The sequence below is a fragment of the Phascolarctos cinereus genome, unplaced genomic scaffold, assembly GCF_003287225.1.
Source record: "Phascolarctos cinereus isolate Bilbo 61053 unplaced genomic scaffold, phaCin_HiC Scaffold_5;HRSCAF=322, whole genome shotgun sequence".
Lineage (NCBI taxonomy): Eukaryota > Metazoa > Chordata > Mammalia > Diprotodontia > Phascolarctidae > Phascolarctos > Phascolarctos cinereus.
This window is the reverse complement of record NW_027555958.1, coordinates 40,751,536-40,873,431: the sequence shown is the minus strand read 5'-3', so window position 1 is coordinate 40,873,431 and position 121,896 is coordinate 40,751,536. Positions and strand designations below refer to the sequence as shown.

The 121,896-nt window shown below is 43.5% G+C and overlaps 5 protein-coding genes and 1 long non-coding RNA gene across 11 annotated transcripts; 3 read left to right on the top strand and 3 right to left on the bottom strand.

Moving 5' to 3' along the window:
• Positions 1-284: 284 nt before the first annotated feature.
• On the bottom strand, positions 285-32,589 carry SLFN11 (schlafen family member 11). 2 transcript variants are annotated; one of them, XM_021006073.2, is made up of 6 exons: positions 32,505-32,589; positions 31,619-31,780; positions 17,597-18,699; positions 13,539-13,667; positions 9,933-10,659; positions 285-8,847 (listed from the first exon to the last, which is right to left on the bottom strand). In XM_021006073.2, exons 3-6 carry the CDS (start codon positions 18,660-18,662, stop codon positions 8,061-8,063), a joined length of 2,709 nt encoding a protein of 902 aa, XP_020861732.1. In that variant the 5' UTR covers positions 18,663-18,699; positions 31,619-31,780; positions 32,505-32,589; the 3' UTR covers positions 285-8,060. The 2 variants fall into 2 exon arrangements, with proteins under 2 accessions (XP_020861732.1, XP_020861722.1); XM_021006063.2 differs by lacking the exon at positions 32,505-32,589 and having other exon boundaries at positions 31,619-31,967.
• A 1,021-nt stretch (positions 32,590-33,610) lies between these two features.
• On the bottom strand, positions 33,611-64,308 carry UNC45B (unc-45 myosin chaperone B). Of its 2 annotated transcripts, XM_078154834.1 has the most exons (21): positions 64,200-64,308; positions 63,184-63,348; positions 62,565-62,601; positions 60,963-61,138; positions 59,294-59,383; positions 56,908-57,075; positions 55,630-55,798; positions 54,609-54,779; positions 53,057-53,228; positions 50,508-50,808; positions 50,072-50,166; positions 49,561-49,702; positions 47,733-47,873; positions 45,486-45,613; positions 44,840-44,906; positions 43,342-43,455; positions 41,234-41,349; positions 40,753-40,870; positions 36,510-36,665; positions 35,230-35,455; positions 33,611-33,770 (listed from the first exon to the last, which is right to left on the bottom strand). In XM_078154834.1, the coding sequence occupies exons 1-21, from the start codon at positions 64,215-64,217 to the stop codon at positions 33,703-33,705; spliced, it is 2,838 nt and encodes a 945-aa protein (XP_078010960.1). In that variant the 5' UTR covers positions 64,218-64,308; the 3' UTR covers positions 33,611-33,702. The 2 variants fall into 2 exon arrangements, with proteins under 2 accessions (XP_078010960.1, XP_020861706.1); XM_021006047.2 differs by lacking the exon at positions 33,611-33,770 and having other exon boundaries at positions 34,768-35,455.
• Positions 41,344-53,483, top strand: LOC110221444 (uncharacterized). Its single transcript, XR_013486836.1, has 2 exons — positions 41,344-42,223; positions 50,554-53,483. It is a non-coding gene; the product is annotated as an uncharacterized LOC110221444 (long non-coding RNA).
• Positions 64,309-70,748: 6,440 nt separating the features above from the next.
• Positions 70,749-81,349, top strand: NLE1 (notchless homolog 1). Of its 2 annotated transcripts, XM_021006095.2 has the most exons (13): positions 70,749-70,837; positions 71,204-71,347; positions 74,292-74,509; positions 74,871-74,950; positions 75,333-75,409; positions 75,968-76,065; positions 76,408-76,600; positions 77,176-77,311; positions 77,453-77,499; positions 78,655-78,857; positions 79,873-80,032; positions 80,164-80,234; positions 80,962-81,349. In XM_021006095.2, the coding sequence occupies exons 1-13, from the start codon at positions 70,820-70,822 to the stop codon at positions 80,972-80,974; spliced, it is 1,458 nt and encodes a 485-aa protein (XP_020861754.1). In that variant the 5' UTR covers positions 70,749-70,819; the 3' UTR covers positions 80,975-81,349. The 2 variants fall into 2 exon arrangements, with proteins under 2 accessions (XP_020861754.1, XP_020861762.1); XM_021006103.2 differs by lacking the exons at positions 80,164-80,234; positions 80,962-81,349 and having other exon boundaries at positions 78,655-78,853; positions 79,873-80,031.
• A 5,177-nt stretch (positions 81,350-86,526) lies between these two features.
• Positions 86,527-91,995, bottom strand: FNDC8 (fibronectin type III domain containing 8). Its single transcript, XM_021006116.2, is given in 5 exon segments — positions 86,527-86,778; positions 88,266-88,511; positions 90,362-90,493; positions 90,495-90,726; positions 91,793-91,995. Coding segments are annotated over 5 exon segments (966 nt in total). The 3' UTR covers positions 86,527-86,625.
• Positions 91,996-95,237: 3,242 nt separating this feature from the next.
• Positions 95,238-109,624, top strand: RAD51D (RAD51 paralog D). 3 transcript variants are annotated; one of them, XM_078154833.1, is made up of 12 exons: positions 95,238-95,326; positions 95,670-95,801; positions 98,166-98,227; positions 98,710-98,828; positions 100,623-100,704; positions 101,223-101,357; positions 101,564-101,641; positions 102,526-102,621; positions 103,948-104,038; positions 104,179-104,249; positions 105,591-105,755; positions 107,603-109,624. In XM_078154833.1, the coding sequence occupies exons 2-12, from the start codon at positions 95,720-95,722 to the stop codon at positions 107,684-107,686; spliced, it is 1,065 nt and encodes a 354-aa protein (XP_078010959.1). In that variant the 5' UTR covers positions 95,238-95,326; positions 95,670-95,719; the 3' UTR covers positions 107,687-109,624. The 3 variants fall into 3 exon arrangements, with proteins under 3 accessions (XP_078010959.1, XP_020861788.1, XP_020861786.1); XM_021006127.2 differs by lacking the exon at positions 101,564-101,641 and having other exon boundaries at positions 95,239-95,326; XM_021006129.2 differs by lacking the exons at positions 101,564-101,641; positions 105,591-105,755.
• The last annotated feature ends 12,272 nt before the right edge of the window (positions 109,625-121,896 follow it).

The window sequence follows — 121,896 nt, the reverse complement described above, 5'->3', positions numbered from 1 at the left end:
AAACAGAAGTAACTCGCCTTGCTTCTAGGGGCCTCACCCCTAGGCTGGGGTCATAGGGATTGGTGACTTTTACTAATTTTTGCAGTTGTCTCTGAATTCATTGCTTTGAGGTTGCCTATCTCCACAACAAGGGACCTAGCATCCCTAGTGCTCCAATTCTACCCCTACCTCAGATCCTAAAAACAATTCAGTTTTTGCTGTAGTCTAAGGGGTCCTAAGAGGTTGGAGTGGGGATAGGTGGGAAGAAGTAAAAGTCACCTAAAGTATAAACATACATACAGGTATAGTATGGAAAAGTGATTTTATTACTACACAGAAAGGAAATTATTTTAAAAAGAATTGTTATAGGATGATTATAATCAATTGAGGAGATAATAGTCAGGCATCTTGGTATGGGTACAACAGGGCTGCTCATGGCTATTTTCCATCTCAACTCCAGGGAGTACAGCCCTATCAATGCCAAGTGAGCTCCTGGTTTCAGTGGTTCTTCTCTCTTCAGGACGCTTCTGCCCTCTCAGCTGGTTCTCCTCTGCCATTATTTCTGCAGCCACTAATTCTAGTAGCCAATACCCCACTGCTCAGATAGCCTGATGTGGGGGGAAGATGGCAGCTTCCTTTTGAGACATAACAGTGACCATGCCAAAAGAAAAGAGACACAAAGGAGGAAGACCCATTCCTGAAACAGGATTGCTTAGATCATGTGCTTCTGGGGCTGGACCTGGGTGGGAGGAAGGGCATCCATCCCCCACTTACCCTGTTGAGCTCAGAGAGTTGACTGCTTACCTTGAGGCAAACAGAAAAGAGAGGCCTAATGGACAAAGATTGTCTCTTCAGTAGATCTATGGAGTTCTGACTCAGTAATTAATTAAAAGCCTCCTCATGGCAGACTGGAAGCAGTCAGAGGATATTTGTATCTGCTATAAAATGGAAGTGGGGGGTAGAATCCCTTCATCATACATCCCCAAGGGGGGGACACCACAGCTAAATTCTTCAAAATAAATTTTTCTTATAGTCAAATAATGTCCCATTTCATTCATATATCGCAATTTGTTCAGACATTCACCAACCAGCGGACACCTACTTTTTTTCTCAGTATTTTGCTACTACTGTTGGGGATCTGTAAGGATGTAGAGGGCCACAGGCTGTTCATGAGGTCTCACTGATGGGCAGAGGCCCCTCTCGGGTGCTGATCTATGAGCAAAGGTCTCCTGGTTCAGTGCTCCATTATATGGATCTTTAACAGTCTTTAACTCCCTTGGTTACTGTATGGTCATTAGCAGTTTATCTGTGATTGGAGTCAGATAAGTGCACAGGATGTGCATGCGCTGTCCTTAGCACAGCATGAGCTCTACGTCGTCGTGACTTGAGAAGAAGTTCCTGTTACTTTACTATGTAAGTGAATGCTTTGTTAAAATTAAATGGAGTTGCTTCCATCTCGTCTCCTGCCTCATCAATGCGTGTTCGGAGTGAAAGATCAAGCTGGTCTTGATTCTTCAGGTGATTGCGAAATCCTAGGTCCTAGGTAGGCTCTGTAGCTGAGTGAACTAGTTGTGCACAGCATACTACCAAAAAAGAAGGTGCTCCTGAAAATATTTTGTTATATATTTGTAAGGTACTACATTCTGTACGTATCATATGTGAACATTTCAGCTCTTCAAAGGGGTAGAAAAGATACATCTATGTATTGCAATGGTGCTTCTTTACTAAAAGAACTTAACACTGCTTCAGTGGCCTTAGAATAGTGGCTTCATCCAGCAGAGGAGATGAGAGGTTCAGAAAGGGATTGGGTGACGTGTGATATAGACTATTTCCTAAAGGAGACCACTGGCATTCTGGCCTGTAGTTCATTATCATGAGTTGTCCCAAGCATTTCCCCACTCATGGAACTCCACAAGGACACCATGGGGTGCATTGGTGGGAGAATGTAAGCCAGGGTTCTGAGTAGATTATTATATTTTGATTATTCTTGCTCTTGCTATATATTGAGTAAGCAATATGGCTATTCTTGCTTTTGACTTCTAATTTAATAAATGCTTCATGTTTAAGAGTCAATGTCTCACTATTCAACAGCAACAGAAGAACTATCAGGAAAACTGGAAAATAATCTGGCAGAAATTAGATTTAGATCAACACCCTATACCATATACCAATAAAAGCACAAAATGTATACATGATTTAGATATAAAAGGTCACCTCATAAAAAAATTATAGGAGCAAGGAAGACATTTCCTTTCAGATTTTTTGATAAGAGAAGAGTCTATAACCAAAGGATAGAGAAGATCACATTTTGATTACATAAAATTAAAAAGTTTTTGCTTAAACAAAATCAACATCCCTAAAATAAGAAAAGAAATTGGTAACTAAGGGGAAAAAAAGAAACTTTACAACAATTTTCTCTGATAAAGGTCTCATTTCTAAGACATACAAGTAATTGATTTAAATGTATAAGAGTAGGAACCATTCCCTGTTTAAAATTGTTAAAGTATATTAGTATGCAGTTTTCAAAGGAAGAAAGCCAAGCTATCAGGAGCCAGGTGATAGAAATGCTCCAAATCACTAATAATTAAAGAAATCTAAATTAAAACAACTCTGAAATTCCACCTCATACCTGTATGATTGGTAAATATGACAAAAAAAAAAAGAAAAATGATAATTGTAGGAGGGGCTGAGGGAAAAGGATCATGTTGGAGCTATGAATTAGTAAAACCATTCTGGAAAATAATTTGAAACTATGACTTCAAAGTCATACCCACATGCAAATTGTACATGCCCTTTGACCCAGTTATACTATTACTGGGCCCATGCCAAAATATTAAAGAAAGACTAATATGTTTAAAAAAATATGTATAGCTGTTCTTTTTATAATGGCAAAGAAATGAAAAGTAAGAGAGTGCCAATTAATTGGGAAACAGCTAAACAAATGATGGCATATGAATATAATGGAATACTATTGCACTATATGAAATATTGGAAGGGATGGTTTCAGAAAAACCCGAGAAAACTTGTATGACTGATGCAGAAGGAAATGAGTAGAACCAGGAGAACATCTAAACAATAGTAATGATGTAAAGACAAAAAACTTTGAGAGACTTGAGAACTCTGATCAACACAGCGACCAATCATGATTACAGAGGACTGATGATGAAGCATACTGCACATCTCCTAACCGAGAAATGGTGATTAAAGATACCAAATGAGACATACATTTTTTGACTTTGCCAATGCAGGAATTTGTTTTGTTTGACTATGCTTCTTTGTTGTAAGAGGTTGGTTTTGCCTTTTCTTATTTTTGGTGGTGGGGTGGGAGGGAAAGAGAATAAACGCTTATTAATGTTTAAAAAATAAATTCGCTTGGCCCAGATTCCACTGCTTATCACATACCCCTAAGGAAGCCACTTGACCAAAATGTTTATAATAGCTTTTTGTTTTGGTGGTAGCAAAATCGATATCCGTGGATTGGGAGATAGCTAAACAAATTGTGGTATTGTACAGTTGGGAATGTAATGGACTGTTACTGTGAACTGATACACATGAAATAACAAATATGATAATTAGAGAGAAGTATGGAAAGAATTTGATGCCAAATGAAGTAAGCAGAGCCAGGGAAACATTATGCACAACAACTACCACGATGAAAAAATGATGAACAACAAAGATATCCAAAGTGAACATTGTAAAATCATGACCAAGCTGAGCCTCAAAGAAGAGATAAGAAGACACCTTCCTATAAGGGACCAGATCTGTTCTGCCCTAATTATGCCAATTGCAGGGTGGCATATCCTCTGAGAGAAGAGTAAGATGTCAAAGAAAGAGGGGCCCATGCCAGCTTGACTATTAAGAGGTTTCATTAGGGTTAATTAGAGGGAGTTTACTTATAAGAGGCCAGTTGATCTGGGCAGTAGCAGAACAAAGTAACGTCATGGATCCCTGCACCAACCCCAGGCCAAGTCAGATACATAGGAACAGAATGAAAAAGACATAATGCCAGGGATGGCCCAGCATCATGAGCAAGTTTTCCCATGGTATAGTTGGAGCTTCTTTTGCTGTTTCCATTCTCTGTGGAGACTTGAGGTCATGTTTCCAGGCTCTGGACACCATCGTACACTCCCCCAGAAGTCATGGTTGGCGAGTGTATGGAGTATTGGAATTGGAACATCATATACATTGGACTCTTTTGATGTGTTGCTTGGTTTTCCTGAACTTATATTTCTTCTCTTTAAATGTCTTTTCTTTTAAAAAAATTCTTCATTGCAGCATGTGCAGCCTGTCTGCCCTCCTCCCAGTTGGTCTCCTGGGGAACCTCAACCATGCAGTTTCAAGAATTCAAGAGGTTAGGGCTCAAGTCAGAAACCATCAATTTGTTCTATAAATAGAACTTAGGGTTTTTTTTTTGTTTTTGTTTTTAGTATTTTTGTTTTTTTCCCAAAGCAGATAATTTTGGATTCAGAACTGTAGAAGACTATTCTTGGAGAGCTCTAAGAGCCAATGACTAAAACTGTAGTTTGATTTTTTCATTTAGTCTAAGAAGAAGGCAAGGAGAAAAAGCCCAACCATGGGATATGGTGGAATCACTCTTGGAAGCATGATCAATATTCATTATAGTCCTTTAGTTCATAAGCTTTCATTCAGTGGTTCCCATTCTTCTTGGAGATGGGGATTTTGTAATAATTAAAAATAAGGATAATCTGAATTTGATCTCTGATCTAAGCAAGGGTGGTGATTGGATCTAGTGCAAGCAGATATAAGGGAAAAGCTGTAGTAGGGAAGATACAGATGGGGTAGAGTTTTCTATACTCATCACGAACAGATTCCAGGGGTTGGCAGGAGGAAGGAGACACTAAGAGAGAGTGGCCAACAGGGAACATTTTCCTCTATTTCTGTAGTGGTTTGCAGTTATATTTCTGTAAGTCTCAAATCTCGGTAGTTTATCATCCCATTAGTTTCCTTTGTTGTAGCTATTTCAAATGGACTATCTCTTTCCATCATTTCCTCTTGGTTTTTATTAATGCTGTATAAAAATGCTAATAACTTTTAAGGATCCCATCTGCATCTTGGCACTCTACTGGAGCCACCAATTGGCCTTGATTCATTTTTGTGGGTTCTGTTTTTCAAAATTATATCTTATTTTATTTTTCAATTAGCAAAAATCCATCTTCTCTCCCTAGCACATAGTAGGCATGGACATTTTAAAAAGGTTTATTGAAGGGCAGCTAGGTGGTACAGTGGATTCTGGGCTATTACCCCTTATCTTGATTGCCGTCTTTTTTCAAACAGCAGGAATCGCCTCTTTTCCCTTTCGGTGATCCGTTTCCCGTCTTGTTTCAGATGGGTGGAACACTCCTTGTTATGGCTGTTGGCCAGACAGCCCACCGTGGTCAAAGGCTCCTCACCGGGGGACACCACTCTTTCAGGCTCCTGAGTGCCCCATGTTGGGCGCCAATTGTCTCGGACACCTGTGTCCCTGACAGTGTTTACTTTCCCGGGAGTATGACAGAGATAAAGAGATACACGGGCCAGGTGGGTAACAGGTTCAGAACCAATGCCATTTATTGATCTGAGGGCTGGGGTTTTTATACCCCATTTGTGGGAACAGAACCTGGAGTGGAAAAAGCCAAGTATCAACAATAATTTTTCTCATGGTAACAGCAACTGGGGGGGGTCTCCCCCAGAGTTGTCTCCTCTCTTCCTGGTAATCTTTCAAGGTCTGTTGAAAATCCTTCATATCTCAAGGGAAAGACTGCCTGGGAGAGGTTGGAGAGCCTATGTTCTGACCTATGTGGCACTTAGATAATGGACAAGAACAGGAACAACCCAGCCTGACCTAAATCCTCAAACCTATCAGTGCAAGCCCTCAACAATCATTTTTAATTACTTATGAGTGAAAAGGAGGGGCACAAGGCAATTCCCTTTACTTTGTAAGCTGACAAAGGCTCTTAACATTCAGCACTCTGAGCAAGGTTGTCTGCTCTGAGAGAAGAATTTTTTATGTTATTGAGTTCCTAAACAATTCATTTAGATTACTGAGAAATTGCAACTTTATATAAATGATTTCCAATAATTGGCTTTTTCACCAAGACAAGTTTAAATCTGGGAAAGAAAGGATGTTAAGTAAAATTTCTTATATATGTGAGTCCTAGTAAATCTTTATTGCTTATTACACTTCCATGAAAATAAAATTAATAGCCAATTGTTGATAAGGGGTAATAGCCCAGATTCCCCTCTTTTTTGTAAAAAAATAATAATTTTAATATTTTGTTTAATTTTAATATTTAATATTTAGCTTTCTTATATTCATGTTATAATTGATATTTTTTCTTCTTTCATTTTTGCCACTTTTCAAACAAGTGGAACACTCAAACATGTAATCAATCATATTTTACAAGCCTTCACAATTATTGAGTGTACTTACACAAATTAAAACAAATAATATTCCTACGTATGTTACTAAACACTTTCTTCTATTTATTCTTTTTATTACATTTCTCTAATCACAAACATTTCATACAATTAAAAACAAAAATATTAAATTTTTTTTTACAAAAAAGGGGGAATCTGGGCTATTACCCCTTATCGACAATTGGCTATTAATTTTTGATAATTGGTTATATTTTTACAATTGGCTATTAATTTTCTAAATATTAACAAAGATGAGTACACTCCAGCCTAAAAACATCCAGAGGCCCAGATCCATTACCAGATCCATTACTAACGAGGGGATGAGGGTGTGCTTATATTTTTTCAGAAAACTTTGATAAACCTGCCTGAATACCGGAGAAAAAATGTCAGAGTGTGTATAACAACTCACAGCTCGAATGCAGAGTATGAGAATTCAGGGAAAGCGCGGAAGGAGCCAATCTACAGCGATTAGTTGCCCTCCCACACAGAGGTCAAGTGAAAGCTCCCTTTCATGGAGCCATGGAAGACTCCTGAACTTGTATTTTTAGCAATAGCAGCTTTACTTTCTGCTCAAGTGTGTAATGTACAGAATGCTCAGCACTGGACTTATTTTTCCTTTTCCACCCTGGTTGCAACCTATCACAAATATGGACAAATTGGGACTATATATATACTAATAACACCTGTATCTCCAGGACAAAGTCAATGTTATGATTACCCTCAGATCTCTAGCATTCAAGACACCTATATGTTTTTCAAAAATTTAGCAACAATATTGAATCATGTCTGTTCCTTGTTACATCATTTGTTAATACCAGTTTGTCTATTGGATATGTAAATTTTATTCAATCTAATATTATTTTTGAATTGAAATACTTGTGTCAATTGTACTCTCAAACAATGTATTGATCATAATGACTATATTGTACTTTTGGTAAAACAATAATCATTTGTTATTTTCCCTACTAACATTTCACATGAATAGTTCCAGAACTCTGGAAAACGTGCTCCTAAAATTATTATTTCCTCCTTAAGTCAATCAAAACAATTTATTGGTCTCCTTATTATTGGCTTAATCATTGTTGCTTCTTTCATTTTATCTACTACTGTTTTATCTATTGTGCTACAATCTGAAATTTAAACTGCATAATTTGTATATTATTTAGCAATGTTTAGTACTTAAAGCACAAGAAGCCATTGATATATTGTATAAAGTCAATTTATTAGAGCAATCAGCATTGTGTTTAGGAGATAAGTTAGAACCCTTGAAGACAAGGTTCCTATTGCAATGTGATTATAGATTATTTACATTACCATGCCCTCTCTCTCTCTTTTTCACCTCACTGGAAACTAAACACAGTAGTGGACGCAGGCGTCTGCTACAGTGGATAGAGCACCAGCCCTGAAGTCAGGAGGACCTGAGTTCAAATCCGACCTCAAACCAAATACCTGATACTAGCTGTGTGACCCTGGGCAAGTCACTTAACCCCAATTGCCTAAAAATAAAAAGAAAAATTTTTAAAAGGCTTATTGGCTCCTTGACCTTCCACCCCAGCGGAGAGGTAATTTCCTTGCAAGCTTCTTTTTTTCTTTTCTTTCCTTTTCTTTCACTCAATATGTTCCTGTTTATGATAGAATGCTGACTTCTCGCTTAGCCACTACACCTACAATATACACCGCTCTGTATAGATATAGAGGTGTGTGAGTGCTCTAGATGCCAAACAGACCAAAAGACTGCACGAAATATCAGGAAAGATGGCTACTGGACTGAGCCCAAACACGATGTTCCTTTCTAGCCCTGAAAAGCGCCTAATGCTGTCAAGGATGATAAAATTGCCTTCCTCATTAGAGTCAGACCTGATCCGGAGCCCCCTGATTTTCTTAGTTGCTTGCTTCAATGGTTCTTCATAATATTCTACGTCGTTGCGTGTGCTGACCAGAATAGCGATGTTTTTGGAAGAATAACCCATTTGGAACAATTTTTTGCACTCTTCTGCCACATGGGTCACAATCTGGTCCCTCGTCAAGTTCTCCCTAATGCTACAGAAACCCTGAACCCCTGACGACCAACAAGCTTCATCCAGCATCTTCAAAGATGTTGGGTGGATATCAAAGGGAGGATTTCTTTTGATCATTTCCATATTTCGTTTAATAAATGTTGCTATAGGGTCTGAATTGCGGACTACTCTTGTGAGTCGTTCTTGAGGGTACTGCTTAGAGAAAGGGGGAAGGCCTCTATCATCTATATGATTGGTCTGAAAATAATCCAAGAAGATCCAGAGCGTCCCTGGGGAAACCCCCCTTTTCTGAGTGATTGCTTTGGCCTTCTTGTACCAGGGACCATCTTCCTGGCGAAAATTCTGAGCTTCATCAATGATAATATGCTTAACTTCCTCAAAGGGGTATAACTGGAAGCTTTTTCGAGTCACGGCCTCACAAATATCTTTCTTGCTGTGGAAAAAAAGAGACAGGAGATAGGGAGCAAAATCAGATCTTATCCTGAAACTATCTTTCTTCACCCTCCATCCGTTGCTTGCTTTGTCCCACACACCTGGCATACATTCTATGATGTCTACCTATTGAAATCCCTCCTTTAAGATACAATTCGGGGGGCAACTAGGTGGTGCAGTGGATAGAGTACTGGCCCTGAAGTCAGGAGGACCTGAGTTCAAATCCGGCCTCAGACCAAACACTTGACACTTACTAGCTGTGTGACCCTGGGCAAGTCACTTAACCCCAATTGCCTAAAAATTTAAAAAAAGAAAAAAGAAAAAAAGATACAATTCAGTTGGGGCAGCTGGGTGGTGCAGTAGATAGAGCATCAGCCCTGGAGTCAGGAGGACCTGAGTTCAAATTTGACCTCAGAAACTTATTAGTATGTCACTTAACCTGACTTGCTCAACCCCATCCCACCAAAAAGATGCAATTCAGTCGCTACTCCCTTCTTTCTATCCCACTCATAAGTGCTCCCCTCCCCTTTCTCCACACTCAAATTTGCCAACAACCCCTCTGTGACTAGAGCCACTGAGTCCCTGTGGCCATAATGTCTTTAAGAGAACATATACCTCCCAAGCTGGCCATCTCTCTTCCAACAACTCTCTATCTGTGCCAGTGGAGGAAGGGAACTGATGTGGGTATCAGAAATGCACAAGTAGGTGCCCAACACTTTGAATTTCCTAACAGTGTCAGGTGGGCTACTTTTAACTCATCTATCTCCTTTCTCTTTCCTGTACTTCTCCATGAGTTTCAACATACCCAGAAAACAGACAACAGGAGGGATAAAGAAAGAGAAACCGGGAGAATGGACAATTTTAAATTAGAGAATCAGGCTCTGAACTACCACTGTCACTGCTTGATACAGATATATTTTTTTAAACCATAGGACATAGCCTCAGACCAAATACTTGACACTTACTAGCTATGTGACCCTGGGCAAGTCACTTAACCCCAATTGCTTAAAATTTTTTTTTAAATGTTTAAAAAAAATAAAACCATAGGACATCAGCTCAGGACAGAAAGTCCTGACATGAGCTCACCTCATGAAATTCCTCAGGGGTTGATTTTCACAGATGTAGAGGATCTCCTTTTTCTCACAGTTGAACACATTCCTGATTTTCTCTATGATCTTCATGGCTATAATTGTCTTCCCTGTTCCAGGGAAGCCATGGACAAACAATTTCGGAGTGTTGTGAAGGTTCTTTGAAACCACATTATACTGTTCAATTGTGAGTAGGTTTAGAACCTCATAGCCAAGCTGGTCACTTAAAAAGGACCGGAAGCTGAGCAGGACTATCACCAGGGACTGCAGCAGGTTTGTCATTTCTTTGTTCGTCACTTTGTAAGATGAAGGGTAAAGAATGGGCAGACCTGAGCTCCTGGAGACCTCTGCAACACTTCCAGAGTTCAAGATCACAACCTTGGGAATAATACACACTCTCGCAGTGTAACCACCGGTGTTCACCAACTTTTGCTTTAACATAAGGGCAGTATGGAGGGAATAGTCCTCTCCATCAGGAGATGGCTCCCTGAGGACTGTATACAGAACAGGGAAGCTATTACAGGCTATTAGAAGAGCATCACAAAGGACTCGCTGATTCTCCCGTAAGCCAATATCAACTGCCCAGCTTCTAGAAAATATCAGTATTCCTTGGGAACACTCTTCTTCGAACATTTGGTTACTCATTAACTCTCCCAGTCCTTCATGTTCTGAAAACAACTCCTGGCAGAGGGAATCTGGATTGTATTTTATCCCCTCTGATGGTACTAGACATGGAAACAATGAGAATGAGTTAGAGAACCTTAGTCAAGCATCTCAAGAGAAATATTGACATTTGAAGCTTTCTCCAGTACCTCCTTCCTCAGTGTGTACAGTGTCACAAACTGTATGAGTAGTATCACCTTTCCTTTCCATTGCTCTTTAGCTAACCATATATCTAGACACCTAGAAGGGACCATTGAGGCCATTTCATCCAATGCCCTCATTTTACAGATGAAGAAGTGAAGCCCAGAGAGATGATGGAATTTGCACAAGACCACCCAAGCAATAAGAAGAACAACTATCTGAACCTACAATTCCTAACACAGTATTCTCATGACTGCACCACTCTTGGCACTGCACGACCTCTAGCAATTGGAGAATGAGGTGGGGAGAGCACTCAGTGACCCCCTACTACCTGGAGTGGCCCATTCCACTTTCAGGCAATGGCTTGGGCTGCCATTTTAAATGATATCTGGGGAAAAGGTCCAAGTGTGTAAAGTTCTTTAAAAGTGAAAAGCTACAAGCTATACTGAGGTAGGACGGTGCAGTGGGAAGAGCCCTGGGGCTGGAATGGGATGAGTTGGGTCTGCATCCTAACTTAGCCAATGGTTGTGGGAAAACCATTTAGCCATTCTGGGTCTCAGTTTCTTCATCCTTAAAATAGTGGTGTGGTGGGAAGAAGAATAGAAGGAAATAAGTATTTATTAAGTGCCCACTACGTGGTAGGCATTGTGATAAGCACTTCACAAATAATATCTTACTTGATCTTCCCAACAACCCTGGAAGGTAGGTGCTATTATTAGCCCCATTTTATAGGATAAAATAACTGAGGGAGACAGAGGTTAAATTACTTGCCTAGGGCCACACAATTTGGGAGTATTTGAGGCCAGATTTTGACTCAAGTCTTCCCAGCTCCAGGTCTAGCAATCTATCCACTGCACCACCTAGTTGCCCATAGAGGCTTCTGTCTGCCTCAGTTTCTACATCTGTAAAATGGGGATAATATAACACTGCTTATCTTACAAGGTTGTTGTGAAGATGAAACAATATTTGTAAAATGCTTTGCAAATCTTAAAGTAATATATAAAGCCTAGTTATCATCATTATTATTGTTATTGCTATCAAGGACAATAATATTTCAGCAGACATTTTTGTGAAATCACACTCAAATAGGGATTCAAAATATACTTTCAACATATCCACGATTTCACAGGCATAAGTATATTCTCTTCATGCAAACAGAAAATAATTCCTCCATACATTAGTAGCCTCAACTTCTTGCACTATTCAAAAAAAAATTAGAACCTGGTTAATAAGTTTTTCCAAACTTAGCTAGGCTGGGCATTGGCTTATAGATGCCTAGTTGGCCATGAGACCCACACTCGAAGCTTTTCATTTGTGTTGGAACTACCAGAATGAGTGCTGGTTCATCCTTTCTTTGCCAGCCCAGGATTACCTTCATGCCAGGATTATCCATCAGAGTAGACTGTCTTGAGTAGAGGATAAAGGAATTATGATGGATGCCACTATTTCAACAAGAATATTTTTAAAATATCATAGAATATAATAGGAACATAGCAACAAATAAATTCTATTTAAATATACCTTTTTAAGGAACATATTCAACATATCCAACTTTTCTTCCCCGCACTATCTGTCAAAGTTGGTAACATGCTAGCATTTGAGAAGAATGCCAACTGAAACAGTGTCCAGGTTCTGATAAATTCATGAGATTTTCATAAGTTTATAGATTCTAAATCTATGAAAAATGTCCTCAAGGAGGACAATGCCTATAACCCTGGTGGGGAAAAAAACTGTAGGAGACAGAATAATGTTTTGGAAAGGACAATTGGTTTCCCTGCTAGCACAAATGCTCAGTAGTATATTGTGGCAATAGTAGGAAAGAACAATCCGCATACTTATGAATTAGGGTACTATTTACATTTCTAGTGAGAAGGCTATTCATTTGCTTGCTTTGAGCAAAATGTCTGTCTAGACCAGGGGTTATAACCCATTTTTGTGTGTCCTGGACCTCTTTGGCAGGCTGTTGACATCTAAGGAACCTTTTAAATTGCATCTAGACAGGAAGGAGGGACAGTGGATAGAGTTCTGGGCCTTGAGCCAGAAAGACCTGAGTTCAAATACGACCTCAGACACTCACTATCTGTGTGACCCCAGGCAAGTCACTTAAACTCTTCTGCCTTAGTTTCCTCATATGTAAAATGGGAACAGCACCTACCTGGCAGGGTTGTTATGAGGATCAAATGAGATAATAATTGTAAATCATTTGGCATATAGTAAGCGCTATATAAGCATTAGCTGTTAGGTATTATTATTAAATGCATAAAATAAAGCACATAGGATTGCAAAGGAAACCAATTATATTACATTGAAATAAAGATGTAAACTTTTGCCATTCAAATTCATAAAATCCCTGAAATCTATCCACTGACCCCTTAGGAGCCTGTGGGTCCCAAGGGAAGAATCTCTGGTCTAGAAAAAAAAAAGTACTCACTAGTAAACAAAAATATATTTGAATTTCCACAAATTAAGTTTGTCCTTAAGTTGCAATTTAACATCTTGCAATAGAGACTAGTCAGTAAGACTCTTAGGGGATGATAGCAACACTCAAGATAGCAAATTTCTTTTAAATAATTATGTCTCACAAGAGCAGTGTCAAGAGAAGCCTGATTCATTAATCTGGTGCTATTCAACCTTGTTTTGTGTGAGTAGCCATGTTTTATATAGCTATCACATATATCACATATGGTCAGAGTCGATGGGCCCAAGAAAAGTTCATTTCAGGACCATTTTTCTGAATGCCCTGAGCATCTTGATCCACTCCAGAAGGAGAATTTGAGGTCTTTAAGCTTGGGCCAGTTACCTGGGAACAAACGTTTCTGAAGTACTTCTTTATGTTCCAAGTCCTTCTTGCAATATACTGGTCTGCTGAGGGGAGGGCAATCGTCCAGGCTCAACTGAGAGTCAAAGTTTTCAGCCAGGTGTGAAAGATCTTAGCCAAGACAAAAAAAAAAAATAAGCGTTAGCCCTCTCTTGTCCCTTGCTCAATGAATAACAGAATATCAGGGTTGGAAGCCACCTTAGACCTAACACATCAGGAACAGGCATCCACCCCACAACATACCTTCCATGTGGTCAGTCAGCTTTTGCTGGAAGACCCCAAGTGAACAAGAATGTACTGCTGGGACAAGCCACCCAACTTCAGGATAGCTCTAGTTCTGAGGTTTTTCCTTAGGTCAAGCAGAAATTGGCCCAGTAGCTTCCACACATTTATCTGGCTCCTGCCCCCTTGAGCTGAGCAGAAGGAAGTCTGCTCATAAGCTCCCAGGGATTCAATTATCTATGCTGATTCACAAATCTACTTATCCAGCCCCAACCTCTCTGCTGCTGTCCAGTTTCACATCTGCTACTGCCTATTGGGTATTCAAACTGGATATCCTGAAGACATCTTAGACCCAACATATCCAAAACTGAACTTATTATTTTCCCCCCAAAACCATCTCCTCTTCCTAACTTTCACATTACTGTTGAGGGTGGGGCCGTCGCCAGTCATCTTGACTTTTGTCTTGCCACTGGGCTCCAGTGACTCTGGAGGAGAAAGTGAGGCTGATGACTTTGTGGAGCTCTGCCTCATTTAAATCCAATTCATGTGCAAGACAAGATATCACCTTATGTTGTCATTGGTCCTCTTTGAGAATGAAGGACAAATAATGTTGAGAGTACCACCACCCTCCTGGTCACTCAGGCTTACAATCTAAGTGTCACCCTTCATTCCTCATGATCTGTCTCTCTTTTTTTTTGTTTTGTTTTTTGGTTAGGCAATGGGGTTACGTGACTTGCCCAGGGTCACACAGCTAGTAAGTGTTATGTGCCTGAGACCAAATTTGAAATCAGGGCCTTCTGAATCTAGGGCTAGTACTCTATCCACTGTACCACCTAGCTGCCCCTCCTCATGATATCTTAACCCCATATTCAATCTGTTGCCAAGGCCTGTTGATTCAATCTTTGTAATATCTCTATTATATGCCCTCTTCTCTCCTCTGAGACTGCCACTACCCTGGTGCAGGCCCTCTTCACCTCATACCTGGACTATTGCAATAGACTGCTGGTGAATCAGCCTGCCTCAAGTCTCTCCCTACTCCACTCCATTCTTCACTCAGTTGCCAAAATTAACTTCCTGAAGTACATGTCTGACCAGGTCACCCTCCCTGTTCCCCCTATGCAGTAAACTAGTGGCTCCTTATCATCTCCAGGATTAAATATAAAAAGTCTGCTTAATGTTCAAAGCCCTCTACAACCTGGCACCCTCTCACCTTTCCAGTCTTCTTATACTTTATACTCTGCCATGTATTTTTTGATCCAGTGACGCTGGCTTCCTTGCTGTTTCTTGAACAAGAAAATTCTTCTCTACTCTGAGTATTTTCATTAGCTGTCCCCCATGCGTGTGTCTCTCCCCCTCCTTGTGGCTACCTCCTCGCTTCTTCAAATCCCACCTAAAACCCTGCCTCCTGCAGTAAGCCTTTCCTATGCCCCTTAATTCCAGTGCTTTTTTTCTGTTAATTATTCCAACTTAATTTTTGTTATAAGATTAAGCCTGAAGGTCTTGAGACCACCATGACAGCTTCCCCTTAAGGAAGGCTGTAAGCTTATAGAACATACTCAGAAAAATACCAACCATAACATTTTTGAACATTAGTACATCTGTGACCCCCAAATAATATTTGTCTACCACCAGCTTGTTTTTCTCTCTGATGACAAACTCCTAAAACAATATTTTGCCCTGACCCCTGATAGGCAACTTGGCGAGCTCCCAAGAGACCATCCAGAATCATAGTATAGGAACTCTCCCCTCAGAAGGGCACTTTGGAGCACATCCTCCCCTCCAGCAGGAGAAGCCCGCCCTGCTGAAGCACCCCCTTCCTGCTAAATGGACCCATGCCTCTGTGCTCCCCAACATAGCACTGCCCTTCCATGAATTATACTCTATGTTAGTGTGCATACCTGAGTTGTATGTGACTCCCCTTTTCCTCTTTCCCCTTCTCTCTCTTCCTCATTGCTTCCAACAAAGCTTTGCATTGAATTCACTCCCATTGTTTTACATGTAATTCTCAGCACCCAAACTCATTAAGGGGTTGTTTCCCCAACATCTCTGGCTGGCTCACAAGCCTTTCCTTAGATACAAACTGGATAGATGGACAAGGATTTAACTTATTGATGGCTGCACCTATACCGGGCAAGGAGGGCACTGTGAGCCGGGTTGTAGAAAGCAAGGATCAATAGTGGAACCCTACATCATCCCAGAAGGGGCTCCCTTATACTAAAGGATGGTCTCAAAACAATCCTGTATATTCTGGGTTTGTACGTAATTGTTTGCATGCTGTCTCACCCATTAGACTATTAATTCCTTGAGAGGGGGAGCTGCCTTTTGCCTTTTTTCATATCTTCAGAATTTAGCACAGTTCCTGGAACATGGTAGGCATTTAATAAATGTTTATTGACCAACTGACTGGCAAATTACATGGAAAGACATTGGTTTGAACCAATATGGTTTTTATTTCCTTTGTATACCAGCCAGAAACATTGTTTCCAAACAAATGAATCTATAGTAGGCTAGTAGGTGGTGCAGTGGATAGAGTTCTGGACTTGGAGACAAGATCTGAGTTCAAGTTCTGTCTCACATACCAGCTTGTGACCTTGGACAAGTTACTTAACATCTCTCAGACTCAGTTTTGTCATCTGTAAAATAGGGATAATAGTAGCACCTACTTCCAAGGGTGGTTGTGAGGATCAAATAAGAAAACATATGTAAAGGGCAAACCTTAAAAAGTTTTTGTAACTGCCAGCTATTATTATTATTATTACCTACCTGCTAACTGGATCAACCTTTATTTCTCTCCTTGCTCTTTCTTCAGCTCTGCCAAAAGACATTCCACTAATGAACACCTTACTATAATTGGGCTCCTCTCATAGGATTTCTGGATGTCTTAACTGAGAAATGGAATTGTATCTGAACCATTTATATTTTGGTCCTAAAGTTTCAGTCACTATCTTGAGATCTTTAAGCCCATCTCATGTTGATTATTTACTTAATAAAGGAAGCTATTTTGTTCTTTCAGTTTATAATACTTAAATTCATCGCTAAATTTATTAAAATCCAAATGTCAGAGGGGTTAGCTAGGTGGCACAGTTTATGGAGCACTGGGTGTGGAGTCAGGAGGACCTGAGTTCAAATCTGGCCTCAGACACTTATTAGCTGTATGATCCTGAGCAAGTCATTTAATCCCATTTGCCTCAATTAAAAAAAATCCAAACATCAGAAACCAGAAAGCATGGATGACCAGTACTCTGACCACAGTCGTCCTGTTTACAATGACCCTGCTCTGAGTGTGAACTAAGACATAAAATCTGATTTCTGAAACTTGACTCCTCATGGAGAATCCCAACTTCGGGAGAAATTTATAAAAATAACCTCCACCCAAGTTCAAGGTTGCTCTCAGTTCTAAAAAAAAATAGAGTACAAGCTGGAACCCCCATACTACAAGCCCTCAGGATAGACATTTGTAAATGCTCTCTGAGGCAGCTGGGTGGCATATTTAGAGGTCAGATTTGGAGTAAGACCCGACTTCAAATCCTGTCTCATACATTTACTTAGCACTCATTTAATCATTCCCTGCCTCAATTTCCTATAAGTTGGGGATAATAGCAGCATCTACCTCATTTGGTTATTGTAGGACTCAAATAAGATGATATTTGTAAAGTGCTTTGTAAACCTTAAAGTTATATGTAAAGATTAGTTATTATCAATTTTACTATTACTGTTCATAGCCCAAGTACAAAAGATTGAAAGAGCCAGTGGAGGACCATAGGGATAATATGAAAAGGCAGTGAATAGAAGGAAGCAATTCTTTTCTTTTTTCTTACCTGAGTCAGCACCCAACATCATGTCCATCCATTCCTCAGTCGATAATCTGTTTATATGTCCATCCTTCACAATCCATGAAATGGGCTCTTCTGAGAATACCACGCAACAAAAAGGTTCCACTCTGACCACAGAGACATAACCATAGAATTCTCCCTTGTCATATACTTCCATAAATTTGATTGTGTAGCTTATCGAACACCTGTGGCTGCAGAAGTGGACAAGGGGCAAGCTGTCTACCTTTTGCTTTATTACTTTCTTCAACAAGCCTGGGTTCACTTTTTCCTTCGAGCCTCCCTTAACTTTCCGACTGCTATCTTCCACACCAATAAAGAGGTATCCTCCTTCTGTGTTGGCAAATGCTGAAACGTACTTCGGTATTATGCCTTTTACATAGTCAACAATTTTGTCTGTTGAGAAATTTTTAAATTCTACTAAAATCGATTCAGAAAATGGTAGCACTTCGTCTCTCTCAAGGCGGTCTCTTTGGAATACTTGGACAACAAGGTCACTCTCCTCGATGTTGCATTTGCTAGTCTTTAATACTTTTTTAAGCGGTGGACTTTCTACTCTGGTCGCACCTCTTTCTTTTTTTTTATTTTTCAGAAAGTTGACGACCGCACTTGGGCTCATCCTTAAAGTACTAGTGCCGCTCCTTTCCCACAGAAACATACTCTGACTACAAATACGGGGTATGGTAGAGCTATTCTCAGGGGAAACTCCATTGCTCCAAGATTTAACGAAAATGAAATAATATCCGTTTTGTGACAGTGTTGCAAAATAGGTATGAAAATGGAAAGGATCGATAAAGTTCCTTAAGGAGTTTTCTAAATCCTGTCCCATCTCCATGTTCTCCCAAGTATCCCATTTGTTGGCCATTTCCATGTAGATCACTCCTCCTCCGGAGTTCAACAAAGAACATGCAGCAATGGCGATTTTTTCTCTTTCTTGCTCCTGAGACTTTGTCAACGGTTTCCTGTTTTTTTCACCAAGGGTCACTTTTCCTACATTAATAACCAAGTCCGAATATGATGGTTCCACACGTAAATGATGAGCAAGTGGATCCATGTTCTTTCTCTAGGAGAAACAATTAAATTGCAGTCACCTGTTGAAAAGAAAGTATACAGATTACACAGTGAATACAGTGATTATCTGACCTAGGGTCTCTTTCCCTGAGGAGACAGGGCACATATCTGTTCTCTGCTCTTTCTTACAATGTAAGTGTCTTGCCAAAGAGTCCTATTCCCTGCTTCTCTGTTTCACTCCTTTCCAGACCAAAAGCAGTCAGACAATCGATAAGCATTTATTAAGCGCTTAAAATAAGCCAGGAACAGCACTTAACAATGAGGCAACAAAGAAAAGCAAAAACAATGCCTGGCCTCAGGGAGCTCACAGTCTGATCAGGGAGACAACATGCATACAACTATGTACAAAAGAAGATGTATACAGGGTAAATTGGAGATCATCTCAGAGTGAAGACACTAAGATTGAGAAGGACTGGGAAAGGCTTCTTTTTTAATATAATATTTATTTTCCCCCCATTACATGTTAAAACAATTTTTTGACATTTCCTTTTTTTTAAAGTTTTGAGTTCCAAATTCTATCCCTCCCTCCCTCTCTTCCTTCCCTCTCCCCAGATGGTAAGCAATCTGATATAGGTTATACATGTGCAATCATGTAAAACATTTCCATATTGGTCATTTTGTATAAGAAAAGGAAAAAAGGAAAGAAAGAAAGAAAGAAAGAAAGAAAGAAAGAAAGAAAGAAAGAAAGAAAGAAAGAAAGAAAGAAAGAAAGAAAGAAAGAAAGAAAGAAAGAAAGAAAGAAAGAAAAAAAGAAAGAAAGAAAGAAAGAAAAGGAAAAAAGGAAGGAAAGAAGGGAAAAGTAGCATGTTTTAGTTTATATTCAGACAATATCAGCTCTTTCTTTGGAAGTGAGTAAGATAGACGAAGTTTCCTCAGTACTAAAACTCATAAATTCCCTTTGTACCCCCAAAGCAATAAAACTTGATGAATCTGCAAACATTTGCTGTGCATTAAGCAAGAGCTAACCTGTGTTCCAATTCCTCTAGCAAGGTAAAAATTGCGAAAGACTGCTAGCTTAACCGCCAGGGGCTTCCTGCTTATCTGTCTCTAGGCAGAACTTCTAAACCGTTATTGAAAGTCTTCCTGAGCCTTTGTCTCTAGGCAAATATTTCCAAATAAGGATATTATTGTACTAAGAGTCTTAGAAAGCCACGTTTAGATTGCGCACCCTGAAACCCAGCCAATGGGAAGAAGGGTTCAGGAATGGGGAGGGGGTATTGCGTTAGGACTATAAGACTTTGTTCCCCACTAACAGACTTTGCACTCCCTGGCTGTTTCTACTTGTGCAACGAGGGCTGTGCCCTTTCTCATGAGAAAGAATAAAACCTTTTCTGATCTCTGACTCAGCCTCTGAACTTTTAATTCTGGTGTGGCCGTTGTCGCACACAGAACTGGATAGCATGCTGCATCATGAGTCCTTTAGGATTATCTTGGATCATTGTATTGCTGAGAATAATTAAGTCATTCACAGTTTATCATCATATAATATTGTTACTGTGTACAATGTTCTCCTGGTTCTGCTCATTTCACTTTGTATCAGTTCATGTAAATCTTTCCAGGTTTTTCTGAAATCATCCTGCTTTTCATTTTTATAGCACAATAACATTTCATCATAATCATACACCACAACTTGTTCAGCCATGCCCCGATTGATGGGAATTCCCTCAATTTCCAATTTCTAACCACCACAAAAAGAGCTGCAATAAATATTTTTGTACATGCAAGTCCTTCTCTCTCCCCCCACCCTTTTTTGATGTCTTTGGGATATAGGCCTAATAGTGGTATTTGCTGGATCAAAGGGTATGCACAGTTTTATAAACCTTTGGGTGTAGTTCTCAATTTCTCTGCAGAATGGTTGGATCAGTTCGCAACCCCACCAACATTGCATTAGCGTCCCAGTTTTTCCATATTCCCTCCAACATTTATCATTTTCCTTTTTTGTCATATTAGTCAATTTGATAGGTGTGAGGTGGTACCTTGGAGTTGTTTTAATTTGCATTTCTCTAATCAATAGTGATTTAGAGTATTTTTTAATGTGACTATTAATAGCTTTGATTTGTTTGTCTGAAATCTACCTGTTCATATCCTTTGACAATTTATCCATTGGGAAATGACTTGTATTTTTATAAATTTGACTCAGTTCTCTATATATTTGAGAAATGAGGCCTTTATCAGAGATACTTGCTGCAAAAATTTTTTGAGAAAGACTTCTTGAAGAAGTGGGACTTCAGTTGAGATTTAAAGGAAGCCAGAGAAACCAGGAGGAAGAGATGAAGTGGGAAAGCATTCCAGGAATGGGGGACATCCAGTGAAGATATCTGGAGTCAGGAGATGAAGTGTCTTGTTTGAAGAATGGCAAGGTCAGTTAACTGGATTGTAGAGTTTGTGATGAGGAGGAAGGTATAAGAAGAATAGAAAGGTAGGAGAGGACTACTAGGTTGTGAAAGGCTTTAAACACCAAACTGAGGACTTTAGATTTGATCCTGGAGGTGATAGGGAGCCAAAGGAATTTGTTGAATGGAAGACTGGGGTAAGGGAGATGACATGGTCAGATCTTCACTTTAGGCAGATCACTGACAGCTGAATGGAGGATGGATTGCAGCAGAAAGGAGACTAATTGGCAGGCTATTGTCATAGTCCACTGGGCATGAGATGATGAGGGATTGTCCCAGGATGGTGGTAGCATCAAGGAAGAAAAGGAAGTAGAGAAGAGAGATGTTACCAAGATAGGACTGACGGGACTTGGTAACAGGTCAAATATGGGTGGTGAAAGTGGAAGAGGGTAAGAGTTGAGGATGACACCTAGGTTGCAAGCTTGGGTGACCTGGAGTATAGTGAAGGGGTGAAGATATTGGGGAAAAGATAATTAATTGAATTTTGTACATGTTGAGTTTTAAATGTCTATAAGACATCCAGCTGAAGATGTCTGAAAGACAGTTGGAGATGCAAGCTTAGAGGTCAACAGGAGGTCAGCAGAGACAAGTAGATCTGAGAATCATAAACATAGAGGTGACAAATTGAATCCATAGAAGCTGATGAGATTATCAAGTAAAAGAGCATAGAAAAAGATCATAAAAAAGGGAAAAGGACCCACATGTACAAAAATATTTGTAGCAGCTCTTTTTGTGGTGGCAAAGAATTGGAAATGGAGGGGATGCCCATCAGTTGGGGAATGGCTGAACAAGTTGTGGTATATGAATATAATGGAATACTATTGTGCTATAAGAAATAATGAGCAGGTGAATTTCAGAAAAACCTGGAAAGACATAAATGAACTGATGCTGAGTGAAATGAGCAGAACCAGGAGAACATTATACAGCAACAGCAACATTGTATAATGATTAACTATGATAAGCTTAGCTCTTCTCAGCCATACAATGACGTAAGACAATTCCAAAAGACCTGGGATGGAAAATGCTAACCACATCCAGAGAAAGAACTATGGAGCCTGAATGCAGATTGAAGCATACTATTTTCACTTTTTTTTTCTTTGTCATGGTTTTTCCCTTTTATTCTGAATTTTCTTTCATAACATGACTAATGTGGAAATATGTTTACTATGATTGTATACGTATAACCTGTATCAGATTGCTTGCTGTCTTGGGGGAGGGAAGAGACAAAGGGAGAAAAATTTGGAACTCAAAATCTTACAAAATAAATGTTGAAAACTATGTTTATATGCAATTGGGAAAAAATAAAATATTATTAAGTGCAAAAAAAAAGGAAAAAAAGAGCATAGAGGAAAAGAAAAGTGAGCCCAAGACAGAGATCTTGGGGACACCATCAAAGATTTAGCAAAGGAGACTGAAAAGGATCAGTAAGATAGGTAGGAGAACTAAGAGAGAGTAGTGTCCCAAAAACCTAGAGAGAAGAGAGTATCATGGAGGAGAGGGTGATCAACAGTGTCAAAGGCCACAAAGATGTGAAGAAGGATGAAGATAGGAAAAAATGTCTTTAGATTTGGCAGTTAAGAGATTACTAGTAAATTTAAAGAGGGCAATTTTGGTTGAATTTTGAGATCCAAAGCCAAATTGTAGAGTTAAGAAGAAAGGATGTAGAGCCATTGATTATAGAAGGCCTTCTCAAAGTGGTTTAGCCATAAAAGGGAGAAGAGATATAACTAATGATGAACAGATCAGGTGAGGATGTGGTAGCAAAGGCATGTTTGCAGGCAGTAGGAAAGAAGTGAGTAGACAAAAAGAGATTGAAGATGAGTGAGAGAGTGGGGATGATAGAAAGAGTAATCTTCTGGAGAAGAAAGATGGAATAGGATCGCTTGTACATGGAAAGAGCTTTGCCTTCGCAAGGAGAAAGTGTATCTTGCCCTATGAGCCAGGGGTGAAGGAGAAGATAGTTGCAGAAGGCATCTGGAGATATGAGATTAGGAGGAAGGGAGAAAAGGGAACATTCAAAGAATGTCTTCAATTTTTTCAGTGGAATATGAGACAAGGTTCTCATCTGAGAAGGTGGGCAGAGGAAGAGCTGTGGGAGGTTTGATGCGTGTTGAAAAGGTTTGGAAGAGCCAGTACAAAGAATGACTTGATAAGGGAAATATGAAAAGATTGCCTAGCAGTAATGAGAACCCAAATATGGTTATGTAACATAAATTTCTAGTAGACCCGGTCAGAACACTTCTGTGATTTTTTTTCCACCTTCATTAAGCAGTGGATGGTCGAAATGATCCAAGGCCTAAGACTTGTCAGGGCATAATCAACAATATGAGAAGAGAGCAAAGAACTCGAGAGAAGAGGACTGTATTGAGTTGAACTGGTTCACCAAGAAGTCAAAATGGGGAAGCGAGGCGAGCATAGCTAGGGTGATGGCCAAGAAAAGAACTGAGAGTCAAAGGTCTGGAGGTCACTGAGTGGATGAAGAGCAGGGTCTGGTGTGCAAGGCTGAGTGAGAAGAGGAACGGACAAGAGATTGTGATCAGATAAGGGCATGTCAGAGTTCATGAACATGAAAATAATTTGTGGGTGATGGCAAGATCACAAGGGAGACAATTTTTGTGTGTGACTGAGGTGGGATGGAGGAGTTGTGAGATATGATTCATTAGGCCCCTTCTATTCCAGTCAGTATTAATCAGTTTGCTATTTTACATAAATCACATAGGGATAATTAGCTAAGATAAGATCTTATAGTAGGTCTTCATAATAGGCCTCAGACTCTTTTTTGTAAGTTTTAAATTTATTTTAAACTTAAATACAAGATAAGAAAAGAAAAAAAATTGTCATGTACATAGCAGAACATAAGAGAGAATTCAATATAAAACAATAAATTTCCATTTCAGGAAAACCTATGTAATAAATATGGCAAATTGTTTTCAAAGCCGCCCAACTTTTCTTTGCTTCTTTGTCGGTTTTCTTTTGTTCTCTGCTGTGTACCTTTTACTTTATTTTTTTCCCTCTGTTTCCCCCTCCCCAAAGAAGGCTACAATTAAGCATACACACACATATACATATAAATACACACACACATATATACACATGTATACACATATACATAGATATCTATAAACATACACATATTTACACTCATACACACACATGTAAGACTGTACTATGCTTATTTCCTCCTATTATCTGTTTCTGAAAGTAGATAGCATCTTCCTTCATATGTCCCAGTCTTTCTAAATCATGTTTTCCTAAATCAACCAGTTCATCATTTCCTCCATCACAGCAATATTCCAACCCAGTCACATCCTATCTGAGAGATTATCTATGAAAGTTTATTTCTCAATTTTCTGCGTTCCTTCTATTCTTGGATGCATAGGTTTTATTTACATGAAAATTTTATTTTAATTTAAGATAATAAAAATTATCCATTTTACACTACAACAATACTCTCACCTAATAACGTAATTTGAGGTCCGATACTATTGAATCTGCATCCATTATGCCTTTTTTCCCTTGGTTTCTTCAAAGTTCCTGACCTTTTGTTCTTCCAAATGAACTTTGTTATTATTTTTTTCTAACTCAGTAAGATAATTTTTAGTAATTTAATTGGGATGACATTACAGAAATAAATTAATTAGGTGAAATTGTCATTTTTTAATTTAGACCTCAAATTTTGATAAAATGTTCACTACTTGTTTACCAGTTATGAGGCTCACTTGAACAACTACAAGAATGCTGACAAAGATATCTCCATCCTGTTTTACTCAGATTCCATGTCCAAACCCAGCCTGGGCAGGATGCCTTGATTCTTTGGAAAATTCCTCAAATTATTTTTGTACTTCTGCACCACTGTGTCTTGCCCAACATGAGCAGGTGACCATCTTATGACCACATAGTCAGTGGAAATGCCCTATGCTTCACCCAACTCTCCCCTGCTGATATACCATTTTTTGACTGATATATAATTTTTGGCCCTCCAGAGCCAGGTCTCTCAGCCAATGAGATTCTGCATTTTATGATGTCTCTTTTGCATATTTGGGCATCAAACCCTATAAAAACAAGGTCCTGGGGACCATGGGCATCTTAGGTCATGAGGAAGACCTGAGGTCCACTTCACTAGAGGGGGCCATGGACCCTTCAATGAAGTGTCATTGTCTCAGAGCTCTGCCTCAGCTTCTTTTCTCATAGGTTGGACAATTTTAAACTCCACAGAGTAGATCATGTGAAACAAGTAAGCTGAGATTAAAGTGCTTGAGGGAGTTATCAATATGTATGTTGAAGTCCCCTAGGGCAGGAATTGGAGATGAGAGAAACACTATGAGCCAGGCATGGAATTCATCGAGTAAAGGAGAGTGTCTTGGAGGTCAGTAGACAACAGCCAGCTGAATTTGGATTGTGGTGTAGATATGGAATGAGTGAGCCTCAAAGGAAGAGAGGATAACGAGTGATGATGATAGGGGGAGAACTTGAAAATGGCAATGATGAGGAAGTATTACAAATCCTCTGCCTCAACCAGTGAGTCCAGGGGAAGGAATAAAAATGCAACCAATGCTGAAGGCTGGCCAAGTATCAGTGTGAGTCAAGAGTGGAAAAGAAAAAGATTTAAGATGAAAGCAAGTTTGCTACCTGTGGAACAGGAAGTCCAGAGGCATGGAGGAAGGGAAGCGTAGCCTTAGTGAGGGACATGGTGTCTGTGTATGCGTGTGTTGCTGTAGGGGTGGTAGTGAGGGGAATGGGAATAAGGAATTAGAATGGAGAACGGGGTTTCAATAGTGGCTGCTGGAATTCAGAATAATTGAGATGGAGGGGGGTGGGGTTTGTTCATCTTTGAGGAGTGAGTTAAGGTAGGTAAACAACATCCCTAGGGGTTAGAGTCCTCTCAGGTTTCTTACGGAGTTCAGGTGAAGAGACAAGTAGGAGAAACTGAAGAAATGGTGTTACTTCCCTATCTCTGCATTTAGGAAGCCAGACAGAAGACCTGGCTGGCATGATGGAATGAAATTCCAGCAGACTGGAGCTCAGGAGAATCGCAAATAGTAAAAGACAACCACTAGTAAACAAAATTGAGAAAATAACTTCAGATTTCTGCTGTCAATCCAGAAACTTATTTAGAACCGTCTTAGATAAATGAGATGTGGTTTGCCATTGTGGAAATTATGTTGCCTTTCCCCAAATGGTTATGTTATTTCCTTGTATAATGATTATATACTATACTTTGCTATAGAGTTTCTCAATCTCAAATGAAGACTCCAGTTATTTAGTTCCTGGGGCAAATTTACAGTAGTCATCTGTCTGAACTCTAACTCAAAGCTTTACAATAGACATTGTTTTATCTAATATTGCCTCAGGCAACAGAACTATCTTCTCTCCTTTTAGTTTCTTTAAAAGTCTTGAGCACATGCCACATAGCCTTGGTCAATTACTTACATGTAGCTTGTCAACCAGGTCTAGAAAATTTTGTATACTCATAATTTGTCCCAATCCTGATCAAACACCCCAAAACGATAATTTGAAATACATAAGCCAACGCCCTATGAATTATGGGAAAGAGATGAACAGCGTAAGTTCCAAAAACAGGAATTAGGCCAGTTTAGCTGGAACATAAAATACCTAAAGCACAAGTCATTGGAATTTAGGTTGGAAAGGTAGGCTGAAGTCACATCATTCTGGGCTTCATATATTGAAGAGTTTGTATTTTATCCCAATGGTATCAGGGGAGTGACATGGTCAATATCGTTCTTTGGAAAGATCCAAAGAGAATGGATTAAAAAGGGGAGGGGCAGCTAGGTGGCACAGTGGATAGAGCACTGGCCTTGGAATCAGGAGGACCTGAATTCAAATTTGGCCTCAGACACATAACACTCACTAGCTGTGTAATCCTGGGCAAGTCACTTAACCCCAATTGCCTCACCAAAATAAAAAGAGAGAGAGAAAGGGGAAAGATTGGAAGCCAGGAGTTCAGTTAGGAGTCTGTTGCAATAGTTCAGCTGCTTGGCCTATCCCCCTTATAAAGGCTGAAGTAAATAATTGAGAAAGAACTGATGTTGTCTGAATACAGACTGAAACATACTATTTTTCATTCCTTCTTTATCTCTTTCTTATTCAAGTCTTCGGGCACAAAATGACTAATACGGAAATGTTTTACGTGATTGCACATTCTGTAGTTGGCTTCTTGCTTTTTTTTTTACTGAAATTTGAATTTACTGAATTTGAATCCTTCAGAAGGCACTCCTCATAAGTTTGGTTGTTGTTTTTTTTTTAACCCTGCTCCATTTTTTTTTTGTTGTTTTCACTAGATCTGTCATGCTTGATCAACTTCCTTATTCTCACTTACACAATCTTTCTAATTAAAAAAAATAAAAAAGATATCTAGTTTCCTCAACTAGGCACCTGTTGATTGGGAAATAGCTAAAAAAAAATTAAATCATCTATAAGTCTAGTTCTTATTCTGACAATTAACTGTGACAAATCCAAAGACTTCTGAGACTGACATTCTTGTTTTCTTTCTATTATAAAAAGCTTCACTCTTCCTGAGAACAAGCAATCCATTCAGGACCCTTTTGCTTCTAAGTGTATTCTGTGTTTCTCTGTATTTATCTCATCAGTAGAACTGAATTGGCACAAGACCAGTAACAACAAAAGAGTAATGTTTCCTATTTCCCTCGCCCCGCCTCCAAACTCTCTGTCTGGAAGTTCCGCCCTTTAGCTTCAGATTTTAGACAGTAATAAAAACCAACCCATCTTTTTTTTTTTTAGCAACTGTGAAGTCTCTGAGAAATGTCAAATGGCTAAGCATTACTAGCATTGCTAGTAACCTGAATGTTATACCAACTTAGTCTTTACCCTAGTTATTTTTTCATATTTAATGCCTGCCTTTAAACATTGAAGGTAAGGAGCCCACTGAGATAGAGTGCGAAAACAAGCTACTGAGTCAGACAATGTAAACAGTGTGAGATCTCTCAGATGGACTGAGTGTAACAGTTTTGTAGACTGTTACAAACTCAAGGTTGGTTACGTTAGCCTGAACACGCCCAAGTTTCAAGTTCCTAGAAAACACATGATCTGTACTGTTACATTAGTATTAGGTAATGGCTAAGGCTAAATAAGGATAAAATAGCTAGGATTGGTAGTATTATAATGAGATTCCTTGTTTCTGGGGTAGATTTTCGCGTTTTAGATTGTAAGGCTGAAATGCCTGTCCAATGGGAATTTACAGCCAGTGGGGGTGGGTATCTCTGGGTTAGGACTATATAACCTTTGTTCTGACCTTTGTGCCTTGCCTCGCTTCGCTCGGACTGCCGGACGAAGCAGACACCCGCTTCTCGCCAGAAGGCAATAAATCTTTCACTTTATACCTAGAAAATCTCCCAGTGTTATTTTTGGGTAACTGTAGCACACACTATTGTCTGCATACTTGCTACAATTTCACCATGAGTTGTGCCTTCTATCCCCAAAATAGTAACCTCTCTTCAAAATACCTGTAATTTGAATGCAAAAAGAAAATTCAGATCATCTACCTAACTTTCCACACAGACTGATACAAAAATAAAAGCTCCTTAGGGCTAGGGACTATTTTCATTTTTGTCTTTGGACCTCTTGTACCTAGCAAAGTGTCTAGCATATAGAAAATTGCTAATAAATGACTGTTGTATTGAATTGAAATAGGCATAGTTTAGAAGTCTTTTTCAAAGGATTTGAATTATCCATGACCGTTGTGGACGCATGCCCTCTTCCTCCTAACCTTTCTGTCTATTACAAACTCTTATTTCTAGGACAAAGTGATGTATGCATTTTTTTTTAAAGCACAAAACTCTTCCTTCCAGAAAGCAAGTCATCTATAGGGAAATAAAAAACAAAAACAAAAACAAAACCGAGAGCTGCTACAGCTATTTTTAGTTTGGCTTCATTTTGTGTCTGAATAATAAAGCAGACTGTTAAATTTGTGTCAGTATAATGCAAATGATGAGCGTCTCCTAGAGTGACTTTGAACTGATAAGTTCCGAAAATTCACACACAACCTTCTAGGACTATAAAGTCCTAGCCTTGTCATTGGCTGTTCAGTCTTAGGCAAGTCATGTGACATTTCTCTGAGCCTCAGTTATCTTTTTGTAAAATAAAGAAGTTGGAGTAGATGATCTCAGATTGAATGGAATGCTGAAATAGCGAAGCCCCCCGCAGTGTAGGATAAAAGCTGACCCTGCCCTCTATTTCTCAGAAGCTGCCTCGCTGAGAAAGCAGAGTGTCACGAGTAGATCAGGTGACAGAGCCACTTCCCGTTCACTCGGATTTTATCCCTCCTCAGCCCCGCCCCCAGTTGTTGAAGCAAACCATTCCATGTTTCCCGCCCTTTTTGTCCTTGGTGCTGGGGAGAAGTTTCTGTGCTTAAACTGTGACCTCTGAAGCCCAGCCAATGGGAAGAAGAGCCAGTGGGTGGACAGGGTTCCCTAGGGTCTAGATAAACTTGCTCTGAGCTATACGCCCACACACTCCCTTGCTGGCACCATCTTAAGCAGCACGGGGTGTGTCCTTTCTCATGAGAAAGCAATAAAACTTTTTGCCTTTCTTAAGAAAAGTCTCTAACTGATTATTACAAAGGGGTTCATAAACACCCCACACAATAGGTCCCTTCAGTTCTATCTGAAATAAAATAAAAATCTACAGTATTATCTACCTGTATATCCCAAATTTCAAAATATTAAAAATTCAATTTGTGGAATATTCTGGGTTGAAAATATATAAGTTCTGTCATCAAAGTTTTGAAGATAATTATATCAGAATAGTTGAGCTTCCAGTGATCGTTTTAAAACACAACCTAGCATTAAATCTTTTGGCAGGGAAATCTCTCTGGTAAAGGGCATTACAGGCACACCCGTAACTGGGGAAAGCTACCTGCTGAGTTAGAAAGAACACTGGACAGGAAGGTTCAGGTCCCAGGTTTCATCACTTACTGGTGATTTTTGGCAAGTTACCCCTCCTAGCCTGTTTCTTTGTCTGCAAAATGGGGACAATAATATCAAACTTGCCTTCCTCATGGGAACATTTTGGGGAGCCAATAAAATTAAGTCATGTGAAAATGCCTTGAAAACTCTAAAACTCAATATAAATGTAAGGAATTATTGTTCGTATAGACATTTCTGCTTTTTTTTTTTAGCAGCCTGTAAACATTCTATTTAGGCAGCAAGGTAGCCCAGTGGATACAGCTCAGGCCTGGAGTCTGGAAGACCTGAGTTCAAATCCAGACATTTACTAGCTGTATGGCCCTCATCAAGTCACTTAACCTTGTTGGCCTCAGTTTCCTCATCTGTAAAATGAGCTAGAGAAGGAAATGGCAAAACACTCCAGTATCTTTGCCAAGAAAACCCCAAAATGGGGTCATGGAGAGTTGGACATGACTGAAACAACTAGACAACCATAAACATTATATTCAAAGCCCTGATTAGTCTGTAGTGCCCCATGGAATGTAGTCATCTTACCTTTCAAGCAGCATTTTGGATTTGGCCAATGTTTTTCTGCTAATGAAGCATTGAACTACTTTTTTGTTTTATTACCAGGACTGAAATACTGTCAGTTGGGATAAAGTGTAACTCAAATCTTAGACACTTACTAGCTATCTGACCCTGGGAAAGTTGTTTAACTTGACTCGGTCTCTTCCTCTATAAAATGGAGAGAATGAGAGCAGCTACCTCTCAGGGTTGTTGTGAAAATCAACTGAGATAATGTATGTAAAGTACATTGCAAACCTAAAAGAGCTATATAAATGTCAGCACTCACAGACACACTTTTAAAATTAATCAGCATTCTTAACTTTTCTTCATTGCTTTTTAAAAAGTCTGGACAAACTGCAAAATAGTAAATCAAGTCCTGACTTGTAGTCTTTGCCTATTTCCAAAGTGAAAATAAATGCTCACACTGAAAATTTAGCTTTCTATAGCTGGTAAAAGTTGTCTCTAGATCAAGACACGTTTTCCAGAAGCAACAGCAATATTAATTTGATTATGGTGGAAAGTAATAGGAGGGGAAGGGAATATTTGTACTGAAAAGGTCTGGATTCCAATGGATCTGTGAGCCCATTAGCAAATCTCTTCCTCTCTCTAGGCTCCAGTTTCCTTTTCTGTAAAATAAGGGAGACAGATTCCTCCCAGAGAACAGGACTTCTTAACCTGGAGTCTGTGAACTTTTTATTATAGATAAATAGATACTGTTTATATACTATGTATAGATGCTGTGTGTGTGTGTGTGTGTGTGTGTGTGTGTGTGTGTATATAATATGTATATATATATAAATACTATATTTAAACCTACTTTGTAATTATCCTTTGTAACCCTATGTATTTTATGTTATGCATTTAAGAAGATTATTCTGAAAAGGGATCCATAGATTTCCCAAGACTGCCACCCAAGGGGTCCATGACTACTACATAAAGAAGTTTAAGAACCCCTGCATTCAAGGACCTCTAAATCTCCTTCCAGCTCTAGGTCTCTCAGGAGCAGTCCTCAGATTAGCTTCTGAAACCTCAAGGGTCCTAGACTAAAATTTACCTACCTAGGAGACTGTAGGAACGGCCTTCACCTTCCCGTGCTCTTCACCACGTCAGCCTCAGAATAGAACGCACGATTCTGTCGCTGGAGCAAATGGTTTTTTCTATCTGAATTGCCCGCCGCAATACCTGGGTTCACTGCCAAGCTCACGGAGCCTGTGTCTCTGCTAATAGAGAAGACAGCCCATGATGTCAGACTTGGCTTCTTAAAGGAGACCTGAACCTAGAGAGAGCCTGATGGAGACTGGCTGAAATATGAAGGATGAAAAGTTCTGAACAATTAGAAAGGCAGGCTTTCCAGAGGAGCTGGGGCCATTCTCAAGCCTCTACTGCTGCCTGGATAGAACACATCTCAAGATCACCTAACTTCTCTCCAAATCCACTCTGCCCGGTACTGAGATCTCTAACTCCTCCCCTACAGTGGAGTGCCTCTATAGATTTCTCACCCCAAGGTTTGCCAAGGGCGGCAAAAGAGAAACTGGCAAAACTCCTTTCAGTCGTGCCTGACTCTCCATGACCCATTTGGGGTTTTCTTGGCAAAAATACTGGAGTCGTTTGCCATTTCCATAGAGATCACTAAACTCTGGTGGAGATCAGAATTCACAAGGTAGAAAATGAAAGATTTATGCTAACAGCGGGCAGATAAAGAAACCAGACAAGAATGGAAAGAGTTAATTTGCTCTGTTTCCTGTTCAACTGTTGATTTCAGACACAGGACATCGTCTCTCTCCAATACCTGAACCTTCTCCAATAGCTGATAAATGACACCAGAGGATCTTCTTGAGAAGATAGTAACATGCTTCCTTCATTTACTTTCTAATACTTTTTCTCTGAAATCTCTGCTGTTCATAAACCTCGAGGGAAATTCTCTACAATTGGGCTCATTCTTACCTTAGAATGGATTTAAAGTCTCCTGGTTTAAAATGTTGAAAAGAAGAGAACTCTCCCAGAATTTTGGGATTTGGATGAATTCACTAATTTTGTATGTTGTAGGTGAAAAAACAAGCTGAGAGGAAGTGAGGTTTTGGAAGAAAATGAAACAGAAGAGTGTTTCAGGAGAAATGAAACTAAGCATTTCTCTGCTTTTCTTGTATTCATCCACAGAAGGTGAAAAGGTTAAGTATTATGTTTCCTAGTGAGGTGGAAGAAAGAGAACTATTCTAGGAAATTAAAGAAATCTGTGCTTAGCTTGGCATAATCCCAATGAAGAGGTATTCTGGGGTGCTGAGGAAGCTATCCTAACTTCAGGTACTGAGATCATGAAAATGACTGACCCAAGCAGCCCAACTCAAATGACAATATACACACATATACATACATGTACATGTGTATATGTATGTGTATATTAAATAAAAAACAACCACCACCACCACATCTACTTACTTACAGGAATTGAGAAAAGTGTTTTGTAGATCTCAAAGCTCTAGATAACTGTTATTCCCCTAAAAGGGGAATGGGGAAGTGGGAAGGCTGAGATCTTGGGTCAAATAGTTTCCAAGACCGGACCACCAGATGGTGAATTAGCACAGGACTGATTATCATGGAGAAGGGTGGGAGAGTAGAGGAAAGTCATTCTTAATTTTATGCATGTATGGGATGTTCTCAAGTCAAGTGTTGGTGATTCAGGAATCTATTAATTTATTGTGAGCAAATTTACTTTCCTAATTATATTTGGATCAGATTAATATTATAACAAGTTTTCATTTCCTGAGTACACAGACCAAAGGAGGGAGGAAGCTAGAGAGACGAAAGGAAGCCACCAAGGACAAAAATACATTAACACATGTAATTGTGTCAGCTAAAGCCACAACGGAGAAGCATCTTTCTCTAAACTTCCTCTTATTCTAATTTTTTTTGTCACTTATTCTAATTTTTTTTTGTGAGAGAAAAAAAGGAGAAATAGAATAAAGGATTTTGAATAGTCTTTTCCGTCAAGATTTAATAACCTTCAGGACTCAAGACTTTCTGAAGCTGAGGCACATTATTATAAGGTATGTTACAGTCAGGATTCCTTTTACGTATGTCAGACTAAATAACCTGTGAGGATCTAGAGTCAGGAAGATTCATCTTCCTGAGTTCAAATCTGGCCTCAGATGCTTACTGGCTGTGTGACCCTAGCCAGGTCACTTAATCCCATTTGCCTCAGCTTCTTCGAGTCTGAAAAAAAGCGAGAAGGAAATGGCAAGTCACTCCAATATCTCTGCCAAGAAAAACCCCAATGAGGTCATGAAGGGTTGGATGAGACTGAACAACAACTCTCAAAATCTGTGATCTAATGATCTGACCCCTTAGTGCTATTACTTTGTTCTAGTTTGGGCTTGTTTGTTTGTTTTGTTTTGTTTTGCTAAACCTAGCGAGTTACTATTTACTGAGGCAATGTCTTACAGTATAGTGTAAGGAACCCTGAGTCCAGATAAGGAGGGATCTGGGCTTAAGTCCCAGCTCTGCCACTTAACCCCCCCATGTGACCTTGGGCAAGTCACTCTGAGACTTCATTTCCTCATCTGTAAAATGGGCATAATTAATAATTGCACTAACCATTTGATTGAGTCTCTCTGTAAAGATCAAATGAATGAAAGTGTAGTAAGTGCTTTATAACTAACTATTGCTTAATATATGTGAGCTACCATCATGATTATTACCCTGGTTCAGAGCAGGGAATGGGTAGCTATTTAGAATGTAGTCAACTGAAATTTGGTGGGTTTTGTTTTCAGAGGTTTATACCATCTTCCCTTGTTTTTCCCTCAGAGAAGTTTTGTTGTTGTATTTTATTTTTACATTAAGACATCTTTCAGCTGTCACATGAGTTGAAGAAGATACTAAGCTGGGTGTCAAATCACGTCTTACCCTGTTAGAAAAAACAAAGAAATAAACTGGGAGTCTACAAAGAGCCAAGTTTGACTCTGAGCTGAAGTATCTGAGTTGGAATCTTCACTGCCATTTACTCCCTAGGTTACCTTGGCCAGGCAACTTAACCTCTCTGGGAATCAGTTTCTTCAACTATAAATTGACGTGGGTACCCTGAATGTCCACTATGGTCCTTTCCAGGTCTAGAGCTGTGATACTTTGGCCTGTTATTTTGTTGCTGTTGGGTGAGAGCCTAGGACAAGAGCAGTGAGCTGCTCTGGACAGAAAGTAGAAGGATTCCATTTAGTCCCAAAACAAAAGCATTCATCTTTATTTAATCTAATTTAGAGTGTTCTATGCCAGCTCCAACATTACACACTCCGTTTGCAAATAAAAAAGAAACTCAACCAATTTCCTGATCTCTGGAGTTGGTTGAGAAGAACCTACAGCCTTTCTCCAATTACTTCACTCTGCCCCCTTTAACAGTGTTGGAGGTGGGGGAGGGGGTGTAGCACTGGGTTAGCCAGGGCTTCTTGGGGCACATGGTAAACGGCAGCAGGGCACAGCTCAGGGCACAAAGATCAAAATACTCAGGATGCCATTTTCTCATTGGTCCTCTGTAAGGGGTAATGGGAGTGTCCCACTCTCCACTCCTAGCTGATCCAGGAGCCCCTGATCCAGTCCCATGCCCAGGACACGGCCCCCAGTGGCAACCCCTCCTCCTGGCCCCTGGTCTAAGAGAAGGGTTTGATGAAGCCATAGTCCATACACTTGATGAGGCAGTCTCTGGCAGCCTCCACCACCTGTTTCCTCTTCTCATCAGGTTCCTGCTTGCCCACGAAGGTCAGAATCTCCAGCAGCTCACTCTGTACCAGCTTCTTGGCCAGCTCCTGGTCAGCTGCCAGCAGGTTGTAGGCAATGACGATGCCCCGGTGCTGGACCGACAGGCGGTCGTGAAGGCAGAGCCGCTGCAGGATCTCCAGCCACTGGGGTGTCTAAAAGGAGAGCACCCCACCCCCAGAGAGAATGGGGCAAGGTTAGAGGTCAGAGCAGGTGGGATTGCCCAGAAAAGGCACACTGTTTATTTATACTGGGAGAAATAATGGAGGACCCACAGGCTCTGGTCAAGTCTGAATAAATTCTAAACTCTCAGAGAATAAGAGTATAAGAATATGAAAAGAACTATGACAGTCAGCACCTGATATGATCAATGCCAAATGAAGTTCTTGGGTCAAGGAAGAAAGTTGTTCTGCTGAATAGAAGTTGGGCCAGACTAATCCCAGTGACAGACCTCTCTGGCAAAGCCATGTACTTCTTATGCTCTCTCCATTTCACAGATAAGGAAGTTGAGTCCCAGAGAGGTAAGGGCACTCATCAGAGCTTACACTGTGAGCCAGGAGGGCAGGAGAAGGATCCCCCCTATGAAGGTGCAAGCTGTATCTCCTGTTTTCCCTACACAGTCTCCTTGCTTCTACAATCCAGAGGCCCATGGAGGTGTCAGCTCTAGTCACCCGCTCTAGTGTGCATGTGTGAATATGTGGGGGTGAGTGTTAGGGGGGGATAGGGCAGGTTCCGAGCCCCTGGAGCAGCTACTACCTCATCTTCATCAAGGGGCACCACTGGTCTCTTCTATTGCCAACTCCAGTGGTGCCCAAATGGTGCAACGATACAAATAATACCTTTCTGTGAGCCTCAAGGGCCTCCCAAAAGGCAGGGCTGAGGCTGGGAAGAGAACCAGCAATCTGGATCCCTCCTCCAACCTCGTCTGTGGCAGCGGTATAAGAAGTAGAGAGTCCATGTAGTACAGCAAAAATTGTGCTGGGTTTGGAGTCAAAAACCTGGGTTCAAATTCTGCTCTACACTTACTACCTGTGTGACCTCAGGTGAGTTCCTTAATCAATCTGGGCCTCAGTTTCCTCATCTGTAAGAATGAGAGATGAGAAATAGGTCCCTTCTGGCTACAAATCTATGATTTTAGGAGCCAGGGAGGGCCCTGCAGTCTGGTCATCCTCCTCTCCCTTGCTGCCCATGGCAGGCCTTCGTAATTACCACTTGGGTCAACTTGTGGCAGAGCTTCTTATGGGCAGCAGTCAGCATGGCCAAGGCTCCAGCTGCTGCGTTCTGGACCTTGTCATCATCCTCCCCACACAGCAGCACCACCAGCTTCAGCCGGTCATTCCCATCAGCCAGGAACCGTTCCTGTACCTGCCAAAGATGAGGGAGGGAGGCAGAGGTGAAGTGCCCACACAAAACCACCCACTGGAACTGTGTGATGGAATCATTTAGTGGCCAGTGATATGACTGTTGGACAACAGACCCCAAGGCAGTCCAAGAGAGAGGTAAAGGTCCACACACTCCAAAATATTTATTGCAGCTCTTGATTTCAAGATATCCCTCCCTCTATCCCTACCCCCTTGTAACAAAGAATAAAAAAGGGGAAAAATGACCAACTCATCAACAGAGTCTGACAGTAGATGCAACTTTCTTTACACATTCCCCTACCTCTACGAAGAAGGGAAGAGACCCAATTTCTCACCTCTCTGGGGGAGGCCAAGCTTGGCCATCATTATCCAGCATCCAGTTTTGTTTTTGTTAGATCTTTCTTATTTACATTATTGAAGTCATTGTGTATAATGCCAAGAAGACACAAGTTCAAATCTGGTTTTAGATAACTTACTAGCTCTCTGGCCCTGAGTAAGTCACTTTAACCTCTGTTTGCCTTGGTTTCCTCAACTGTAAAATGGGGATAATAATAGCACTCGCGTCACAGAGTTGTGATGAGGATCAATTGAGATAATACTGCAAAAAGTGCTTAGCACATAGTAGGTGCTTAATAAATGCTCATTGTCTTCCCTTTCATTCTCTTTCCCCTAGTCTTTTCCTAATTCTGCCATTGCTGGATATTTTGTGGTAGCCAAAAACTGGAAACAAAATGGGTGCCCATTAATTGGGAAATGGCTGAATAAATTGTTGTACATGAATGTGATGAAATAGGATTATGCCATAAGGCATGGCAAATATGAGGAATTCAGAGAAACCTAGGAAGGCTTGTTTGAAATGATACTGAGAAAACAGACAAGAGCAACAGAACAATATCTATAAATGCTACAGTAATGAGAAGGAAAACACCAGTAAAAGACAGAACTCAGACGGATGCTAATCTTAACTCCAGAGGACTAAAAAGGAAACATACCTTCCTCTTCTCAGAAAAGAGGTGGTGGACTATAGCTGCAGAATGAGGCATATACTATCATGACCAGTAGTGGTCAATACTGTATTGTTTTGCTTAACTGTCCTTATTTGTCACAAATTAAGTTTCTCCCCATACCTATGTTATTTATTAAACAATAACATTATACTTTGGTAAATGAGTCGCAACATTTAAGTGTAAGGCATTTAATAAATCCAAAAAAAAAAATCTAACAACAAATTAAGGTTCTCTTAGGAGGAGTGAGCAGTGAGAAGTAACACAAATGTGAAAAACAACAACAACCCATAAAGTACTAAAGAAAAGGAGGGAAGGCTGTGATAGGAGTCCCTTCCCCTCGTCTAGGCTCTCTTCATTCAAGCAGCTCCCCTAAATGCCACCTCTTTCAGAAGGCCTTTCCTGATTATTTGGAAAGTAAAGCACAAGCTCCCCTAGTTTAAACATGTATCCCCAATAATAAATACCTCCTCTTGGTTATCCATAATAATTCAGGGGAGCAGAAACACAGAATCCCCAATAATCCAAAATTCCGATTTCTATTTGCCTTTGAAATTAGTTTCATCCCAGCACACTTGTCTTCCTATGGATGATAGGCCTTGGAGAATATGGAAATAATTTTGAAATCAATCCCAGAGGGTGATGGGACTTGGGAGAAAGGAGCAGAAGTTAGCTAGGCGGTAAGGGGGAATCCAGCCTGGGATTAAACCTTTGAATTAACCAATGGTTTGCTATTACTAGCCGTTTGACTTCGGGCAAATGTCTTCCCCTCTCAAGGTCTGTTTCCTCCTCTGTAAAATGAAAGTGTAAAGAAAGATCATAGATGCAAAGGGCCTTTGAAAACCTTTAATCTGCCCTGCCCAATTTCCTACTCCATTTTACAGTTAGAAACATCTAGGACACACAGTGGACAGAGCAGTAGGCTTGTCCTCAGGGAGACCTGAGTTTGAATCTTACTTTAGGCACTCACTGCATGGCTATGGGTCACTTCTGTAAAATAGGAAAAATAATGCCATCTATGTCCTTAGGGTCGTTATAAGGATAAAATGAGGTGGTGTTTGTAAATCACTTAAACAACTAAATAATGCTAATGATTGTTATCACAGTTGAAGAAATGGAAGGAAGTACAAAGAGGTTGTTACTCCCCCAAGGTCACTTAAGTAACGAGTGGCAGAGCCAAGATTTGAACGCAGGTCCTTTGACTCCAAATCCAATGCTCTTCCCTCTCTGTGATACCTATCATAATCATTCCATTTGATTGTAAGCTCCTTGAGGGCAAAGTTGTTCTCAGACACTTACTAGTGTCTGTCTGGGCAAGTCATGCCCCCTGTTTGCATCAGTTTCCTCATCTGAAAAATGGAGATAATAATAGCACATATCTCCCAGGGATGTTGTAAGGATCAAATGAAATAATAATTGTAAAGCTCTTAACTCAGTGCCTGGCACACAGTAAGTGCTAAATAAATGTTAGTTATTATTATCATTTTGACTCTTTTTGTATTCCCAGGGCTTAGCACAGTGCCTGGCACATAGTAAGTACTTAATAAATGTTTATTGATTAGTTGATTGTTAGGTCCCTCCAGCTTTAAATCTCTTATTCCAATGTGAGTTAATTCAGATTCTGGTCCCTTGTTTCTTGAAAAAAAATATTTCATTGATATGGGTATCGCCCCCAACCATACCAATTCCTTCGCTTCTATACCTTAGTGGATGACTATCGTGAAGTCAGTCAGGCAATGGTCAACAGTCAACAAGCATTTATTAGTCAGTTCATCCATAAATATTTATTAAGCACCTACTATGTGCTAGGCTCTGTGCTAGGCACTGAGAATACAAAGAAAGGCAAAAGACAGCCCCTGCCCTTGAGGATTCCAGTCTAATGAATGGGACAACATACAAACAATTATGTACAGACAAGCTATATACAGGATAAATAGAAAATAATCTACAGAGGGAAGGCACTGACTATGTGCCAGGCACCGTGCTGAGTAGCTATAGCCCAAAAACTCCATAGCCAACCTCTTCCAGCAATGAGCCTCTGAAATGGAAATTGGAAATTCCCCTTTAAATTAATAAGATCACTCAAATAAATAGGTTCAGTTCAAATCTCGGTCATGACCGTTCCATATCTCCTGAGTGTTCTTGGCCTAGCATTCCAGGAACTAGCCATTCCTAGGTCACGTTGACATGGAGGGTTGGCTCCTCTCCTTGTGAGACGTGATGTTATTAAAAAACAAAATACCAAGCCTCAGGCGGATGGGAGCGTGGCTAAGGTCAGATGTGTATTGGACAAACCATGAATAGCGCATGCATCAAAAAGGGCTTCTTGGCCCCAAGCCTTCTTTGTTTAGAACAATATAAAAACACTGTGTCCTGTAAGCCCGCTGAGCCTCACCCGCGGGAAGGACGCTTCGCCCGGGAAAATCTTTACACAATTCAAGTTTGTACTGGCTGCAACGGGGCTCCCAGCCGTTGATTGACTTTGGAGGTTCCCTTGAATTGGTGATGTATTCTCTTCCATTACCGACTCTCTTGATCGGTGCTATATTATTGATTGTTCTTATTGTTATATGCTTTCTATGCAATTTCAAACTATCTGTGCCTTGCTTCTTCTAAATAAATTATCTATTTCCTATTATTTTCTGGTGCATTGGAGAGTGTCATTTATAGGAGCGAATCCGAACCTCACTAAATCATATTAATACAGCCTCTTTGATGAGCCAGGCTGATACTCTAACATGACCAATCATCTCAAAGCCTTTCATCTGCCAGCATTTACATTCTTCTGGCACGGCCTTCTAGAACCCTAGCTTAAGGCCTTTCATAGAGAAAATATTGATTTCCATGGCCAACTATATGCCATCATGTGATTCTGTCCCAAGTCCCAAGAGCTTCTATGAGTATACCGCATCTTCCCTAACTCGACTGGGAATTTCCTGGGGCAGGGATAAAAGGAGGTGATATTTCAATGGGGATGATTATCTCCATCTTCTTGAAGAAAAGGAGAGGTTTCTTCACTTACCCATCTCTGCCTTGTCCCTTGAAATGTTGGCCTCAGTCCCACCCCTGCACCCTCAGCCCCCATACCTCTTTGTTGACCACCATGTTGCACATGCACTCGGTGGCTGCCTGCCGAAGCTGGTCATGGTTCTCAAACATGTAATTCTCAATGTCTGGCAGAGCTTTCTCCTTAATTATCTTCTGCCTGATTGGTCAAGAGAGACACTTATTAAGTCCATCCGCTATCTCCCAGGAGGTCTCTACCTTAACTTCTCCCAACCACCCTACTAGCTTTCTGTACAAACCTTAGAGAAAGGGGACTCCCCAATCTCCTTTGGCATCCCAGGCTTCACAATCAGGATAGTCTTTCTTAATTCTAATCTAAATCCTTCCTGCCGCTACAATTTCCGTGTGTTGTTTTCAAATCTATCATCAGTGGGAGAGTGGTACCTTTAGTAGAGTCTGGGTATAGATTTGAAGCAATGGTTCCCGATCAAGACAGGTAAGAAGGAATTGACTCTCCTTGACTGCAAACTCTGCTTCCCCTCCTCCCTTCTACTCTACTCACCGGAGTTTTTCACTCCTGCCTGACAGATTAGTCAGACCCAGGAGGGCTTCGTAGTTCTGGAGTCCATCCCGCTGTGTGTCCAGGAGTCGTACCAATGGACGCACTACCTCATACACCTGCAGGAAACGGAGAAAAGCAGGAGATGGCATAGGGTAACTGTAAAGAATTAAGAAGAATTCATGCGGTAAAGGTTGACATATACAAAAAAAAATTTACAGCGGCTAGTTTTTGAAGTGGCAAACAAATGGAAAGAAAGTAGCCAGATAAAAAATGGCCCAAAATTATGGTATGTAAGTGTAATGGAATGTTAGCAAATCCTAAGAAATGACAAAAATATGAATGTAAAGTAAGGGAGTGTTCATACACACACACACACACACACACACACACACACACACACACATGCATACCAGCTCAGGTGACACAGTCATAGACTGTAGTCACATATGATGAAGTTTTCATGTGTTTGTGAAGTGTAACATCCTGTGATCCCTTTATGAAGCACAAACACCTCTCTGATTTAGTCAAGTAGGGAATATTTAAATTGGCTAAGCAAATTAGCGACACGCCCACAACTTTAAATAGCTAAACCCTAAACAAATTTCAGCAGTTTGAGAGTAGGGGAGATTGCCAGCTGGGTGTTGCCTGGGGAGGAAATCCCTACAGGGAGAGAGGAGGGGATTTCTTTCTCCTCTCACTACTTCTCCAAATCAACTTTGAAGGGAAGCTACTGGACCACAGAAGACATACATCCATCAGAGAGCAGAGACATGTATTCCAGATGGACATAATTACAAAGAGACAGTCAATTCAAGGGATGAAGCACTTTCAAGAACAAAGACCCCCGAGAGAGAAGAGTCGGAATGTGGAGACCAGACCCTGGGAACCCAGCTGAGCAACCCACCAAGGAAAGACACTGTATCCGTGGGAAGCTGGCAGAGGACCCTACAAAGAGAGGGAGGAGCGCCGGGTCCTTCAGTGCTAAGAGCTGTGAGTTGCCTTTGCTATGAGTGTATTTCTACACATGTGCCTCACTAGCATTATATTCCAAGTCTAAGCCCATTTTTCCTATGGATACTGTGCATATTTGTGGGGTAGCATGACCCAAACTTATAAGAGGAACATTTTGTAACTACTATCCTTGCTATGCCATCTGAGTACACGCCTTTGCTAAGAGTTCATTGTGTCTACTGGCTGATTTTTAATGGGGAAAAATACTGGTGAGGGCCTGTCAGCTATAGTAAGAGGAGTAGCCACCCACAAGGTAACCCTAAGGTAGCAGGCATCCTGGGTACCAAACCCAGAAGTGAGATTGTACGTTGGGGTTGTTGCCAGAGGCAAGGAATTCTAGGAAGATTTGTATGAAATGATACAGAACAAAGTAAGCAAAACCAGGAGAATAATTTACATGGTGACTAAATGAATGTAAAGGAAAACAACACTGAAGGAACCTAGAGCTCGGATCAATTATGGGACAAGTTGTGACTTCAGAGGACTGATAGTGAAGCATGCCTCCTGACTTTTGTCAGGTGCATATACAGGTGCATAACAAGGCACCATGGCCAACATCTTCATTTATTTTGCTTCATCTCTTTGTTGTAGGGGATGGTTCTGTTGGGAGTACAGTGAGTAAATGGGAAATGGTGGCAATGTGAAAAAAAATCATTAGGTTTTTTTTCAAAAGAAGGAAGGAAGGAGCCTATTATATAAATAAGGAACTCTCATGAACCAACTTAGTTTTTTAAAATACATATTCAAAATGTTGCATTGTAAGACAGAGACAGAAAATCAGGGGTGAGGGTGGGAAGGAGACACGAGAGAGAAACAGAGAGAGAGAGAGAGAGAGAGAGAGAGAGAGAGAGAGAGAGAGAGAGAGAGGGAGAGAGAGAGACAGAGAGAGAGAGAGAGAGAGAGAGAGGGAGAGAGAGAGAGAGAGAGAGAGAGAGAGAGAGAGAGAGAGAGAGAGAGAGAGAGAGAGAGAGAGAGAGAGAGCTGAGAGTTAGTGGGAAGGGAGAAAAGACAGAATCCCAGAATGCGAAGACATTTGAGGTAGAATAGGCTCCTCCAATTCCCTATCCTCCCCCAACCCCACCATAGATCATACCCACCCTTTCCCCAGGAAAAGCAATGTCAGGGTTGGAGACAGCTGCAATCTTTGCCAAAGCATGGGCAGCCTTCACCTTGCCCACATCAGTGCCTTCAAGAGCCAGTGGTATCAAAGCCTAAAGGACAGAGTGACAGTCAGCACTGTAGATACCCTTTCCCCGCTGTGGTGACATGCAAAGAATATTGGATTTGGAATCTAGAACACCTGGGTTCAAATCCTGACTTTGCTACTTATTATCTATGTAACCTTAGGCAAGTCGATCACCCTTTCCAGTCCTCAGTTTCCCCATCTGTAAAATGAGAGGGTTGAACTAGATGATCTCCAAGGTTCTTTCCAGTTCTGTGCTCATTCCCTCTGTCTATCTGTCTGTCTATTTGCCAAAGCTCAAAAAGATTTGGGCATCCTATATATAACACTTGAATATGCATGGAAAATAACTAATTCCAGTCTGCCTTACCTTAGGCATCCAAGCAAACTTCCAGGGTCATCTGCCCTGACTTTATAATAACAGCCAACATTTGTATAGTGCCTACTACATATCAAGAGCTTTACAATCATTATTTCATCTGATCTTCACAACAACCCTGAGAGGTAGGTGGTATTATTATCCCCATGTTACAGGTGAGGAAACTGAGGCAGAGGCTAAGTGATTTGCCCAGGGTCACACAGCTAGCAAGTATCTGAGGTTACATTTGAACTCAGTTCTCCCTGACTCCAGTCTTAGAGCTCTATCCACTGAGCTACCTAGCTGCCTCTAGTGCTTAGGTAAGGTAAATCTATCAATCAAGCTTATACTACTAAAGTCTAAAATCTATAATTTCATTGGTATTGACAAATCCCAATGAAGAAACTCTCTCTACCAATACAGATGAGTACCTTTCTTCAACTTACAGTCTTAGGGATTTGCCTTGGGCCTTGAGAAATTAAGTGACTTGGTCAAGGTCATACAACCAATATGTTTCAGAGGTAGGACTTGCACTCAGGTCTTCTTGACTCTAAGAGCAACTCTCTATCCACTGTACCACTCTGCCTCTTTATGAAAGACAGATAATAATAACAATGCATTCTATCACACTTAGAAGTTTGCAAAGCAGTTCCTTTTAATAACCCAGTGAGGGAGGCGGTGCAAGTACTATCCTCGTTTTACATATGAGGAAACAGGTTAAAAAAAAAAGAAATATCTCACCCAAGATTATAGTGCTAGCAAATGGTGGTGTCTCACCTGTAAGTATCAGACCATGCTTTCCATTAGTCCAAAAAATAGAATATTTTGTGTTACTGTTTCACTGTTCCCCTCTATTGGCACAGATAATTGAAGAGTTGAGTAAATTCCTGGAAGATGAGGTTAGAGGTCTACCCTATGCATGTACACTGACCAGTAGGTGCTACCAGGACATACCAAGAGACTGTTCTACACACTCCCTATCAGAGCACCTGCTCAATGTTCTCCCCCAGTTATACTCCCCACAAGTTCTCCTCACCCCATCCCCCAACATTACCTTGCCACCACCTTGAGCCACAATGGTGCCCCGATCCTTTGCATTGTCACACAGCGCCAGGAATACCCTGTTAGGAGTGGCGGTTAAAGGAGTGGTCCCTAAACACTAACACACCCCCTCACCCAGGCTCCTCTTCCGACCTTTGGGGCTTTAGGGTTGCGAGAATCTGAACACGAGCAAGATCAAGACAGCAAAGGAGGGATAGTGAAGAACAACAGGGAATAGAAGCAAGAGAGCGGATCTGGTATTGAGGCAATTAGACTCAGTCCCTAGAGAATCTCATGCTGTATCACCAGTTTTCTTCCCTATTAGAATGTAAGCTCCTTAAGGGCAGGGACTGTTTTGTTTTGGGTTTTTTTTTTCCCTGTCTTTGTAACCCCAGCATTTAGCACAATGCCAAGTCAATCCTGAATAAATGCTTGGGATTTTTTCACTGTTGTTTAGTCTAAAAGAGGGTGGCATATGGCTCAGAAGGAGGAGAGGAAAGAAAATAATTGCTTCCCTCCTTTCCCTAGTTTCTCCCTTTAAGAGGAAGGAAGTGGGTAGAATCTATAGTGACCTCATCCGCCATGTAGAGACTTTACCCTTCATCACCCTTATCCTCTGACCTCCCTCAGCCCTTTTCCCACTCCCCTCGTCCTAGTACCTGGCCAATAATTCTTTGGTCTGGTCCGTAAGGATGGCGCTGTCAGCTTTTACCATACAGGCTAATGTGGAGGTTACCCCAGCCTTCAGCAGCCGCTTCACCCGCTTTTCCACAAAGTCCTTCTTGTCCTGGGAAGAAAGAGAGCAGGGGAAGGTGCTTAGGAGATTACTGGGTTCAGAAAACAGGATCCTGCCTCCAAGCTCCAAACTACTTTCTCTCAGCCTTAGAAATGGTGGAATGGTCTTAGAAATGGCCTGAATTTCCTCAGTAAAATGAGGGGAATAGATTTGGTGATCTCTAGTGTCTGGTTTAGCTCTCACGTTCTATTGTTCACCTACGATTCAGACTTTTCCCGTAGATCCCCTCAGCTCTACACATCCTCTCTTCTTCTTCCCCCTCCTCTGTCCCTAGTATAACTAGAAACCAGGCTCTGGGTCTTTGATGATGGGAGAGAAATCTCATTCATTTTAATTGTCCATGCACAAAGTCTTTTTGTGGTGGCAAAGAATTGGAAATTGAGAGGATGCCCATCAACTGGGGAACGGCTGAACAAGTTGCGGTAAATGAATGTAAAGAAATACTGTTGTGCTATAAGAAATGACAAGCAGGCAAACTTCAGAAAAGCCGGGAAAGACTTGTATGGTCTGATGCTGAGTGAAATGAGCAGAACGTTGTACACAGTAACAGCCACGTTGTGCAATGACTAATATTGATAGACTTAACCCTTCTCAGCAATACAAGGATCTAAGACATCGCCCTAGGCCTCATGGTGGAAAATGCTATGGAGTTTGAATGCAGATCGAAACATACCGTTTGCTATTTTTTTCTCTTCTGTTGTGTTTTGTTTCCTCCTTCTGGTGGTTCCTCCTATTGGTTCTAATTCTTACTTACAACATCACTAATGTGAAAATATGTTTAATAGGAATGTATATGTAGAGCCTATATCAGATTGTGTGCTATCTTGGGGAGGGAGGTGGGGAGAGAGGGGGAGAAAATTTTAGAATTCAAAAGCTTATGGGAGTGATTGTTGATAATTCAAAATAAATTAATATTAAAAAATTATCCATGCACAAAGACTCAAATTATCTAAAACACTGCCATCTTTCTTTATATTTGATTTGACCTTGGGATGCTTTGAAGAAACTCTGTTCCATTAGCTGGGGTGAAAAGGAGCTTGCATTTGTAGCTCATACCATGACTGTGTTGTCCCAGAAAATCAACCCTACAGTTAAAAATCCCAGACCTGGAACAGATCCTATGAGCTCACATTTACATAGTGCTCTACAGTTTGCAAAGAGCTTTCCTTTCCTTACCATATCCCTAGGAGGTGGGTAATACTTTCATATTTCAAACACCCCGAACGTGTTTGTTCCAACGTGTTTGGAAGGCAATGTGGTATGATGGAAAGAGAGATGGATTTGGGATCTGAGTTCAAATCCTGTCTCTGATTGTGAGACCTAGAGCAATTCGTTTACTCTCTCTGGGTCTCAGTTTCCTCATCTGTAAAATGAGAGGATTAGGCATAATTGCTTCAGAAATCGCTTCCAGCTCTAAATCTATTTTCTTATGAGTCTCTTTGAGGGGCAGTATCTTCATCTGAAAAATGAAGGTGATGATAGGTCTCAGGGTTACTATGAGGAAACCAATTAAAGCATTATATGTGTGAGTTATTATTATTACCCCCATTTTACAGAGAAGGAAACTGAGGCTCAAAGGGTGCCTAGTATGTGTCAGTTTATGCACCTAGTATGTGTCCCATTTCAAGCCCATGGTTCTGGCTCCTACCCCCCAAACTTACTCTGATACCCCAGATTCCCACACAAGGGGATAACTGAGAGCTGATTGAGCAATAGCTAGAATCCGTAGGACCAGTAGAATCTACTGTTTTTGTAGAACATCTGACAATAGACTGTGCATAGATCAATCACCCCCTAGTGTGAAACGACAGAAGGCCTAGCGGGGGCATGTGTGTCATTTATGAGGCATTCTTTCCTCCAAAAGCTACAGAGGATCAGAGATTGACAGCTAGTGGTGACCTTAGAGGCAATCTCATTCTCATTTATGGATAAGTAACCGACTTGCCCAGAATCACACAGACAATATGTACTGTGAGAGGGTCTGGAATCCAGGTCTTTTCTGACTTGAAGGCTGGCTCGTCATCTGATGCAGCAAGCAGGCTCTCAAGAGGCATAAAGACATAAAGATCAAGGAGCTGAGAGGACACTCTGGCCTGCCCCAGGTCCCCACCTTGGGATGTTCCTCAGGCACATGCTGCTTGGAGAACTTAGCCAGCTGCACCAGCTCGGGGATGACCTCCTTCACATCGTAACTATTGGTGCAGTTCACCAGGGTGGTAGCCACAGAGTACAGGATGGTCTTGTCATTGGTCTGGGGAGGAAATCAGGGAAGGTCAGAAGTGGAACCAGTTATAAGACCAACATGAGAACATGGTAAAACTCAGGATACTGCCCAGGACATGTGATTGTTGTTCAGTCATATCCAACTCTTCGTGACCCCATTTGGGGTTTTCTTGGCAAAGATAATGGAGTGGTTTACCATTTCCTTCTCCAGCTCATTTGATAGATGAGGAACTGAGGCAAATACTTTTGAGTAACTTGCCCAGGGTCACTTGAAAGTGTCTGACTCTCTCGTGGCACTCTATCCACTGAGACACCTAGCTGAAGGACATAGCTGCTGTCTTTTAAAATGTGGTTAATGATGGGATGCTGAGTAATTATAATGACCAAGAAGCCTGGCCTTGGAGAAGAGTTGAAAAAAATGTCTCTCTTTCCCTTCTAGGAAATGGTGGGGGACTCTGGGTGTGGAGGACTGCATAAATTATCAGACTGTACTGATGGAGCACTTGGTTTTTCCAGGTTGATTTTTTACCTTTTTCCTATTCTTCATTGGCCAGGTAGGGAAGGAAGGTATATTTGATAATGAAAGTAATATAAAAATAAAAGATACTAATTTTAAAAAATTAACATGATAGAAGGCTTCTTAAGAGTACCCTTAATGGTACTCTTGAGAGTATTTATTCAAAGCCTCCAATAACTGCTGTGGTGCTTGGGCTGGGGACTAGGGATTGAGAGTACAGAAAAAGAACTAAATAATCCTAAACTAATCCCCTCTTCCATATTCTCTCTCAATCTCCTTTGCTCACATTCTTTCCCAATTTCCTTTGCCTCCTACCTCTCTCCCTCCATCAAGTTTATAATACTAGTGGGTAACATTTACATGTTGATTTAAGATTTACATAGTACTTTTCATATATTACTTCATTTGATCCTCAAGATACCCCTATAAGGTGGAGGCTATCATTATCCCCATTTCATAGATGAGAAGACTGAAGCTGACTTGCCCAGACAGTAAGTGTCTGAGACAGGATTTGGATGCAAGTCTTCAAGACTCCATGCCTACACTCTGTCCCCTGCATCGAACTTGCTCTCTCATCAAGTTAGCATGTTCACTGCCCTCTTCCCTTATCCTTTTATTGGGAGAGACCCAGGGTAGGTGTGAGGGTGAGGTTGGGGGAGGGAGGGAGGAACTGATATTTGATAGAGAAGAGGGGTTCTAAATGGTCCCTTCTAGACCAGGGAGCCATCTTCTCTGTTCCCCTGACTCAACTGAATGCCCTCTCTGCTACCTGAATATTATCTCCAAGTGGAACCATGGCTCCTATAGATTGAGGACCCCGAAGCCCTGGGAAACAATAAAACAACACTCTGGGATTCCCTGATCATTGTACATTATGTTACTCCTGTCTTCTATTTAGTTTGAGCCCCACTCTCTTAAAGAGAGCCAGGGCAGAGGCAAAGACTATACCCTTTTTATAGATGACATCACTAAGGCTCAGAGATAGGAAATGACCCAGCCATGACCACATAGCAAGTCAGAAGCAAAGCTGGGATGTGAGTCCCATTAGCTCGACTCTCAAACATAGGCTTTGTCCTTATCCACTGAATGAGGAGCCTGTTTTCTGGAGCTCCTTTGGTCCTAGAGTTGGAACAGGGAGGGACTGAATTGAATTGATGTTCTCGGGGTCAAGGGACTGTGATGTCAAGGCCAAGCATGCCTTAGCTAGCTCGAACATGGCCTGTAAGGCAGGGATGTCCTGGACGAAGTCATCTTTCACATCCGCATCCAGCGTGAGGTAGGCCAGACCCTCCACAGCCCAGCGCCTGGTCCTCCTGTCTATGTTTACATTACACAGCCACCTGGGAACAGGAAGGGGCAATTTAGTACAGGAGAAGACCTAAGTGAGGACAGTCTGTAGGACTGAGGGGCCATCAGAAGAGTCCTGGAAAGGGCATAGGCCTCTATTCTAAGGACATTGCTGAATAGCCTTATCATGTTTCCATTAAGTAGATTTCCTTTTTGTTAAATTTAAAACAAATTTTTTAAAAAGCCCACTCATTTCATCACACCTCTCCTCTGTTCAAAAAATCTGCCATGGCTCCCTATTGCCCACAGTATCAGATCCATACAACTTTACTGAGCCTCTGCCAAGAAGCACAAGGAGTAAGACCAACAGAGAAAAGCCCACCCCAAGAAGGGATCCAGGACCCCCCATCCATCCCTCTTACTTCCGACACTGTTTGGCAAGCTTCTCCGTGGAACCTTCAGCAAACTGTCTGAGGCCATAGTCGGTGCCCCCTGCAGAGCCAAGTTTACAGAGACCCTAGAGGGAAGATGGGACAGCATGGACCTGGGCATCGATGAAGCTTGTTGGGTTTGGGGAGGGGAAGGACGGTTAATGATGGTTGAATCACAGAGTTAGAACTGGAAGGGAACTTTCCAGGACACATCATTTAATTTCTGTTTGCCTCAGTTTCCTCTACTGAAAATGAAGATCATAACAGCACATACCTCCCCAGGTTGTTGTGAAAATCAAATGAGATAATATTTGTAAAGTGCTTAGCATGTGCCTGACACATAGTAAGCACTTGATAAATTTTTGTTTCAGGAAGGAGCTGAAGGAGAATTCGGGGGTAGGGGTTGGAAGAGGGGTCTTTGCCTCACCACCAGAGCACGGATCTTAATCCTCTCATTTTTGGTTGTCTTGTAGATGTCTTTGAGCAAGGTCACACCATTGGTGATGATGAAGGTAGCTCGGCTGAGTTTGGTGGAAGCATGAATCAGGGCTTCTACTGCCACCAGCTGGTCCTGCTCCCGATCAGAACCACACAGGGCCACCATCATCTCCATCACACCCTTCATCCCCAGCAACTGGTTGCCCAGGTCAAAGGGGCCCTGGAGTACCCCTGACACCGTCTGGATGGCATGCACATTCTTGTCCATGTTCTGGGGATCAAACTTGCCCCTAGAAACCAAAAAAGGGGGTCCATTATAAAGGGGCCCTAGTTGGACTCCTCTGGGGAAGCTTAGGGGTAACCCTCATTCTCCACCAGCTCTTTAATCAGGGGCTCTTTCTTTGTAGACCCCCTCATCAGTCTATGGATCCCTTCTCAGAATCATATTTAAATGCATAAAACAAAATACAGAGGATTACAGAGGTTTACAATGCTGTTGAAGTACAGTGATCAAAATTTTTAAAAAAAAGTTCACAGAGGTCAGATTAAGAACCCTCACCTTAGATCAATGCCCCAAACCGGAATAATTTGGGAACTTGGGTCAGATTGACACAGAAAAAGATTCACTGGAAATTAGAGAGAGAGTGCAGCATGATGAAAAGGTCAGTGGAATGGGAGCCTGGGTCCTACTTCTATCTCCTCTCTCTGGGCCTCAGTTTCCTCCTCTGTAAAATGAGAGGGTTGAACTAGTTGATTTTGAAGGTTTTTCCCAGCTCTGACACTCCAGCCTTCTTTGAACTGTATGACAATCCAAACACTTTTATGAACTTAATTCAGTAAGGACTTATGATGAAAAATACTTTCTATTCTCAAGAGAGAACTGATGAACCCTGAGTGCAGACTGAAGCATTTTTTTGTCACTTTCAAAATTTTCCCAAGGCTTTTAAAAAAAAATATAGCTGATATGGAAATACGTTTTTCATGACTCCACATGTATAATGAGTATCACATTGTTTGCCTTCTCAATGATTGGGGGAGAGGCTGGAGGGAGATAGAGAATTTGTAAATCAAAAATTTAAAAAACTAATGTTTAAAAAAAAACCTTTTAAATTGGCAAAAAAAAAATAATGGACAGGAATTGGTTGGAAATAGCTAAACAAATTATGGTATGTAAATATAATCAACCAATAAACATTTATTAATCACCTAAAAAGAATGAATATAAAGTAAAAAAGAGACATCTATGAAAATACTTAAAAATATTTATTCAATAAAGACTGTCATATTAATAAAAATATTTTAAAATGTTCATTCAATAAAAAATAACTATAGTATTAATAAAATATTTTAAACATTCATTCAATTAAAAAGAGTAGTATTAATACAAATGTTTTTAAATGTTCACTCAATAAAAAGAGTACAGTACTAATAAAAATATTTTTAAATGTTCATTCAATCAAAAAAGAGAGTAGTATTAATAAAAGTATTTTAAAATGTTCATTCAATGAAGAGTGTAATATTAATAAACATTTTAAATATTTGTTCAATTAAAAAGAAAGTATTATTAATTAGATATTTTTAAAATGTTCATTCAATATAAAGAGTATAGTATTAATGAAAATATTTTAAAATGTTCATTCAATGAAGAAGAAGAGAGTTTCGTAAGGGGAGGCCAGGGAGATGAGCCACACAATGATGCCAACAAGGCCCCCAGTTCTGTGGCCAGCCTGGCCAATGAATGGGCAGCCTTGGTGCTGAAGAAGAGTAAAGGACAATCTGCCTCCCTCCCTACCTTGCAGAGGTGGAGAATAGGGATAAGGAAAGTGAGATCTATCTAGGTAGAACAACCTGTCCAGGAAACACAGCTCCAGTGAGCCGCGTGATTTCATGGGGACTATGGCTGATGTGGGGGTTAGTTTTGCTGAACTGGTTTTTTCCTCTCTCTCTTTTAATCTTTGTTGCTGGGGAGAAAAGGGGAAATGGAGACACTGAGAAATGAGAGTGATGCTTTTTTGCAGAGCGTTGCATATATTGCTAGATTTTTTTCAAAGTATTGGTTTGCTTTGCTGACCTCCCCCCAAACCTCCCCCTCCACTTCCTCTTCTTTTTTTTATCTTAAAAAAAAAATGTATTCTATGGAACGGCTCCCCAAGTGGAGGAAGAGGGAGAGATACAGGGGAAATTTAGAGAATGTAAAAACTAAAGCTATTAAGACAAATTTACTTTTTTAGAAAGAAGTAAATGTAATACAAAAACAAAAAGTGGACTTTTAAAAAAATGTCTGCCACTGAATAGCTGTGTATCCCTGAGCAGATCACTTTACCTCAATCTCCTTATCCATAAAATATGAACTTGACTCCAATCGTCTTCCCCCCCCCCCACCTTGCTATTCCACTTCAGTTAGGGCCCTGTGCATCCAGCACCCTGCACTGGGATTTTTCTCCCCTGAGTTTTTTCCCCAAATGCTTGGAGTTCCTGTTGCTGTTTCCCAATCACAGGCACTGCCACCTCAACCCATTCATGGGCAAGCAAGCTCACGTGATGTACTCTTCACAGATCTTGCGGAAGTGGTCTCTCTCAGGATCACAGCGGAGATCATCATAGAGCTTATTGAGAAGGATGGAGGCCAGCATGCGGGTGTTGTCGGTCAGTGGCAGGCAGGAGGGCTGCTCTGGTACCTGCCCCACCACCTTTAGGATCTTTCTCAGGCCTGGTGGAGAGAGCAATGAAAGGAGGGAATGAGCTCCCCTAAGCCTACCTGAGGTCCATCCCCATGGAAGTCAGCTTCTCTCCTCTAAGGGCTCATCACTGAACATCTGAATCCCCGGAACCCATGCCTCTTGCCTTCCTATCCCTTGCTGCACTGGATCAAAAGAATAATGTTCTTTCAATGTCATTTTCAGTCTATCCCTCACAATGTCTGGTACTTGGTAGGCGCTTAATAAATGCTTGTTGCTTGACTGACTGACCTGCTTGAGAGTCACTAGTACCTCCCAATCACCTACCAGATCAAACCCAGAGCCCTCTACACCCTCCAGACCCCAAGGGATTGTCATCTGGGTTCTTCTGATGCCTCTGAAGGACCCCAGGGCCATTCCATTTGCTCTCCCATAGCTCTTCCAGGCCATCCATCCTTCCTGTAATGGAACTGTCCTCCAATTGGACTATGAGCTCCTTGGGAACAGAGGCCATCTTGCTTTCCTTCTGTTTGTGTCCCTAGCACTTAACACAGTTCTTGATGTATAGTAAGTACTTAATAAATATCTTTTCATTTATTCATTCACAATTCATTCATATGTACACTCACTCATATATTCATTAGTTCATATGTTCATGAGTATATTTCTTCATACATTTATTTATACATTCATTAATTCATAAATTCATGTATTCATTCATAATTCATTCATTCAAAAGGTATATTCATTCATTAATTCATATATCCATTCATATGTACATCCATTCATTAATTCATATATAATATTTACTCATACATTTATTCATACATATGTTCACATGTATATTTATTAATCCATATGTCATGCATATGTTCATTCAAACATTTATTTCCATATTCGTTCATTCATGCATTTATTCACTAATAATTCATTCATATATCCATTTAGTCATTCATACATACATTCATTAATTCATATACAGTATTCACTCAGGTATTTGTTCAGACATATATTCATGTACATATTCATTCATACATTTGTTTGCATATCATTTATTCATTCATAATTCATTCAATGTATATTCATTAATTCATCTATTATTCATATATACATGCATTCATTAATTCACATACAGTATTTACTCATACGTTTGTTCATACATATACTCATACATATGTTAATTTATTCATATCTTCATTCACTGATTCATTCATTGGTGGAAGGAACAAACCCTTGAAGTATTGAAATAACCTTGCACCCTTTACACACCACAGGGATCTACCTCTCCAGTGATTAGTAGAGAGGAGCAGATAGAGTGCGCCCCCAAGCGAATGAATGGCAGTGATTTATGACCAAATCCTGGAGTACCCTTCCACCCCCTACCCAGCCACCTCCCAGGCCCAGCTGCTCACCGTTCTCTATCACGTAGATGGACTGGGAATTGTCATGAATGGCCAGGTCCTTCCTGGGGATGTTTTTGTTGAGTAGATTCAGGGCCTGGTCCCTGCCCTGGCCAGATACTTTCTTGTTGACCAACATGTCCAGTAGGTGACTAGTAATGAGCTTTAAGTCCTTCTTGGTGTCTAGGGAATGAGAGGGAGGCAGTGATGTGGCTGAGGCTGCAAGCCTCTGTTAACTGAAGGAGTGTCAGAGAGAGGCAGAGTTGTGGTGATGATTGGGCAGGACGTTAGAGATAGTTAGGCATCTAGTGTCCAGTCAACTACAGGTAGCTAGGAGGAACCATAGAGTGCTGAGCCTGGGGTCAAGAAGACCAGAGTTCAAATCCAGCCTCAGACACCTACGAGCTGTGTGACCCCGGGCAAACCACTCAACCTCAGTTTATCTCAGTTTCCTCATCTTTAAAATGGGGATAATAGTAGCACCCACCTCCCAGGGTTGTTGTGAGGCTCAAATGAGAAAATATTTGTAAAAAGTGCTATATAAATGTGAGTTACAGCTATGTGAGCCTAAGCAAGTTATTAACCTCTCTCTGACTCAGTTTCTTCATTTGAAAAATGAAGATGATAATAATAGCACCTACATCTCAGAGTTGTTATGAGGATAAAATAAGATGATATTTGTAAAACCCATTGCAAACCTTAAAGTGTTATATAAATGCTAGCAATTTTAATGACTGATATTATTTTGGTTATATTAACCAGGCTCCCCCCAGCCCCTAAACTTGATCAAAAAGCCTTTTCCTTCTTTCACCTTATTTGGCTTCAGTGGTATGAAGGGATTATTGTATCCATTCTATGGTAATTGGGTTGCCTCAGAGAGGAGAAAATTAATTACTCGGCCAACGCCCCAGAGCTAATTAGGATTAGGTCAAAAGCACAAGGATCCTACATAAATAGGAATCCATAGATCTACACCTGAAAGAAACATCAGAGGCCATGCCGGGGTTCTCATGGATCTCAAAGGCCATCTTACCAAGAACCACCGCCTCTTCCTTCCCGCGATGACCTCGCTTGTCCTCCCCAGACAAGGCATCGATGATGGTCTGAAGGAGGCTGCAGACCGCCCGGGAGATCTCCTCTTCCTCCACTGCCATCCACCCACAGAGGCGATCCGTCTGAATTGTGTGCAGGATGGCCATTGCCTGCAAGCCCCTCAGGGGATAAAGCCCCCAGATTCCCCATCAGCTTCGCCTGTTTCTTTGACTCTGACCCTCCCTGTACCCTGAGGAAAAGGAAAGATCGAAGAGGACCCCACCCCCATCCCTCCTTGTGACACTTGCATGATCCCCATAGCATCCCCTTGCCCTGCCTGGTCCCTTCTGTTGCTTCCCGTTCTGAAATGGCTTTATATTTACTTTTTAATCAGCTCGTAGATACAACAGTAGCTAACATTTATATAGGTTTATATAGAGAGATATGGTTTATAAAAGTTTATAAAACATTTCGTGTTATTTTGTTTGATCCTCACAACAACCCTGGGAGGTAGGTTTTATTTTACAGGTGAGGAAACTGAGGCTGGGAGAGGTTAAATGATTTCCCCAGGGTCACTTGACTAGTAAGTATCTGAGGTAGGGTTTGAACTTAGGTCTTGACTTCAAATGTAGCCCTCTCTTCCCTACACCACCTCGCTGCCCCCTCTTACAAAATGTAAGTTCTGGGGAAGCTAGGTGGCTCAGTGGATAGAGCTCCAGCCTTGGGGTCAGGAGGACCTGAGTTCAAATCCAGCCTCAGACATTTGACACTTACTAGCTGTGTGACCCTGGGCAAATCACTTAACCCTAATTACCTTGCCAAACAACAAAAAAAGTCAGTTCCTAGAGGGCAAGTGCTGTTTTATTTTTGTTACCGTTTCCCAAGCACCTAGCATAGTGCCAATGTACAGTGGGCAGGAAATAAACGCTTGCTGAATGATTGACTGACTTGTTAATTCATCCCAGTGCATGCCCTCTCCTTGTTGTCCAGTCAGGTCAGACTCTTTGGGAACCTGTACATCACAGCATATCAATACCGTCCAAAGATACTGAAGTGGTTTGCCATTTCCTTCTCCAGTGGATGAAGGCAAACAGAGGTTAAATGACTTGCCCAGGGCCACACAGCATGCAACATTTAAATGCAGGTCTTCTTGACTCCAGGCCCTGTGTTCTATCCACTGAGCACCTGGCCACCTCACACCTTCTCCTAGCCAACCCAGTCCAGGCTTTCTTTAGGGAAGGTCTGACAGGGTCAAGATCCCTGCAGAGCCCCTACTCACCCTTGCCTGATGCCCATCGCACATGCCAGACAGCGTCCGGATAGCGGCCAGCACCAGCTCTGGCTTCTTGGTATCCAGTAGTTGCAAGAGGAGGGCCACTCCATTGTTCTGGAAAATCTTCTCAGCTCCAGCATCTTCTCGGCCCAGGACAATGAGGTTGTTGGCTGCCTTTGAGGGGAGCAGGGGGGATGACAATGGTTGTGAAGAAGTGATGGTGGGTGTGACCACAGCCATGCACCAAGTACGGTAGGAACTAGTCCTGCAGGTGGGCACTTTGAAAGTGTGTGCTGGGAAACCTAGCCCTCAGTAAGTCAACTGGAAGTGTGTTTGAGTGCTAGGATTTGTTAACATTAATGACTTGTTGTTTTTGTTGTTGTGATTCAGTCGTTTCAGTCATGTTTGACTCTTCATGACCCCATTTTGGGGGTTTTCTTGGCAAAGATACTAGAATGGTTTGCCATTTCCATCTCCAGCTCATTTTACAGATGAGGAAACTGAGGCAAACAGGGTGAAGTGACTTGCCCAGGGTCACACAGCTAGTAAGCATCTGAGATTGGATTTGAACTCCAGTCTTCCTAACTCCAGGCCTGGCACTCTATGCACTTCACCACCGAGCTGCCCCTTTATTCTATTCTTGCTCATGATAATCTCTCTGGTTATCTTACATAACTGACTTCATAAGCCCCCTGGGCCTCAGTTTCCTCCTTTGTAAAATGAGTAGGTTGGACCAGATGATTCCTAAAGTTGCTTCCAGCTCTAGAACCTATGAAACCATCCAGTTCCATTTTCGGACCAGGAAACTGAGGTCTGGTAAGCTAAAGCAAGCCACCACACAAGGTCATACAGGTAAAGAATAGCAAAACCAGGATTTGAAACCAGATCCTGACTCCAGATCTGGTATTCTTTGCACCACACCAGACAGGACTGGGGAGACAGGCACCAAAGATGGTAGCTCAGCTTTGTGTTTGTTTGTTTTGAGCTTGAAGGGTGGGGGGAAAGGAGGAGAGATGAGAGTCTGCAGAATTTGCAGGCATGCCTGTGGCCTACGGGGATTAATTACACTTTATAATACTCTCCAATGTCCTTTCATAAACATGATCTCATTTGGTCCTCTTGAATTTTAAAATTATAAATCTTATTTACATACCACAAGCATTAAATATTCTTTCATTACCAATCAATCAACACAATCTCCAAAATCATTTTGGATTTTCAGGCAGGAGGCCTCAATTTGAATCCTAGCTCTATCATGTGATACCTGTATAACACTGGGCAAATTGCTTTCACCTCTCTCAGCCTCAGTTTCCTCATCTGTAAAATGAAGGGACTAGGTCAGATGGCCTCCCAGCTCCAGATCTCTGCTCCTCTGACCTATACTGCCCTTGAAAGGTTGGCAAAGCACTTTATAGACAAGGTCCACTTGACAATCACAACAGTTGTGGGAGGTAGGTGCTTTTACTATCCCCATTCTCAGATGAAACAGCCTCAGAGAGATTAAGTTTTCACAGGTAATGTTCACACAGCTAGTTAGCGTTGGCAAGAGGCAGCTTCCAAACCCAAGTCCCTCCTGATTCCACACCATATGATTTTTCCTATCTTCAAAAAAATATATGCTTTACCCTTCTCGGAAATTCCTCTCCTAACTCTCATGGCCCCCTGTGATGTAGGTCGGGCAGCCAGGTGGCACAGTAGATAGAGTGCTGCGCCTGGAATCAGGAAGAGTCTTCCTGAATTTATATCTGGCCTCAGATACTTACTAGCTGTGTGACCCTAGGCAAGTCACTTAAAACCTGTTTGCCTCCGTTTTCTCATCTGTCAAATGAGCTGGAGAAAGAAATGGCAAACCACTCCAGTATCTTTGCCTAGAAAACCCAGAGGGGTCACAAAGAGTTAGACACGAGTGAAACAACTGAACAACAAACGACAATTATGGGGCAGCGAGGTGGCTCCATAGTGTGTAGAGTGCCAGGCTAGAGTCAGGAAGATTCATCAATGAACATGAGTTCAAATCTGGTCTCAGATACTTCCTATCTCTGTGACCCTGGGCAGGTCACTTCACCCTGTTTGCCTCAGTTTCCTCATCTGTCAAATGAGCTGGAGATGGAAATGGAAACCACTCTGGTATCTCTGCCAAGAAAACCCAGAGGGGTCACAAGGAGTCAGCTACAACTCAACAACAAAAAGGTGAAGCAGGATTATGCCCATTTACCAGATGGTCTTTTGGGTTTGGGTCAGAAGAACAGCTCTCCAGACTTTACAGTCTCTTGTTGGATGGACACTGGAGAGAGGCCCTCTGTCTGGGGTCAGGGTGGGGAGGACAGCAGCTAGGCAGAGTTGGGGGAGGGGCGTATACAGAAGATGGGGAGCCCCGAGCCGGGGAGCGTACCTTCTCAAGCTTCTCAGTCTCACTATTCTCATCCAACAAGATCTCAAACATCTTCTGCACCCTGGAATCTGTGGAAAACTGGACATGGAGCTGAGGAAGGAGAAGGGGAGGGGAGAGGAAGGGGGCAAAGAGAAAAGAAAGAATTTCAGCCTCACTTTAAGAGAATAGGATCAGACATCTAGAACTGAAAGGAACCCCAGAGGGCATCTTGTTTCACCCCCTCATTTTACAGATGAGGCCACTGAGTCCCAGAGAAGCAATTGACCTTGGTCACACAGCCTCAGTGGTGGGATTAGAACTCAATTTCTCCAATTCTAGACCCTCTCTTTGCTGAGCTCAGGCAGCCCCCAGGGCCCCCAGTTCCTTTTTCACTTAAATTCAAACTTCAAACAGATTTTAAAAGCATCATTGCCCTCTACCACCTCCTTGTCCTACCAGCAACCCAGCCAACTAATGCATTTATTAAATGCCTACTATGTACCAGGAAGGAATATAGGTGGTACAGTGACTAGCGGGCTGGACCTGGAGTTGGGAAGACCTGAATTCAAATCTAGCCTCAGACACTTACCAGCTGTGTGAGCCTAGGCAAGTCAGTTAACTTCTCTCTGCCTCAGTTTCCTCAAATGTAAAATGGGGTGTGCTACTATATTTTCCTCCCAGGGTTGTTGTAAGGAGAACGCGAGATAATATTTATAAAGCATTTTACCAATCTTCTACTGGAGGTCTGTCTTCCACTCCCTCTCTCCTGTCCTCAAGCTGCCAATGCCTTCCCTTTCAAATTACCTTCATCTATTCTGTGTATATCTTGTACGTAATGTATTATCTGCATGTTCTCCCCATCAGAATACCAGCTCCTTGTGGACAGAGACAGGCGCTTTTCTTTCTCTCTCCAATACTTAAGCACTGCCTGGTATACAGTAATTGCTTGTTGCTTGTGACTGTTTTTGTATCCCTGGTGCCCATCATGATGCCTGGCATCTAGGATAGAAACTAGAGCTCTGATTTCATTGGTATAAGACACTCCCGAATGAGGAAGTTCCCTCTGCCAAGGTAGGGTGGCATTTTCTCTATAATATATACACTTAGTTATCTAGAACACTGAGAGATTAAGTTCCTTCCCCAGACCCACACATTCAGTATGTGTCAGAGAGTGGGACTTGAACCCAGGTCTTTCTAGCTTCTAAGAGGGCTCTCTATCCACTACACACTACCTTCTGCCTGGCACATAGTAGGTACTCAATAAATACTTGTTGAATGCTGAATTAAACTGAACTTAGCATTAGGATCACCATCTACTCCATCTGTTATTCATTCAATGTACCTGAGGTCAATCTCTTTTCAGGGGCCCGTAAGTGGTGAAGAAATCTCTTTTGTCTATACCTAGCAACACTTCGGCAGAGCTAGGAACAGAACCTGAGGCCTAGGTCAGGGGTCTTTCCACAATGTCACACTCAGGCTAGTGGAAGCAAGACCCATGCAATAAGGTCAACTTGAAGATGACCCTACTGTATGATACAGAACCCATAATGCTATAGGACTTTAGGTAATAAAGTACTTTCTTCACAATAGCCCATCAAGGTAGAAAGGCAGAGATCATTATATCCATCTTATAGATGGGGAAAATGAGGTCAACGGAGTAGGAGGGGAAGGAGGGAGGGAGATATCTCACCTTCTCATGAATGCTAGAATTGAGGCGCCTCAGAGTCTCCTGGAAGTTCCGGTTTTTGGGTTCGAGTGTAGCACAGCGCTGCACATCCTTGAAGGCCTGGTCCAGCTTACCCAACTGCTCCAGAGCCTGACATCTTCGGAACAGGGCCTTGATGTCTGAAGCATCAATGTCAATGGCTAGCAGGAGAGATAAATGGAAAATGGCCTCAGGAGGAGGCTCTGAATTCTCTGCACCAGGTCCCATCTTCCTAACCCTAGAAATGCTGCTACTTATTTATCTCTTTGACTTTGGATTATCTGTGTCCACAGTCCACATCTGTTCAAGTTAGCAGCCTAGTCTTCTTTGTACATGTGTGCCCCATTTCACAAAACCCAGTACTGAAAATCTGAGTTTTTAAAACCAATACATCACAACATAATTACCAACATTACAAAAAGATTCAGGAACTGACCACTGAATGATTATAATAACCAAGAAACTTGGCCCTGAAAAAGAGCTGAGAAACCTTCCTACTTTCTTTGCCGTGGCAAATGAATGAAAGAATAAAGCTTTACTAAGTACTTTATGCAAGCATGGTGATATAAATAGAAAAGTAAGCCAGCCCTTCCTCTCTAAAAGCTCACATTCTAGTGGAGGAGACAACACATGGCGTGGGCAATGGATACGGAATATGGCATACACTTTCAGACTTGGCTTATATGTTGGTTGCTTTTACTGAGCTGCTTCTGGCTGGGAAAGAGGGGGAAGAAGGATATATTCAGAAGGAAGAGAACATAAACAAAATGAAACAAAAAAACCACACAATTAAAAATAAAAACTTTTTAAAATATTCACAGAGCAAGATGTCTTTATTAAGGAATTCCCGTGGTATGTTGGATTCAAAAAAGTTCTTTTCCATGTAACTTCTCAGGAGTATACATACAATATAAATTGAGATGTACACTCATCTCTTCCCATAGCGCCTGGTATAAGCAATCAACAAAGCAACAAGCATTTATTAAACACCTACTGTGTACTAAGTGCCATGCTGGTGCTGGGAATACAAAGATCAAAAAGAGACAGCCCCTGGCCTTCAAAAAGCTTATGTTCGGCTAAAAGGATATAACATGTCTACAGAAAAACAAAAACCTAAAAAAAATTTTTAAAAGAAAAAAACAAAAACAAAAACCAAATATAAGCAAAGTAAATAAAAAGTGAATGGGGGTGGGATAAAACTGGGGAATCATAAAGTCTTTTGAGGTGGTTGGCTTTTGAGTTAATAAGTAGAGAACATTCTAGGCACAGGCAAAACCTTGGTGGGAACATCACGAAATAGGGACAGCAAGTAGGACAATTTGGCTGAAACTGTGTAGAATGTGTGGGGGGGAATAATGTATAATCCGATTAAAATGGGTGACTAAAGACAGATTTTTAAAGGGCTTTAAATGCCAAACAGAGGATGAATTTGAAAGCATTTACCAAAGGTACACGGGGAATGCAGAGGGTGTCCTATCAATGGTCCTAACTGGTTCTTATAAATCTTTATAAATAATGGTTTTGAGAGGCACCTTGGGACAAAGGATGAGGGCAGGTAGCTGGGGTCGGAGGAAGAAAGCCACTCACCTTTGGATGCGTCTGACGCTGCTTGAGCGTAGCTCTCCTAGAAGTCAGAGAGATGGAAAGGCTCATCAGCAAGGATTTCACAGAGAGGCGAGGTTGTTTGGAGCTGATGGGCTCTTAGGGTTTCCGGGTCCAAAATTCTAAATTCTAGCTACCTGAGAGTTGCCTACCCAGGAAGGGGAGGAGGGAGGCTCCCACTGAGAGGAGGTGGGAAGGGGTTGAACCCTTGGAAATCAGTTCTGGAAAGCTTCCTCACCATCCCAACTTTGTGTGATCAGCTCCCATCAAGGAAAGTTAGAATTAATCTGAGCTTGATGCTTCTTGGCCTCGTTGGCAAAGGTCAAAGAGAGCAGAACTCTGAGCCTTGGTTAAAACGCAGCCCTGTACCCCTAAATCAGGTCTCCCCCCTCAAAAATAAAATCCAACACTGCTCTCTTTGCAAGGCAGAAAACGATAGGTTCCTTCCTCCATCTAGGAGTCGAAGTTGGCTGACTTAGGAGTCCCAGGATGAAGGAGACCCACAAGGAGGCAAAAAACCAGACAGCCCAGACTCTTCCAACAGTCCCACAGGCTCCCCATCTCACACACAGGCCCTCCCCCTCCCTGCAGCTAGCCCCCTGACCATTTTCAGACCGCAGGCTGCTCTGTTGCGGTACAGAATAGCCAGCAGGGCCTTGTCCTTGGTCAGTGTCAGGGCCTGGCTGTAGCTTCTGGAGGCCTCTTCATAATTCTGGTTTTGAAAATATTTATTCCCCTCCTCCTTCAGCCGCACAGCGTCTTCCATCTTCTAGGGAGGAGAAGAATGAAGAATAAGGGGGAAAAGTGCGTTTAGACAGCTCTTTCAGGTTTGAAAGCACTTTACAAACATTATCTCATTTGATCCTCACAACTGTGAGGTAGGTGCTATTTTTAGCCCCACTTTACAGATGAGGACACTGAGGCAGAGAAGGGAGAAGTGACTTCCCCAGAGTCACACAGCTAGTGAATGTCAAACAGGTCTTCGGGATTCCAAATGTGGCCCCCTGTCCACTGTTTGGGGAGGGAAGAATCAGCCCCACACTTTTCAAATCAGCTTTACTCTGAATCAGTGCTGCCTTAACGTTTGTGTCAATGAGGCTGGACCCATTCCCTAACACCAGGGAAGGGATCTTTCCTACCCTAAAGAGTATTAGCTTAGGGTAAAGTCCCGAGAGGCTTCCAAAGCTCACAGAAGAAGCGTGGGTACTTTACTGGGAGGCCATCTGGTGTTACAGGTGGAGTCTGAAGATTTGGGTTCAAATCCCAGTTCTGTTATTTACTCCCTGTATGGCCCTAACTCTCTGGGAGGTTGGATTGGATGGCCCCCTAAGGTCCCCACCGTCTCCACATCTATGATACCAACTAACCAAGGGTAAAGCAACACTTTCCCACAAAGCAAAACATTTCAATTTAAGGTATAAGAGGAAAGCTTTGGGGTTCACCCTGCCCTCCTGATCAGCCCTTTTCCTTCATCCCACCCCAAGACCTGGGCATGGATTTTTCATAGATACAGATATTAATTTATTTCATAAGACTTACTTCACGATACCCTCTTCTCCCTCCTTCAGTGCAAGCCCACCTCCCTTCCCCACCCAACCCTTCCCAGCAAACACCACTAACTTTGTCTGAAGTAGACATGGTCAATGATACTTCCTCCGGGAAACCTCTCTCCTTTGTCCAGCCCAGACTGCATGCGGCCCTGAAACCAGCCTGCCTCAATCTGTTCTTCCCAACCCCCCACCCAGGAGACTTTATCTCTTCAACCAGTGGCTTCCAACCATATTTGGTCTGTGGGTCAGGTGTCCCTGGGGCCTGTCACTGACACTTACAGACCCTCCCTCCCCCCTCTCCAAATAGGGAATCTACAAGAAAACACTGCATTCCCCCTCCCCAGTTCTCCCAGTTTAGGGGCTAGCTCAGACGGCAAATGGATGGGGAGAGGGGTGTACCCCAATAAGAACCCCACAGAAGTGAGAATGACTCCCATTGAGCCCATTCCAAATCCATAGACCTAGTGCTCCCCCTTCTCCTCCCCCCCACCACCACCAAACACAGACTGCTATTTTCAGAAATAAGTGACAGCTGAGGTAGATTTTAGACAGACATGGGACAAGGATGGCAGCTGCCCAGAGCAAGAACCAACTGGCAACTTCTAGAAATGCTTTGGGAAGGCAGGGATGAGAGAGGAAGAAAAAGTCCTTCATCCCCTCCCCCCCATCTCCCTTCCCCAAAATGTTCCATCCCTTCAGTACAGAGTGTAAATATGGAATCCTTTGTTTTAACAGTTTTGGTCTGTTTTAATGGCCCCCAATCTTTTCAAGTTCAAATCCTTCCTCAGTCATTTCTTAGGTCTATGACCTCAAGAAAGTCATTCCACCCCTCTCAGCCTCAGTTTTTGTTGTTGTTTTCAGTCTGACTCTTCCCGACCCCATTTGGGGTTTTCTTGGCAAAGATCCTGGAGTGGTTTGCCATTTCCTTCTCCAGCTCATCTGACAGAAGAGGGAACTAAGGCAAATGGGGTTAAGTGACTTGCCCGGAGTCACACAGCTAGTAAATATCTAATGCCAAATTTGAATTCAGGAAGATGAGTCCAGGCCCAGAACATTATCCACTGTACCACCTGGCTCAGTGTACTCATCTGCAAACTTTGAGAGTCAGACTTGATAGTTTCTTACATCCCTTTCAGTTCTAAATCTATAATCCGATGATCTCACGCACGATGATCTTTTTTAAACGTACATTAACATTTTATCATAGTGAGGTAAGACTAGGTAACTTCTAAAGTATCTTGCTGCTCCAAATTTATGATTCAAATCTCATTCTTGAAGCTTACAACCTGAGTGACAAGTGCCTCAGTTTCCCCATTTATAAAATAAGAGGATTCGATTAGGTTGCCTTTGAGGTCCCTTACTTCTCTAGATCTATGATCCAAAAGAAAATATAGAACAAAAAGCTACTAGAAATTAAATTGTTCTTTTAGGTGAATTTCTGTTTTGTCAGTCCCATCAGCATTTATATATATTTGAAAAAATAATACTATACCTATATGTATGATGCATTTATTCAGTCTACAGGAGGAATAGTTGCTTCCTTATAAGATTGCATATATATTTATGGACCCCTTGGTGGTCCTGGGCTCACTGGTTAAGAACAAGGAACTAATATAATAGAAGGAGGACTGGAGTTATACTCAGATGATCCAAGTTCAAATCCTGGTCCTGCTAAATGTGTAACCCTACACAAGTCACTTAATCTTCCTGGGCCTCAGTTTCCCCATCTGTAAAATGAAGGGATGGGCCAGGTGACCTTAAATCTATGTTCCTAAAAGAGTGACAAAAACAATCATATTTACCCATCAATCCCACTGCTGAGTATTTACCCCCAAAAGGTCAAGGACAAAAATTAAGGTCTCACGTACACTAAAATCTGTGTGGCAGCCCTGCCTCTGTCTCCTTGAAGACGGAGATTGTTTCATGTTTTCTCTTTGTACCCCCAGCACTTAGCGCAGTGCCTGGCATATGACAGATACTTAATAAATACTTGTTGATGTCACACCAGTGGTGTGACCCTGGGTGAGTCATTTAAGTTCTAGCTTCCATTTACTCGCCTATAAAATAGGGATAATAACAGTGCCTATCTCCCAGGGTTGTTGTGAAGATAACATAATATTTATAAAGAGTTTTGCAAATCTTACTGTGTTATATAAATGCTACCTATTATTACTGATTGATTTTGGCGGGGGTAGCAAAGACCTGGAAACAAGGTTGGGACCCATCAATTGAGGAAAGGCTAAACAATTTGGGTACGTGAACGTGACAGACTACTGAGTCATAAGAAGGAACAATGAATATGAAGAATTCAGAGAAACATGGGGACACTAATGTGACCTGCTCTTTGCTACCAAAAAAAAAATCAAAGGCCGTCTAATCAATTCCCCTCCCCTAGTTTTACAGATGAGGGAACTGAAGTGCAAGAAGGTGGGTGTGCCCAGGGTCATATAGGTAGTGAGCCTCCAAGATTATACTTGAACCTAGATCTTCTGATTCTCAGGCCGTTTACTCCAACCCTCTTACTTTACTTATGAGGAAACAGGCTGGGGAAAGTTAAGTTACTTGTGTGAGGTCACATAAGTAGAAAGTGTCAGAGGTAAGATTTGGATATAGGTCCTCTAACTTCAGAGGCTCCTCCTACTGGGCCACACTACCTCCCATTCTGTTCCCGCCTCTTCTCTCATTACCTTTGAATGTAATAAGCTCCTTTTGAGTAAGGATTGTTGCTTTTGCCTTTGTGTTCCCAGCATGCAGCAGAGTGTCTGGCATACGGTAGGTGCTTAATCAATGCTTGTTGGCTGACTGATTGATCATTACTCTTGGGCCACTGTTAGAAGTCCACCTCCTCTTTTCTGGTAGAAGAGACACTGTGAAGGTAAGATGCCTGAACAGGGCGGTAGCAGCGGTGGGAGGGAAGGGGAGGTGCATCTGAGAGACCCCCGGAGGAGGCTCAACTGGGTCTGACATTTAAAGCTGGAATCACCAAGGAATCTGGTTAATTCAACCTTCTCTGTTACGGAGGAGGAAGTAGAGGCCCAGAGAGGTCAAGCTATACATACAAAGTCACACAGCTAGTAAGGAATAGAAATGGCTTTTGAACCCAGGTTCTCTGACTCCAAATCAAAGGCATTTAACGTAACACTGTGACACATTATGTTCAGTCTTGGCAACTATTTTGAAGACTTCTATTCATCCCTGATCTCATTAAGATGATAATAATAAATAAAGAGATAATAATAAAAACCTCTGATAGGAATCTTCGTCTGGGAATTCGTGTGTGCAGGTCAGCATGCCACAGGGAGCTGGCGGGCCACTTCAAGATCTGCAAGACACTTCATATGCATGATCTCATTTGATGCTCACAACAATCCTGTAAGGTAAATGGTGCAGGTATCATTATTCTCATTCCACAAATGAGGAAACTCTGGTTGAGCGCCTGGGCCAGGGGGTCGGGACTGGCAAGCAACTGGATCTAAGACTTCATGATGCCAAATCCTTTCTATCCACTGAACCACACAGTGTCCCTGATATTCCCAGGAAAGATCACATAATAGCTTGCATTTACATAGCGATGTAAGGTCTGCAATGCACTTCATAAATATTATCTCACTTTATTCTCACAACAACCCTGAGGGGGAGGAGGGAGGATCAGTGCTATTATTATCCCCATTTTATAGATGAAGAAAACAGGCTGGGGAAGGTGGTTATTATTAATAATAACAAACATTTCTATAGTGATTCCTATGTGCCAGGCACTGCGCTAAGCACTTTACAATTATGACTTCATTTGACCCTCCCAACAACCCTGGAAGATAGATGCTATGATTATCCCCGTTTTATATTTGAAGAAACTGAGGAACGTGGTTCAGTCACTCCTTGTAGGGTTAGGGTTTTAAGCCCAAGCGTGCAGCCTTCAAACTCACTGCTCCCCTAGAAACATACCATGTGGAGTTCCGTCCTCCCTTAAGAAACAAAACTTAAACTGAAGTGAGCAAAGGGACAGTTTATTTATTTATGGTTCTTGCAAGAGGCAGGTGTGTGATACCCCTCAAAAAAAGAAAGGACGCACACACACGCTGACAGTCGCCTTCTTGTCCCTCCCTTTAGAGCCGGGATTGGTCCCTGCTCTTCTGGGTTACAATCTTCCTGATACTCTCACTTCATAACACGTTCCTCCTCCTGCTAATATATGAAATATGCCTCATTGTGTGCTATTGCTCCCCTCTGGGAGAAGTTAGTATTAATGAGCCTATTACCACATGCACTCTAAGTAAAGCTTTATCTTTGTTCTACTTCTAGCCTCTTTAACCAAATAACCAATTTCATCCACTTTTAGCTGGTTCTAGAATCTCTGACCTAGAGCTACCTTTTCTCTCAGTTTCCTTATATGGAAATATAATGGCTTCTTACCTCTCACAAAACTGAAGCAAACAGAGATGGTTTGTTTTTTTTTTTACTTGCCAAGGGTCACACAGCTAGGTGTACAGTGGATAGAGCTCCAGGCCTGGAGTCAGGAAGTCCTAAATTCAAATTCCGCCTCAGACATTTACTAGCTGTATGACCCTGGTCAAGTCACTTAACCCTGTTTGCCTTAGTTTCTTCATCTGTCAAATGAGCTAGAGAAAGAAATGGCAAACCACTTCAGTATCTTTGCCAAGAAAGACTTTTGTCCTTGGGGTCACTAAAGTCAGACATGACAGAACAACAACAATAACAGAGTCACACAGCTAGTTAAGTGCCTGAGGAAGGATTTAAACTCAGGTCTCCTCAGTCCAAGTCTAATGTTCTAACCTCGGTGCCCCTTGGCTGCTCTGAATCCTCTGATCCTGTAGCCAACATACTGCAGTGGCGCCCTGTTGAGAAGGTTCTAGGGGGAGATATAAAGACAGTCTGCCATTTTGTGTACTCCACCACTTAGTGACCAATGTTGCTTTTGCAAATTCTCATCCTCTGGAGCTCCAGTGCCTTGCATTTCATGGGATATGGCCTTGGATTCCTTTTTGCTTTTTTTTTTTTCATTCTCTTAATTTATTTTTATTCCAAACTTAACAAACACCAGACCAAAGGAGCATTTCCTCGGACTTCATAGAACAGAAAGAGGGGATTAACTGCCCATTGAAATCATGAATCTCCATTATGTGGAGCTGGCTTTTTCTTTTTAAAGTTTTTATTAGATTTCAAAGACAAGAGCTTGAAGTGCAAGCCACAGCTGGATAGGAAGGAAGGAGCCGGTGGGTGTGTGTCATCAGGGGACCAGCCTTTAGCTAGACTGTCTGGGAAAGCAAAATCAGGCTGTATCTAGCCCATCCACTCTCTTAAGAAGCTTGTCTCTCGAGGCATGGGGGGGGGGGTAGTGATTTGTGCCCCCATCTCAAACTACAACTTCTGAAATATTGTATTTTAAAATATTGAAATAAATGCTCATATTTTAAATCCCAATGAAATCTTGTTCTCCATGGAACAGGGGTGTATTTATTTTATAATCCAGGACACAGTTATTACTTATTCCTTACCATGTTACATTATTTTATTATTCTTTTCCTCTCTCCCATTGTAACATTCTCAGAGCTTCAGGAGCAGTGAAGAGGGATGGGTTTGGATTCCAGGCTTGGTACTACTGATGTGATCTTGGGCAAGTTGCCTCAGTTTCCTTCATTGCAAAATGATGATGGGTCAGTCGGTAAACATTTGACAGCACAGGGACAGACTTGGTGCCAGGCACTTGCTTGGCAATTTGATGCAAAGACAAAAATGAAAGTGCTTATATAGAGAGGGGTGACACGTACAGGTGAGGATAGGTCCTGGATCTGTTTATTAGTAGGTATAGGGAAGTCTCTGTCTAGGAAGGTGTCTCTCTACCATTTAGCCTTACAGAATTGCCTAGCTGGCAGACCGAGAGGTTAGATCATTTGCTCAAGATCACACAGCCAGTCTGGGTCAGAGGCAGGTCTTGACTGGGGGGTGGTCTTCCCCACTTTAAGTCATTACATCCACCGTCTCTCACAACGCACACAAGTATACATATACAAAACAAATGCAGAATAAGGACTAAGTAATTTTTCAAGGAGGCACTAACAGCTAGGAAGCTAGGGAAAGGCTTCTTAGGGAAAGCGGTGGGCTGAGCTTTGATTCTAGGGGTGCTAAGAAGTGGAGGCATTGGGGGTTTGGTGAATGTTTAACAACCAGCTTTTGGAACAGGTTCTCGGTCCCTTACTTAAGTATAGACCATTAAGAAAACAATACATGAAGTCCTGATTTGTAGAATTTGATCATTTTCGAGGTGAGAAAACGGAAATTTTTCATTGAAAATTTAACGATCTGCCCCTCTACCCGATCAGGTAGGAGCTGCCTCTAGCCCGATCCTAAAGGAGGTGAGCAGGGGGAGCGTTCTAGGCCTGGGAAGAAGAGAGAGCCTGTGCAAACCCCAGAGACCAGAAGGTAAGAGCAGCAGCACGCCGAATGACGTCAAAGTCCCTTCCCCCCTCCAGACCTACGCTCGCATCCAGGACTCCGGAGTCTCTCCCTCCAAAGCCAACACCCCCGCCCTCACGCAGCTACGGCAGAGGCGGAGGCAAAGACAACCTCCCGCCGCTCCACCAGAGGGCAGGGTGCGCTCTTGGCGGCGTGGCTGGGCTGTGGGGGCGGCGCTCTAGGCCTCCCGCTTCGTTTTCCTCCACGTGGGGACTCGGGATGGCGGTGGAAGCGACTGTGAGCCGGTTTGGGGTTTGGGGGCAATTGGGGAGGGGGAGCAGCCCACGCGGGGGGGACCTTAACCCTGGGACCGGAGAGTGGCATGTAAGGGCGGGGGTCCCAATAGAGTCCCCTCCCCCCGGTACAGCGGTTCTCCTCGAGTGTCCGCGGCAGGGCGAGGGGTGCGTGCCCCAACAGACTGTCTCCCCCCTAGAGGAGCTCTCAACCCCCCCTCCCCGCGTGTCCGTGGCAGGATGAGGGGGTGCGTGGGGATGTTCGGGAGGGTGTCCCAAAAGGTAGACACCTCCCCCCAAGACATCCCTTACTGGACGGAGGCTCTCAACCCCCCTCCACCCCACCCCGCCCCCCGTGTGTTCGTGGCAGGACGAGGTGGTGCGTGGGGATGTGCAGCGGCTGCTGGTCCAGTTCCAAGATGAAGGCGGGCAGCTGTTGGGCTCGCCCTTCGACGTGCCCGTGGACATCACCCCCGACAAACTCCAGCTCGTCTGTAATGCGCTGTTGAGTGAGGTAGGAAATCCCCACGACCCGCTGTGGGTTAAGAGGCTAGGGCCCCGGCCCCGGGAGGCAGGAAGACCAGGGACTAGCTGTGCAGCCTTCCTCATCTGTAACCCATGGCCTCTCAGAAAACTTCTGGCCCTAAGTCTGCGAACCCATGAAATGCCCCCTGGGCGATCCCGGACTTGTCCAGTTAAGCATTATTGGGGCCTACTCTCTGGAAGAAAGAAAACAAGCATTTATTAAGTGCTAACCCAATGCCAGCTGTTGTGTTAGTCTCCGAACTTTAGAGGAGGGCTTCAATTAACCAAGGGTCCATGAATTTGGTGGGTTTTTTAAATATGAAAAAAAAAATTATTTCAATATAATTGGTTTCCTTTGTAATTCTAGTTAAAAACGTTATGCTGATATGGGGTCCATGGGTCTTACAAAAAAGTTAAGAACCCTTGCCTTAGAAAGACACAAAGTTTACATGAGGTGATTCCTGACCTCAGGGAGCTTACAGTCCAATCATTATGGAAGAAAAAGGCTGCAGGAACAGACCTGAGTTCCTGTTTGTTTATTTTTGTGTGAGTGGGAGGGCTCTTTGATTCAGAAGATCCAGACTGCCCATCTCCAGCTAGAGAAGGGAAGGGCTCAGGGTGCCCAGTGAGGCGTACATTTTTGGACATGGCCAAGTCAGGGATTTCTATTGCTCAGCTATGTATTTTGGTTACAAGATTGTGTTTTTTTCTTTTTTTTTCCCCAAGAGATGAGGAGGAGGGGTATCTGGAAGGGAGAGAAAATAATTGCTTGATTGGGGGGAAAATAAGATATTTTTAATGACTATTTTATTTTTATTTTTATTTTCAGCTCCAAATTCTCTCCCTCCAACCCTTCTCCACCCATTGAGAAGGCAAGAAATACAATACGCTTTAGACATGTGATGTCATGCAAGTCATATTTGCACATTAACCATGTTGAAAGAATATCCCTTCATTTTGTAGATTTAGATCTAGAAGGAACTGAAGAAACCATCTAAGTTGCCCTGTCCCTCCCATCATAGATGAGGATTTGGCCCAAGTACCACCTTTTCCATGATGTCTTTTTTTTTTTTTTGGCTAGGCAGTGGGGTTAAGTGACTTGCCCACAGTCACACAGCTAGTGTTATGTGTCTGAGGCTGGAATTTGAACTCAGGTCCTCCTGACTCCAGAGCCAGTTCTCTATCCACTGCGCCACCTAGCTGCCCCTTTTAAAAATTATTATTATTAATTTATTTTGATTTATCAACAATCACTTCCATAAGCTTTTGAATTTTAAATTTTTCTCCCCCTCCCTTCCCACTTCCCTCCCCAAGACGGCACACAATCTGATATTGGCTTTACATATACATTCCTGTTAAACATCTTTTCACATTGGTCATGTTATGAGTAAGAATTAGAAACAATAGGAGGAACCACCAGAAAGAGGAAACAAAACAAAAGAAAAAAAAGAGCAAATAGTATGCTTCAATCTGCATTCAAACTCCGTAGTTCTTTCTTTGGATGTGGATAGCGTTGTCTATCACGAGGCCTTTGGAGATGTCTTAGAGCCTTGTGTTCTGAGAAAGGTTGTCTATCAATATCAGTCATCTCACAAGGTGGCTGTTCATGAAGTCTTTCTTAAATCTTCCCCTTCACCCCTGCCTCTAGTGCCTCATTCTCAAAACTGTCCTCTGCCCCTTGATTGGGATAAGGTAGAAGCAACGTGTGATGTTTCCTAAAAGGGCACTTGAAGTGAGTTTTGAAGGAAACCAGGTGTTCTAAGAGGTAAAGGTGAGGGGGGAGGGCATTCCAGATGTGAGGGAGAGCCTACGCAAAGGCGTGGTGACTGGAGATGGAATGGCTATATGAGAACCAAGAAGAAGGCCAGGTTGGCTGGACTGTAGGGTACACAAAGAGGGGTAATTATCCCAGAAAGGGAGGTTGGGGTCAGATTGTGTGAAAAGCTTTAAGTAACAAACAGGTTTCTATTTGATCGTGGTGGTAATAGGTGAAATAGGAGGGGTGACATGGCCCGATCTGGGCTTTCAGAAAATCACTCTGGCGGTTGCATGGAGAATGGATTGGAATAGGGAGAGACTCTAGGCACAGAGAACAATTAGGAAGCTCCTGCAGTGGTGCAGACTGGAGGGGACGGGGGCTGAACTAGGGTGGTCAGGCTGAGTGGGTGGAGAGAAGGGGATGAAGGTAGAAATGACTGGATTTGGCCTGATTGGCTCTGTGGGGTGAGAGAGAGTGCAGAGGAGTCAGGGAGGACTCGGGCTGAAGTCCTGAGTGACTTGGAGGGTGGTGATGCCCCTTGACAGGAATAGGGCAAGTTTGGAAGAAGGATGGGTTTGGGTGGGAGAAGATAACTAGCTAGTTCTGTTTTGGCCACGTTGAGTTTGAGCTGCCCGTGGGTCAGCCACATTCAAAACGTCTGGGAGAGGGTTGGTGGCCCAGGTCTGGAGCAGAAGAGGGACCAGGGCTGGATACTTAGGTCAGGGAGTCAGTCCACGGGAACGAATGAGGTCACTATATGAGAGAGTATGAAGAGAAAGAAAAGATGGTCCAGGACAGAGCCCTGGGGGCACCCAAAGTCACGGGGCAGGGAGCAGTGAGACAGGTGGGAGTCAGACCGACAAAGTGGCTACTAAGGCATTGGTGACGGGACTTCTGCGCAGCCTTTCCTGCTGTCATCGGGGTGCCACACCCCCACTCCTCCATCAGAAGTGCTCTTCACGTTGCCTTGCTGGCATTGAGGGTGGGCCCGAGGATGTGATGAGATGATGAATGGTAATCGGGTCACAGAATGAGCATCTGGCCCACCTGCCTCATTTTACAGAGGAGGAAACTGAGGCCCAACCTGACTTTCCTGGGATCAGTCCAGGGAGTCTTTGCTGAAAAGAGAGCCATCACTTGTTCTTTGATAAGGGTTCACTGCTTTCCTCTTCAGGAGGACCCCCTACCCTTGGCCTTTTATGTCCATGATTCAGAGATCATCACTTCACTGGAAAAGACGCTTGAGTCCAAGTCGGTGGAGACCGAGAAAGTCCTTGACATCATTTACCAACCACAAGCCGTGTTCCGGGTCCGAGCCATCACCCGATGTACCAGCTCCCTAGAGGGTCACACTGAGGCTGTCATCTCTGTGGCCTTCAGCCCCACGGGGAAGTAAGGACGGAGCCAGACTTGGGGTGTCGGATAGGAGACGTGAGCCTCTGAGTCTGGGGCTTGGTGAAAGAATGGGGCCTCCATCAGACAGTGGGGATATTCCCCAGAATCTGTCCTGATTGTCCTCATTCCTGGGGGGGGGAAGGGCAGGGTCTGAGCTACATTCTGAGAGTATGCCCACCCCACTGTGGGAAAGGTATTTGTTTCTGATTAGGTAGATTACTTATTTTAACCCTTAAAAAAAGGGGGGGGAATCCAAACAGATCCTGGTTATTGGGGAATGTTTGATGGGCTATATGGCCTTTGATCCAAGGGACTCCCTGGTATAAAACTTAAGGGTGCCATTCTCTGCTTCTATCAGGTATCTGGCCAGCGGCTCTGGAGACACCACTGTGCGCTTCTGGGATCTCAATACAGAAACTCCCCACTTCACCTCCAGGGGTCAGTATGGGGGCAGGTCAGCAGAAGGGGCACGCAGCTCAAAGCCTCTCTCTCCAGGGCAGGGCAGAGCAGCCTAACAGAGTGCCTTCGGGAGGGCGGGGGACTAAGGAGGTCCAGATTCAAACCCCACACCACCTTGTGAGACCTAGGCAGCATCCCTCCTGTCCACAGTCATGACTGCATCCCTCCTCAGGCCCAGCCTTCTGGTGAATGAGGGATTGGATGGAAGGGAGGATGTAGCCCTACACTCCTGTCCGTGCTCCTAGATGGATAACTCTGAAGCCCACAGCTGGATTTAGGCGGGGGGGGTGGGCATCTTCTGGTACCAAGGGCTGCCTGTTCTGTCCCCTTACGGCCTCCTCTCCCTGTCCCGTGCTCTTAGGTCACAGACATTGGGTCCTCAGCATCGCCTGGTCTCCAGATGGCAAGAAACTGGCCTCAGGCTGTAAGAATGGCCAAGTAAGTGGCTACCCCTGTGACCGTCCAGGGGGTAGCCTGGGTCTCCTCCCCCAGGGAGCTGGAGTTCTGTGTCTCCAGAGAAGGGCCATATAGAAGATTTGTTTAGGTAGTCTTCTACCCTGTCTGATAAAATGTTTATTGAGTGCTTTGTACACTAAGTGCTGTGCTAATACAGATGCAAATGCCAGACAGTCCTGCCCTCAAGGAGCTTACATTCTGAAAGCAGAAGTGATATTTACACACACACACACACACACACACACACACACACACACACACACACACACACACACACACACACACACACGGAGAGAGAGCGCATATTCTAGGAGGGTGGGAACTGGGCAAGGAAGGGTCTTTGGTCTAGGAAGCCATGGGAGATGGCATTTGCCAATGAGGACAGCTCAGCTCCAGGGCTGGAGGCCCAAAGACCAGTGGATTAAGCTCCCTGGCCCTGATCCTGAGTGTGGGGAATACACTGATTCCAGGCGGGAGGAGGAGAGAAGGTCAAGGCCCTGGGTTGGAGTTCAGGGGTCTCTAAGGTCTCCTTTCCCTCAGATTCTCCTGTGGGACCCAAACACGGGGAAGCAGTTAGGCAGACCCCTTGCCGGCCATAGCAGGTGGATCACAGGGCTGAGCTGGGAGCCATTGCACACGTGAGTGGAAGGGGTGTTGCCCCCTTGGTCCCACCACAGTGGAAGCATGGGGGGTGAGGAGGGCAGGCCTGGGAGTCTCAGCCCTTCAGCTTCCAGCTGCTCCATCCTTGGAGGCTCCCATGTGAATGTCTCAGGAGGGGGCAGGTGGGTGAGCTGAGTGGAGGGGTCCTCGCCATGCCATCCTGGGCTTGCCCAGCCGCTTCAATTTTCCTGAAAGTCACCAAGGAGCTTCATTGGAGGAGAGCCCTTTGGGGGACCTTGACCAAGTGAGGAGTTGGGAGGGACCGTGGAGGGGAAGTCAGTGTTGCACCAGCACGGAGATCATGTCTTTCTCCTGTCCAGGAACCCTGAGTGCCGCTATGTGGCCAGTAGCTCCAAGGATGGCAGCATCCGGGTCTGGGACACAACTGTTGGCCGATGCGACCGCATCCTCACTGGACACACCCAGTCGGTCACCTGTATCAGATGGGGAGGGGACGGCCTGCTCTACTCGGCCTCCCAAGACCGAACCATCAAAGTCTGGCGGGCTCATGATGTGAGGAGTCATAAGACAAAGGGAGTTAGAGCTTGGGGGGGGGAGAACTTGAGAGATAATCTTGTCTAGCCTTCCTCCATTTTACAGATGAAGAAACTGAGGCCCAGGGAAGTTGAGGGACCTTTTTTAGTAGGTAGTGAGCATCAGAGCGAGGATTTTAACCTGGTCCTCTGATCTCTCAGTCTCTTCCTTTGTAGCCTAAGTACCTACCCTGTAAGTATATTTGTTGCCTTCCCTGTAATAGTCAGCTAGGTGGCACGATAGTGCACAGAGCACCAGGCCTGGAGTCTGGAAGACTCATCTTCCTGAGTTCAAATGTAGCCTCAGACACTCCCTAGCTGTGTGACCCTGGGCAAGTCACTGAACCCTGCTTGCCTCAGTTTCCTCATCTGTCAAATGAGCTAGAGAAGGAAGTAGCAAACCACTTCAGTATCTCTGCCAAGAAAACCACAAATGGGGTCATGGAGAGTCAGACACAACTGAAAATTGACTAAACAAATTCACACACACACACACACAGGCACCTATTTTGTGTGTTTTCTGATTCTCATCCCCGCATTCCCCCTCTTTTCCAGGGGGTGCTGTGCAGGACACTACAGGGACACGCCCATTGGGTGAACACCATGGCCCTCAGCACTGACTATGTCCTTCGAACCGGTGCCTTTGAGCCGGCAGAGGCCTCAGTTAACCCCCAGGACATCCAGGGCTCCTGTGAGTGAAATGGAAGGGCTAGGGAGAAAAGGAGGTTAACAGCAGCCTCTAGAGGGAGGCCCTGGGCCATTTGTCTCAGGTTGTTTTCTAACTTCATCCTTTTCCTAATCTTTCTTCTTTTTTCTCCCATGATGGACACAGTGCAGGAGCTCAAAGAAAGAGCGCTGGGCCGTTACAACCAGATTAGGGTGAGTGTGGGGGGCGGCCCTCCTCCAGCCCATGGGAAGCCCTTCTCTCCAGACCTCCCCTCTTCCTGGCAGCCTCCCCTGTTGAGCTCCATCATATTGATTATCCCAAGAACACTGAGAATAGCAGAACCATAAAGTGTTGGGGTTTGAAGGGGTCTTGGAGTAAACTGAGGCAAAGAAAAGCACAAGGTTACTGGCGCAGCTGGGATTTAAACTTGGGTCTTCTGCTGATGCAGTTTTCTTGTTGTTGTTTCCATGTAGGTAAGTGTTTAATTAGTAGGAGTGTACATTTAGAGCAGTAAGTAGTGATAAAGGCCCACCTGATTATTCAATAGAAGAGGAAGCTGAGGTTACAGAGGGGTTAGAGCTGAGTTCAAAGTGAGCCTCAGACACTTACTAGTTATGGGATTCTAGGGAAGTCTGCACTTCAGGTCTGCCTGCCTCCATTTTCTCATCTATAAAATGGGTATGATGATAGTACCTCCCTCCCAGAGTTGTTGTGAGGCTCGAGTGAGATAATAATTGTAAAGTTCATAGCCCTTTACAAAGGGGAGTTGTTATTATTTAGTGACTCACCCAGAGTCCGACAGACAGCCAGTGCCTGAGGAAGATTCTCTTCCTGACTCCAAGCCCAGCATTCTACCCGCTGCAACGCTCAGCTACCTCTCTGTTTTAGAGCTGGGGGGCCCTTATTGGTCATCCAGTCCACACGTACACACCCCCTTTTTACGGGTGAGGAGACCAGAGCACAGAGAGGTTGTTGCCTGGCCAGGGTGACTCAGCAGGTTCTGAACTCAGGTCTTCCCACGTCTGGTCCTAGCTCTGTAACTCCCGTGTAGGGCTGCATAACTGACACTGTTTGATTGGACAGACACTCATTAAGTGCTTCCTGCATACTGGTGCTCCATTCTGGGGTTCCAAGACCGAAATGGGCTTTGCCCTCTTTCCAAGGTCCCCAGCAGTCTGTGCCTGTAGTTCTGAGGGTCTGCCTTTGGTCCTTCTTGACTCCTCTGCACCACCTAGTGGAGTGTCTGGGCATAGCATGTGTTGATTTCAGTTACTGTTGGCAACGAGTCTCCTCTGAGAGTCAGACTCTGCTTGTTTGCCTCCTGAGCAGCAGTGGGTGAGTGTGCATGTGTGTTCCCACCCCCTCAGGGTCTGGGGCCAGAGAGGTTGGTCTCGGGTTCCGATGACTTCTCGCTGTTCCTGTGGTCCCCGTCAGAGGACAAGAAGCCCCTGCAGCGGATGCTGGGGCACCAGGCCCTCATCAATCAGGTGCTCTTCTCCCCTGACGCTCGCATCATCGCCAGTGCCTCCTTCGACAAGTCTGTCAAGCTGTGGGAAGGCAAGACTGGCAAGTGAGCCTGCAGTGGGGAGGCGTGGAGGCATGGGGCTGTGGGATGCCCCTTGGGGGGGAAGGCGTCAGCTAGCTTTAGTCCAGCCCTCTCTAAGACCGAGGCCCAGGAGAGTACTGGGCACTGGCCACCACTTCATGTTCCCTCCATGGTCTGTCAGGTCCTTCCTCTCCAAATCTCTGGTCTTTTAAAAGGGGGCATGTGTCCCTTAGGACACATGCATAGAAAACAGATACTAGGTGCTGAGAAGCAAGTCTGAATTAGTAGAGTAGCACCTGTATGTGTTAGATTGGAAGAGATGGAGGGAAATCAATTAGTCATCAAGCACTTATTAATCACTGACCATGTACCAGGCCCTGAGGAGATAAAGATAAAAATTAAACCTTTAGTTATCCCACTAAGGCAGGCTATAAAGCACCCAGAGTAGGGGTGAATGGGGCTTTGCTCCTAGCATGTGCAGGCATTACTAACCTCTTCTCCCTTCTGAGCCACACCTCTGCTGGGGTCCTCTCTGCCTACCCTTTCCCTTCTTCACTGCTCTATTTGTTCCCAGAACTGTAACTGAAGAATCATAGGAAGAAAGATTTAGAACTAGAAGTCACCTTGGAGTTCATCTAATCCAACCCCCCTCCTTCATTGTACAAATGAAGAAACTGAGTCCCAAGTGTCAGGGGCAGGATTTGAACCCACATCCTTGGACTCCAAGATCAGTACTCTTTCACAGTTAACACTGATGTCTCCCACTGACCTCGAAACAGTGTCCTGGAGGCTAATGAGGAAGGGCATCCTGGAGAAGTTTAATTTTAAGGAATGATGAGAAGAAGAATAGAAAGTTTCAGATAGAAGAAAATGCCTTTTGGAAAGGAGAGAAAAAAATGAGTTATAGGTTAAAGCTTTGATGAGTAACAAAAGTAAGAAATTAGAAGAAGAATATGGCAGAGGGTCTTAAAAGCTGGGGAGAAAATCACAGTAGGCTCTTCAGCAAAGGACGGACCGGTGTCCTCTGCCTCTGCCCCAGGTATCTGGCTTCCCTCCGAGGCCACGTGGCAGCCGTATACCAGATCGCCTGGTCTGCAGACAGCCGGCTCTTGGTGAGCGGGAGCAGTGATAGTACACTCAAGGTGTGGGACGTGAAGACACAAAAGCTGGCCGTGGACCTCCCTGGTCACGCTGATGAGGTAGCCTCACCCCAGGATCCAGAGGGAGAAAGAGGAGGAAGGATGGAGGGATGGAGGGCAGGGAGGGGTGTGGGTTGCTGCTGCCTCACTTGGCGTGGCTTTGACTTAAAAGTGTCTTCCTTTTGGTTCAGGTATTTGCTGTAGACTGGAGTCCGGACGGCCAGCGGGTAGCAAGTGGTGGAAAGGACAAATGTCTCCGCATGTGAGTCTGGGGAGTGGATGTAGGCCAGGGGCTCTGAGGGATCAGCCAGCTGTCGAAGGCTGGGCGGTAGCCAGCTGCTGTCTCCCTCCACATGCCCCCTGGGCAGGATCAGAGTCTTTCCCACCAAAATACAGAATGCTGGCTTCCTTTTAAAGCACTTAGACCAACTCTTGGGTACCTCAGCTTTTCTGAATCTGTTCTTAAATGGATTACTGATCTAAGATCTCTCAGATGGCAGCTGGGGGATTGGGGTGGAGGGACAGGAACAGGGGCTGGCATGGCATGGCACACTTACAGTCCTTCCTCAGACACTTCCTAGCTGAGTGACCCTAGGCAAAATCACTTAACCTCTCTGTGTCTTAGTTTCCTCATCTGTAAAATGGGGGATGTTGTTCTGGATGGCCTCTAAAGTCCCTTCTAGATCTAAATTCGATGATCCTTTGTTTGGGAGGGGGGAATGACAGAAGATTGAGCTGTATGCAATAGAGTGGTCCTGCAGGAGGGTCACCCCCAGCCAGCATCACTGAGCCTTGTGGGGTGCTGGAGAGGGGAGTTGGAGCAGAGTGTCAGGTCACTCCCACTGGGAGCCTGCAACACCCAGGCTCTCATCCTGGGGGTCAGGTCGGGGAGGCACAGCCACAGCTGAGTGGTCCAGGTCCCTGGCCTTTTTGAATGAAGAACCATTTCTCACTGAGAGCTCTGTCCTGCTGCTTTCTTTTGTCCACAGATGGAGGAGGTGAGAACTCAGGAGCCTTCCCGCCCCTTCCCCTCTCACACTGTAAATCCACAGCTCTGTCTGTACCCACCGCTAGCCATCTTGGGGGCTGCAGGCAGGCTGGCTTGTCAGGGAGCGGGACTGGTGTTCTGCAGCCAGTCGTGGCCGGGCCAAAAGATGGTTAATGCAACCCTTGGACACGTATGACACAGACAGAGACGGGCGCGGCAAGGTGTGTGACATGGGGCAGTGACCTTGGAGCCCAAGCTGCAGCTGGAGAAGACCCGGAGGGCCTCCTGCAGGCCTCCACACCTGCCGCTTTTTATTCCCCTCTCAATGTCGACTTCCTACAGAGTAGGACGCCTCTCTTTTTGCCAAATAAATAAGTTATTTTTCTGTGGTTTATCGTCATCAAATCCTGAGGTCTGGCAAAATCTTGGCACGGTCCTCTTGTCAAGCCCCCTCCCTCCCTTTGGGCAAAAGGCTACAGCAAAGTGGTCTCAGAAAGTTCCGCCCTTGAAATCTTCTCAGCTTCATGGCCTCTCCATCCTCCTTCCCTCATTCTTTTTTTTTAAAATTTTTTAACATAAATTTACTTATTTTTAGCTTTCAACATTCACTCCCACAAGTTTTTGAATTCCAGATTTATACCCCATCTCCCCCCTCCTCCCACCCCAAAATGGCATGCATTCTGCATATCCCTTCCCCTAGTCTGTCCTCTCTTCTATCTCTTTCCCCTTCTCTTATCCCCTTCCCCTTCTATTTTCCTGTAGGGCAGGATAGACTTCTGTACCCCATTTCCTGTATTTCTTATTTCCCAGTAGCATGTGAAAACATTTTTTTTAAACATCTGTTTTTAAAACTTTAGGTTTCAAATTTTCTCTCTTCCTCCCTCCCCACCCACCCTCATTGAAAAGGCAAGCAACTCAATACAGGTTGTACATGTGCAGTTATGCAAAACACGTCCATAGTAGACATGTTGTGAAAAACTAACTCTATTTCCCTTAATCCTATCCTGCCCTCCCATTTATTCTATTCTTTCTTTTGACCCTGTCCCTCCTCAGAAGTATTTACTTCTGATTACTCCCTTTCCCAATCTGCCCTCCTCTCTATCATCCCCCTGCTCTCTTGTCCCCTTCTCCCCCTATTTTCCTGTAGGGTATGACAGATTTCCATAACCAATTGAATGTGTTTGTTATTCCCTCCTTAAGCCAAATCCTATGAGAATAAGATTCACTCATTCTCTCTCACCTTCCCGTTTCCCCTCCACTGTAAGACTTTTCTGTTTTTTTTGTGATATAGTTTACTGCATTCTACCTCTCCCTTTCTTCTCCCAGTATAATCCTCTCTCATCCCTTAATTTTATACTCCAGATATGACCCCTTAATCTTCAACTCACCCTGTGCCCTCTATCTATCTACATATACATACATATAATTTTTTTCCTCCAACTACCCTAATACTGACAAAGGTCTCATGAGTTATAAATATCATCTTTCCATGCAGGAATGTAAACAGTTCAATCTTAATAAGTCTCTTATGATTTCTCTTTCCTGTTTACCTCTTCATGTCCCACTGGAGTCCTGTATTTGAAAGTCAAATTTTCTATTCAGCTCTGGTCTTTTCATCAAGAATGCTTGAAAGTCCTCTATTTCACTGAATGACCATTTTTTCCCCTGAAGGATTATACTCAGTTTTGCTGGGTAGGTGATTCTTGGTTGTAATCCTGTCTCCTTTGCCCTCAGAATATATTATTCCATGCCCTGCGGTCCTTTAATGTAGAAGCTGCTAAATCTTGTGTTATCCTGATTGTGTTTCCACAGTACTTGAACTGTTTCCTTCTGGCAGCTTGTAATATTTTCTCCTTGACCTGGGAACTCTGGAATTTGGCTACAATATTCCTAGGAGTTTTCCTTTGGGGATCTCTTTCAGGAGGAGATCTGTGGATTCTTTCAATTTCTATTTTGCCCTCTGGTTCTACTATATCAGGGCAGTTTTCCTTGATAATTTCTTGAAAGATGATGTCTAGGCTCTTTTTTGATCATGGCTTTCAGATAGTCCAATAATTTTTAAATTCTCTCTCCTGGATCTATTTTTCAGTTGTTTTTCCAATGAGATATTTCACATTATTTTCTAATTTTTCATTCTTTTGGATTTGTTCTACAGTGTCTTGATTTCTCATAAAGTCACTGTCTTCCAATTGCTCTATTCTAATTTTTAAGGAAGTATTTTCTTCAGTAATCTTTTGGACTTCCTTTTCCATTTGGCCAATTTTTCTTTTTAGGGCATTTTTCTCCTCATTGGCTTTTTGGACCTCTTTTGCCATTTGGGTTAGGCTGTTTTTTTAAGGTGTCAGTATTTTTTGGGTCTCCTTTAGCAGCTGTTGACTTGTTTTTCATGTTTCTTGCATCACTCTCAGTTTTTCCTCTACTTCCCTTACTTGCTTCTCAAAATCCCTTTTGAGCTCTTCCAAGGCCTGGGACTGATTCATATTTTTCTTGGAGGCTTTGGATGTAGGAGCTTTGACTTTGTTGTCTTCTTCTGGTTGTATATTTTGATCTTCTTTTTCACCAAAGTAAGATTCTGTGACTCTTTTTGCTGCTTGCTCATGATCCCAGCCAATTACTTGAGTTTTAAACTCTTTGTTAAGGTAAGAGTCTGCTTCCAATGTGGAGAATGTATTGTCCCAGGCTTAGGGGGTTTGTACAGCTGTTTTCAGATCCTTGTAGGGCCCTGTAAATTTTCAGTTCTTCCAAGGTGGTATGATAAAGGGCGAGGTGTTTACTCCTTTCCTGTCCTGTGACCACAAGTATTCCTTTCTGTCCTGTAACTGTGAGGAAGGGTTCCTCTCCACAGCCACTCCAAGCTCTACCATGCCAGCGTTCCTCCTCACCCCAGCACCGCTGCCCAGAACTGTGACCCAGATCCAAACAGGGGCAAAGCCAGAGATTCCTGCCTCAGCACTGGCAGAGAGATCCCTGCGATCCCTCTCTGATCAGCCACTGGATTCCCCCTCAGTCTGTGGGCTGGAAGCTCGGGAAGCAGCTGTCCCCCCCAGGGTCACGCTGTTGGGGAATGGAGCTGAAACCCCACCTTCCTGTCTCAGCACCGACAGAAACAGACTTTTCCCACTGACCTTCTAAGTTGTCTTTGGCATTCATGGATTGAGGAGTCTGGAAACCTCCACAGCTGCCTGCGATTCAGTCCTCTGAGGTCTGCTCCAGGCTTGCTGGGGCCTGTGTGCCCACGCCGCGCTGCGTTCCCAGCCTGGCGCGATATACCTTTCTGATCGATCATCCGGGTTGTCTTGGGCTGGAAATTTGTTTCACTCTCTTTTTGTGGGTCCTGCTGCTTCAGAATTTGTTTAGAGCCATTTTTTATGAGTATTTGGAGGGGTTTGGGGGAGAGCTCAAGCAAGTCACTGCTTTCACTCCGCCATCTTGGCCCCGCCCCCCTCCTTCCCTCATTCTTTGGCCCAGCCCAACTAGCCTTGTTGCTCCTCACCCTGACATTCCATCTCTGAACCTTTGGCTAGGCTGTGTCCCATACCCGGCATGCCCTCCTTCCTCACTTCTACCTTTTAGAATCCCCAGTTCTTTCAGAACTCAGCTCAGGTGCCCCCTCCTTGGGTCTTAGAAGCCCAGATTCAGAGCTGAGACATCATTGTGGTCCTAAACCTTCTGTTTGCAAATGAGGTGAAAACAAAGAGGTTAATGGTGATGCTGATGATAATCTAGCATTTATTTAGTAATTTGAGGTTTGCTAAAGTGTTTTACTAAGTCCTTTCCTGGTCACCACCCTCCTCCTCCCCCCAACCCTCCTGCCACAAAAATTGCCTTGTTTTTTTTTTAAAGTCCTTTGTGTCCAGTTGAAAATGTATGTTTTGTCTCCCTAAATAGAGCATAAACTCCATAAAGGCAGGAAAGGTTTAATTCTTTTGTTTTTGTTTTCTTTGAGTAAAAATATATCCTAAAACAGGTCTGCACACAACATTTGGTCCATGGGCCTGATGTGCAAGCCTGGTTTTATATTCTTTTTTTTTAATTTATTCATTTTTAGTTTTCAACATTCACTTCCATAAGATTTTGAGTTCCAAATTTTCACCCCATCTCACCCCTCCCTCCACCCCAAGATGGCATGCATTCTGAATATCCCTTCCCCTAGTCTGCCCAGGGAAAGATTTAATTTTTGTCTTTTGTCTCTCCGGGCTTGGCATATAGTAGGTGATTAATAAATGCTTGTTGACTGATTTCCCTTTCCCCAGTCCATTTTTCCCCTGCACAGGAGAGGAAATAACGGCCTACCACAGTTTTTAAAAGCACAGACAGGAACCGAAAGGAACTTCCGGATCTAGTGTTTTATCTGACCCACCTCCACCCTCATAAGAGTCTGAGGCTGGATTTGAACTCAGGTCTTCCTGGCTCCACTCCTCTGTGTGTGTCTTGACCCAGATGGTCCCACTGCCTGAGCCTTAAGCCCAGAGAGAGCCTGGGTGGGGCTGAACTTAAAAAACCAGAGTCTGAGTACCTGTCACAGCTCTCACCTCCTCCCTACATGACCTGGATGGAGCAAGTCACCAGGTGACCAGGCTTCCGTTTCCTCATCTGTAAAATGAGGTCCTTTACCAGCTCAAAATCTCTGGTTGTGAACCTGAGTTGCATAAACTCTAGGCCTCAGTTTCCTTATTAGTCAAAATAGAGGAATAGACTAAGATGACCTTTCTAAGGTCCCTTTCCAGCTCTAACTCTGGTTATAACTCTAAGTCCTATAGCCTCTGGGCCTCAGTTTCCTTATCAGTAAATTTAGAGGATTGGACTTAAGATGGCATTTCTAAGGTCCTGTGAATCTGGTTGTGACTCAAAGTCACATAACCTTTGGCCCATCATTAACATCTGAGCCTCACTTTCCTCATCTGTAAAATTAGGCTGCTGCTTCCAGCTCTAGATCTTTGCATCCTGTATTTCCCTCCCCTCAATAAACCCTTTCATTTTGTAGGTGAAAAAGATGTGGCACAGAGAAATTAAGTTCCAAAGTCACGTAGGTAGGAAGAACCCAGATTTTAAAATCCTAGAGGTTAATGTAGAACTTTGCAGAAGTTCTTTACGTGTTTAATTTATTTGATCCTCACAATGACCCTGTACTGTAAGTGCTCTTATTAACCCCATTTTACAGGTGAGAAAATTGAGGCAAATAGAGGTTAAGTGACCTGTCTCCAAAGTCACACAGCTGAATCACAAAGAGTCTGAGCCCAGCTCCTCTGACTCTATGTATATTCCTTACTCTTTCCAATTCCTTTCTGATACTGGGATGTCCCCCCTTACCTCAAGTCAAGCATCGTGAGGGCCCAGAGGTGTTTATAGTTCTTTAATGAGGACATGCTATGAGTCCAGCTCTGAGGGGGGAAGGAAGGAGCCTGCCAGAAGCTATGGTCTGTGGCTCGATGGGACTGCTGGCCAGTTTGAGGCTACCTGTGTCCACATAAGCAGGGGTCACAGCTGAATCATCTCCCCGCCACGGGTCGAAAGGCAGGGAAGCTGGGGCAGTCCAGAGCCTTGGGCAAGCAGAGGTGGGGGCTCATCAGTGCTACACTCTGTGTTGGTGGTAGTCAAGGCTCCTGAGGGGCCCTGAGCAGGGGCTGAATAAATAGGTGAATGGTTGAGGCCGGAAGCCCCTCTCTTAGTTAGGAAAAACGAATTCCAAGTCCTCCAGTCTCCTCAACTCTTTGACCCCAACGTGCACCGTTTTCCTCTGGGGTTCTCGACGAAGCACGGTGATTTGGACCGGGCTCTCCTTGGGGAAGCCATTCACATTAATGGCCAGTGTGGAAAACTGAGTCAGAGAGAAAAAGAAAGTGGCGCTCATTCCGCTCCCTTTCTAAATTTCCGCTTTGATTTCCCACCCTAATTTTATTTCTCACTCAAACTCTATTGCTGCGCCTCTCTGTCCCCAATACACTCCCCTCAGGTTTCCAACTTCTTCCGTGGTTCCTAGTTCTTACTCCCCCCCACATTTTCCTCCCTCCACATTTCCTCCCTCCATGCCACAACAATCTGGTTATTCGATAAAACACTTGTTGAATGCGTACTATGTGCCAGACGCAGACCAAACCCCCCCAACAGTTCCTGTCCTCAAGAAGCTTACGCTCTACATGTGTTCTCTTTAGGGGAAGGGGCAGCTTATCCCCAGGCTTCGCGGTGCCTGGCACATAATTCTTATTGTTCAGTCTTTTCAGTTGTGCCCTGCTCTTCATGACCCCATTTGGGGTTTTCTTGGCAGAGATACTGGAGTGGTTTGCTATTTCTTTCTCCAGCTCATTTTACAGATGAGGAAACTGAGGTACAGAGGGTTAAGTGACTCGGCCAGGGTCACACAGCTAGTGTTTGAGATTGGATTAGGACTCAGGAAGGATGAGTCTTGCCGACTCCAGGCCAGGTGCTCCATCCGCTGCCTGCCACCTAACCTGGCAGATGGTAAACATTCAATAAGTGCTTGTTGTCTGGTCGATTGAACAGCCGTTTATTCACTTTCCCAGTATCTGCACAAACACACAAATAACCTAGAGCACTGGATCGCAATTATCTATGCTTGCGAAGGTGGGGGAGGAGGAGAGGGGTTAGGCAATGGGTATAGAGGATCCCCAAAGCCCTGGGTTTGAAAGCTTAATTGTGGGTCCACATCTCTGGTAGGATGACAGATTTTTAAAAACTAAAAGGAACCTAAGAAATTCATTTAGCACCAATCCCCTCATTTTGTGGAGGAGGAAGCTGAGGCCTAGAGAGCTTCAAGTGAGCCTGCCTGAAGTTACAGAGATAGTAGGGAGCAGAGCCCAAAGCTAAACCTAGGTCTTGAGATGCCAAAGCCCATATTCTTTACCAGGCTTACAGTAACAGTAAAAATAAAAAATGGGAAGATTTTGCATGGAATTGGGGGCAGTTAAGGTGGCACAGGTGATGCTGGGATTGGAGTTCAAATCTGACCTCAGTTACTAGCTGTGTGATTCTGAGAAAGTAACTTGACCTCTGCCTGCCTCAGTTTCCCTATCAGTAAAATGGGAAAATAATACATTACCTTCCTTCCCAAGGTAATTGTGAAGATGAAATGAGATGATGTTTGTTAAGTGCTTTGCTAACTTTAAAGGGCTATGTGTAAATCTATCATTCCAGCTTGTAAATGGCCATGAAGTAAGGTTCTGTCTTTCTGTCTGTGTGTCTGTGTGTCTGTCTGTCTCTCCCTTTCTGCAGTTGGTGCTGACTGCGCCTCCCAGCTCCCTTCCACTCTCCCCCTCCTCTCCAGGGACGACGGGCCTGGGGGCTCACTTTGTAGGGTTTGCACCATTCCCCTGGGCCTGCTGGGTTAGCCGCTCGGACACTGATGTAGTACTTGGTGTTCGGTTTCAGTTCCATGAGCTTGACAGTTGTGCCTATGATCTGGTTGAAGATCCAAGGGTGGTATTTTTCCCTGGGCATCTCATTCTTCACCTTGTGTTTCTTTAGCTCCATCTCCTGCAGGAGAACCTGGTAGAAGCTCACCCGCTGCTTGCCTTGGCTCCTGTTCCAGGTGATCTGGGGGAAGAGAGAACCCAGGGGGGCTTCCTTGTATCCAGCCCATTCACAGTGCCTGGCACATGAGCCTAAGTGCTTAAGAAATGCCTGCTGACATGGCTCCACAGGGGACAAATACATGTGGAATCACAGGATTCTAGAGCTAGAAAGAAACTCGAAGGCCATCTTTAGTCTAACTCCCTCAAGTTACAGATGAGGAGACTAGGGGAGTGAAATGACCTTTAAGATCCTAACTCTAGGAGCTAGAAGAGACCACAGAGGCTATCTATCCCAGGTTCCTCATTTTAAAGACAAGGAGAAGGCAGACGATAGATCACTGGCCCTAGAGTCAGGAGGATCTGAGTTCAAATCAGACCTCAGACATTTACTAGCTGTGTGACCCTGGGCACGTCACTTAAGCCGGAGTGCCTCCCCCAAAAAATTTGAAACAAGTAAATAAAATAAAGGTGAGGAAACCCAGAGAAGTTTAAGTGACTTGCCTATGGTCACAGAGTAAATATCAAGAGGCAAGATTTGAACTCAGATCCTCTGACTCCAGAGCCAGGAATCTTTCCAGGTTGCATCTATGACTCTTAGTATGTAATGAGTCACAAGGCTTATTGGATCCTTGAACTTGACTTCAAAGGATCATAGATCTAGAATTGAAAGCAAACTCTGAGGTAAATTAATTCAACCTATTATTAATTTTACTGATGGGTGAAACTGAGGCCTGGAAAGGTTTAGTAACTTTACTCAAGGTCATACAGGTAGGAAGTAGCAGAGCAGGGATTTAAAGCCCAGGTCCTCAGATCTCAAATCTGACTCTCTTTCCCACTGTAGCAGCTACTCTTTGGGTCCTATGGCTGAGGCACAAGTCTGAGGATGTTATTAAGAGGAAAACAGGACCATTATGATGCTGCCCAAAACATAATTGTTTTATTTGTAATAGCAAAAAATTGGAGGGGAAGAAAGCAACTGAGAATATGAATAACAATTGGAGAAGAGTTCTATAAACTGAAGTATACGTTAATATAATGGAATCCCATTGAGCTAGATAAAAATGACATGTGAAGAATATAAAGAAATACGGGAAAGATTATCCAAGAGAAGGTAAGGAAACTTTACAAGCAAGAACTCAAAGAACTGTTTGGGAGGAGGGAACCGATAACTACTCAATTGTTGTTATCATTTTGTTCAAATTTATGTTAGTATTTTTCCAAGTAAAATACACGTTCAGATTTGGGGGGTTTTATTTGAGGACCAACTTCACATTTTGCTTGTTTTCTTTTGAGTGCTACTAAGTTTTCAATAATAATTATTTGTTCATAATAATTTTTAGAAGATTAACCTCCACTCAGTCCGAGTGGCACCCTGACTCCCTCCACGTCTCTTCCATCTTGGTGTGTGAGAGCGCTGGTACTGCATGTTCATTCCTCTACCCATTCATTCATATTTATGCATTTGCTGCCTGGTCAATGTGAAATCAAAATTTCCCCCCATTTCTTTAGATTGAGAACCAGAAGGCCTCCCAGGCCTCCCATCTCATCCACTCATCATTTATTCATTTCCTCACTCATTCATTCATTCACTCATTCATTCACTCACTCATTTCTTTCATCCATTCACACCCATTTAATTCATTCATTCACTCATTCTTTCACTTATTCATTCACTCATTCACTTTTTTCATTCAATCATTCACTCCCTTATTTCATTCATTCATTCACTCACTTATTCTTACTTATTCTTTCACTTAATATTCGCTCACTCATTTCATTCACTCACTCATTATATTCACTCACTCACTCACCCTTCTTTCATGCATGTTTGAGTTTTTTCCCTCCCCGCCCCCATCAGACAACATCACTCACCACAGCTGTGGAGTCGCTGACGGTATGCTCACAGATGAAGGGGGCTTCAGGGACGTCCATAACCACAGAAGACTCTGGGGGAGCAGAGATGGTGGTGTCTGCATCCGTCTCAGGGTTGTCCAGATCCAGGGGGGACGAAGTTCGTCACTAGGGGCTTGGAATGGCTGGAACAGATGGACTGGCCCTGCATCTCATTGTTCTTGGCCAAGGAGGCCAAGCTGAGCTTTGTCAGCTGTCTTTCCAACAATTCTAAGATGTGGCTGCTGGGCTGGTTCAGGGAAAATTTGAATGGGTTCAGCGGGCCGGTGGAAAAGGGGGAGGTGCTGGTGTCTTCAGAGCTAGACTCTTCAAACTGGAAAGGCTTACTAGGGAGAACAAGAAGAGCAAAGCATGCTGGAAAAGGTGACAGCTGGACCACCTTGGTCCATCCCACAGTTGGCCCATAGAGATCACTCCAGGGACGCATTATTTGCTTAAATCACTGTGTGCCCGCAGCTCAAATCAACTCAGATGAGATGTTTATAAAGTGCTTAACAGCACATAGTAGATGCTACATAAATGCTTCCAGGGGTGGGGAACCTGTAGTCTCGAGGCCACATGTGGCCCTCTAGGTCCTCAAGGATGGCCTTTTGACTAAGGACCTAGAGGGCCACATGTGGCCTTGAGGCTACAGAATCCCCACCCTTGCATTCCTTTCCTCCTTCTCCCCTTCCCTTCCCTGCCTCATGATACTAAATTTAATTCAATTCAGCAAGCATTTACCAACTGCCTACTGAGTGCCAGGCACTAACTTAGGCACTGTAAATACGGAGACAGAACCAGCATATATAGTCCATTGTCCTTAAGTAAGTTTACATTTCAAGACCTATCTGGAAAGATACGTTGGAGCCAGATTGTAAAGGGGCTTTAAATGCCAAACTACTTTATCTTAGAGGCGATACAGAACTACGGAAGCTTCCTGAAAAGGAGGGACCGAGGTCAGAGCCATGCTTTACTATGCTTTAGTATTATTAAGGATCTAGAATGGTGAGGTGCACCACTAAGCAAGACATCCAGTCAGTCCCATTGAACTGAAGTAGTTGAAGGAAACCACGGTCGGTTTCTCATTCTGTATTCTGTGATGATAGAACCCATTTTTCTCCTCCCCTCCTAGCTATGGGTTTTTCAGAATTTGGGGGTAGTTATAGGGGGATATGGGGGAATCTGTTAGGAGAAGAAGATAAAACTACATTGGTGGTAGAGAGTAAAGGGAAAAATATGTCAATACAATCTCATCTGAATACAAAGATTCCCTCCTCATTGGCCCAAGAATGCCGGGAACTGGTTGATCGTGGGTCAAAGAAATTGATCCTTTCTCTAAAGGCTGCCCTGTCTGTTCCTAAGCCTTATTCTTCTATAAAGAATGAAAGGAGGGATGGTGCTGGTCCTTACATCTCTTCTGAATCTCCTTCCTCAACAAGGGTGGGCTTAGTGCGTCTTGGGGAGGCAGTGAACCCCTGGACAGAGAACCTCCGATCCACATGAATTGGGAATGACTTCTTAAATTGGCTGAACGGATCCTTCTTGTTGGAAATATTTTGGTCCAAATCCTCCTCATCCTCCTCTTCCACTCTCCAGAGGACCCCGGATGCCATCTGCCTTCGACAAAGTCAGACCAAGAGGCTCAGTAACCAAGCAGGCTGGAAGCAGATACAAACTGTCAATGGAGCCTCTGCAGCCCTTAATTTTGGGGGGCGACTAGGGGTGATGTCACCATGATACCAAACTGTCACAATTAGGTTTCCCCTGCCCCCGATTGGTGGCTACTGCCATGATGTCACTGTGGTACAGGATAGCCAGGACCAGAGATAGATGGAAGGGAGAGAAATCAGAGGACCTGGGGATGAGAGAGAGGATAAATGTGGGTGGGTGGGGGTGTGATGGGTGGGTTAGTTGAATGTTTCAAATAGGGAAACTCCAGACTTTCTCTGAAATCTATGGATTTTCTTCATGCACATGCACTTTTGGGGGAACAGGGAGACATGTTGATTTGTGTTGATGATGTAGGGGAAGAAATTCTGATGTAAGAATCAGAAGACTTGACTTTCAGTTTTTATTGTCACTAGCTGTGGGACCATTAGGCAAGTTTCACTTCCCTTTGGGCCTCAGTGTCATCATTATCATCATCACCAATAGCTAGCATCTACGTAGGGCTTACCATCTGCCAGGCACCTGTGCTAAGCACTTCCCAATTATCATTTCATTCAATCTTTACAACAACCCTAGGAGGGAGGTGCTCTTCTTATCTCCATTTTACAGATGAGGAAATTGAGCCAAACCCAGTTAAGTGACTTGCCCAGAGTCACAGAGCTAGGAAGTATCCCAGACTGAATTTGAACTCAGGTCTTTCTGACTCCAGGCTTAGCGCCTTACCCACTGCTCCACCTAGCTGCCCCTTTTCATGTCTGCAATGAGACAACTGGTCTATAGATTAGGGCTCCTTTATCAGTGAACCTATGAACTTGTTTTTAAAAATAAATTTTGGTAACTATTTCAGTAGAATTGGTTTACCTTGTAATCTGATGTATTTTAGTTTATGCATTTAAAACATGATTCTGAGAAGGAGTCAGTAGGCTTCACTGGGCTGTGCCCAAGAAGTCCAGGACACAACAAAAGGTAAGCATCTCTGCACTAGAGAATCTCTAAGGTACATTGAGCTAAACAGTCAAATGTTCATGACCACCACCTGCTTCTGCGCAGAAGCTACTCTTCCTTTTTTCTGAAGATCTCAAAGCAGTTTATAGAACTAACCTGGTGGAGAGGGGATAGTTGTCCTGATTTGACAGAGAAGGATGATGAAGCCTTGGTAAGCCCTTCTCTCTCAGAATAGGGGAACAGAACCCAGCAGTCTCTCACATCTTGGAACTCTGGGGTGGGAGGAATCCATAGCAAACCTTTATTTCTTATAATGATAAGAGAGAGAAGCTGGGTGGCAGAAAAAAAATCCTGAGATAATCCACAAGGGCTCCGAAGTCTAGTAACTATTCTTCATTCATTCATTCATTCATTCATTCATTCATTCTGTCAGAGGTATATGTGGAGGCAGACAACTTGGCTGGGTTCCAGTGCTTGCCGACAGGACACTGCTAATCATCTGTGTGACCTTGGGCGCTTAAATCGCCCCCATTCTCTGGGCTTAAGTTCCCACCTCTATAAAATGAGGGGACCAGAGTACATCAGTAGTTCTCAAAGGTTGGGTGCCAAATTTCCCTAGGTGTGCTGTAGGACATCCTCTCCCCAATTCCTTACAACAGAGTGATAAAAACAGAAAATTTGTGAGCAAAAAATGTTTGAGGACCACTGGACTCAAGAGATGGTGTCTAAGTTGTTGGACTTAGATCTGGACCAGGGGTGGGGAACTCATGGCCTTCTAGGTCCATGGGTGCAGCCTTTTGACTGAGTCCAAGTTTCACAGAACACATCCTTTTATTTATTTATTTTTGGCTAGGCAATGGAGTTAAGTGACTTGCCCAGGGTCACAAAGCTAGTAAGTGTTGTGTGTCTGAGGCTGGATTTAAACTCAGGTCCTCCTGACTCCAGAGCTAGTGCTCTATCCATCGTGCCACCTAGCTGCCCTGTTTATTCATTTATTTATTTATTCATTGATTCATTTATTTATTTACAAATCTTTTTATTAAGGGTATTTGTTCTGTGAAGTTTGGATTCAGCCAAAGGGCCATACTTGAGGACCTAGAGGGCCACATGTGGTCTCAAGGTCACAGGTTCCCTAGCCCTGTAATCTGGACCCTTACTGGGGTAGAAAATTCCTGAAGAGGGAACATCTATGCATCTGCTCAGCAATTCAGAGTCTTCAGGGACTCCTCAGGCGCTGAGAGGTTATAATGACTTGCCCAGCTGGGGTCACAGGACCTAATATGTGTATGAACCCCAGTCTTCCTGACTTTTGTTGAATCTCTTTTCTCCTTGCCTCAACTTTTCTAGGGGATGTGACAAAAATTAATAAAAGAGCATGTGTTGGAGGGGTGGGGAGGGATTAGGGGGTCTGCATATGGAAAGAGCAGAGGAAGGAAGGGCAGATACTAAAAGGCCCCTAGATAATCCTTAAAGGGATGTACAGGCAAAAGATGCAACAGGGAAATGAAGATTGGCAGGAAGAAAGTGAGAGGGGAGGAAGGAAGGAAGGAAGGAAGGAAGGAAGGAAGGAAGGAAGGAAGGAAGGAAGGAAGGAGAAGGAAGGAAGGAAGGAAGGAAGGAAGGAAGGAAGGAAGGAAGGAAGGAAGGAAGGAAGGGAGGAAGAGAGGGAGGGAGGAAGGAAGGGAGGGAGGAAAGAAAAAGAAAGGAGAGGGGAGAAAGAAGAGAGTAACAGAAGTTAAGAGAAGAAGAAAGAAGGGAAGAACAGGAAGGAAAGGGGGAAAGAAGAAAAAAGGAATAGAAGGGAAAAAACAAGAAAGGGAGAAAACGGAAGTTAAGGGCGAGAAGAGGGAGGGAATAAGGAGAGAAGAAATGAGAGAAAGATGGGAAGGGTAGGAGGGAGAGAGGGAGTTAGGAATAGAATGGGACAAAGTGGGAATGAAGCTGTGTGAAGAGAGGGTTCTTTAGCCTCCGGTTTAGTAGAAAAAGCCCTAAACAGAGAGTCAGAGGAGCTGGGTTCAAATTCGACTTCCCCCCTACCAGTTTGACCTCGGAGAAACAAGTCACTTAGCCTTTTGGGGCTTTCCCCCTCTTATCTGTAAAACAAGCAGCTTGGACTAGATGCCCTCCGTGGTGGGTGGTGCTTTTCAGCCCTTTTCCCAGATCCCTGTCAGACCACGTCCCAGGCGCCCCCCACCCCCCGCCCCGGCTCCCCTCCTTTGCAGCCGCTGCAAGTCCACGTGCCGCCAGCAGATGGGAGTGTGGGGCAAGGTCCAGGCTGGGCGCGAAGCGAGGAGCCAGCAGGAAGTGGAGGCGGCCAGAGCAGAGCTGGACGTGAGTTGCGGGAGGGGAAGCGCCGACCCCCAGCCCAGCTTGTCCCTGGTGGGGAGGGTCAAGGCGTGGGAACTGGGGAGAAAGTCAGCCTGCTCTGCACGCCGCCTGTTGTTGGGGGGCTGGGGCAGGTCTAGGGAGGCACAGCTCGGTGGGGGAGGGGGACTTCCCTCTTCTTATGCCCCTTGCAGCTTCCTGGACGTGTCGTAGTCACCGTGCTTTCCACCCCCGGGTAGGGAGGAGACTAAAGCGGGGCGGGGACAGACCCTGGGCAGCCTCAGCCCTGGAGTCCTCGGGGGGTCGGGCTGGGGCTCCGGCGGTGAGGACTGGCCTCTCTCTCTCCCAGACTCAGCCCTGCGGATCTAGCACGCCCCGTCTTGCGTCCGTCCCCCGAGGATGGGGGTGCTCAGGATGGGGCTTTGCCCGGGTCTCACCCAGGAGATGATCCAGCTGCTGAGGGGCATGGGCATCAAGACAGGTAAAGGGGCACGAGATTAGAAACATACGTGCAGGTAGAGGCAGCCGTGAGCGGTGGGAAGAAGCGGGCTCTACTTGGAGAACCCTCGAGGACCCGGGTTCAAATGCTGCCCCTGACGCTTACCAGCCAGCTAGGTGCTGTCATGGAGTGGACATGGCCTTAGAGTCAAGACCCTATTCAAATCCTACTCCCGGCACTTACTAGTTGTGTGACCCTGGGCCTTTATCAGCCTCAGTTTCCTCATCTGTAACATGGGGATAGTTACACCACCATCCCGGCAGAAATGTGCCCTTTGTAAACCTGACAGCGCCGTATAAATGGTAGCTATTATTTTTATTATTATTACTTAATCTCTCTGTCTCAGTTTCTTTATTTGTAAAATGGTAATAATAATAATAACACCTACCTTGCAGAATTGTTTTGAGGATCGAAAGAGATATTACACATAAAGCAAAAAGCTCTCTATAAATGCTATTATTAATTACTTAGCCTTTCTCAGCCTCAGTTTCTTCATCTGTAAAATTATACCTTGCAGGGTCATGGATCAAACGAGTTTGTAAAGTGCTTTGCAAACTTCAAAGTACTATGTCAATGTTCATTATCGTTCTGATACAATGGATCTGATTTTGTTGTTCGTTTGTTTCAGACTTTTCTGGCTCTTCATGACCCCATCTGGGTTTTTCTTTGGCAGAGATACTGGAGTGGTTTGCCATTTTCTTCTCCAGATCATTTGATAGATGAGGAAGCTGAGGCAAACAGGGTTCAGTGACTTGCCCAGGGTCACACAGCCAGGAAGTGTCTGAGGCAGTAAGTGTATGAATTTTGGTCTTCCTGACTCCAGGCCCAGCACTCTGTGCCCTGTGCCACACAGCTGCCCAAGTGGACCTGATGCACTGGAAAGAATGCTTGGCCCTGGGCAGCTTGAACCAGCTCATCAGAGCGGATTCAAGTCAAAGCATTCCAATTCCAGCTCTGCCACTTACTCCCTGGGTGATCTTGGATCAGTTACTGAACTTCTCTAGGCCTCATCTGTAACTAGATTGCCTTTTAAGTCTATAATCCTAAAAATCAAAACCTCGGTTTCCCCAGTTGTCAGTCATCTGGGCCTGGAGGCAAGAGGCCTCATATTCCTGAGTTCTAATCTGGTTTCAGACACTTCCTAGCTGTGTGACCCTGGGCAAGTCACTTCACCTGTTTGCCTAAGTTCCCTGATCAGTAAAATGAGCTGGAGAAGAAAATGGCAAACCACTCCAGTATCTCTGCCAAGAATTATCAGTTGAATGTGACTGAAAGTAGACTGGACGATAACAAGCATTTAGTAAGCACTTTCTGTGTGCCAAACACCGTGCTTAGACTGGGTATACAAAGAAAGGCAACAGAGCCCAAGTAAAATGGGTGATATTTGCATTACCTAATAGAGTCATGAGGAAGGTGGTTTTTTAAAAAAATTTTTATAAACCCGAAATAATACTAGCTCACATTTATACAACAATCTCCGGTTTCCCAAGTGCTAGGTATGTGTTATCGCATTTAATTCTGGCCAGCCCTGTGAAGTGAGTACTACTATTACACCCATCTTATGGACGAACTCAGAAAAATTAAACGACTCTTACTAGGGTGACATAGCTAGTAAGTAGCTAAGGTAAGATTCGAACCCAGATCTTCTTGAAGCCAAACCTAGTGTTCTAACCATGATATCACACTATCTAGGACTAACTAGGAACAGTTTTTATTACGTGTGCTGGCCTGTTCTATGTTGTTTGGAGGCAGAACTGGCAAGGCTTCGGAATCTACCTGCTGTCCCAAGTGAAAACCTGCAGATCAATAGACTTCCTCCACAGTCTCCCCCAATGGACTTCATTGACCCCTCGAATAGGTTTTAGTTGAATTCTAGGTTACATTTATTTTTATCCATTTCATGTCATTTTTAAACATATTTTTACTGATAATTTTTGTTTTTATGTCACATTCACCTGGAATGCTCTTCCTCCTCCTCATCTCTGCCTTGTGGCTTCCCTGGTTTCCTTCAATACTAGGTTAAAGTCCAATCTCCTACAGGAAGCTAGATGCCATTTCCTTCTCCAGCTCATTTTACAGATGAAGAAACTGAGGCAAACAGAGTTAAGTGACTTGCCCAAGGTCACACATCTAGTAAGTATCTGAGGCAAGATTTGAACTCAGGTGTTCCTGACTCCAGGAAGATATACCCAGCCCTAATAAGTTGTTGAATTGACTTGAATCAATCAGTGTGGGGAGGGACCACACTGTTGTGTGACCTCTCCTGATCTCAGGGGAGGATGCTGGGGTTGGGGAGGTGGGTGGGGAGGGGGAGTTTCATTTTCTCCATTCTGTATCTCCTTTCAGTGGTGGACCTTGTGTCTTCAGACCTGGAAGAAGTGTCTCGGAAATGTTGCTTGTCTTATAAGGTGAGGGCAAGAATACCTCTTTCTCTGGAGCTGAGTTCCTGCTCTTAAGAGTGTCCAGACCCCTGCCTGCATGAGGGGAGACCATGGAATAAGAAGCCTGGGCAGAAGGAATAGGGAAGACCCTGATCCCCTTTATCTTTGCATGTTTGCAGAGCTCTTACAAGCGTATTCCTCTTTCAGAATTGAGAAAGTATGCCTCCTTCCCTTCTTTTCAAAGGTGGGGGGCTATGGGTGCAGAATGTGACCATATATTGCCAGATAGGGTTGATGTGTGTGATGGTTCTGTTGAACTGGTTTTTTTTCTTTTTTGCTTTGTTATCCAGGCTAGCTTTCTGGGTAAAGGCAATTGGAGGGAGGGTGAATCTGTTTTTTGGATATGAATGTGATATAAAAATGAAAGCATTAAAAATAAGATAAAAATTTTAAAAGTAAAATGTCTTCTGTTCCTGCCCTCTCCGCATGCTGTGCTGTGTTGGAGGCAGGCCTTAGTTTCTGTGAGGAGGGTCCTGCTGGTTCAGTTCTCCTCTTTCCCCTTCAATGGTGCTGATCTCTATGAAGAGCTCAAGACCTCCACTGCTATCTTGGCCACAGGCATTGCAAGGTGGGTTCTGGGAAAGGGACCCACTCCCCAGGCTTCGCTTTTGAGACTTGAGTCTAGTCACCGCAGGCTTGTTTTCATAGAAGGCCTGCATGGTCTGGGAGTGGAGGAGGAGGTGGAGAGAGGGGCAGGGCTCCCGCTTCTTCCTGCAGCAAGGTATGACTTTAGGCAGGCCAGTCACTGTTCTGCTGTTTTCGTGTTTCTCCTACAAACCTTCTGGAGGGCAGGGCCTGGGTTTTATTTGTCTTTGTCACAGTGAATTGCAGTCTGGTGGCTCTGAATGAAAATAAATTGGGGAGAATAATCCCTGCCCCCAACTTCCCAATTCATAGGCATGTCTTAGGGAATGAATGAGGTTAAGTCCAGAGCGGAAATGACATTTTTATTTGTTCCTAGGTAGGTGGTGAAGTTGGAGTGGGGAACGGTTTGGAGAGGAGAGAGATTCGTGCCAAACCATGTGAAATTTAATATATATGTAAAAATAAGCCAAACATAATAGAGGTTCGTGGCGTCCTACGAAATCCTCTTTTTTTCCCATTGTTTTTATGAGGAAATGTTTTGGTGTGGTGGTGTTTTTTTTTTTTAAGATCGCCTCATCTATAAAATAGGCCTAAGAAATATTTCCTTCCTCATGAAGTAGATAAGGAAATGTTCATGTTTGTTGATATTTGTCAAGTTTATGACAGATTTTTTTTTTAAAAGAACAAAAAGGAAGTTGGTCTGAAGTGAAAGATGATTACTTCAGTTTTAGACATATTGAGTTTGAGATGACAACAGGACATCCTTCTCTGGGTGTTCTTTGAGCAGATGGATGAGGCTGGTAAATGTTTAACAACTGGTTCTCCAGGAAAAAAAAAGTACAAACAATGCTTTATAGCTTCACATGTATTATTATACAGCTAGGTGGTGCAGTGGATAGAGCACCAGGCCTGGAGTCAGGAAGACCTGAGTTCAAATATGACCTCAGACGTTGACTAGCATTGTGACCCTGGGCAAGTCACTTAGCCCTGTATGCCTCAGTTTCCTCATCTGGAAAATGAGCTGGAGAAGGAAATGGCAAACCCACTCCAGCATGTTTGCTAAGAAAGCCCCAAATGGGGGCTCCACACCACCAAAATGACTGGACAACACATTAACAGTTTCTCCCTCACTTTCTTAAGTCTAGAGAGCTAACCAAACAATAGCCCTTATTCGCAGCATTTGCTGATTTCAGGGGTATAAATGCTCACACTGAAAATTTAACCATTGACTCCTGGTACTAGAGCCTACGGGAGAGACACCTCTTTACTTCCACACTGACTTGGAGAGCAGATGAGTATTTGTTGATACTCAGATGAGAGCAGCGAAGCCAGGTCAGACGTCTTGGGAGATAGTCACAACAGCAGGCAAAGAAGATGGTGTTATGATGAGAGGACCAGGATATCAGGGTCACAGAAGCTACAGAACGGGAGAATTTCAAGGAATAGTGTTAGACAGTCTCCAGGCTTTCAGAGAGACTTCTTAGGACAAAGACTGAGAAAAGACCATTGGATCTGATGATGAGAAAGTCACTAGTAGCTTTCATGGTATTCTGAATGGGATGCTGGGCTTGGAGTCAAGAAAACCTGGGTTCACATCCTGCCTTGTTACTCTGTGTAATGTTTCCCTATCTGTAAAATACAAAAGTCTGACGTGGCCTCTAACTTGGCTTCTGGTATTAAACTGTGGTCTTGAGAGGGGGGAGGGGGATTATTTCTTTCATCTTTTCCATCCCACTTGCTTGAGAGATGATTCTCTCCTTTTCTCTCCTGCTGATAGCCTGGATAAGCTGCTGGACTCTGGCCTCTACACTGGAGAAGTCACAGAAATCACCGGCCCCCCAGCCAGTGGCAAAACCCAGGTGTGATATCAGAGCTTTAACTAGCATGGGGCCAGCAGGGTTCTATACCAGGCACCAGCATTACAGAGATATTCACACTTCTTTCTGGGGGTGAGGATGAGGGGGACATGCTGGTTTTTTTCCTTCCCTTGGAAGGCACATTTCCATCCTTCTGGTTCTAGAATTCCATGCCATACTTTGCCGTCAAAAGTATGGGTCGCAACTACCCTTGTAGGACTTTGGCCACCCCCTTCCCATTGTGCCATCAGATTGTCCTCTGAGCCACCTTTCCTCACCCCAGCAGCCTAATGTGTCCCAGGCCCAGTTTCTGCTAGTTAGAGCTCCGTTAGCCTGGAGGCAGGAAACAGCTGTGTTGACAGGTAGACCTACTACCTAATACAATGTAAGTCTCAAGAGTCTCAAGCAGCTCTGTGCCCAGTCTGTCTGGCTACACGGGAAGGATCAGGGGAGTCTGGGGAGAGTTTGGCAGAGACTCTGGAGGCCTGAGCTCACCCCAGCTCTTTCTTTCCTCCACCCAGGTGTGCCTCTGCACAGCTGCCAATGTGGCCTACAGCCTAGGTCAGAACGTCCTGTACATCGACTCCACCGGGGGCCTGATGGCCTCACGCCTCCTCCAGCTGCTGCAGGCCAGGACTGAGGATGAAGAGGAGCAGGTCAGGATGAGAAGGACGTCCCTGCAGTATGAATCAGTCCTGGAAGTGGAAGCTTCTCCCAAAAGAACCATTATCTCACTCCTATATTTTCAGGCCTGTGGTCTATCTCCAGGCCACCTTGGCACTGACCCCTCCATTGTTCTGAGCCTCTCCGTGCATTCGTACCCCAAAACTCAGACACTTCTCCCTGTCATTTCTTCTGGAAGGTCTTTAGAATTCTCCCTGGAGACCCTAAACCTTGCTTTCAGGGCCTGGTGGTACTCAGTCTCCCCCTTCTCATTAGTGTAAGTTCCCTCTGCCTTAGAGGCAGCTGTGTGCCGCAGTGGATTGAGTGGTGGGCTTTGAATCTAGAAAACCTGGCTTCAAGTCCTGCCTCAGTGACTTATGAACTGTGTGACCCTGGACAAGTCATTCAACTGCTACTTGCCTCAGTTTCCTTGTCTGTAAAATGAGGATAATAATAACACCTCTCAGGGTTGTTATGAGCATTAAATGTGATAGTAATTGTAAAGCACTTAGCACAGTGCGTGGTGTAAAGTAAGCAAAACAAAAATGTGTGTGTATACATACATATATATCTATATATGTATGTGTATATATACATATGTGTGCATATATGTGTATGTGCACATACACACACACACACACACACACATATACACTATTATTATTATAGAATTTGCCAGCTGTGTGACCCTGGGCAAATTGCTTAACCACTGTCTGCCTCAGTTTCCTCATCTGTAAAATGAGGATAATAATAACACCTCCCAGGGTTGTTATGAGCATCAAATGAGATAGTAATTGTAAAGCACTTAGCACAGTGCCTGGCATAAAGTAAGCAAAAAAATATATGTGTGTATACACACATATCCATATATGTGTGTGTATATATATATATATAGTATTATTATTATTGTTATTATTATAGAATTTGCCAGCTGTGTGACCTTGGGCAAATTGCTTAACCACTGTCTGCCTCAGTTTCCTCGTCTGTAAAAAGGGGATAATAGAAGCTGCCTCTTATAGAGCTGTTATGAGGATCAAATAAGATAACATGTGAAGTGCTTAGCCAACTGTAAATCATTAAGTATAAGCTGGTCATTGTTATGCTGTATTCCTGAAGCAGGGACTTTGGGACACTGATGCCTGTGTTTCTCCTTCATACCAGGCAGGGGCTCTGCAGAGGATCCACGTGGTACGTGTGTTTGACATCTTCCAAATGCTGGACGCGCTACAGGACCTCCGGGGTACCATCTCCCAGCAGGTGAGCCCCCGTCGGTGATCCCCTAAGAAGCCTGAGCAGAGTGGCTTATTGTTTTGCGTAGGTGATTGTCCTGTGACAGGTCATCCGTCCATGAAATGGACCAACTGTGCTTCCAAGATGGGCATTGTAAAATCCTGGAGTTTTAAAGCCAGAAGCTTTCCTAGAGGGTGTGCTAGTCCTGTGGAGGTCCAGAAGGAGGATGGAATTTGCCTAGGCTCACACAGTTAGTCAGAAACAGAGCTCAGACTAATGCCCAGCCCTCTGAACTCAGAATCATGGAATCTCAGTTATAAGGGATCACAGGGGCCAGCTTGTCCAGCTCGTACCTGAAGAAGAGTCCTCTCTATAGTATACCTGAGTATGTTGTCATCATCTAGGCTTTGTTGGAAGACCTTCAGAGAGAAGAAAGAATCTGCCTCCGGCTTCCCTTTGTCCATTGTCCTCCTCAGTCAGAATATCAGCTTCTTGAGGGCAGAGACTGTCTTGCTTGCTTATATTTATATTCTTAGCAGGTAGTTGTACCTGGTCTCAGGCAGACCGGGTGGTGCAGCAGACTCAAGTCTTCCTAACTCAATCCCAGTGTTCAATCCATTGTACCACCTTGCAGTAATATGCAAAGCATATGAAGATACAGATACAAAGATACAAAAGGTCCTTACCCTCAGGAAATTTACATTCTAATACAGGGATACTACATAGCTAGAGGAGTGGTGACCTTGGAAGGGGGTTTTGGTCTAAAGGACCATGAAAGTGTTGGGTTAATGTATAGGCCAGTCAAATGACATCCCCTTACCCCAAACCAATGATACTCTTGATTGGAGCAAGAGACAGAGAATTATGGAAGAGAGGGGTGTGCCTTATGGCAATGAGTGTGCAGCTGGATATCTTGGGTGGACAGCTGGATAGGATGTGAAGGTCATTCTGGGTCTGGTTCATGGAGTCAGTTTATACTGACTGGCAGCTAGTTTATACTCACTCAGTCACTTGTCAGCTGAATGGATCACTTTCCCAAGGCCTAGGAGCACCGATTTGGAAGGCATGTGGTGTGGAGAGTGCTAGTGAAGGTGGGAGGTAGGGAAAATCTGACAGGAGTAGCCAAGAGATGGCAAGAATGAAGATGAGTTGTTTCATGAAAGTCAGCAACTAAGAAAGCCTGGTTTCCTAATATGTCTGGAGCTGTAGGGTATGAGGTAAGGTCATGTTTCCCCTTCATTTTCCTCTTGTTAAGCAGCAAGTTTATCCTGTAAAACTCATCCCCCACCCTGGAGGCTACTAAGGAAAGAAGGAGGACCATAGCACCATTTGTACTGTCTTTCTCCTCTCCAGGTCACCAGTGCTTCGGGGCCGGTAAAGATAGTGGTGGTGGATTCAGTCTCCGCAGTGGTCTCCCCTCTTTTGGGGGGCCAGCATAGTGAGGGTGAGTAGTGGCTGGAAGACAATGGCATCCTACCCAGATTGTTGGGAAAAGCTTGGGGGATCTTTATCCTTGAACCTCCTTTCTAGCCCTTAACACCCCATTCTATCCCCCACCCTCCAAACCATCTTTTCCTTTCCAAGGTTTGGCCTTAATGATGCAGCTCGCCCGAGAGCTCAAGACCCTGGCCCGGGAACTGGGAATTGCAGTCTTGGTGAGTTGAAGCAGTAGTCAGGGTCTGGTGGGTCCTAATTCCCTCTGGCTTTTTTTGCCTTTGCACAGGGATAGGATTTAGTTTTCTGGCTGAAATATAGGTTCCTGTTTATGTAGCATTTCGAGGTAGGTCAGTCAGTCAATAAACATTTATTACTACAACGTGCCAGGCCCAGTTCTAAGTGCTAGGGATAGGAAGGCCCAAAATTTGTGCTTTGGGTTCCCCAGATGAGATTGGCTTCCCAAAGGCAGTAGGGCAGTTTGAAATGTCAGTCAGAAAATGTCTTTCCATGCCTTCGTCTGAACTCTATGTAACATAACCTCCCAAAGACTCAGAGGGGACACACGCAGCTGGGCGGTGTGCTAGATGCTGGCCCTGTGGGTTAGTTTCCTAGCCATATAAGAACAGGTTCAAACAATAGTAATAAAAGATAAATAATAAACTGTTTCCCCCACAAGTACCACCTGTGCCGAACCATATGGTCACCAGTCAAGAAGGCCAAGCCACTGGGCAAGATAGGCGGGGTTAGAATGATAAGAGCTTAGGGTTGGGAGCCACTAGGTGCCTCAGGGGCATAGATAGAATTCTAGGCCTGGAGTGGGAAGACCCGAGGTCAAGTCTAACCTCAGATGCTTACAAGCTGTGTGACCCTGGACAAGTCACTTACCCTCGGCCTTAGTTTCTTCCTCTGTTAAATGGGGATGATAATAGTAATAATGATGATAAATGGGGGGGTTGTTGTGAGGATCGAGTGACATTATGTAAAGTGCTTGGCCAACCTTAGACTGCCATATAAATGCCAGAGGTAGTGTTGGTTGGGGAGGGGAGTGGTGATTGTGATGATGCAGAGAAGTAAACAGATCAGAACTGCTCTTTAAGAATATCACTGTGGCAGCCACATGGAGGAGGAATCGGAAGGAGGAGAGGCTTGAGGCAGGGAGACCAGTGATGAAGCTGTTGTAATAGACGAGGCCAGAGGGGATGGAGGGCCTGCACTTGGGTGACTACTGGGTGAGTGAGGACAAGAGAAAGGCACACATGGTAGGGAGGTGGGCAGAGGTAGAATTGACCAGATGTAGTCATTGATTGACTGGAAGATGTTGTGAGGATAAGATGAGGAAATTTGTATAAAGTGCTAGGGAAGTGTCAGACCAGTGTATGATGGCCATTATTAGAAATTGCTGTTATTACTTAGGCCACCTGAAAGCATTGGTCCCCCGAGCCAATTAGGGTTCAGTGTCTTTTAAGGACAACTAGCCCAGCCTGCATTGTTCCTGGTACATGTCGGGGTGACCTATAGTGAGAGATTGGATGGATAAGGACCAGTCTTCTCTGTTGAAGGTGACTAACCATGTGACCAGGGAGCGAGACAGTGGGAAGCTCAGACCAGCCCTGGGCCGATCCTGGAGTTTTGTCCCCAGCACCCGAGTGTTCCTGGAAGCCCGAGAAGGGCCCGGAGCCCCTGCTGGCTGCCGTGTGGCCTCTCTGACCAAGTCTCCGCGCCAGGTGAGGGATACACTGGGGGAGCCCAAGACTAGAAGAGAAAAGGAATTTGTGACACTGTCCCCTTTCCCTGTTGCCCCTCTCTTTTCTGTGCTGATGATCCAGGGAACATTCTGGGCTTATTGGCCCACTTTGCTTTCAGGGTGGGTGACAAAGGATAGAGGCCAGGTGTTAGAGCAGTGGCTTTAGAGGGAGGGCTTCCCCTCCCCTTCCCCCCCCCCGGCATGTCACTTAACCTCTGTTTGCCTCAGTTTCCTCACATGTAAAATGGGAACATTAAAAGCCCCTGCCTCCCAGGATTTTTGTGATCCTCACAACTCTGGATGGTAGGTACTGTTATTATGCCCATTTTACAGATAAAGAAGCTGAAGGGGAAGGGACAGCTAGGTGGTGAAGTAGATGGAGCACCAGCCCTGGATTCAGGAGGACCTGAGTTCCAATCTGGCCTCAAACACATAACACTTACTAGCTGTGTGACCCTGGGCAAGTCACTTAACCACCGTTGCCCCCAAAACAACAAAAAAAAGAAACTGAAAGGGGAAAAAGGTTAGGTGACTTTCCCAGGATCACATGGCTAGCAAGGCAAGATTTGAACTCTGGCCTTCCTGATTCCAAGTCTAGCACTCTGTCTAAGGTACCACCTAGCTGACTGAAAGGAGGGGGTTGGATTTGGTGGCCACTAAGGTTCCTTCCAATTCCAAATCTATGATCCTGTGAGGGTAATTGAGGCATGGGGGACAGCCTGGAGGGAGGGCATGAAATGCTAAAACAGTGAGTAGAACATTGGCTGGGGTGCAGTATCGGTAAAGGTGAATAATACAAAATAAGCCTGGAAGGGTAGAGTAGAGCCAGGTCGTGGAGAGCTGTGTGTACGATTCTTCTTCTTAAATAGCTTTTATTTTTCTCTATGCTAACTGACACACAATGATAACATACTTCTCTACAATAAACACAATTTAGCCAGTTGCCACAGTTACCTATATTTATAGGCAAACTGCATTCCCTTCACCATCTGTCTTTGTACTGAAGGCCAGGCTCCCGTGTTCTCACCCTTTATTCAAGTATATTCTATGAATTATTCATGAGTGGGTGGAGGGAGGGGGGGCACCTCACTTTACATTTTCATCAACTTTAACTATGGCCACTTCCCCCCTACTGATATATGGGGAAGAAAGTCCAAGGACTGGAGAAGAAATTGCTGGGGTATCATTCTAGGCTGTGGCCTATCTTGTAGATAGAGCACTGGATTTGGGGGCAGGACCAGAGTTCAGGTCTCAGCTCTTCCCCTATGTGACTTCAGACAATTCATTTAACCTCTCTTGGCCTTAGTATCCTCATCTGTCAAAAATCCAAATCAAACCATAATGAATTCCTAGGTCCTTTCAGTTCTAAATCTACTTCTTTTAATTGCATGATTCTGTGATACTGGGCAGATATGTCTTCTCTTTTCCGTCTGGATTTGGAGGTGATGATGATGATGGATAGCTAGCATTTATATAGCACTTACTCTGTGCCAGGCATCACGCTAAGAGCTTCACAGATATTATCTCATTTGATTCTCACAACAAACCTGGGAGGTAGGTGCTGTTATTATCCCCATTTTACAGATAAGGAGACTGAAGCAAACAGGAGTTTAGTGACTCGCCCAGGGTCACACAGCTAGTGTATGTATCTAAGGCTAGATTTTGAACACAGATGTTCTAGAGTTAGGCCTGGTGCTCTATCCACTGAGCCACCTAACTGTTGCCTCTGAGAAATTCACAAACACATCAAAGTGCTTCTAGTGAAAGGGGCTTCATCCTTGGGGCCCTTAGACTGATCTTTAACTCCTCTCCTGTGTCCCCTTTCAGCCCACAGGAATCCAGGAGGTCATAGAAATTGGAAGCTGTGGGACTCCAGAACAGAATTCCTCATTGGAAGGGAGCAAGCCATAAACATATCACCCCTTTGGAACATGAGGAGGGGTCAAAGGCTCCCTGTCATCCAGTTCCCAGAGAGGAAACTAGCAGTCACAAAGAAGACAGAGAAGGCATGGGATAGTCTGGAGAAAGTGCTGGACCGGGTCGAGGAAGGAGCCAAGTTCAAATCTTGCTGCTGATACTGTGAACATGGGCAAGGGGCTTTGCCTCTCTGGGCCTCAGTCTCCTCATCTGTAAAATGACAGGGTTGGATTAGGTGAGCTGAGGTCCCTTCCCGTTCTAAATCTACGATCTATGCCCCATGTAACTGCTGAAGTCACAGGTGGCCCAGCATGAGGGAGCCAGAGTGGAAACCTCATCCTGAGGCTGGAGGGCCTGATCTGGGAAGGGAAGGGCATCCCTGGCTGCAGTGAGATCTCCGCAGCATCCCTGGTAGGAGATAACTTGGAGCCGCAGGTGATGGAGACAATCTGAAGTTGGTACCTGAGCCTTACCTTGCTCGAGTTCTATCATTTCTCTGTCTCTGAGAGCAATTGGCTGAAAGTAGCTCATCTTTGGCACCCTCGGAAAGGTGAGCCAACAGCTGGATACAAGAGTCTTGCCAGCTGGGGTCATGATCGATTGTTTATATCCCATGTCATCTCCACTGTGCCTCAGTTTCCCCGAACTGTAAACCAGGACTGGCACACCGCCAAGAGGAGCTGCTTCTAAACGCTACAGATGGAAACAGTTCCTTCCCTTTGTCCCTGACCTAAAGGACAAGAAAGAAATCTAGTAAGCAGCTCTGACCCAAAGCCACCTAATTTCCCCTCAATGACGCGTATATCGTTTTCTCCCTATGAGGTCCCAGCAAGACCTCTTTCCTCCTTCTGGCTGATTTGATTTCATACACCTGCATGTGTCCCTGTGCTAAGGCATAGGGGAGAAACCTGGTTCTGTGTTGTCCCAGGGATATAATTTAACAAAGAGCATAGATGTGGTCTGCTGCTGGTGAATCCAGCCACATGTTTAATATACGTGGTACCCTAGGGGGGCCGTTCCCAGTTCAGAATAACCAAGGCCAGTAAACTGTGGCTGTGTCCACAAACGAGGAGAATGAGTTCACCTGAGACAACCAGCTGGGAAGATTGATGCTGATGTAAATAATACATAACTGATCTTGTCCTCTAGGCAGATATTCGTTGCTTGTAGCTCAGGGACCCACTATAATCACATATCTCTTTCTGCCAGCTGGACCCCCCAGCCTCCTGCCCTGTGGGCATGAAATCACCCCTCTATCTGGCACCAGCATTGGGACCATCAGTCTGAGATCCAGAACCAGCGAAGGAGCCCAGGACAAAAGAGAAGGGGGAATGGAAGGCAAATAAATGGGAGAATCTCTCAGCTGTATTCACTGACAGCATCCTTTATAGAGGGTCATTCAGGAGTGGGGCAGCTAGGTGGCGTGGTGGATAGAGCACTGGCCCTGGCATCGGGAGGACCTGAGTTCAAATCTGACCCCAGACCAAACACTTGACATTTACTAGCTGTGTGACCCTGGGCAAGTCACTTAACCCCAATTGCCTAAAGAAAGAGAAAAGCCTAGGAGTGTGGAAATGGGGTAAAAGGATGGTATGCAGAGAGAGCAAGGATTGGGGAAATAGAGGCAAGATGCTCAGGAATAGTGTGGAATGGCCAGTCAGCCTTTATATGCACTTACTGTGTGCTAGGCATTGTGCTAAGTGCAGGGGATGGAAAAATAACAGGCGAAAATACAGACCCTGCCCTCGAGCTCACAAGCGTCAGGAACAGAAGTCTCTCGGCCAATCAGGAGTCACATATGTGGTTGTCCTTTAGGACAGTGAAGTCAAACTCAAATAGAAATGGGTCCCTTCAGAAAACCACGAATTAATATTATGTATGTTGTATTGTATTTTTATTTATTTTATTAAACATTTCCCAATTACATTTTAATTTGGTTGGGGCTATACTTCGACACCTCTTCTTTAGGGGGCCCTCAACTCACCTGGGGGGGGGTGCTATACTGGAGAGAAAAAGATAAAATCAGCCTAATTCCTGAATTCAAGGAATTTTTCCACTTGGAGCAGAGAGGGTTGCTCTCATGTACTATACACAAATAAGTGCATTCATGGTTTATTTTACTGACTTTATGTACACAAAATGTAAAGTAATTTTAGGAGGAGGTAGGTAGACAGTACTCCTCAAATTTTTGATTTCAGAACCCCTATATAGTCTAAAAAATTACTGAGCACACCAGAGTTTTTTTTTAAATGTGGGCTATATTTATCAACATTTGCCATATTAGAAATTAAATCCAAATTTTAAAATATTTATTCATTTTTAGATAATAACAATAAACCCATTATATACTATCATAAGTAACATTTTAATGAATAACTATTTTCCAAAACAAAAAAAGATTTAATGAGAATATCATTACTTTATATTTTTTCAAGCCTCTAGTATCTGGCTTAATAAAGATGGCTGGGTTCTCCTATCTGCTTCGGAATTTAATCTACTGTGATATGTTGTTTTGGTTGAAGTATGTGGAGAAATATAGGAAAAGGGAGAAATATTTGAATAGACAAATAACGTCTTGTATTATCATGAAAATAGTTTTGACCTCACAGGCCCCCTGAATAGGCATCAGACAGCTCCAGGGATCCTCAGGCTCATCCTTTGAGAGTACTGATAGTATAATGGATAGAAGAATGTTCATTTGGAGTCAAGTGACATAGTGGATAGAGGGCTGGGCCTGGAGTCAGGAGATCTGTTTCTTAGCTTAAATCTGGCCTCTGACGCTAGCTGTGTGACTTTGGACATGTCACTTCACCCTGTTTGCCTCAGTTTCCTCATCTGTCAAATGAGCTAGAGAAGGAAATGGCAAACCACTCCAGTATCTCTGCCAAGAAAACTTCAAATGGGGTCACAGAGAATGAAACAGGACTGAAATTACTGAATAACGACAAAAATGTTTGAATCCTCTCTGAGGTGCTATAGGTGTGACACTGGACAAGTCCTTTGGCCTCAGTCTCCTTATTTGTAAAATGGGGATAATCATTGCACCTTGCTCACAGGGTTATGGTGAGGATCAAATGAGTTTTAAAATCTGTCAAGTGCTTTGTAAACCATAAAGTGCTACATATACATCATTTATTATTCTAGGAGAGGAAAGTGAGAGGCTGGGAAGTCCAGATGGAGGGACAGTTGACTGTGCAAGCAATGAAATAGTATCTTTTAGGAACAGCTGGATACAGGCTAGCAGGAAGGGGACGAAGGTCAGAAAAGACCATCCGGATGATCCTCCTGGTCATTGTCCCCCTTAGCTTCATGCCTGGCCCAAGATAAGAAGAGGTCTCCTATTTGCCCTGGAAGGGTGGCAGAGGCAATCCGAGTCTAGATGGCAGCAGGAGGCTGAAGTTAAAGTCTCAGGTCTGTCCTTGCTTGCACTGAGATCTTGGGTTAACACACAGCCTCTGGATCATAGATAAGGCCCCATGAGTAGAGGAATATAATAGCCTGGGATCTTTAAGAGGCTTATTTAAGAATCATATGTCACTCCTCCTCCCCTACCAAGAGTACAACAACCAAGAGTACATTCCAGCCTCTTCTCAGAATGACTTACCATTAAAAGGTTCTGGGACAGAGATCTCACTTGATCAGCATTTTCCAAAGACTCCTGGGAGGTCAGAAGGATGGATGAAATCAAGAGTGGAAAATGCTTGGAGGAAGATATTACGGTGGGCTGCAGTGCTCTGCTTCTGGCCAAGTGAGAAACTCTCCCCCCTCCCCCCTCTTTCCCCCCTGTATTCCCAGAATCCTGAAACCCCTTTGGTTTCCCTTTAGGTCATTTCTGCAGGTGATGACTTTAATTTCCAACTTGATTTCTGCTGGAAGAGCTAAGATGGGCCCGCAAAAGGACCAGAAGGTCACCTAGTCCTTGCATTTCAAAGAGACAGAAACTGAGGCCCAAGGTCACACAGGTACCAAGTAACAGCCTTAGGAGTCAATCCCAGGTGCTGTACCTTCAAATAGGGTGTTCTGTCTGCCACTCTACCATGCTTCCTGCCTCTTCCCACACTCCAGACATCGAAGTCTCCCTACTTTCAGTGTCCCCCTCACCAGACTGAGGGCTGAAAGGACATCAGAGCCAGCTGGCCTGGCCTTCCCATGCTGTGGACAATTTAGAAGGAGTTGGGTGGTGCAGTGGGAAGAGCACTGGAGTCAGGTAGACCTGAGTTAAAATCCAGACTCTCAGATAACTTAGTAGCTGTGTGACCCTGGGCAAGTCATTTAACCTTTCTCAGACTCAATTTCCTCATCTATAGATTGTAATAATAGCACCTATTTCCCAGGATTGTTGTGAGGATCAAGGGAGACAATATATGTATACTGCTTTGTAAACCTTAAAATGCTATCTATTTGTTATTATTAATTATTATCCCCACCTTAACTTGAGGAAGAAGTGTTTCTGTTCTTTGAAGCTAACTCTTTTATTTCTTGCTTCTCTCCATCCCCTCCTCTGCCATCTACAAGACTATGTTCCATTAATGTTCCCTTTCTATTTGGCTCCTTTTATCTTTCTCCCTCTTTTTTTTAAGAATATATTTTTTTCTCAATTACATGTAAAACCAATTTTTAACATTTTTTAAAATAATTTTTAAGTTCCAAGTTCTCTTCCTCCCCTTTCCCCTCTTCGAGAAGGCAAGTAATCAAATACAGATGATACATGTGCATTCATGCAAAACCTATTTCCATATTAGCTATGTTGCAGAAGAGAACACAGACAAAAAATAAAGAAAATTAAAGAAAGTTTTAAAAAGTATACTTCAATCTGTATTCAGACTCTGTCAGTTTTTTTCTCTGGAGGTAGATGGCATTTTTCAATACTGTCAATTCAAGTCCTTCCAAATTGTCTTGGATCATTGTGTTGCTGAGAATAGCTAAGTCATTCATAACTGATCATTGTACAATATTGTTGTTATTGTGTACAATGATTTCCCTCTTTCCTAACCAAATATATGCTTAACTCCTTAGCTCAAAAATTCACCAAAAAATTCCTTTTCCAGGATTATCTTTCACAAGTTCCTCCACACTTCAACCAAGTGATAAATCAGTTAATCAACAAATATTTAATCACCTACCTGGTGAAATTAAGCATAATACTTCAAGGGACAAAATGAAATAGAATGAAATAGAAAGATTTCAAGCTTTCATAAGGAGAAGACCAGAATTGAACAAAAAATTTGATCTCCAATATCAAGACCTAAAGAAGCCTAAAAAAGTAAAAATGGAAAAGAAAACTTAAGGGATTCAATGGAGCTGGACTGTTTACGTCCCTACATGAGAAGATGATACTTGGGATTCTTAAAAATTGTACCATTAATGGCACAGCTAGAAGGAATATACATAGACAGAAGGTACAGACATAAGGTGAATTGGAGGGAATGACATTAAAAAAAATAAGGGATGAGAAAGAGGAGTACACTGGGTGCAAAAGGGAGAGGTAGAATGGGATAAATTATTTCACATGAAGAGGCTCAAAAAACTAATTAGAGTGGACAGAAAGATGAGAAGGTGGGCAATGGGAATCGCCTGAACCTTACTGTCATCAGTATTGGCTCAAAGAAGGAATATCAAAGAGGGAATAATCAGCTGAATATTGAAATCTATATTTCGGGACAGGCAAGTAGGAGGGGAGGAGACTAAGTAAAGGTCGGGGGTGGGGGGGGGGGGAGACTGACAGAAGAGAGGGCAGACCTAGGGAGGCAGTAGATAGAAGCAAAACAGTCGAGGAGGGAAGGGGTGAAAGGACAGAGGGGACAAGTGAGGAAAAATAAGATAGAGGGAAATATACAGTAATCAACTGTGAATATGAATGGGATGAACTCTCCCATAAAACAATTGTGTAGCAGAGTGGATCAAAAATATGTTGTTGATAAGAAACAGTGCAGAGAGACACGCAATAAAGGTGAGGGGCTGGAGCAGAATCTGTTATGCTTCAGCTGAAGTTAAAAAAAAAAAAGCAGGGGTAGCAATCCTGATCTCAGACAAAGCAAAAGCAAAAATAGACCAAATTAAAAGAGATAAGGAAACTACAGTCTTGCTAAAAGGTACCATAGGCAGTGAAGTAATTTCAATACAAAACATATATATATGCACCAAGTGGTATAGCACCCAAATTCTTAAAGGAGAAGTTAAGTGATGGGAATGGCTGAACAAGTTGTAGTATATGAATATAATAGAATACTACCGTGATAAGCAGACAGACTTCAGAAAAACCTAGAAAAACTTACATGAACTGATGCTGAGTGAAGTGAGCAGAACCAGGAGAACACTGTACACAGTATCAGCAACACTGAGTGAAGATTAACTGTGAATGACTCAGCTCTTCTCAGAAACACAATGATGCAAGACAAGTCCAAAGGACTCGCGAAGGAAAATGCTCTCCACATCCAGATAAAGAACTGATGGACTCTGAATGCAGATCAAAGCATACTTTTTGCACTTACTTTATTCTTTTTTGTGTTTTTTTTTCCTTTTGATCTTTTTCTTCTTTCACAACTGTGGACTAATGTGGAAATATGTTTTATGTAATAGCACATGTATAACCTATGTCAAATTGCCCACCATTTTAGGAAGAGGAGAGGGGAGGGAGAAAAATTTGGAACTCAAAATTTTGCAAAAATATATGCTAATTTTCTTGACATCCAATTGGGAAAAAATAAAGTACTATTTAATGACCCGCAAATATTTATTGTCCACCTACTATGCGGGGGTGGGAGTGGAGGTGTGTAGCATAGGCAAGGCAACTGGCCAGATGATGGCCACAGAATTAGGTGATACATAGCTGGATCTGGCCTGTGTATAGCTCACCAGGTGAAGCAGTCAGCAGTGGGGAGGAGGCCCAGGATGGGACCTCCAGATCAGAAAGGATTAAATCCCCCAGGGCGTGATCTCAGATCCTGGCCTGCAAGCTGGCTCTAGGAAGATAAAAAGATCCAGTTCCAGTCCTTGGCTGAGCTTACATTCTGTTGGGGGAAGAGTCTGAAAGAGCTGTTTACTATTGTCTCTGTGCCTTCACCCAAATGTGGCTGCTTCTGCTATGTGGAATGTCAGATGACAAAAAACCAAAGAGTTTGCATTTTATTCTCTCCAGCTCCACCAGATAAAACCCCGTCCTTCAAGAGAGTGGCCAAGAGAGCTAGATTGGGTCTCAGGAGGTCCTGAGTTCTGATTCTACCTCAGATACTTGCTAACAGTGTGACCTTGGGCAAGTCAACCTCCATTTTCTTGGGTATCCACCTCTGTAAAATGAGAATAACAACGGCACCTACCTCCAAGGGTTGTTGTCAGCTTCGAATGAGATAGTAAGTACAACTCTTTGCAGACCTGAACAGCATTACATCAGCGTTTAACTATTAAATGCTACTTCTCCCTTCTCTAAGAAGTCCTTCCTTTTTTCTCCCTAACCTAATATGATCTCTGAACTCTCATGGACCACTGTATTTCTCTAATAATAACAACAGCTAACATTTACATAGTGCTTTAAGGTTTACTAACGGTTTTATGGGCATTATTGCATTTCATCCTCACAACTATGAATGAGCTATTATTATTCCCATTTTGCAGATGAGAAGATTGAAGCAGGTTAAGGTGATTTTTCCCAAGTTCACACAGCTGGCAAGTATCTGAGAGATAGAATTTAAACTCAGGTCCTTTTGAGTCTTGGTGCCTCTTACACTGTTAAAAACATTCTGCCTTGTATCACCAGTCCTGTCTGATTTCCCCTACTCTTATTTCCTCCCTCTTCTTTGTATTACCAATAGCACTTCGTGTAATTCCAGATTATAGTAGGTGTTAAATAAGTGTTGTTGAAGTTTTTCTCCATGACTAAGGGAAGACTGAAATTTGATGGTAGGGGGAGGGGGAAATCTGGAAATGATTATAGTGAACAAAGCAAGCAAAAGACCAATAAAATAAAACAATACAAAAATAAAAAGTAAGTATTGAATGAATGAGTGACTGGTTAAATCCCCAGATACCTGTTATTTCTCTTTTGTTCCTCCTCCACTGTTTGTGCCTCCAGCCAACCTCATTTCACACCTTTGGGTGTTGGATGTGTAGAATGTTTGGCCATAATGAGAGATCTCTGGTTTTGCAATTGACAGGCTGTGTGACCTTGGGTAGGTCATTCCCCTTCCTGCTCCTTTGATTTCCTCATCTCCAAAATGAATTACTTGCACTAGATCATCTGTATGGTTTCTCCCATTTTACAATCAGTGACAGCAACCCACAATAAAAGAATTCACCAAACCTCTCTTAAATTTAGAGCTGGGAAGACATTTTAGAAGTCTCTTTTATTTTATCCATACCCCTATTGCAGTTAGGTGGCCAGAACAGCTTAGTGGGTGGGTGGATGGACCACTGGGTCTGAAATCAGGAAGGCTCATCTTTCTGAGTTCAGATCTAGCCTCATATACTTACTAGCTGTATTGATGTGGTTTAGGGGTTCAGGGGTCCTGGGATCCCCAAATCACAATGCATCCTGCCTGAAAGAATTCAACCCAAGCCTTCTTTCAGCCAAAGACAAGGTTTATTAGAACATCAACCATATTGGGCAGACTCTTAAGGAGTCTGAACATTAGTAAACTACTGGCTCATTGGCTAGATTATAAGAGTCTAAGCAGTGGCTAGATTTTAAGAATCTAAGCAATGGCTAGATTATAAGAATCTAAGCATCTTAATAGAGACAAGGTGGACCTTATATACAGAAAGACTGTGGGAGAGACCTAGGAGTGGCCAGTAAACTGGGGTGAACAGAACTCCTGGGACCTGGAGCTCGTGGCCAAGGGAGAATGGAGCCTAGCTAGGATTGAGGGGCCATACATAGGGAGGTAAAACAAAAGAAGGCCAGGCTAGGTTAAAGTTAACAGAATTGGGAGATTGGGTGTAGCCACAATGAAAGGCCAGTTGATGGGATTATAGCCTCAGGCAAATGCCAGAGATTTGGCCAAGTGGGAAAGTCCAGGGTTTTTCCTTTCTGGGGTCTAGATCCCAACCCCATCATATAACTCTGGACAAGTCACTTAATCCTGTTTGCCTCAGTTTCCTCATCTGTCAAATGAGCTGGAGAAGGAAATGGTAAAGCACTCCAGTGTCTTTGCTAAGGAAAACCCCAAACAGGGTGACCGAAAGTTGGAAATGACTGAAACAGCTGAACAACAGAAAAAGAATACATGCTTATTTATGAAGTATGGGAAATAGCAAGCAAACTAGTTTGGCTGGAACCCTGAGTGCCAGAAAAGTAGGTTGGATTCACATTTTAAAGGGCTTTTACAAGCTAAACCAGAGTTTGCATTTTATCCTAGGGGCAAGAGGAAGCCATGGGAATTTCTTGAGCACAGCAATGACATGGTCGGATCTATATTTTAGAAATAAATTTGCAATTAAATTTAAATTATCTATTCTCTCTTCAAAAATATCCAAACAAAATTTCAGACAATAAAGGTAGGAGAACCAAAAAGAGAAAATGGATAGCGTGGTTTGTACAAAAGATCTTACCTCTTCCTTTTGGTTCTTGGTATTCCTTTTCTTTTGGTGGAAAGCCCAGCAGACTAGTTAATCCTAAATTGTCTTTAGAAGAATTTGTTATCTCCGTTTTGTAATAATGATAATGATAGCAATTTAGGCTGATACGGTGCCTTCAAGATTTACAAAGCATTTTCCTCCAGCAGCCCTTCGGGGTAGGTCATGGAATTTTTACTACCCTTATTTTCACTCGGAGGCAGGGATAAGATAGGGAGTAAAGCCTCCTCTCCGGGCAGTCATTCTACAAGCAGTAATTAAGCACTATGTGCTAGACCCGATTCTAAGCATGGGTTACAAAGGCAGAAACAATCCCTGCCCTCAAGGGGCTCACAATTTAGCGCGGAAGACAGTATGCAAACAACTACTCAGCGGAGCAGAAGGAAGGTGTTTTCTGAGAGGAAGCGCTGGCTTTGGGGGCGTACCAGGAAAGGCCTCCAGCTGGGGGTGAGTTTTAAAGGTAGCCCTGGGGGCTCAGAGGCAGAGATTGGGTTGGTGATCATTCCAGACGTGGGGGAGAGCCAGCAAAGGGTGCAGAATCAAGACGGAGCCTCTTGTGGGAGAAACAAGAAGGTGGCAGGTGGTGTTGGATTTTAGGTACGTGGATGGGAGTAAAGTATAAGAACACTGAAAAGGGGTGGGAGGAGGGACAGGTTGTAAAGGCCTTTAAATGCGGAGTATTTTATATTCCGGAGGTAATAGGGAGCCATTGGAGATCACTGGGCGTTGGGATGACTTGGCCAGACGTGTGTTTTAGCGAAAAGCATTCTGGAGTCTGAGTGGAGGATGGATTGGGATGGGGTGAGACGAGGCAGAGGGAGCAATTAAAAGGCCGTTGTGGTAGTCCTGGCTTGAGGTGACAAGAACTTTACCAGGGCGGCACTGGACAACCATAGGAGAGACAGCGTAATGGTAGACGAGACAAGACTTGGTTTGATACATGTGGAGTGAATTGAGAGATGAAGGTGATGCCGATGTTGTGAGCCTGAGTGCTTGGGAGGATGGTGGTACCCTCCACACTAATACTAATAAAGTTCAGAAGAGGGAAAGAGTTTGTTGTAGGTGGGAGGGGAGAAAATAATAAGTTCTATTTTGAACATGTTGAGTTCGACACCCAGTTTTCCCCTTCTTGTTCTTGTTCAGATCAATACTAGCATTGCTACTGGAAAATGTGGCAGTCACCCCATGGCTCCATTCACAATCCCTGGGACTCCCCAGACCAAAACCCCTTTTGCTAACTCCACTCCCCTATACCTGTTGAAATCTTACTTGAAGGCAGGGACTGACTCACGTTTGTTTTTGTAGTGTTCAGCACACAAGTTACTTAATAAATACATGTTCATTCATTCATTCATTCATTCATTCATTCATTCATTCATTCATTCATTCATTCTTTTCTTGGGCTCTATGGTGCGGAGCTGTGAGGTTTCTTGACTCCAAACGCTCTACCTCATGGTGGGTGGAATGTAAGAAGTCCAGGGAGCTAGGGCCATGTGCCCAAAGCTCCACAGTGGGAGCTGGGTAGGATTAGGGTTTACTGACTCCAGGCTCTGGGCTTCTCTTAGGGAAAATTATATATTCATATGGCTTCACCACTGGTGGGGAAAAGCGGATGATTCATAAATATGTATTGGGAAATACTTACTAAATGAGTCGAAATAATAAAAATATGTCAGAGTAAACAACAGCTATAAATATGCCACTTAGTAGAGGAATTAGTGCTTTATTACCACAAAATGCCTATTGCCTTACCGGATAGGATTACGGATTACTTGCACAATGGATGCATTATTGAGTTCCTCTGAAGAAAGGCACCAATAAAAAAGAAAAACAGCATTGATGGTTACAACTAACTTGGGGAAGGGAAGGTATCTGGGGAAATGCAGTCTTGAGACCTCTCAGCCCAGGTGATATGCAAATCGCTTAGCAGCTTTCCAGTTATTTAGCTACTTACTATTTAGTCAGAGGATGCAGAATTAATGATTTCCCTTGAATAGTACCATAAAAAAAAAGTACAATCATTGGGTCCAATGGGTGACTTAAGTACACTTTTTCTTGGAAAGAGGTCAGGTGCTCCGTTCTTAGGTAAGCTGTTTCTTCCAGGAAGACCATCTGATGACTTGGTCTTCTGCCCTGCCAGTGTAGTGGACCTGTTATTTTTCTGGAATTTTACGTAACACTCAAGGGGAGGGAGATTTAGCCAGAGACTGGTGGTCCCTGTACTCTTTACATGACTGGGTAGGTACAAACAAAAGTTAGTTCATCTCAGTAATGAGAGAATGAGAGTTTGGACTCTCAGAGACTAGAGGCCAGAGATGGGGGTGGGGAGGAGAGAAAATAAATGCATAAAACCCTGTGAGAAGGAAGCTGATTGGGGCAGGGATTGCCCCAGGGGTGGGTGGTGGGTGGAACACAATTCCAAAAAAATGCCGGGCTGGAGAAAGTGTGATGTGTTGAATTTAGGTAAGGTGCCCTTTTGAAGATCCTCCTGTACTGCTATTAATTATTTGAACTTTCCAGTAGTTTTGAACACTGAATAACTCTGGGAGGTGTAGATGAGTAAACTGATGCATGAAAATGAAATTAACTAGTAGAAGGGAGGGTTCAGTTTTACAACCATTTGTATATGGTATGATTAGGGTTCTGCTTAGTTCAGGAAATCTCACACCTCTTTGGGATGTCTTCCTACACCCCAGCTCTGTCTTTTGAAATACAACCCATTCTTCATGGTCCAATGGTCACCTCTCCAGGAAGTCCTCTCTGCTCCAGTGAAGACTGGGGTGATTGATGTCTCCCTCCCCTGAACTGCACAGCATTTTGTAAGTACCACTCCTGACATAGATCACATTCTACCTGGTGTTTATATTCGCGTACATGACATCTCCCTTATTGCTCACCGAAGGCAGGGTCTATAGCTTATTTCTTTTTGTGTCCTCTACAATGCTTTGCATCAATGAATATTTAATAAATGATTGTTGGTTTTCAGAGATAGGAGACAAGGGAATGAGTATGGGTTAATGCAATGATGACGATGTTCAGTGGTTTTTTCAGTCATGAACCCATTTGGGGTTTTCTTGGCAAAAATACTGCAATGGTTTGCCATTTCCTTCACCAGGTCATTTTACAGATGAGGAAACTGAGGCAAACAGGATTAAGTGACTTGCCCAGGGTCACGCAGCTAGTAAACTTAGGAAGTTGAGCGTTCTTGACTCCAGGCCCAGGGCTCTATCCACTGTGCCTCCCAGTTGCCCCAGTGGGTTAATGCAAACTCATTCTTATTACCAAAGCATTTTTCCCTAAGTGCATAGCCAACGGTTGGAAGATCAGTAGTATCAGCTTTGGAATGTAGATCAGAACATGGGCGTTTTCAATGAAATACTTATTAACTCTACTTCTGATAAGCAGCTACAAAAAGAGAAGGCTACAGATGGTGTCCCAAGGAACTTATCACTCAATCAAGAATCAGTTAATCATTAATTAAATCATTAATCAATAGCCATTAAGTCCCTACTATGTGCCAGGCACTATGACAGGCTCTGGGAATATTAAAAAAAAAAGATAATATCTACCCTCAGGGAGTTTATATTCTATCAGGGGAGACAACAATTTATATATAAGTATAAAGCAATTTTGTTGAGGGGAAGGCACTAAAATTAGTCCATTATACTGTCAGTTCCTTGAAAACAGGAACTGTCTTTTGCCTTTCTTTGGATCTCCAGTGCTTAGCAAGGTGCCTGGCATATACTAAGTGTTTAATAAATGCTTATTGTTGACTGACTGACTAGTAGCCGGTGGACGTGTGAGCCGGCCTTGGAAGGAAGCTAGAGATTTTAAGAGGCAAAGGTGGCAAATCCCAGGCGTGGGGATAAGCTGTCCACAAGTATGAAGACTGGAGATGTAGTTTTGAATGTGAGAATCAGCAAGAAGGTCTACTGGAAAGTAGAAAGTGTGTAGGGGAGTAATGCACAAATTAGGCTAGAAATAGAGGTCAGAGCCTAGTTATAAAGGACTTTAAATACCAAGCAGAGGAGTCTGCCTTTGATCATTTGTAGAACTAGGAGCCCCTGGAGCTCGTTGAGTAGGGCAATGGCTTGGTTGGGTGTGTGCTTTTAGGAAGGCTGCGTCAGCAGCAATGTGGATGGTGATCTGGAAAGGAGAGACTTGGGGCAGTGAGGTGGCCCAGTGGGTAGAGCACCGGCCCTGAACTCAGGAGGACCCGAGTTCAGATCCAGCCTCAGACCAAACACTTGACACTTACTAGCTGTGTGACCCTGGGCAACTCACTTAACCCCAACTGCCTAAAAAAAAGGAGGTATGTCAGTGGTCCAGGTGAGAGGTGCTGAGGACTAGAATAGGGAGGAAAATTTGAGAGGTGGTGAGGAGGTAAAATGGATAAAACTTGACATTGGATCGGATGCCTGCCAGAAACAATTTTCGTTGATTTATCATTGTTCTAGTCCAAGAATTGTTCTCTCTGAAAAGAGGACTGTGCATAATGCTGGAGTCCCCTCGTGCCTTTGGACATGTCTCTCACAGGCATGTTTATGATTGTGTTTCAGTCGTGTTTGACTGCCATTTGGAGTTTTATTGGCAAAGATAATGGAGTGGTTTGCCATTCCCTTCTCCAGCTCATTTTA

What these genes read in the sequence shown, in the direction of transcription:
- RAD51D (XM_078154833.1), top strand. Translation starts at nt 95,720, where the DNA reads ATGGGGGTGCTCAGGATGGGGCTTTGCCCGGGTCTCACCCAGGAGATG. An exon ending in CAGCCAGTGGCAAAACCCAG is followed by an intron (nt 100,705 to 101,222) that starts GTGTGATATCAG and finishes TCCTCCACCCAG; the next exon opens with GTGTGCCTCTGCACAGCTGC. An exon ending in CTGAGGATGAAGAGGAGCAG is followed by an intron (nt 101,358 to 101,563) that starts GTCAGGATGAGA and finishes TTCTTCTGGAAG; the next exon opens with GTCTTTAGAATTCTCCCTGG.
- UNC45B (XM_078154834.1), bottom strand. An exon ending in CAGCCTGCGGTCTGAAAATG is followed by an intron (nt 62,602 to 63,183) that starts GTCAGGGGGCTA and finishes TCTGACTTCTAG; the next exon opens with GAGAGCTACGCTCAAGCAGC. An exon ending in CCATGTTCGAGCTAGCTAAG is followed by an intron (nt 47,874 to 49,560) that starts GCATGCTTGGCC and finishes TTTCCTCCCCAG; the next exon opens with ACCAATGACAAGACCATCCT.
- NLE1 (XM_021006095.2), top strand. An exon ending in CAGGCTGTAAGAATGGCCAA is followed by an intron (nt 75,410 to 75,967) that starts GTAAGTGGCTAC and finishes CCTTTCCCTCAG; the next exon opens with ATTCTCCTGTGGGACCCAAA. An exon ending in TGGGAAGGCAAGACTGGCAA is followed by an intron (nt 78,858 to 79,872) that starts GTGAGCCTGCAG and finishes CCTCTGCCCCAG; the next exon opens with GTATCTGGCTTCCCTCCGAG.
- SLFN11 (XM_021006073.2), bottom strand. Translation starts at nt 18,662, where the DNA reads ATGGATCCACTTGCTCATCATTTACGTGTGGAACCATCATATTCGGAC. An exon ending in TCAGAAACGTTTGTTCCCAG is followed by an intron (nt 10,660 to 13,538) that starts GTAACTGGCCCA and finishes TTCCATGTCTAG; the next exon opens with TACCATCAGAGGGGATAAAA. An exon ending in CCCCTGAGGAATTTCATGAG is followed by an intron (nt 8,848 to 9,932) that starts GTGAGCTCATGT and finishes TTTTTTCCACAG; the next exon opens with CAAGAAAGATATTTGTGAGG.